Source organism: Prunus avium, chromosome 6 (assembly GCF_965620075.1).
Source record: "Prunus avium chromosome 6, drPruAviu1.hap1.1, whole genome shotgun sequence".
Taxonomy (NCBI): domain Eukaryota; kingdom Viridiplantae; phylum Streptophyta; class Magnoliopsida; order Rosales; family Rosaceae; genus Prunus; species Prunus avium.
Window position 1 is genome coordinate 8,714,570 of NC_142289.1, and position 115,746 is coordinate 8,830,315.

Sequence of the window (115,746 nt, forward strand, 5' to 3'; positions counted from 1 at the left end):
GTTATCAAATTAGAGTCACAAAATGTCGATTTAGTCAATGTCATTATAATTTATATGACGACATCTATCACACATATCTACCTTAATTCTATTATTAATTTTTTCAAAGTGAAAACTAATTAGACATTAAATTTTGAAGCCATCAGTCTGCACCATTTATTCAAGTTACAACTAGTTCGGGCTCTTTTTTTAATCACAAGTTGCTTGACACCTGTGGATTACTAAAATTTCTATTAAAAAATAAAGCATATTGATTTAAGCTCAGAAAAGTCATTGAATATTAATATACTTGCATTATGAGATTCATACTCATTATCAACTGACAATCACTCACACACAAATTCATGTTTTATTTATTTGTCAGAAACCCAAAAACAATGATAGTTGGTGATGTGCTTTTGAATATGTCTGTATGTAGGTGGTAATAAATGACAATAGAATAAGATATTGATTTTATAAGAAAAAAGGTACAAGAGGAAGTGGTTTGATATTTTGTAAATTTTTTTTTAAAATAATAATAATTTTGGAATTTCATTTATAATTTAGCGAAAAAAATCACTAGCCACAAAGGGCCAATACAAACTAACCACAAAGGGTTATTACAAAAACGAAGCGATGTAATATCAAAATTAAGATATTATGGGGCTCATCCACTAACAATCACGCACGATAAAAGAAACATAAGAGAGGTGGAAAGCTCTCATGAAGGAGAGGTGAAAGCCTCTCACAAAAGGAGATGTCAAAATTACACAGAAAACTCAAAGATTCTCTACAACTTATTCCAAACATAAAGAAACTGCAAAAAGGATGGTGTTAGATATCCAACATCGAAATGCAAGTGGAGATCTGACGCCAAGACACATCTGTGATAAGTAAGGAAAATCATAACAAGATAAAGACATATAGGAGAAACCTTATATCTGTTGAAATGGGGGAAGATAAGAGAATGGAGGAAGAGAGAAGGGGAAAGGGGAGGAAGAGAGGGGTTGAGCGGGGAGGAAGAACATTGACTTTCTTCACCCTCAAAGTAAAAACGGCTCTAAAGTATTTTTTTGGAAAGAAAGAGCTAGGGTTTTCAAGAGAGATTCCTAAAAAACCATATGTACATTCAATGCAAACTTCTGTAAATTTTTGCTTCTAAAGGAAAAAGGGTAAAGACAGTATGATGCTTATTGTCCGGATCGATCTCACATAAAAACAAGATGCATGCTAAATATAAAAATGATTAATAATACAGTTGTAGTATCCTAAGCCCTTCTTATATATATATATATATACCTGATCATGATGATGATATAGTTGACCTGCGGTCCCTCTGTTGAATGCCACTGCCTCCCACAACAAATTAAAAAAAAGATATGCCCCATATTCTAGGCAGCCCTTTATTTGCGTTACACTCTTGGTTGATTCTTTCTTGGACAATTTATATATTAATTTACATGTAATTTTGTATTGTATTGCTCCGTGTATACAAACCACAAACAACCAAACGTGATACTACTGCTGGATTATTATTTATAAATATATCGGCTTTTTAATTTAAGATGGCAAGTAACTATTACATATATGTTGGACAAAGCTGGTGAAAATGGATGCTTAGCGTTAATAATGTACAAGGCATGATTTGTGATGATATCGTCGTGACTTAGACCAAAGAACTTCACATGTTTCATGCATGAACTCCTAATCAAGTTAACTAAAGTTCTAACTGATCTTCATCGTCTTAGGGTTTAAGATTAAGCGTTAATTTGGGATTTAGTATGCATTTGAAACGTACGCTAAAGTATAATTACAGAATATTATATGCAATTATATTGCTTACAGTAAGAAAACCTAAACCTGTGCAAAATGGGGTCGAATTGATGCTTTGCTTAATCAAGTTGTGTGGCAAGGTTTTCCACTCATCCTTTCATCTAAAAATGGCACTTGCCTTTGTCAAGTGTCATGTTTTAATTACTTACTGTTGCCAGATGCCATCTCTCTCTCTCTCTCTCTCTCTCTCTCTCTCTCTCTCTCTCTCTGTGGTTAAATGGAAAGAGAGCAGCAAAGATTTAGAAGATTGCAGGCCCACTTTGTCAAATATAGGGAGCACTAAAATCAGAATAGACCCTTAGTGTTGGTTGTTCTTTCGTCACATCTTAGCTAGATTTTGTGTTTCTTCTTTTTCGTCTTTTTCACTCCCCTGAATATATGTGAACAGGTTTAAGGTCACATCTATGGCCTCTTCTCCTTGTAAAAACGGCAACAATAATTTAAAGTCGGCTGGTTGGTGGTCTGAGATTTGACTCAATTTTAGCAAATAGTAAATGATCTAGTGGCACTGTGGCACTACATTTACAACTCTTTGATGCTTCCCTTTGCCAGCTGTTACCCTGTGTTCTTATTTATAGCTATGTATGTATATTAGCTAGGTGTGATGAATAAGTATTTACTCTCCCCAATTTTACCAAACTTATTACGACTGGGTATGCGATTTATCAAACAGTTTGCAGTCTTTGCCCTCAGACTCCAAGAAAACAACCTATTTCTTAGATTCTGGTTGAGGTTAGGGTTGATTTTACATGTAGTCCTGCTTCCTTATGTGGAAAGGTTGCAATCAACTTATGAAGAAGGAAGGAGATGGGTTTTATCAAACCAATTAAGCCAGTCAAACAACAACTTTGTCTAAAAGCCCAAGCCTTGTTTAACTTTAGGACCAACAAATCTTTAAAACAACCCAAAGCCCATTTAAGAAACTTAGCTCATTTGAAGAAAGAAGCTACTTGTTTGTAGCTACAAGCCTAAGATTATCTATCAATGCACAAATTTAAACAAGAATAATTTTCCTTTGGCCCTTTTGGTAATTCTTGTCAGCTTCTTTTAGGACTCGTTTGGGACTGTTTATAAAAGCACTTCTACTTATAAGCGCTTTTATTATAAAGACGTTGAAATTTTCATAAGAAATCGAAGTGCTTCTTGGAAAAGCATTTGAGAGTGCTTCCTAAAGAAGCACATGGTAGGTACTTCTTCAGAAAGCGTTTCTATGGCCCAAAAGCGTTTCTAAACTTTTCTGCCAAACACTGTTAGAAACCCTTTTGATTCTCAGAAAGTGCTTTTAATTTTTCCAAAAGCACTTTCAAACCAGCCCTTAATTTCATGCCAAACCCTATAGACCAATCTACCTAATTGGGTCATCCTCTTTTTGTAGCTGAAGGCTATATATACAGGCCTAGCCTGGTCCAAAAGATAGGTTGGGGGAGGCCTGAAACCTAGCTACCCTAAACCCTCAAAATTTGGGCTGGTTGCTTTGTTTTGTAGACTACAATTGGAGGAGGGCTGCCTATTAAATTACAATTAGCATGTCTTCTATAATTGGAGTTTCAACAACCAGCTATGGCAAACTGTTAGAAACGTCTCATCACAAACTTCAAAATTGCAACAAAAAGTATATATCAAGCCATTTTCCAGTCTTTCAAACTTTTTTCTTTTTGGGGTAAATTATTTTTCAGTCTTTCAAAGTTGCAAGCAAACCCACAAACAAAAAGTATATATCAAGCCATTTACAAGGCATATGCTTAGCTTATAAAATAGAAAAGATTACAATTGGTGGGTGGGTGACAAGAAAAGGTTGCTTTAAAAACCAAGCAACTTCCATTTAAGGGAAGAGAGAGTGAGTGCAGAGTGCAGCCCCAAAGTCCATATGAAACGACATGCCTCAAAATCAATCACAAAAAAGATAAAACCCTAAATTGGGAATTCAAACAACTTTATCAAATCCCATTTTTGCTAATTTTGAATATGACGAGACATCCAACCTGTTTTTTTTTTAGGTGATGGCTTTTGTTTGAAACACGAGACAGAGAGTCGTCTTTCCCAAATTGGAAATTGGAAACTCGTAACCAAATTGCTCATACATTAAAATGGAAAATTATTCATTTTCTTCATGCTACTAATTAATCCGCAAACTTTGACATTTTGACAAGAACCGTGATGAGCAATTGTTGTATGCTTGTCTTTGTTGACAGATGCGTTCCCTTTCATCACAATTTTCTTGAGTGATGATATCCAGGTCTTATCAGATATTTATAGTAATGCCTCTATTTGTCACTCAATTTTTCTATTTCTTTCCCACCAATCACTCGATTGTGTTTTTCCTTTTCCTCTTCCTTTCTCTTTGTTGGGTTTCATGAATGCTTGAATTTAAGAATATAAAAGGTAGGGTAATTTTATCAATAATGAGATTTGTAATTGTGATTATCTTGGATAGTATACTTTATGACATGTGAATTTAAAAAAATTAAGGTTATAATTCAAAAAATTTGACTCGTATATAATTAGTGTTCCACCAGGACAATGCTTATCACTCACCTTGTCCCAACGTGGCAAGAAAGTTCTCACCAAATGTTCTCATTCTATAACGATAAGTGATAGAGAACATAAATTTGAAAGTTTCATCAAACTCGCATTTTCCCTTTATATATATAGATGACCATATAGTGGGATGATAAATGGAATTGTTATTATCATGATCGCCATCAACAAAACATCAAGGTGATGTGAAAAATACAACTTTAATTGAATCGTTTAGTTAGCTGTTCCTGGCCATCTTTCCCAGAACCCAATCAATGATGAAAAAGACCAATACTGCATTTTGGTTATGATGACAATGGTGGAAGAGACAGCACCAACCAAACCCAACATGAGTCTTTGTACTTGAAAATTATTCAATTTTTTCGCGTTACTTGCTATTATACGTACGAACTTTCATGAGAAAACATACCACAATGGAATACTATATATGCGTGCATTCTTTTTTAGATCCTACAGTGGCCTATTTCTCCCCCTACTAAGCCAACTCATCACACTTTTCAGGAACATCACATGCAAGATGATGCTTTCATAAAAATGGAAATATCCAAGCCATGGTCATAAGTCATAATTAATTAGAGAGAAGCAAATCTAAAAATTAGAGGAAATATTTAACTGGGGTCACATGGGGCAAGTGTAATATCATAAAGGAAGTTAAAGTTTCTAACCTGAAAATCAATTAGCAATAGGTAAATGTAAACACTTTGGAGGTTTCTTAACTTTCCGACGTGACACCATTTTTCATATCCTAGCAACATGTGTGAGCTCGTTGTGATTGAGCCTAGTTGCTAGCTTAACCTTCACACACCCCACCACTTTCTTTATGAGAGGAAAGTGTGAAGGTGGGGGATGCATACCTAACATGCAAGCAACCTTATAAAATCCAACCCCAATAATTCCATTTTACATTAATACCACCTCAGAGGGAACGAATGGCCACAGATGAATGCTTTTCGTGGCCGCTTTTACAACCCCACCAAGTTTTTGTTTTTCTTGTCGACAATCTTTTCTATTTTTGGAAACCATTCAAAATCAACTCCAATTATAGATTAAGGTAGAGAGATAAAGAGGCCTTTCACTCTCATCTCTGTCATCTGGGTTCCACTTGCTATGAATAATCTTTTAATTTTTGTGTCTAATTTCAAAGGGTAACTTTCACTCATATGCAAAGTGCGTGAGTGTTATATATGTTAGGATGGGTCAATTTTATTGTATTGTATGTACCACGTGCATGTGAAGGTATAGAATGCAATGTAAACATTTACTTCGTCAGAAAATTTAATTTTTTATTTAAACTCGGTCGGTGTGCACTGTGCAGTTCGCAGAACGGCAGTCCTCGGTGAAGTGAAGGCAAAGAAAAACGCAGTATTTTCATTCAAGATCATGAGGGTCGAAATTAATGGGGAACAGAGTAGGAATAGAAATAAAAGCTACTTCAAGTTCCAATGTATTAGAAAGGTGATCAGCAATGTGATATAAATACCAATACTCTATTGTTATTCGTAATCTATCATCAACCGTGTTCCAACTTAACCACCTAAGTCTAAGATCATAAGTAGAGTATCTCATTGCATTTATATAATATAGTCTTGTTGCATTTCAAAAATGATATTAATTCATCCAAATGAGAGTAATAATAATAATTAGACGGACTATGCACAAGTATTAATGTATGTGATAGCAATTACGAGATATATATTAATCCCAAATTTTAAAATTGTTATTTCGCACCTTAAACCATGAAAAAGAATTTCAGAAAAACGATACTGTAATTGTGTCCATGGATTGAATTTGAAAGTATAAAAAGAGAAGAAGTACTTGGGAATTTTCAATAATTATTTTATATTATATTTTATGGTGGGTGAAGCATTGCAATTCACCCAAACTTGTTAATAATTAATGCTCAGAAATTAAACTGGTGTATGGTACAATACCAGCAGGGTTCCTTTAGGATTGGGTTTCGTTTCTTGTATTGTAGACAGAAGGTAGACAAAAGCTAGCAAGTAGCTACTTGCTGCCACCGGGCAAACTCCAGCTCCTTCTGCCTCCATACATCTTCTATGGCAAAATGAAGGGGATTCTTGTAAAGTTTTTGGTTCATGCATCGAATCAGTGGCGGAGCTACGATTCTTAACATGGAGGGGCCAAAATTTCAAAATCACTTCCGCATAGGTTTTGTCATCTTCAACTGGGAGGGCCAACGCTAATCTAATTGCAATAATTGTATTGCTATATCATATATTTTATACTATATTACAAGAGACTGAAAATTAAATGAGGGGGGAGGGGGGAGGGGGGAGGGGGGGCCATGGCCATGGCAGGTCTTGATGTGGCCCTGCATCCAATTGTACAAACCTCATTCAACCACCATGTAATTTAATATCATCCGTACTAAAATAATTAACTAAGTGGGTTATCATAAGCATTATGTTCGTCTATTTATTTTAATGCCTTTGAATATATATATATATATGCATCATATATGTAAATAAAAATAAATAAATAGAGATAATGGTTAACTTTTAAGAGCATCCCCTTTGCAACAAAACTCTTTCAAAAAGGGGGACCATTAATCAACTTTATCTGTAGCTGTAGCATTCACAAACAGTAGTTTTAGTCTGGTGGTCCAATCCAATTGCTAAATGGGACACCAATGGAGAATTCACAACAGAACAGCTCATTATCTTTTGCGATTTATGAAACCTGTGGATGAGAAAATTAGACATCACAAACAATTGTGTGGGTTCTTTGATTCCTAGGCAACAACTTTCTCTTTTGTTTTTCGTTTTCAACCATAAATAAAATTGTTGGATTGTTGTTACAGGAAATTGATGTCCTCACCCACTGTCTCACTGAACTCCCATGATACCATAATTGGTGTTCATGTTAATCAGAGACTAGGGTTTGGCTTAGCATTTTGAGGCAGGAAGAGGCCCTCTAGGAAAGGAAACTTTTGATCTCCTTCCCCCAAATGGACCAAGCAAATCTGTTAACATTTCCTGAATTATAATTTGCAGAGTAATTGAGAAACTCTAGGCCATGCATATCATGTTATTTATTATTTTCTTGAGGGCACCGAATGATACTTTTAAAGACCTCTCCCACTTATAAGTTATATCCCAATTCCACCCAACTGGGTTTTCAACAGTTTGGCTAGTGAATAGCCTAGATTAGCCCTTACCTACAAACCATGCCTTGTCCATTTTTCTTAACCTATTAGAATGGAATCGGCTGGTAGGACAAGTTATTTTTGCTTTTGTTAGCAAAGTTTCAGACAAGTTCATGCAGCTATAGCTATCGCCTAAGTTGGCTCCATCTATGATTCTGCATATTTAGGCTAGTTTCGTCCAAATCCTTTGAATGCAGGCTCTTTCCTTTCCTTAGTGGGGGATCCTTCTATATGCAAAGGTACCCATGCTTTATGATTAAGCTCTACTCAAAAGGAGAAGGACAATGTCACGCCCACCCACTTTCAAATCACACACTCATGCGTCAATAAGGTTCTTATCTCTTAAACAACATAAGTCTGTGTTAGAAATATATTCTTCATATATGTCAAACGTATTTTAATATAATCAAACCGTTTCTAATACTAGTACAGTATGATCAAAATAAAAATTTGTACTTTTTGAGAATCTCTAAATTATCTTTAAGAAAGGCTTTTTATTACAAATGGTCCCTGAGGTTTACGAAATAATCATATTTGATCCTTTATGTTTTTTTGTGACATGGTTGGTCCTTAAGGGTATGTTCCATACATCAAGCTCTTGAATAAAAAATTCAAAAAGAGAAGGACAATGTCACGCCCATGCACTTTCAAACCATACAATCATGTGTCAATAAGGTTATTATCTCTTAAACAACATAAATCTGTGTTAGAAATATATTCTTCATATGTGTCAAACGTATTTTCATATAATCAAACCGTTTCTAATACTAGTACGTTATGATCAAAATAAAAATTTGTACTTTTTGAGAATCTCTAAACTATATTTAAGAAACGCTTTTTATCACAAATGGTCCCTAAGGTTTTCGAAATAATCACCTTTGATCCTTTATATTTTTTTTGTAACATGGTTGGTCCTTAAGGTTATGTTCCGTACATCATGCTCTTGAATATAAAAAAAAAATCAAAAAGAGAAGGACAATGTCACACCCACGCACTTTCAAACCACACAATCATGCGTCAATAAGGTTCTTATCTCTTAAACAAACAACGTAATTAAGTTTGTGTTAGAAGTATTCTTCATACGTGTCAAACATATTTTCAGATAATCAAACTGTTTCTAATACTAGTACAGTACAGTATGATCAAAATAAAAATTTGTACTTTTTGAGAATCTCTAAACTATATTTAAGAAACGCTTTTTATCACAAATGGTCCCTGAGGTTTTCGAAATAATCACCTTTGATCCTTTATATTTTTTTTGTGACATGGTTGGTCCTTAAGGTTATGTTCCGTACATCATGCTCTTGAATATAAAAAAAATCAAAAAGAGAAGGACAATGTCACACCCACGCACTTTCAAACCACACAATCATGCGTCAATAAGGTTCTTATCTCTCAAACAAATAACGTAAGTTTGTGTTAGAAGTATTCTTCATACGTGTCAAACATATTTTCAGATAATCAAACTGTTTCTAATACTAGTACAGTACAGTATGATCAAAATAAAAAAATTGTACTTTTTGAGAACCTCTTAACTATCTTTTAGAAATATTTCGATCCTTAATGAAAGTTTTACATGCTTGTAACAGAAAAGGGCAGGTAGGACAAGAGGTGTTAAATGTTGAATGATATTATTAAAGAGGTCCGTGCAAGGTAAGGTGTGAGGGAGCAGATGGGGTGTAAATTTTGTGGACATAATAACAATGCCCAAAAATGGAAATATATGGAAGCAAAGAGAGTAAGTCAGAGAGAGATAAAGCAAAAGAATTGATGGGTGTTTTAAAGAGAGAGAGAGTGAGTGAAAAGCTTAAGCGCGTCCCAGAAAGGGAAACCAAAGAAGTAGTTTGTCTCAGTGAATGATGAAAGCGATCTAACACACACACTGCACTGTGCACGGCATATATATATATATATATATATATATATAGTTGATATATTTATATATAATTATACACCCTTCACAGTCAAGTCCCAGTCTGAGTCCTTCACAGAGTCACAGTGACATTCATCAGAAATACGTATATGGTTTTGGACAGAAAACAAACGTGAAAAGACAAACGCTACACGCAGCACTCTCACCAATAATGAAACCAAAGAAAGAAAACAACCCCTCCAAAACCATTTCCAGCCATTCAAGCAAAGAAATCAGTTTTATGGAAGGGAAACGTTAACCCACTCCTATTAAAAAAAGCAAAAATTTAATTATCCCAAGGCAACCCTTGTTTGTGTTATAAATACCATCTATCTAGTCTAGGCCAAATGACATTTCTTCTCGTTTGTTAGCACGTAAATAACACTCCGACATGTTATTATCAGATAATGAATAGGATAAGCGTATTCGAACAACAACTAATCCACATGATAAATGACATCACGTTATGTTGCAAGTTGCAAGAATGTTGACAAGACAACATACCCAATCTATCTCTCCTCCTCCTTCTTCATAGTTTTCTGTTTAATTTTCCTTCCTTTGGTCCCCACACTGCTCAACGAGGGTTGTCTTATACAGACCTAGTACACTCCAACGCATATGCAACATAGCTGTGTTATCAGCTGTAGCTTTTTTTTTCTTTTTTGGTTCTTTTTTACACCATAATAATTAATTAATGGTAAAAACTGTTTGTCTGAGTTATCAGCTATGAGATATATATATATATATATATATATAGAGAGAGAGAGAGAGAGAGAGAGAGAGAGAGGGGTATAAAATCTGTTTGTCTGAGTTACAGCAGTGCTTCGTAGATCCGATGCAAAGGAAAGGATCTTAGGCAAGGGGCTTTAAGCAACTACAGGACAACGTCGCTTTGTTCTCTTTTGGAAAATTGGAGTTTTTCCTCCATTCAATTCACACCCAAATCATATAAAGCCGCGTGGCAGCGTTAGTGCTTTGGACCACTTCATGGATCACTAATGAAGAAATCTACGGCACACAAAAGTTTTGGTATTATTCTAAAATAACAAAATAAAAATACATATTTATCTTCCTTGTTTAAAAATCAAAAGTAAAATAACTAACGGGATCTAGCTAAGTACTTGCACATCAATGGTCTCGAGTTCGAAATTCTCTCGCCCCTCGTGTATCGCTTGTATTAAAAAATAATAAAAAAATCAAAGTAAAACAGAAGTGTATGTATGTATGTATTGGCTTCTAGTCTAGGTCAAAATAACAATGAGGTAAAGTGGCAGTGAAAATCAGAAGGGTACGAACGATTCTTTGCTTCAAAACCCAAGTTTGCTGCTTTCACATGCAAAGGGAGAGAATCTCTGGCTCTTTTGTGAGCACTTTTAGATTTGCATTATTGCTCCTTGTGTAGCTAATTACAAGCTTAATTGGTCATTAAAATATATAATTAATCCACATTTTCCTTGTTAAAAATGAAAGTACAATGAGCTTACAGATGTTTGCTTTGTTTTGTGCACATTTCAAATTTCAATCAAAGACGCACAAGAATGTCGAGCCAGCTTTAGCTAAGTTTTCACCAGGGAGGTATATACAAATGTACCTTAACTTAGGCATGCATTTACATATATTTATAATATATAATGCAGACTTCAAGAAATGGCTCAGAGAGAGAGAGAATATAATTTGTATGCGCCTAAAAAAAAATCTTGGTGTGACGCGCATGATGATGCAAGCAGCTCTTGTATTTTATTTGCATCTGCCTAACTTACAATATCTATTTTATTATTTTATGAAATAAATATAATAATAAAAATAGGTTCTTCGTATTGTCGCATGTTCTAGGTCTAACTTGACCCCATTTTTCTAAAGTGTCTTTTGTGTTTGCTTTGTAATTAAAACAGACACGACTAAACATACGGGAATTAGGTGAGTTGTTTAAGAAGAGTCGGTCACAAGTTCGAATCACCCTCTCTCCCCTCCCTCTCTCTCCTCCCTCTCTCTGACATGACTCAATTTTAAACCCCAAGTAGAACCCTAACCCCATTGGTCTCTACCTTTACATTTTTTAAATTTTTTTTGTCCTTTGAAATATATGAAAGGTCCCTGTCGTCATAATAGCAGTGTCTGACTACTGCTTTTGAAGGAGAGAAGAGAACTGATTCAAAGGACACCGATGATGGGGACTATTCATCACCATCGGGTGATATTTCCAAGACATTACAAAATACCTGTTTTGGTATGCCTGAATTTTTCTGTGTCTCCGCCCCATCTTTGAAGCTTAGATTTTCTTCCTCTTTGTTTTCTCATCCAAACAAATATGTCATGCATTGCCCTCAACCTCGACCCCAACCCCACTTTTAAGACCAAAAAAGTTGAAAAAGATGACAACCTTTGGATCCAAAATATCATAACTTAATCTAGCAGCTAAGGCGCAATAAGTCAGTAACAACATGGTCTTGAATCAGATACAAAATAATAAAACAACAATAAAAATTAAAATTAAATCAGATATATATTGTTGTCAGAAACTCAGAATATCTAGTTGAAGATGGATTTTTTCCATTTGTTAGTTTGACCAACGACCATACATTTCCCACAAAACAGGAGACTTTCCTTCCTTTCTCTTTTGTTTTTTCTTTCTCTTCCTCTCCTTGACTTGTTTCTCTTTTTGGGACTCTTAAAAAATTGGAGTTGGGGATCAAATCAAAATGCTTACGAACACAAACAAATCAAGGGGCCTTGGTGATTAATTAGATGAAATGGGACATGGTGGAAATTAGGAAGAAAAATGTAGGAGGGAGGCTCATGGCTCATTGGTCATTGGTCATTGGTCAAGAGAAGAGCTACAGCTAGCGTCTTGTGAGAGAGTGGAAGCCACTTTTCTGCAGCCAGCAATTTTGCGCGGACGGTCTGATTTGAGGTGGGAATCCTGATGATGCTGCAGCAGTTGCAAATATATCTGAGGTCGGCGTGCCGGATTGCCATTGTTGTTGATGTTGGTGGTCACTCATCGACAGTGAAAGATCACTGCCGATGCGGCCTCCTTCGCTGCTGCTCGGAAACTGAACCTGTGACAAAAGGAAAAATAATTGATAATCAACGTAGCAAATCATGAGTTGAAAATTATTTAATTGTGCTTACAAGGTGGTAATTGTTTGGTGAGTTGAAATGTGGAGGGAAAGTGTGAGGCATTTGGGTGTCTCCAACGTTAGGCCTCCTACTAAACTGCCCATATGTATGCATTTCAGTGGGGGCTGGAGAATGAAGGTTGGTTCTGAGTAGAAGCTGCATGGCTTCTGTCTCTAAGTATCCATCTCTTCTGTGTGCATCACTCTCCTCTCTAGATCGATCCCTTTGTAGGTTAAGCTATTAAATGTAAGAAACAAAAAAAAAATTAGACGGATATATGATATAATTATGTATGAATCACACGTTCAGGCAAGAATTAACGTAATTAAATAAAACAACATTTGTTACAAAACCTTTTGTCGAAACCCTTGATTCCGCCAATCGGCTTCGAGTTGCATTGAGGCAGAATGTTGTACTTCCATTGCAGCATTTTGGCCATGATCACTACTCCCAAAAGCTTGATTGTTTTTCTTCGAGTTTGAATTGCCCAAACTCAAATCAAGATTGTGTTCTGCAGCATTAACGCCGGATGATTCTACGCAAACACATATATCCAAATGATCAGATTAATTACAACGCATTAATAATGTTTTTACAATTTTAATTACCAGAGAAGGGGTTCAGCTCGTTCTCGTAGATGCTGGGATCAAAATTAGTGACAGCTTCCTTGCCATTGCACTTGATTGCTGCTTTGTCATAGGCCCTACAAGAATTGAAGTAGCATAAAATTAACCCCGCAAAAAAACTCAAATCTTTAGGAACATTCTAACCGCAAATGAACTCAACATTACGAGATATATATATATATATATATATATAGAGAGAGAGAGAGAGAGAGAGAGAGAGAGAGCGGATCCGTAGCACGATATCATATATATATACGTACCTTGCAGCATCAATCTCGGTATCAAACAAGCCCAAATACACGTACCTATGAAAATCATTGAGCAATTCATGAAGCAAGGAAGTAGTAGAAGAAAAATGGTGAAATGAGAACTGAAGGGTAAAGCTAGAGAGAGAGAGAGAGAGAGAGAGAGGTTGATTACTTTTTGCCTAAAAATTGGCCCATCCTGGCCTCCCATCTCCCACACTTGTGCAAGGTGACCCCTCTATATTTGGAGCTACCTCTGGGGAACCCGGTGCTTTGTCGGCGAAGTACATGCACAAATTCTTCCTTTGTTAAATTGGTCATCTGTGTTTCATTTCATGCAAACATCCCAAGAAAATTATAACAAACCAAAACTCAAAAAAAAGAAAAAAAAAGAAATTATTATTTATTTATTTTCTGCAACTGTTGAAGATAAGGTATATAAAAAAAAAAACTGTTGAAGATAAGTTCAAAGCCCTTTCTCTCTTTTTCGGGGACCGTACACACTCTCACCTGTTTCAAGTCTTCTTCATAATCCTCGATGCTAAAATTTATGTCAGCCTCCACTCCCCGGAACTTGATGGCCGCTCGATCATAAGCACTGCATAACACAAAATAAATTCTAGTCTTTTTTCCAGCCCCACATTTTCCCCACAAAATTAAAGCTTGTTTTTTTGAAGATGAAGAATTAGGAAAAGAGCTCACCGTGCAGCTGCATGTGCTGTGTCAAATCCACCTATTAATCGTATTAAAGAAAAAAAGTCCCATCAGTAAAATAAAATTAAAATTAAAATTGCAAGCCAAAGCACAAAGGCATCATTTTTGTCAGTCTTACCAAGATAAACTTGCTTCCCACAATCCCTGTGCCAAATTACAAAATAAATTAAACCCAAAGAAAAAGAAAACAGAAAATTGTGATTGGCAAGAAATATATATATAAATTGTTTGAAACATAGGAATAGTAACTGAAAAAATTAGTTAGTAATTATGTGAAGTGAAATTAACTAACTAATAACTGACCAAATATGAGACTCCCATCGGCCAGTCCTCCGGTAAAACGTCACGCCGCGGTACTGAGAGCTCCTGGAGCGAGGCCCACGCCGGCTCTTCTTCATGGGCTGGTGGGCTGCCTCCACCGCGGCCGGCGGCTTCCCGGGGCTGCCCGAATCCGACTGCCCGAAATTGACTCCGACCCAGTGGGCCCTGGGAAACGACGACGACGAAGGAGGAGGAGCTGGAGGCGGGACGCCCCCTCGTGTGGGCCCCATTATTTCAGAGGTGGAGTATAGCTCCACCGGAAAGAACTGCCGGGTCACGGTCACGGGCGGATCACTATCCATGGACTCCTCGTGGGTCATGGAGAACCCGAATATCTTGCCCCTTCCTCCTCCCCGCGTCTTGGCGAGCTTGGCGGGGCCGTCGTTGTCTTCTTCCTCGTCTGATCCGTCCTCCTCGACGACCACGGCCGAGGAGCTTGAATTGGACACGGATCCGACCCGTTTGCCCTTTTCTTCGTCTCCGTCGGCCGAGGTCTTCTGGGAGGAGCAGCCCTCCGATTCATCGCCACGTGGACGCTGATCAGGCGAGTCATTGAGATCCCACATTTTTTTCTCTCTGTCTCTCTCTGTCTCTTTGTTGGGTTTGTCTACCAGCTGTTTGCTCAATGTTCAGTTTTATTTTGACATCAAACCCAGAATTCAGCGTGGCCAAAAAAAAAAGGCCTCAACAAGAAACACGAAAAGGAAAAGTTAAAGAGAGAAAAGAGAGAGGTGGGTAATGTTGCAGGTTTTGTGTCTTTGCAAAAAGGCAAGAGTTGGAGGAGGGTTAATAGCTTAGACAGAGAGAGAGCTATGAAGCTATGGAGCTATGGACTCCAAGATCTTGTGTTTGTATATGGCGCCTAAAACTGCCCAATACAGCATAGACGAGGCCAGTTTCAGTAAAAGCCTTAGCCTCAAGCTTTCTCACCCCACCCTTAATACCCCTCTCTCTCTCTCTCCATCTCTAACCACTTGCTTCCTTTTCCTTTCAATGACTCATAATTCTCTCTCTCTCTCTCTCTCTCTCCTTTTTATTTTGTGCAAGCACTCAATTTTATAAAATTTTGTAGTATGATTTTTGGCATCTATATTAAATAAAGATTAAACTTGAAGTTTTTGGGCTTTAAACTTGTTGTGTACAGTTCAACTTTACTCTCTCTCTCTCTCTCTGTTTCTTTTTTTCTTCTTTTTTTTTTTTCTCTTTTTTTGGGGTTATTGGTGGTTCAAAGGAGCATGGATCAGATGGGGTAATGGGAGAGAAAAGAAAGAACCATCTCTTTCTTACACAACTTTCCCACGTTAACCAAATCGAAAAGCATTCTATTCTCTCTCTCTCTCTCTCTCTCTCTCTCTCTCTCTCTATTCTATTTACCCACTAATGGAAATAGACAGCCCAAACACTAAAATAGATGGCTAATTACTCCATTGCCTTTATTAGCAACTTAATTATTTCAACGTTCACATCACAAGTCAACAAAATTAATAAAAAAATATTTGATTTCACTTTTTTTCACATATTCAGGTATCTTGTGTTTCACCTGGTTTTTACCATAAGGAAGAAGGGCAGTAAATAGTGGGTGGAGAATCGGGGCATTTTGGGAAAGAAAAAAAGGGTGTAATTATCAAATCAAGGACCTCCTCTCTCTTAGTCTCAGAGAGAGAGAGAGAGAGGTGTTGAGTGGTGACTGGGTTGTTATTACTGGGTTTGGTTTGGTATCAGAAAAAGGAAATGGGAATAATGGTAGGAAAAGGAAGGTCTTTCCAAATAAGTCCAATCCAAGAGTACGGGAAGAGGGCCACCTTTGCCTCTTTCGTTCTTCCAGCGACCAATGCCCCTTCCTATTTGCTGTACCTCGTATTGTTGTGGCCCTTCTCCCCCCCCCCCCTCCTCTCCTCACTCTCTTCGTTTCCCGCGTCGCCTACAATTCTACTTCTCTTCTTCCTTTCTTTTCTCTTTCAACTTTATCTTTCCCCCTTGTTAATGCTTAAACGATTTTTTACAAATGACAAGATTACTTCTTCTTCATTCATACTATATTCCTTTTCACACCATGTGTGGTCCTTCCTTCACTTGAATAGTTTAGTCCGACTATGTTAACTGCGTCTTACAAATATTCAAAAATTGTAACATGTGTAGGATTAGTAGTCCCGTAATTTAGAATTTCTAGTTTAAGTAAATAATACGTGTATTACAATTTAAGAGAATTTGTAAGTTTACATATGCCCTGTGAAAATACTGTCACAAGTCAAAACTAGATTTTACGGGAATCGGCTTTTTTTAAACATCAAGTGTAGACATTATCGTCATCATACCTTAAGGATTTGTTATCGAGATTGTAATATGGTCAATCTAGTTCAGTAATATGGTCCAACACAAATAATTAAACTGCCAAACTTGCAATAAAAGAACCGAAACAATACTTTAGGCCGAATTACAAATTTAGTAACTTTAGTTTGTTAGGGTGTCTATTTTTGTTCTTATAGCTTAAAAATGCATAAGCATTACTCTTCTAGTTCACATTAAGTTGCAATTGGAATTTATGGAATGATAGCGTGGTCATCCCTAAATACCTAAGTTTTCTTAATATCTTTTATGAATCCATGTTTAGGGTGGGTTGGTGTATGACTAGCAGGTTTTATAGGCACATTAAATCATGAAAATGAAAACCAAAAAAAAATTATGAAACTCAGGGGTCCTCTCGAAATGAGAGCAAAAGGAAAGAAAAAAAAAATCCTAGCTTAAGGAATTATAGTCGCCGCCCTCTTTCTCCTTTCCCCATTCCTCCCCTCCCTCTTTTGCTTTGTTGGTTTGGTTTAGTGTTTCTGATTAGCATATTGGAGTTTTCATATCTACTTTGGATATGTGTGGTTATCATCTCTTTGGATTTTGCCTTAAAGGACTCGCGTTTTGGCAAATCTAATGTCCTGGATACTTTATTTCTGGGTTTGGTGGTCGTTGACGAGTTGTGGTTGTGTGTGCCCTGAGTTGGTTTGCGGCTATTATGGAATGCAAGGATTGTAGTACTTTTCAATTTTCAACCAATACGTGTTGAGAGAAGTCTTACATGTGCAAAGAATTATGATGTTGAATTTCAACATTTCCATTTGCTTCATTGTAAGAGGCTTTCTTTGTTAGTTTGTGAACGACGTTTGTAATGGTACCTGCTATAAAATGATTTCGAGTTATAATGTTACGAGACATATGTTTAACCTATAAATTTCAACCAATAAATATTATTTATTATTGATCAAACATAATCTTATTACTTGTTTCATATTCAGTCAGGTTTAATCAAAGTTGCTTAAGTCATTTTCTTAGGATACGTTTTCATGGTTTGGTAAATGACATAAAAAGAAAAATAATTGCGATACGTTTACAGAAAAATAGGAATAGGAGCGTGAAAAGCAGTCTATAGATGCGCGTGTGGGTCTAAGTTCTAACTTGAATGCTGGAAGCCAACTCAAAGCCTAGATAGATTGGCAGATAGATTCGTAGATTAAGAGATAACATCATGCTTGACATCATCAACACTAAACTCTCCATTTGCTTTATGTTAAACAAAGATATTTTCAATGAATAAAATAATATTTGGTATTAAAAAATTCAGGAAAATACATTTGTTTTTAGAGGAGAGAGAATAAGAACAGCAAGATAAGCCAAAACAAATTTAAAGAAAAATAAATAAAGAGAGTGGAATAGGAAAAGATTTTACAATTCTTTAGTTTTGTATTTTTAGTCAATATTCTAGATGTCGACTATTCTGTACAAAAAAGGTTATGAATTTTTACATATATAATTGCAAATTTTGGCTGTCTTCTTCTAATATAAAGATAATGACTGCCGACAGTCTAAACCACATTTTATAAATTTACTCAAAAAAAAAATTATAATCATATTAATTGTCTAGACAATAAGGTATTCCGCCAACTAGAGTCGTAAAAAAACTAAAATACCTTTGTCGTATAAAAAGTGCTTATGAGTAGAAGTATAAGGGCCAGTTTGGCATTGCTGTGCTGTGAACATAATCGCTGTCAGATTTACTATGAGAGAAAGTAGTTTGGCGTTTGGTAAACTTTTTGTTAAAAGTGTTGTTGGTACTGATTTATGCATAATCAGAAATTGATTCCCGCATGATCAGAAATTGAAAGCACCTCATTAGCTGCTTTCCCTTATAGCTTTCTCTCACATCAATTTTTAACAATAAATGATTTTCTCATAGTTTACCAAACGTACTGAGCTTCCCAATTTTGTTTAAAAATCATTTATCACCTCAAATAAGCAATACTAAACAGGCACTAAATACAATCGGGAATACATCAACAATATCTAACTAGACAATAAAGTATTCCTCCAACTAGAATCACAAAAGGTTAGTATACCTTAGCCGAATAGAAAGTGTTTCATATAGAAACAGTCTCAAACAGGTCCTAATTACAGTTTAATTCAGTAAAATCCAATATAGTAACAGTCAGAAAAACTCACATTTAATTCTGGTAGTTAAGTTTTTGAAGTTTTCTTTACCAAAAAATATCTAAATTTTGTTATAATTATGAGAAGGGGGTGTTGTGTCAGAGAGGGAAACAAATATTGTCTGAGAGGGTAGGGGCCCAAGAGAGAGGAGAGGTGAAAAGGGTGGTCACGTCACACAGCACCACACAAAATTCCCAACAAGCCCCAACCCAACCCAACCCAACCCGACCCAACCCAAAAGCAATTTATATTAAATCTGCGTCTACGCGTCTAATCTCTCCGCATGAAAGAAGGATTTATTTTCTTAAGACAATGAGTGGGGAGCAAATGGATGCCATTGCCAAATAAAAACCTTCTAATAATGGAAGTGGGACGAGGCTATGCTTCAAAAGAGGTTGTTTTCCCCAAGTGGAAACAGTACTACTACCTTCCAAAGTGGGCCTCCACCATTCAATTATGTCTAGCCCAGGCCCACCTATCACTCTCCCCTCCATCATATATCAAAACCTCTAGGCCCACACCCTTTATGATCCTTAACCTCTTTCCTTTCTTTCAAACCTACCCTCATCCTTCTGTCCGATCAATTTCATCCTTGTCATCGTAATACCGCCACACAGTGTTAACACGTGTAAATTCCGTTAATGATAGCACGAAAGGTGGTGTTTACTGATTGAGATTCAACTGGATTACGAGTTAGAGTAGAGTTGGATCGTATCGCATTGAATTATATCGGATCGGAGATGATAACACTAATACATCGATATATTTGATGCTACATGACATAATTATGAGACTAAGTTAACCGTGTTAAAAGTGGTGTTACAGTCATAGATAAAAATTTCCATTTTTGTACGATCCCTTTTACTTTTTTCTTTTTTCGGTACTCGCATTGTACATCATTGGATCGTCCAACATTTTTCCTTTTGATAGCCAAGGTCTAATCACAACTTTAATTTTGCGAAATTGGGTGGGTGGCATATGTTGAAATGAGTCCACATGACAATTTTTCATAATTGTTTCTTGTGCATACCAACAAAAAAAAAAAAAAAAGACTGCTAGTAGACAAGCATGGTGTTATCTCATTTCGTCTTTTGTCTTGGTAACCAAAACAAAACAAAACAAAATGATACTACCACCCACTACCCACCACAAGTCCTACAAAGCAAATTTCCATCCCCAATTGTGGATTTACCAACTTGCTCACAAAATTTACTCTATTCTACAAAAGCATGCCAAATTTGGGTACCCTTTTCCTCATGGAGAAGATGGGCTTCATTAAATGTCACACAAAGTAACCTGCCGAACTTAAACATTGTATTAATTTTGGATTATCAAAGAAGGAACTCACAAGCTTGATTTTTAAGCTAATCTTGGACTTACTTAAATAAACAAACCAGAGAGATAGATGTAAGGCGAAGAGAATGCCAATGAGAGTAAGATGACAGGTAGAGGTATGTCCATATATATATGCATATGGAACTCTAAGGTTGTTAAAGATCATATTTATTAGAGATGCCATTGTCATCAAACTTCAATGTACATTTAGTAACAAACTAATTAAAGTATGGTTACAATATATTATTTTAATGAAATTTAAGGTGCCTTAAGTGTAACTAAACTTGACATAACGAGAATTTCAATATTTGTAGTATTGTGCGTGCGTATAAACGCGTAAAATATAACACCGTCTATTTGAATTTGACAATTACGCTTTTATGTCTTCCACGGTAATGATGCTAATGACATGGTTCATTGCCTCACCAGGAAAGACAAAAGGAGGACAAAAGAATGTCATAGACCTAACTTATACAAACCGTCATCTTTGTTAAAAAATATTATTTTGCATAAAGCTGCACATGAGAAACAACAAACGTACATCATCAAATTGCACCATGTGTGTTTATGGACAGAAGTGAAGTGGAAAACCAAGATCAAGAGAAAGAGATTTGCGGTAGGCCTTCGTGTACTTCCCTAAAATAGGAAAAACATATTTAAATATTTTCTGAAACCTCCAAAGAACTCCAATGAGGTAATGGGATCTCATATTTTGTTGGGGGACAAAATCTCCTTAGAGATTCACATCGATCTACCAAACAATGATGCGAGAGAGAGAGAGAGAGAGAGAGAGAGAGAGAGAGAGAGAGAGAGAGAGAGAGAGAGAGAGAGAGAGAGAGAGAGAGAGAGAGTGGGCTTGGGCCCGATGGGTGATCCAATTCATAAACCACCATAAGTTTTTTATAGTATTGACCCGGCCCATTTAAATTCCTTACCAAAATAGGTCTCCTAATAACTCTGGGATAATGAATATGTACGTAACTTCGAGCCTCTAGAACCTATATACAACCTATAAATATACCTAAACACATACACTCTAAACCTTCCAACTTCCACTATGGTTTCAGTAGTACTACTCGCGATTTTAATTGACATGATTCTCGTATTCTTAATTTTGCTCGAGACGCCTTTAAAAAAGACGAAGATATCGAGCCTCGATGAGATCAACCGCAGCTGCTATGGGACCTCTATGCTGATGGTCGTGGGGAATATCATCTTTCTCGTGATGATTCAGAAGCGTGGGATGATGGGCCATTTGAGTCTTGAAACCAATCTCATTGTGTTGTCCCTATTGCTTGCCTTTGTGATAGACCGGCTGCATTGTCGTCTTGCTTCTCTTGAGAAGAGCATGGCTTGCAATTTAAAAAGGATCAAAGAATTAGAAGAAGAGAATGCTTGTTTAAATTTGAGGTTGAGGCACAACAGAAATCACTGCATCCAATTTCATCATCTACCTTTACATGACCAAAACGTTGACGGGTATAAGAAATCATTGAATCACCTTACCCGAAGTTTTAAAAAAAATGTTGCTGTAAATATTGAACGAGTATGCCATTTAGATTTAGGTAGCAAGAAGAATTATTCACACCATTAATTGTAACGATTTGGAGATTCTATGTACTTTTTCTTCTTCTTCATTTTCCATGGAAGTTGTTTGGAGAGTTCGAGGATGTATTTCAGTTTATTGCTTTTTTTTTTTTTGCAATGAAATTATTGCCTTTTCTTTTTAAATTGTACATATACCATGCATATTTCATCCGATTAAAAGTGTATTTTATTCCAAAAAAAAACTATGGGCGAATTGATTTTATAACTAGTTGAAGGATATTATGTCATCTATATATAATCTCAATAATACCATTAATTAATCAAAATGTTAAGAAATAAAACAATTTATGAAAATAGAATTTCTCAATAAATAAAAGGCCAATTGGCATAAGGGGTGGGCACAATTTCTGGTCAATCCGATCGAACCGCCCAACTCAATTATTAGATGAATGGGTTGAGTTGAGTTGGCCTAATAATAAGCTAGTATTGGATCTAAGAAATTATAAACCGCTATGTACGGGTTGGAACCAAAACTTAAAATTGGACTTAATTTTGAGTTAATTCGACCGAACCACCCAACCCGATCACAAAAGGGTTGAGTTAGCCTAATAATAATGAGCGAATTTTGAATCCAAAAAATCATAAACCGCTATATATGAATTGGGTTACGAATTGGGACCAAAACCAACTCAACCCAACTCATGTCCACTCCTAATTAACATGCGTGACACACGTAGTAGAAGGATTAAGATTTAATGTAATAATGAAAATTCGGATTTGATGTCCACTCCTACTACGTCTAACGTATGCACTACTAGTTTACTACTTCAATAGAGATTAACTTGTCATGTGACACAATGAGTAACATGTTTTGTCCAATTACAACATACCATATGCTATAAGTTTCTATTTATAATGGTCTTTGGGCTCAATCTCTCAGTTGTCTAACAAAAAGGACTATTATTGGGGGGGCTTTTTTGCAGCCCAAATACGAAGTTCAAAAAAGTATGGTCCCAATTCATCAACATGTGACCCGAATTTACCAAAACCTTGAAACCATTACATTAGCATGCTGAAAATATTTTGTGATTAGAAATAAACTTTGATATGTGAAACTCAACTAATGAAATTGCAGGATGCCAACGGGTCTAATCCAGTAAAAAAGTGCATTTTCTTGCGGATTAGTGGTTTCATATTCCAATCTCCATGACGTGATAAAAAAAATAAATATCACTTGTATAAAAAAAAAACCCCTTTCCCAATATCGCTTGTAATATATATATCAAATGACAGGGATTTTGTACAGATACGGGCAACAAACAACCTCCCATCTCAATAATAGGGAAAAGCCAGAGATTTAAGCTGGGGGTTGCTTGTTTTATATGATCATTCTTGTTATGAAAAAGTGAAAGGGGAAATACTAAGTGGGGCCGTGAACACTAAAGAAGAGTGTTTGTCGTGAAGCTAAAAGAGGCTTTTTTTCACATGGCCATTATTGGCATTCTCAGTTTTAAGCCTAGATGCTTATTTATTTATTTTGTTCTTTTTAGTTAAAATTTTGTAAGCGTATGATTCAAGATTGCACCTTTGGCCCTCCCTACTTGATTCATACGAGCAAATGAGTGGTATAACCAAACAAAAGAGTAATATGATGAACTGCGGGGGTCCATTGTTCTTCCTAGGCTTTATCCATTGTTCTTCCTAGGCTTAATTATGTTACCTTGATGCTATTGTTGGGCTTGTTAACGTAATTCAGGTCTCTCTTTTCGGTGATTAGATTAATTTAGAGTAATTTGAAAAAGATGATACTTTAAAAAGCGATTATATACTCGTTATGTTTGCTCTTGACTTTCCATTGGATTCTTTAAATTAAAACTCAAGAAATAAAATAAGTGCATAAGCTAGATTACATTTACACTTCAATGTTGACTTCATATTTCCAACACAGTATAAACAAATTCAAGTCCATTGAAAATGCAAATCATAAAGAAAATAGTGATTAATGGGTTATTTGGGAGTGATTCTGGATAGGCCAATAATCACTTTTATGCAGAATCATTTACACCTCGTTTGGTATACATGATTGGCTTGGACTAAATTTAGTACCATGTTTGTTTTATCTAATCCTAGTCTTAGATGGGATTGCTAATACCGGGCCTACCAAAAACACCTCCTTAGGAGGGGACTACTAATCCCATGTGGAAAGGGAGGATTAACTAGTCCCAATGCTCACCAATGTATAAAATGCATATATTATATTGTAAAATTAATAACATATATTATTATTATTAAACTTACTTACACATATACTATAATGTACATATATACATGTATATACACATAAATATATCATATATGTATATATGTATATATATATACATACACATATATACGTATATAATATATATAATATACATATACATATATACATGTATGTTATTATTATAATATACCCATATGCACATATACATATTAATATAATAATAATAGCATACGTGTATATATGTAATATGTATTATATATTATATATTATAATACATATATATATATACGTATATATACATATATGTGTATATATTATACCCATGTATGTATTATAGTATACATATACACATATATACACATATACATTATATATGTATTATATATATTGTAATATACATATATACATGTATATATATATATTATAAAATACATATATATATATGTATGTATTATACCCATGTATATATTATAATATACATATATACACCTATATACACATATATTATATATGTATAATGTATGTATATATATATATATAATATACATATATACATGGGTATAATACATACATATATATATATATATATGCATTTTATAATATAATATATATATATATGTATGTATATACATACATATGTTTATATTATTTATAATATACATATATACATGTATATACACATACAAATGTACACATACATAATACATGTATTTATACATATATACATATACATAGATAGTTTTTAAAAATAAAATAAAATCTAGTCCTAGTCCAAGCGTACACCAAACGCAGGATAAGTGTTATCCAACTTAGACCAAGCCAAGCCAAGCCAAGACAGTCCCTAAGTGATCGGTTCATAATTGTATATCATTTTGTACCCTTCTAGCTTATGATTTGGTTATGTTTTTGAGTTAAACTTGTGCTTTTAATCCTTTTTGTGTTTATCTTTCAGTTCATTGAGCTTTAGGTAATAATGATGGCTTTGGATAGTAAATGATGCAATCCATGCATGTTAGGGCCTAATTTGGATGAATGGATGAAGAGCTTAAAGACAAACTCAATTTCGGCTACAGTCCCCTGCCAGCCCAGTTTCGTAGGTCATATTGCAAGCTTTGTTTCAGCAACCTACATAGTTCGGATGAGGCCACATTCTTCATGAAAGTTGTTCAAATGGGTGTGTAATATAACATATCCAAAATTCAGCCCCATTGGATAAATATGGAGTCTGTTACCTAGCAAACACAGAGCCATGCTCAGGATGGATTTTATCAGCGCGCAAAATGAGTTAGCAATTTGTTTTGGCCTTAACTTCCTCCTCCGACCTTGGATTGGCCCAAATGATATATGGCTGGAAAGAAGACATTCTGAACTTCAAGTTTGAGTGCTTAAAGTCTTAATTTGCTTAAGGGAAGCCCAATTCGTAAGCCCTTGAAGTTTCTGGTCATGCTGACCTCAGGATGAGCTATTATTTCTGGTTGGAAGCTTGGTCATGGTGACAAGAAGATGAGCTAGGGCTGCTGGTGGGATTTATTAGTGAAGTGCATCAACCATTTCAGATTTTATAATGCAAGTGTTGTATGCATTAGTGAAGTGCATCAACCATTTCAGATTTTATAAAACAAGTGTTGTATGCATTAGCCATACTTAATTCAGATTTTCAGCTTCCTTAGGCCTATATATAGTGAGGTTTCCCAAGCTTGTAAACACACCCCAAGGGGGGGAGCTCTCAAACACTTCTCTAGAGCTCCCTTCCCTTCTCTCCCTCAAATTCTCTTAGTTTCTCTTTCTAGTTTTCAATTGTTATAATGAGATCTTTGTGCTGAAATTCTCCTTAAGTTTTTCTTAGTTCCACTTTACTTTTCATTATGTAAATTCTTTTCTTTAGTTTCAAGTTTGATTAGTTTCCAAGTTTCAATTATGGTTTTTGTTCTTATTCATTATGCTTATAAGTTAATATGCTAGTTTGAATGATTGATCACCATTTAGGCTTGCATGTTAGCTATCTTGGTTTGAATTAAGAGTAGACACCATGCTTTAATTCGAATTGAACTATGAATAGGAAGAGTATGTATGGACATTCGACAACAGGGATTAGATACATGCTTGGTTGTTTAAATTGTTCTTCTATGCTTAATGGGTTCCTAATGCTTAATTTTAGGTTAGACAACAAATGATCAAATTAGGGAATTAGGAACACAAGGTTATGACCACACACCATGGCTTAATCATACTTTAGCTAGAACCAATCCATTAATCTAATTGAACTTGGGAACCTATTTGCTTGAGTTAGTTATTTCTTTCTTCCTTGTTTTATTTATTTCCTTTCTTTTTCATTTCTGTTTTGTGTAGGGAAACTAAATTGGATCATTCAATCACCAATCCCTGTGGAATCGACCTCGCACTTACATACGCTAAACTACCAACGGTTCGTGCACTTGCGAGTATCACAAGTTGAGGATGCAACTTAATCCATTTTGGTGCAGCTGTATCTACGCAACACTAAGCATAGTCCATGCCAAGACAGTCCTGTGTACCAAATGAGCCCTTATGGTTTTAAGTGATTTTATGGAGAAACACATTCCCAGAATCACTTAAAATTACCAAAAGTGATTATATGAAAAAGCTCCTCCATGTAGGTGCTTATCCCCAAAAGTGATTTTAGCATATCTAAAATCACTCACAAATGAGCCCTAAATGTGATTGACATGATTGCAACAAATAGGCCAATAGATAAAATTGATTAAAAAATTAAATTAAATAAGTAAAGAGTTATGCTATCGTCAATCGCGCATTAACATTAGCATATTCCAAAACAAAGACCATTACATAGTGCATCACCCTCTTCTATAAGAGCACTTCCACCCTAAAAGGCAAGGGCAAGGCAAGGGCGGCCACTATTCAAAACACATTCCCAGAATCACTTAAAATTACCAAAAGTGATTATATATTTTTTTTCCCACCCCTATAGGCAAGGGCAATTACTATTCACGTTAATTTATTTTATATTTTTTTTATACTTAAACGATTAATTTTGATAAGATTTTCACATTCTAAAATTGTGCCTCGTGTCATCTCTATCTTCTAAATCCCTCTATAAAACTACACCATCAACTCATACCTCTTACACCATATCTTTTCTATCTTTTCATTTATCAAATTTTACAAAACACCTTCTACTCTCAAAGTCTAACCTGAGAAGGGTCTTGGAGAGGCAACAACGAGAAGATGAAGAAATTAGGCGCAGACGTGCTGAAGAAGATCGTGAGTTAGATGAAGAGGAGGATGAAGTTGTTTTAGCAGTGGGTATGCTCAATCAATCAAGGCAACACCACCATGGTCGTGTCCAGAACGTGGACAGACATAAACACTCTCGAGGTAAGAATGTATTGGAAGATTACTTATCCCAAATTTGTTGTATTCTATTTCTGATTTTTGAGGGAGATATAGAATGCATCCTCATTTGTTCCAAAAAAATCATGCATGATGTTTGTAATGATGACATATACTTTGTTCATAAGTACGATTCTATTGGGGTTTTGGGTCTTCTTCTGGAGTAAAAACTTACAGCTGCTTTTCAGATGCTTGCGTATGGGGTATCTGCAGACCATGTGGATGAGATTGCTAGGATGGGGAAATCAACTATCCTAGAGTGCTTGGTCAGATTCTGTGATGCAATAGAAACTCTCTACACGAGGGATTAACTTCGCAAACCTACGTATGGGGCATCTGCATACCAGATTAAATTATGTGTAGGGATGGCAACGGGTCGGGTATGACAATACCATCCCCGTCCCCGCTCTCCATCCCCGCCCCCATCCCCGAATCAATCCCCGTTTAATAGGTTTCGGGGAATCCCCGTCCCCGTCCCCGTCGGGGGACTATCCCTCATACCCGCCCCGAATCCCCGATTTTTTTTGCATAAAAAATATTTATCATATATTTTAACATTAAGTTTCATATTAAATTATCATTCAACACATTCAAATTAACTATAAAGTTAAACTCAACTATTCAAAATCACATTAATATGAAAATCCAGAGAAGATTAGGAAGAATTAGGAGAGGGAGGTTAACTTAGGGTTAAACATAAATATTATAATTGTATATTTATTTATTTAAATATAAACATATATATTTTCGGGTCGGGTTCGGGGATGGGAACGCCAATACCATCCCCTCCCCATACCCGTCGGGGATTTTTCAAGTTCGGAGATCCCCGTACCCGTTACCCGTTTGGCCCCGAAATCTCCCCCCGTTAGGGTCGGGGACCCGGCCTCGCGGGGATTTTTGCCATCCCTAATTATGTGCTTGCATTCCACGCGCCAATAGTATTTTTTTTTTTGAAATTCTTGCGCTGACACTAGCAGCCCGAAAGCAAGGAAATTGGCCAAATCTCCCCTTGGGATTGCCCGGGCTAGTAGGTCCCATGCCTTGCCGGAACTGGATCTCGCGCGCTGGAGTCTCCTTTCGGGCCTAGGGCCCCTCTGCCTGGGCTAGCCCCTGGCGGTGGAACTGCTCCAAGGACGCTCTTGTATATGCTAGAGTGATGCCAAACCTAAACACAACTGATAACGCAATGTCCACCGTCAGATCGCCTCTCTGGCCCACCCTGAAACCTGAAAGTGCCACGTAGCAACCTAGTCAGCTCAGTCAAATTAGTTTTTAAATCCGTTACTATTTAACAGCTAGCGCGGTCTCGATCACAGGGCGGTTACTCTGTAGGCCGCGCAGCTGATAACCAAAACCAAAACACAATTGCTTGCCAGCGCCACTAGACACAGTCATGGCCTCGATTTTCGTTCCAGAACCTTCACTCCTGCCTAATTCCACAGCTTCCGTTTCTTCTCCGGCTAATCGGCTGTCGTGCCTGCTGCTATGCCGTCCAGACCGACGCCTCTTCTCAATCTCCGTCACCACGTGTCGCTCTTTGGGGCTCCGGAGGTCCTTCAATGTCGCCGCCAGCGCCGCCTTGACGTCTAATTCCGTACCGGTATTTTCTTCTGATCCACTCCGTTCTCTGAATTTCATCTGAGTAATTTTGATTAGAATTTTTAATTGAAGGTGTTTGATCAAATCGAATTCAAACGGTTGAAATTTTGAAAATGTAGCTTAATTTGTGTCTTTGGCTAGAATTGGATCACTTGTTGTGATGAGCAGAATTGCGTCTGGTTTACCTGATAATGTGCAGGAAAAGAATGGAATTCATGTAGTTGGCGATTTCATGACGCCTAGAAAGGATTTGCGTGTGGTTAGGCCCACAACTACTGTAGATGAAGGTACTATTTGTTGTATGAGGTGAAGCTTATTAGTGCAGTTTTGTAAATTTTTCATTTTCTGATGGAATTAGCTTTTATGCCCACAGCTATAGAACTTCTTGTAGAAAACAGAATCACTGGTTTTCCAGTGATCGACGACGACTGGAAATTGGTGGGTCTTCACTTTTCATCTCCCTTCTTTCTCCAACACTTTGTGTTTCCATGTATTCTCTTTCAAATTTCAGTACCAGACTTTACAAGTGATTTCCAATTTGCGATGTTTGAACTTATATATCAAAGTGTTGTCTTACTTGTAAACCGAAAAAAAGAAGAAAAAAGTATTGTCTTACTTAAGGTACATTATGTCATTCTGATTGTAAGTGAGGATTAGGTATTCACATTGGAACTGTGAACGGACCAGGAAATTTTTTCTCGTGGAACATTGTTCTCCTCCCCTTGGTTGGTTCAGGATTTTGTTATGACCTCAAGGATCAAGAATTCACACACCTGCTTTGTTCGTTTGGAAACATATCTGCAATATGCTCAGCATAATAGTGTATGCATGCGGCCTGCATTCAAGCAAACACACATATGTCTATTTCGCAACCCCCATGGAATCTCCTGCGTTTTCTCATGTTAATGTTATAGAAACAAAAACATCTTTCTTTTTCTGAGAAGTTGTGACCATCCTCTTTGTTTAGTCAGTATCTGTTTCTTGATTTGAGCTTTTATGGTTGAGCAACTAATATACAGTGGTACTTTTTTGATGCAGGTTGGTCTTGTTTCAGATTATGACTTATTAGCATTGGACACCATATCAGGTAATTTAATATGTAAAATTATATCTTAGTTTTTTTTTTTTTTGGTTTATCAAATTTTGCTTTTTCATTCAAGTTATCTCTAATAGATTTCATGGTGTTTTCTCTCATTTTCATCTTCATTTGATTTATGATCATATCTATGTATCATTTACTTGATAGCTAGGCCACCACTTGAAGAAGGGTGATCTGAATCTTGTAAGATCAGTTTGTTTGACATGCATTATTTTGGCTGGTATGCATGATAGTATATATTATTTTATTTTTTGTAAACATTTGACGTTATTTTACATCCAATTAAAGTAGATGAGGACGTTGAGGTGGATGAGGATATTCTTTCTAAGGTAGGGGGTAGCTTCGATTGATGATAAAATGAGGGAATTTATGATATTCTGGTCATATACAGTATGAAGATACAAATGTACTCTGTGAAAGAATAAGGCGATTCAAGGAGGAGAATTGAACAGTAATGGATACCAAGAATGGCATTGGTGGAATTGATTAGGAAGGATATGTCCACAAGAGATTTAGTGAAGGATATAGCTCTATATAGGATTAATATTAAATGGAATTTGAAAATTCCTGTGTGAAACCTGGTAAGTATGTGATTGGAATCCATGTAACGTAACCCAAATATTTGGGGTTACAGCTAAGCTTAACATAAAGAAACATTAGCGCAAATCATGGTGTACTCACTTTGGCTAGCAGAGTATTTAGTTTTATCATTGAGAAAAAAGAGGTGTCAAAGTGTCGGGCAAGGATGTCATAGTAATTCACATCCCTTGCAAAAAGGTCAAAATGTTATTGTTTCCCTATCATTTGTTTTTAAGAAGAAAAAAAAAGGATAAACTACATAAAATGGGCTGTGTAGTTTGAGGAGTTTTATAAGTATGATTGTCTGGAATAGTTGAATATCTTTCACATCCTGTTTGGAACCTCTGCAGAATAAGGAATTCACTACTTCAGTTCAGTTGCAACTGAGTTATATAGGTATGCCCTTTGAATTCGAATTTTTTTGGTGGGGAAATATTCGGATTTCCATACAGGTTCCAGTCTGACCAAAGTAGATTGGATTTTCTTATGGTTCCATTCATCTGTTGTGACACTTTTTCTCATTCTAACGAGATCCCTGCATCCCCTTCTAGTTTCTCCACTGCTGCCCTCCCAGTTTTTTCATTATTCAAAGAGATCTCTGTCCTTCTCTCTCTCTCTCTCTCTCTCTGGCCTTCAATCACTCATCTACCCATTTTTCTCATTGAAACCAAATGGTTTTAACTCGTATTAATGCGTATGTTAAAGACATAAGAGAACACCGGATTGGTCTTCAGTCATTCAATCACTATCCTCCTATTTCTCTTGGTGTGGCATATGAATTTTGAATAGATGACCCTGATGTCTGTATTCTCCTTTTTGGGCTAGTGACATTGGGACTTCATTTGATGGACTATCATGTTCTTTTTCAAATATAGAAAAAAAAACTTTTTAAATTTTTTTGTTTGTTTTAATATTTGTTAGTTTTGTTTGTAGACGTAAATCAAATACTTCCAGTCTGTGCAACTTTTGCATATTACAACAGTGCCAGTGCGTAACAGTTATCTGGTTAAAGAAGTGTAATTTTATTAGGACTATATTCATTTGTTTCTTCTATTGTTTTGTTCGGTAAAGTGAATTCAACTTAGTTATTCAGTTAAGTTTCGAACAAATGAAATGAATTGGAAATCAGTTCAATTTAAGTTTATTTAATTGCAATATAGATAGAATTGGTTACAAATGATGTGTTTGGCTATGGATATACTCCTTTCTGTATGGTGAGGTGCTATGATCTCAAACAGAACTGTATGATTTTCTGTGCACAATGATCAAGATGGTCATCTCTTACATAATACAACCGTCCAAATATTTCACCTGATAGGTCAAGGAAGAACTGACAACAGCATGTTTCCAGTAGTGGACAGCTCTTGGAAAGTATGTGACAAATTTTCTTTAAATATATTCATCTTTTACTGTTCTTGATGTTTGTCTGCATCTGTTTATATTGTTTTTATTCTACTTAACAAAAGATCTCAGTATTGGGGGTAAAATGGAGGGCGGTTTAAGAGTTTTATTACACTTTTATTTTTCTTGTATATCCCAAGAGAGGCAATTGATATCAAGAGGCATAATGCTTTTGGCTCCATAGCATTTGAAATTACTTCCCTGCGAAGATAGCTTCAATGAAGTCTGACCAGTACTTTCCTATTTCTGCAACGAATAATTTGCCTTACAAAAATGCTTCTTTAATTGATATGGTTGCAGACTTTCAACGAGGTACAGAACTTGCTCAGTAAAACCAATGGGCAGGTGGTCGGCGATTTGATGACACCAGCCCCAGTCGTTGTTAGTGAAACCACTAATCTTGAGGATGTTGCTAGGTTTTGTTTTCCTTCTCTACTTTTTCCCATTTCTGCATCCTATTATCGGTCTAGCTGGAAAGGATTAATTTTTGTTATCTGATGTCAGATTATTGCTCGAGACAAAATATCGCAGACTTCCAGTTGTAGATGACAGCGGTAAGCTGGTAAGAGATGCATTATTTTCTCTTGATCTCTCTTTCGCTGTTGCCATAATACTCTTTCTGTATCTTTCTGTATCTCTGATATGCCACTGTTCTCGCTATAAAGGTAGGAATTATTACAAGAGGAAACATCATTAGAGCTGCCCTTCAAATAAAACATGCTAGTGAATCGAAAACATAACAGCCAAACACATAAGGATCAAATTTCGTTCCAGATGTTTATGGTGCAGTCATAGAAGATGTTGGAGGAGCTGGTCTTCTTTATAGGCACAATTTTGACAAAGTGTTTGTGTAAAACAGCAATGAGGTTGTATTAATTATGAATAACACAGAAACCTACCAGGATTAAGGGTTTATGGACCATCCATGCTTGTCCCTGAGAAGGGGCAGGAAAAAAAACAGTTGAGTGGTTAGCCGTTGATGGAATCCCATCAACGGTTGACAACCACACACACATGGCGCACATGTATATCATTTCTCCTTAGTCTAGATGCTGTCCTGCGTTTGTTGAACTGAAGCGGCCATTGGATTGGTTTCATGATTGCCAAATTTTCCGCACTAGTTGTTGAACAATATGGTTGAATTGGGGAGGTTGTAGACTTTATCTTTCTTTATTGGATTTCTATCTATTATTGTTGCGTTTAAAAAAGAACAGAAAATGTATGATAGTCAAAATGATTGCCGCATTGGATTTAAAAGATTTTCCCTTTGATACGCACAATGAAAAGAACATGTGGAACTACAATCAATCAAATCTTTGAGGTGAAAGAGGGAAAGTGTATATTTCTTTTCCTTGGAAGTAACAATCAACAAGGTCATTCATTGGAGAAAATTTGAACTGCGGTGCATGTAGGTTTAGCCTTCTTCAACAGCTAACCTTGAACATCTACATCATTGAGATATGAGCAACTTTTAAAAAAAATAATTAACAACTCACATTAGCGTAGTAAGATTTATACCCGATTCTCCGCTAATTGTGGATTAATCGTTGCCGTTTCGTGGAAAGTAGCATGGAAATGGTTAAATTAAACCAAAAACATGGGTTACAGCTAATCCATAATTTGCACCAGCCAAAATCAGAGTGTTTATGGCTCTTAAAATCTATGCAGCCATTGCTAATCTAATTGTCCTTGTTCAGGAGCACAGACGGATAGAGCAAGACATGGCAATAGTGTCATTTGACCAGAAATAGAATCTGAGACTGATGATGAGAGAGGCATTAGCTAGGGGGACAAAACCGATAGAGGGCACACTATGCACACCCATCAAATCACGATCATGCACCCAATTTGCCCCTCTTCCTCCTCCGTCCCACCAAAACCAAAACCCTACCACACCACCAGTGCACCACCACCCATACCCATCCCATATAATTGAAATTGATAATCCCACCCATATAATTCACAATCAATGAATCAGGTACAGTGGTGAGAACCAGAAAATACCTAACTCTCAAATCTGAATTGCTTTTTTCTCCAGTAGTAGTTATCGCTTTAGTGGTTAGCCCTGGCCCCCTTTGTCTCCCCCTCCCTGTAGGCCCTCTCTGCTCCCCTCTTCTCAACTTCTCCCTCTCTCTCTCTTTTACTTTTTTTCAATTCCATTTTTCCTCTGTTCCATCAAAATTCCCATTACCAGTTTCCTACCAAAATACCACTTGGAAGTTATATCTCTCACCCACCAAGTTCCAACTAGGAGGAACAAATTAAAATTAAAATTAAGGATTAAATACATAGCAAAAGGGGAAAATTAGCTAATTTTCTAGCATAATTTACATCTTATATCACGTTTTCGTAAGGGCCAAAATTTCTCCATCTAAACGCAAAAATCTTTCTGAACAAAAAAGAAAAGAAAAGAAAAAGGATAGAAAAAAAAAAAAAAGGGATACAGTAGGCTAATTCTAATTCTCTAATCCAGGACCAGGACGAAAGCTTCATCATTGCTTCAGCAGTCACATACCTCCCCTGCGCATGTTAGCAAAGCCACCCCTCAATTTCAGAAACAAAGAGATTAAGATTCAGATAAGTCTCTATCTCTCTCTCACTAATTCGTCTCCCACTCGCAGTCACCGTCCGAATTCTCCGGATCCGGCATCTTATTCAGGTCGACCCGATCCACGAATCCATCCACGCAGGGCTTAATCTCAGCGGCACCTCTGTTTGGCGCCGCGGCGCCACCACGGTGGTGGCGCATAGCAGTCTCGACGGCGTCGACTCGGGCGCCGACCTCGGTGGCCCGCTTGCGTATCGAAGCCGCCGACATGTCGCCGCATCCGCAGCCGACTCCGCCTTCGACCACCAGAGCCTCGGGAAAATTGAGGCGCGCCGACGGGCCCCGCAGGTAAAAAACGGCCGTGTCGTAGGCCCGAGCGGCGGCGATGGGGGTGGAGTAGGAGCCGAGCCAAATTCTGGAGCGCTTGTTGGGTTCTCGAATCTCAGCCACCCACTTGCCCCACTTCCTCATCCTTATCCCCTTGTACGGCTTGTCGTTCTCAACCCCTCGCTTCCTATTAGTTTCTGTCACACCTCCTCCACCGTCCATCTTCTTCTGGTTCTTCAATTGTTGTGGGGTTCTGTGTTTGGGTTTTTGTGGGTGTGAGAATGCAAAACAAGTGGGCTGCTTTTTGGGGTAGAGAGGGTTTGCATGCTACTTGGCCACTAAGCTTGTCATCTGGGTAAGCCTCCACGTCTCTGAAACCCAACAAAAGAAAACAAAAAATTTAATCCCAAAATAAATCCAAATTCACCGACACAATCCCACCCTTTTTTTTTTGGGGTATTGGGTTTTGCCTTATTAGCGGTGGTTTTAGGCAGACTCAGAGGACCCTGTCTTGCAAACACAGGGTACTTGGCCAAGTAGAAGAAGATGGAGATGCTCTGTTTTCTCTTTGCATCTCTGAGTCTGAGTCTGAGTATGAGAGCTCTAATAATCTTTTCTTCTTCTTCCTTTCTTTTTTCTTTTCTTTTTGTTTTGCTTTTCCAAATGGACCAAAATGAGATGGGATTTATTTATACAATTCAGAATGTATAAATAAATAAATAAAATATCTACTGGGTGGTGGTGGTGGAGGTAGTGATGGGAGAGCTGTCTGTTTGTTTGTGTTGTGGGCAACTGAAGTGGAATTCAAAGGTTGTGAAAAACATTTCTCTTTTCTCTTTCTATAAAAATTATAATGCTCAGGAAAGAGTCTTTAAAAATAATAATTAATTTTAGTTTCATGTACAATTTGGAAATAATTATGCAGAAAAAAAAAAACTAGTTTTTTTGCTAAATAAATCCTAATGGAATTCAACCAGACACCATGAAAATAATATTTCAGTTATTTCCCAAGTTTTTTTTTTTTGGTTTTTTTTCCAATGTAAATAATAAAAGTTGTTGCATTTGTGGGAAAAGTTTTATTTTTTTATTTTTTTAATTTTCTAATACCGTTAGGAATTGACTTTTCCCTCCACGCAATAACGATCTCAAGGGATAAGACGATTCTCTCCTCCCCCTTTTGACAGGTGGTGGGACGGTAGGGACAATATGGTAATTTAAAAATGGTAACGACCCCACCAAGTAAAAATGGAAAAAACCTGTTGATCATCTGATTGGGCCGGCCTCATTATTTTATGCATAAAAGGTTACAATCTGATTTTTTTGTGTGTTTTGAGTTTTGATTCCCTGAATTTACCGCCCCACACACAAAGTGATTGAGAGAGACTTACTTTTGTGGCGGTCGAATAAAATCACACTTCCTTTCCTTTGTAACAAGTCATAAACATTAGTAGGACAAACAATGAGGTTGGAGGATTGGACACTGTAAAGTCGAAGGATCTTGTCTTTTCTAGTACAGGTAGAAAACTAGACAACGGTTAAAAAGGAAGAAAAAACTTCTACACTTGTTTAACGCGCGTGTGAATGCTTCTTTAAATAGAACATAAGTAGATTTCATGACAGTAGTCGTTCACGCACGTGTGAATGATTTCTTGTCGTGAATGCATAATAGATTTGTTTTCAACTTCAACAATTGTAGACAATTCTTTCTATTATACCAATATTATACTTTATTATACAACACATGTCCCTTGTCAACAATACATACATTATACATAATAATATTCCACAATGACATACACCTAGGGTTCATCGTTTTTTTCACGCATCATACGACCCACACAAACATGTGGTTCAAGTAAATCTTCCATTTAAATACTACAAGGAATGATCTTATGTGCTTGTCTCCGTCCACATTTTGTTTGCATTGTATGTTACCTACAATAAGGGTTATTATGACCAATAAACGAATCTCAATCATTCATGGATTTGTATGGACCTTATTGTATATATATTTATATAAAATGACAATAATTTATGATCTGGTTGGTTCCACATATCTTTGCAATTTGCATTCCATTTTGGAAATAACTTGGATTCTAACAAGTATTATTGCTCTCTGAAATTCCCGACATATCAAAAAGAGAAAACCTTTAGTGGGATTGTTCATGCCACACAACAGTGTTGAGTAATATAATAATCCAATTAAATAAAAATAACACGTGTTTAATTAGATTTACTCATAAATCAAGTACACGACGAACAACCCCACTGTCAGGAACGGACCGTCCCTATGACTAACCTGAGTTATAGCCTAGGCAATATTTTTTTTTTTTCTAGTGTAAAATAGCAAACCCAGCACACTTGAGTTCACTCCCCCAAGTTCCAATCAACCCATGTAAATGGACCCCAACTGACAGATTTACTGCATTGACTTGGTGGAGTTGTGTGTGAGAGACCTCCCTTTTTTAAGTCCACATCATGTTTCACCACACTTCCCAAATTTTATTAACATTTAACTCTTCACATAAATAAATAAATTTAAAAAAATAAAAATCTTAACATACAGAAACAATTAACATTAAAAACCACACTTACCCATTAAATTTTTGTTTAAATTAAAATCACACCCCATTCTTTAGCTTTAAAATTGTAATAATTTTGTTTTTAATATTGTAAATCCTAAATCCGTCCATCCCTTGTAATAAATTTTTGTTTAATAATTTGTACGCATTATTTTGAAATCCTAAAAGTTGCCCATAAGGCATTCAACAACAGTGGTTACATCTGTGCGTTTTGTACGTAGTTCCCAACTTTATGCGCGGCTCAGAAGAAACCCACAACAATCAGACAAGAAGCTGTGCATCATTAAGAGCTGCCACTACATGCAAACATGTAAAAAGCACCACCGACCATCGCACATACACCTTTTCAAATTTGGCTGAGTTCTAACTTCTAGGGTATACGTTTACACTGCTCAATCTACAACTTTAACCAATCTAGTGAAATTAAAGATACTTAAAAAACCACTATGGCTTGTCGCCTAAGGGGACCTATATATAAATAAATACCCTAGTCCTAGGGGATTTTTCAGCTACATTTACAGCTTCGATGGCTATAATAATAATTACATATAAAAATAAAATAAAATAGCTAAACTTTGTAGCCCCTGAAAAGAAGGGGCCTCTTTCAATGTTTTGTTGTGTTGTGATTTGTGATATTAAATGGGTCAAATTTGAAAACTCTAGGTTTCAAAGCTAAGATAGAGTGGGGGTAGAAAAAATTGGAGATGCAATGAGGCCAGTCTCCATGTGTTTGGTAATTCGCTCTTTCCAGAGACTTTCAGCTGGCTTGGAGTTGGAAACAAACAAGAATGCTAATTGTGATTGATGGTTGATGGTTTATTTTTATTTTTATTTATAGGGTAGTTGTCCCCAAAAGTGGAGAGCTTATCCAATCTTGTTGACCTTTTTAGTCTCCAAAGAAAAGGATGAGGAAGTAATTAAGCTGCATTCAACAATCTAATCACGATTAAGCTAAGTAAGTAGTAGTAATGTTATAGCTGAGCTTCGAGCCAAAGACATTAATTAGGTTCCATCATTAGTAGGTTGTTTCCCATTTACTGTTTGGGTCAAAGACATTAATTGGGCAGCATGATCTCATAAGGTCGGAAGGAGGACCAATAATTCATGCAAAGTATGGAGAATCATTCATGACACGATGACGTGGCATGCAGTGTGAATGACAGAGTGTGACAAAATCCGAGGGAAGTTAGTTTTCCCTCGACATAGGAATAGTTAAGGATGCACCATGTTGACCTTTTTCTAATAAATCCAAAATAAAAATTACATGTCAATTGATGCGTGCACGGTGCACATGTCTCTAACTGTATAGTGTACTATAATTATTATTCATTAATGTTATTTTGATGATTTGAGGTTGAGGTCGTGTGTTTGTGTGGTCTGCAGAAAATAGAAAAAGAAAAAGAAAATAACAAGAGAAAGTCACATGTATGGGAAATGGAAAATGGAAAATGGGGTGTCTTTGTCTTTGACATTTTTTTATTATATTTATTTTGTTTGGAAGATGTCACATAGCATACACACTACTAACTTAGTAATTAACGATGGATGCTTACGTTACGTGCCTCTGTGCCGCCCTGCATGAATGAATTATGAATGAGAGAGAAGGCTAGATGTGTTCTTAATTATTTACTTTATTTTAATTATCAGTCCACTTACGTTGAATTACTTTTAGTATAGTCAATATTTACATTAATGCGAATCCCCACACATCTTATAATATGTGTGAACGAACTTAACATTGAGATAAGATACGTGTTATAACATAAATGAATTGTACCACCGCGTGATTTTACACGATGAAAAGTTTTTTTCCCAGATAAGGACAGACGAGCCCCGAACATCACAAACTTCGAACAGCTGCTTCAATCAATGCTTCTTCATCCGTGATCAGTTGAAAATATGTTGTTTTGATTAAATCTTGGACCCTTGCAGCGATAAAATAGTAGAATCTGGAGGATCTTCGGGCAGATTTTACAAATCTTTTCTGTTTTGTTTTGTTCAACTCACAAGTTCTGGTTCGTATTTTGTTACTATTTACACTGGAACTCTATCACCACAAAAATACAGGGATCGCTTTCCATTCTGAATTTGAAGATATAAAACCAAAGCATTACGAATTCACAATGGGAATGGAAAAAAAAAAAACATTTCCATTATTCAGAAAATGAACATAAATCATCATAACAGTTAACCCTGATACTAAAGTCTACCTATTCTTGGTACAAGCTTAATGTAAGATGTGGATCCGCTTGTGTGGGCATGGAAACGAGCAAAAAGCATACATCTTGTTATTTTCTTCATATTACTTTGGCTTCTTCCGCATTCCCATTCGTGATTTGGCATACCTGAGATTCTTGTTAAGCAAAACTTGTGACAGAGAAATCAACAAAAGTCAAGGGCAGAAAAACTTAGGAGATGAGCTAATTAAAGGATACTCCAATCTCATGCCTTCGCCCGTTGTCGACGAGTAGAGAATTGTGCCTTGCAGATGACTCAGCGCTCCAGTTGAGCAGGCAGTATCCTTCAGATATGGCAAAGAATATAATTAGAATTGCAAAGCAGCTCTAGAGGCGTTCGGATCAGGAGATTGGAAATTATACCGATAACTAGAGGCTTCTCCTATATACTTGACACAATAAAATCAAAGAATTTACAAAGTGCAACAGGATAAGGATTACGGAATTTTACTTCCAATTTTCATATGCTATCTACAAATAGAACATTCCATATCCAATGTAAAACAAGGTTCAACCGTTCAAAATAAATGAGAACTATGTCAGTTTTCACAACAAGGTTCAACCCTGTTAAAATTAAACCAGAATTATATCAGTGTTATTTACATCTTATTAGGCTCCCTCTCAGAAAGGCCGTGTTTTATGGTTATATTTAAGACAGATGATAGAACCTAACAGACATGGGTACCTGAAAATCAACAAATGCAACTGGAGCTCCATATGTGCTCTGCATCTTCAATTTTATGAACCCAGGGCACCTAATAAAAACAGTTAGAAAATGACATCACAGTATTGCGGACTATACATATGAATCTACAATAAATAAAGTATAGCTACTAACCTTGAAAATACTTGAATCAGCTCTTGCTCCGTACAAGTTGGCCCCAAGTTAGCCACGAAAATAGTTGGGCATGGAGTATTATTTTGTGGAAAATGTTGTGCTGCAGAATTATTCTGCCAATGTATAAAGGCCAATAACACTCAGATGTCCGTATAAAAAAAAAAACACTTGCATGTCCATATAAAAAACAAAATCACTCAGATGACATTTCACATGCATATTATCTAACATTTAATTTAAATAAAAAGTGAGATTCCAGAAGAAAATATATGAATAGGAGAAAAATACAAATAGATCTGCAAAAGGCAAGCTTAGGAATCCATTATCTAACAAGAGTGCAAGTAGTGAAGAGATAAGATACCACGTTTCCGGCTATTGTCTCATGTACAGGTATGCCATTGAAGTTTCCATGACTGAAAAGTGAAGAGAAAAAATAAATGAGTACAAGGAAATCCGTAGATTTATTAAAGTGACTATTTCAAAAAGGAAAATACTATACTCTAACTTCATGGACCAGGGCGTCCCGAAACTGCTTTTACTAATCCCTTGGCCTTTCAGCTAGTAGTAATATATTTTAAAATAAAATATGTGCTGATTATTGAGCTACAAGTAGTCACTTCCATGTAAACAAAACAAAACGTGTGCTCAAGCAGTGCAGATGACCTTGGTGCAGATGGATAACCAATGATGTTGTAAGCAGAATTACCCATTCCAGGCATGTGAATGCTGCCAACACCTGCTAGTGCCCAAGCGTGCAAAACATGTGCAATGTGAGCTTTTAGAAGAATGTGTCCTCCATGTGACTAAGTAATAGTTTCTGATCTTGTAGACCAGTCAATCATCAAATAGATATAGTAAAGAAAAGCGATTTTAAAGCACCGTGAGATCATAAAGTACATCAGGATAATTAGTGACAAAAAAATTGCAGACAAGAAATTCGTACAAGCTAACTCCCTTACACAAGCAGTTAGAGGCAATCCTCTTACCAGAATCAGGAGCGCCCCTTGAATACGATGAACCTCTAGCTTTCTTATCTGAGCCAGATCTTTCATCATCTACATACAATGATCAACAATAGCACAGATTGCAGTTCAAGTCAGTTAAGATGTGGAAGAGAACAAACAAAGGACAAAGAAAGTGAATAGAAATAGACCTGTTCTTGAGCGTTTTGACCTAGAATTAGATTTTGCTAGATCAATATATAATGTTGACCCCTTCTCAAGATCAAACACCATTCCCTGCAAACACAGTTCGGAATCAAGAGCTCTTAGTTAAAATTTTCACCTAAATTTTACATATAATGTAAAACTCACCAACACAGTGAATAATAATAAAACCCATACAAACAAACAACACAAAAGCCAACTGCTAGTACTAAAGATCCGCCATTCTCCACACATGAATAGGCATAAGCTAATTTACCCCAAGCGAGGCTCTTCAATTCAAACAATTTGCAACAGACTTATAAGTTGGGTGTTAGTCCCGAAGATAACTATAAACTGTGAAATACCAACCAATACTATCCTAATTTCCTCTACTGTATAGTTGAGACAGCATTGTATATTACAGCGTTTATATACAGATACCCAACTATTAATGTCACAAACAAAAGCAAGGTCTACTCACATTCAGAGCATGCATTGCCCCGATCGCAGACTGCTGATCCAAGAACACCGCAAAAGCAAAAGGCTACATCACCAAAAGACCATGTCAGCCCACAACAGCTTCAGTGACAAAAAACAAATATATATTCCAACCCAATTGCAAAGCTCCAAACTTTTTGACCGCTACAGTAAGCTGATAACCAAAATCACTCAAAATCACGCATTAATATAATTTAATTTCAATTGTCAGCAATACCTGAGACTTCTCGGTTGGGGTCCGGAGGTGGGAGGACTCGTAACCCGGAAACTCGCGAAAGAGGTTGTAGATTTCTCGGGGCTTGACATCTTCGGGAAGACCCGCGACAAATAGGGTCCTGACCTCGTCGTGTGAGGGTTGGGGGACGAGAGCGGGAGCGTAGGAAGAGAAAGGCGGTGGGTGTTGAGGGAAGTAGGGCTGAACCAGGTGGTGCTGTAGCGGTGGCGCCACCGACGGAGGCGGTTGAGGTGGTGGCGGTTGTTGGTAGTATGGGTAGTGGACGGAGCCTGGTGGTGGAGGCGGTGGCGGGTAATAGGCAGCCATGTCGTCCATTTTGGAGCCCTAGAAGAAGATGATTTTGGGTTTCGGGTTTTTTGTTTTATGATATTTGCATCGGCAGTCCCGCAGTGCCACAGATGGGCTGGGCCGGAAAAGTTGGAGCTGCGTGTATTTTATTTTATTTTATCAAAATCCTACCTTTCTTTTTGTTTCAAAATCCCATCTTTTAATTTGATCATAGCTCAGCGTTTGCTTTTTATTTACTTTTCGATTGGAACATGAAATTACTTCAAATGTTAGATAAGATATTAGAAGAAAAATAACTAAATGATAGATAAGATATTAGAAGAAAAATAACTAAATTTTGAGTGGGATTTCAAAACTAAATTACGATCAAAATATTTTTGAATATGAGATCAAAGTATTTTTAACTGAGTTAGACCCGTTGGCGGTAATATTTAGTTTATTTGCAAGTGAAAATCAATTTTCACTAGTTGAGATAAACAAAAGTGTCACCATTATGACAATGGAAAAAGGAGGAAACATTATTTGGGCATCAATTTATTGGATCCCCAAGTAAATCTTTAATCATGGGTTAAGTGAATCATGTCAACCATTAATGCTGTAAGAAAAAGTTTGGGTGATTTATTCAAGTGACCCATTTTAAGAGGAAGCTCATCTACTCATAAGTGCTTTCTATTTAGAAGAACATTGAAATTTTGCACTTCATGAAAAAACACATGGAAATAATTCCTGAACGCTTCTCCGCATTTAAGATTTTCTGCCAAAGGTTGATGGACCTGATTATTTTGATCCAGGGATCTCAAAGTCTGCAATTTTCATTTTTGCAATACCTTAATTACCAGAAACAAAAGAGATTCAAAGTGAAACTGAATACGAATAAACACAGTACCTTGAAATCAAATCAAATGGTATCTAATAGTGTTTGAGACTATTTTGGTGCTTGCATTAGCCTTCCTCACAACCAGGAACGAGAAACTCATAAATTAACACAATTGACATAGTCTTCCCAACACGAAAGATTGTGTTTCTCATTGACACAGAGTATGACTGGATCACTCGCTAGTGTCATTCACTAGCATAAGTTAATCCAAATGATAAGAGGAAAAATAATTCCAGCAAGTAGTTCTACACAGGATGTCAACTAAAACTTGCAAACAACAATCTCTTACATGAGCAGTTTTAACACTAAACAAAAGGCAACAACCGATGGTTACCAGAGTACCAGCATTTTCTTGGACTAGAAAGCCAGCTTTGCGTTAAACTAGAGGTGGGTATTGCTTGGCCTGCTGCCGAACCCTTTTCTTGTACTCAGTGGCATCCTGCACAAAGTCGAATTGCAGAGTGTAAGAACAAAAACTCAAGCAAAGCAAGGGTAAATTAATTCTTGTTTAACTCATAAGTGGTGGTCACTTCTCCACACTCAATCCTATTCTCATATGTATAGCCACCAACAGATAGCACAGCAATGGCACCCTAAAGTTGCAGTCACTCAGGGTGAGTTCTGATGCTAATTGCCACTGCCAGGATTAATGACGCTAGATGTGACTTTACTGGACGTCCCAATAATATGCCATCACCTCAGAAAATGTGGGAATGCAACCTTCAGAGTTTGCAAGATGTATACTGCATTATACTAGCTTTACATTCATTAAAGAAACAACAGAGCCTTCCCTCCAAATTTGCAGAGGAATGGGGAAACAAAAAGTTGCTAAGGAGCAACATACCTGAATGAAGAGGTGATACCCTTCTGTCTGTGCAGGATCAGCAGGATTTGGCTGATCCAGTAAATCCTGAATGCCCACAAGAATTTGCTTCACGGTTATTGCTGGTCTCCAACCCTACATATAAAACAAAGAATGCTAAGTATCATGGGATAAAAAGCTCACTAATTCTCCATGCCAAAGAAGTTGCTATATGTAGAAAACTTAAACAAACAGAAGGTACTCACACTGTCCTCATTAAGAATTGATAGACAAACAGTTCCAGATGGGTATACATTTGGGTGGAAGAAACCTGGTGGGAATTTACACTTTGGAGGCTTGCTAGGGTAGTCTTCACTGAAGTGAAGGGTAAGTGGGAAAAAACCCCCCTCCCAGTCAGTCTGCAACATAATATTAGTAAGAAATGTTAATGCCAATAGAAAACATTACATTTTATGAAAGCCTCTTTATTTCTTCTAATTTATCCACTCTAAATATAGTAAAGGCATGCTGCTGTTGATAAATAACCATATAATGCTCACATTGCCTGATATAAAAATCTTTTTTTTTTGGGTAAATTTCCCTGAAGTACAAACCCTTCAAATAAATACCCCATATACATAATTAACACAAACGATGTTGAATGGACATGAAAACAAAAACCAAAACGCATAAATTTGAAAAGCAAAAACTACGACAGAAGGAGATAAAGACACTACAGATAATAAAAAAAAAAACCCCAAAAGAAGGCCATTCCTGCTGAGTCTTCCACTAAAATCAACACAAGCTTCTGCATTATGGTACAAAATGTCAGAAGCTACATACACCAAAAAAATGCAAAATTATTCCATCTCTCTAGATAAAAAAAAAAGCCTCGATTCCAAAAGGTAAGGTATGGTATGTAATAACAAACTTTCGAGTATGAAATGGCTCTGGTTTTTTTTTTTTTTTTTTTGGCAACACCATTCAAGTTAACATATGAATCATTCTCCACGGACCAGATCAGCACAAAACATGGATACCCTTGAAAACGTCAAGACCAGACTGGCTCACAAATAGAGTTATAAAAAGATAACTCATTCAACCTTTCATTACAATCCATGAACCCATAATTGATGAAAGTGCTCAATCCAACTAAATCTCATCTGAATCATGCAAGTAACACTAACACATCATGTTGCACACTTGTATTCTCAACAATAAATATAGCAACGCTCTTCTTTTGTCAGAGTTTAGTATACTATGCATTGAAACCACACATTCAAACATGGATTCACCTCATCAATGGTACTGATAGACAACTCGTACCAAACTATGCGGCAAAATAAACAACAAATAGGTAAGTATAATGAATAACTTAAGGCGTTCTAGGAGAAGCTTTCTGCAATAAAAAAAACTTTTTCAGTCATTTGGTCAATTAAGAAAAGGTACTTTGCACTAGAATTTTTCCTTGATTGTGTTATGGCAAGTTTTCCTGTCTTCTCCATAAGAAAATTAGTAACCTGGGATCAATAATGAGAAAAACCCATCTTAAATGGAGTAACTCCCTTTACCCAATACTCTATTGGAACTAAGAAATCCAAACAATTCACCAGAAAAATAAAAAGAACATAAAAACAGTAAAATTCAAAGTCCCAATAAGTTTGTGAGCTTACACCGGTCTTGCCAGGAATCGTGCAATGCCACACCATCAAATTCACCGTCCCATCAGATAAAGTCTCTGGCTTCGCAACAAAACCCTAGAACCCAGAAAACTAAAAAAATCAAAACCCAAAACAAAAAATTTCGCAGTAATTCGGTGAAACAAAGATATGGGTAGATGTACGGACATGAGGGTGGTTCTTCCGCCAGGCCTTCCGCTCCTCGGCAAGACGACCACGAGCTATGCCTCCAGACATGGCGTTGTTTGTGGGTGGGTGGGGTTTGAGTTTCTCTCTGGTTTGGGGGTTTTTTTAAAGAGAGAAAATTGAAGGCAGCGACTTTCGGTTTTGGTGGCTGGTGGTGCGAAACAGCAGATGGATGGGGGCGATTCTCGCTTTTTATGGGGCTTCGAATCAATTGGATTATAAAAAGCGCTGCTTCCATAAAAGTCAATGAAATGGCTAATTTTTAATTTTTAATTTCGTTAAATTCTGGCGTGAGAACCACGCCACTGTAAGTAGTTCACGTGACGCACCACGCTTGAAGTGACTGCTTATTAATGAGCTACATTGATTGTACGATACTGTGGGCGTTGATGCCGTAACCAGAGGTTCCAATTGTAATGGGATGGGCCCTATTTTAAGGCCCATCAAGCCCAATGTTTTATGATCTTTCATGGGCTTTATGCACGGGTCTTAAGTAATTGGGCGGGAACTTTTTATGTGACCTACCCAAAAGGCCTTTAGATATTTTCCCAAAGCGAGTATTTTTGCTCACCACCAATCTTAACACTTGACATGTGTCCATAAATATAACCATGGTTACATAAATCAAAGCAAAAGGTTAACTATAGTTATACCTCTGGATACATGTCAAGTATTAAGAATGGTGATGAGCATACACCTTGTGTTAAATTGGTGAGCAAAAATATTTCATTTTTCCAAATGTGTATGTGTGCGTCCACGTGTTCACATGTCACTAAAGAATTGGGAACCGCCTAAGTTATGTGGGTGAAAAAATAAAAATGGACCATCTAGGTCTCGCATGGCACAACATTCAAATTATTTGCAAACAATTTTACCCACAAAAAATAAATAAATAAATAAATTTGTGGAGACATTAGGTTTGACATTGAAAGATTTTATAGGTTAGGGTGCTATTTGAAATTTGGATCATACTTCTGAGGTGCAAAATATAACTAACACTAAAAAGTTAGAGATTAAACGCAGTATAAAAATACATTAAGTTTATAAGCGATTAAATACACGTGATGTTAGTGTTTTTTTTTTTTTTTCTTCTATAAATAAATCAAATCAGGGAAGGGATGATGGAAGGAGATGAAGCCTTCACTAGTATACAACCACATTCAAATTTGGCAAAAAAAATAATTGCAGTTGAGACCTGCCAACCAAAGAATTAGGTTTTCAGAGGTCGCAATTTGCTTTAATCATTTAGATCAATGCTATCTAGACTAAATTATATCATAGCAAAGATGCAAAAGGCTTATAATTTAAGGATTAATCGCCATCATTATGGGTTGTCCATGGCCAATGGCCAAGTACGTTTAACAAAATTTCAACAATCATATTTGGATAACGTTAAGTACCTTTGTGGCTAACTTTTCCAACCACATTTTTACTTTACAGGACCTCAATCAATCAATCAATATATACATTTGTTTAAATTTAAAGAGAGAATGACGATAATCGAGCTTCCATGATAATACTGAAGTTATTATAAGCCCTATAATAAAAAGATATCGTTTGAAAGTCATGAAAATGTTTTATTGCAACGAATGAAACCACATTTACATGTACTATTATTACTCAATCTTGCTGCGGTTAATCTATTAAGATAATAATAATGATTTAAGTAATTTCTGGTTGATATTGATGTCAAAGGAAGCTAGATATCATGTACATGTTATTCTAAAACACATCTTGAAAGGAAAGTAACTTGCAGTGGTGCACATGGATATGTTGACAAGTGCATGAAGCTTGACCTGGAAAGAAGGGAGATAGATTAAGCTTTAGACTTTAGAGCCATTGCACCTTAAATGCGCAAGACAGGGCATGATTTACTAAAAGCAAGGAATTTGTAACTGGGATACTTTGAAACATCTGGTTCTGGAGGACCACACCACATGATCACAGCTGTAGCCTGTCGTTGTATAGAAAGAAATCATCTTTATATACTTACTATTCGACGTTGCATATACTCAATTGAACTACCCCTTGAGGAAGGAATTTTTGTACGTTTTCGTAATCCGGCTTAACATATCAACGCGATGTTATAAATTTACTCAAATTATAACACGTGTAGTGTAGTGAGTCTAGATTAACCCACATCAAAGTTTAGGGTTGAGTTATTAATAATTAATTCTGGTAGATTTTGTGCTGATATATATTTTTGGTATTTTGTGTTTGTGGGGGAGAATCATTTTAGAAAGCATAGAAAGTTTGCATAGGGGATGATAAAGATGGGAGCATCGAAGGAAAAGGCCCACGAGGGCAGGGCAGAAAGCACAAACTACAAAGAACGAAAAGTAAAATGGAATAAGAGCAGGAGCTCCAATCTTCTGTAAACAAAGTCATAGGGAAATGCCCAAAACTTGAAGGTAGAGGAATTTCTTGATGTAAACAAATCCTATGTAACATGAATCAATTCCTTTTGATCATTGTGATCGATTGAGGCTAAACTTTACAACAGTCCAGAAGAATAAAAAGTTGAACTTTAAGGCAGGTTCGCAAGATTTTCAAACCATGCTTAAGCTTAATTATTCATTTCTCTACAATTACTTCCCATATATGAAGCACCTTTTGCATAAGAATGCTTCTATTGCCACCTTCAAGTTTCAACATGCTCACTTCGCTCTTTTCATCAGTCCTGTTAAGTTCTAAAGGAAAGAAGAAAAATTGATTACTTGCCAAATAACGTGCAAATGATATATACAAGTTACAACCAACAAATTGACACATCATGTACACAATCCACCACAACAAGTATGGTGCCTTTTGGTTTTTTTGTTCGCAAAGTCTGCTGCATTTTTTTTATCTGCCGTCTTTGGCAAAGGTTTTTGAAGAAGAAAAAAAAAACCTATATGGCCACGACCAACTACAACACATCATGAAAATATTATTTTCTCAAGTTTATTTGTATCCTCTGTTTCTTTTGACATTGTTTAATGAAATATTCTTTTTTGACCCCAAAAAAAGTTGGGAAAGCTTTTAATGTTGGACTCAATAAAAATCCTCACAAGTCCTTCAACCCACAATTGCAGACGTAGTAGGTAATTGAAACTAACAAGTGAGAAGAGGCTTTCAAAAACATAATGTTAACCTAATTCTATTCTTGTGTTTACAACTAATACATATGTGAAACTTAATTATTGATATTTTTGCACATTGCATTTTTGAAGCTTATCTGGTTGATGTCAATAAATTTTAACAGATTCAAACTGCAAAGGTAAGATTTTAAGCTAAAAATTTTAGCTAGTACATCCATAAAAAAAAAATCGTAGTTCTGCCCTTAAATGTACACATTATAATTACTTGCGCATATTGTGGTGCATAAAATGTGTCTTTGTACTATTTTAGCTGTCAATGTCATGTGTAGTTGTGCAACCTAACCAATCTCTTTGTTTTTTTTTTTTTTTGTCGCTTATGTTAGAACTCGCATTCTTTAATATGCAATCTTAGAGTAAAAAATTTGCACAAATGACCATCATTTTTCTACAATTACAAAGCAAACCTTTTCGATGTAGACCCTATTGAGTATGACTTGTCACCTTATTACGAAAACAAAGGAAGTTGCTTACAATTCAATTATTTTTTTTTTTTTATAAATAATAGTTTAAGGAAGTCTAAAGTCTAACCTCTCTTACTTAATCATGTCATTTTTAGACTAATTTAGGTTGGGAAGACTCTTGTCGGTGCAGTCCGTATTACCTAATATATATATAAACAAGAGGATTATGATAACATCAAAGTCTTAAAACAAAACCAGTCCATATCCAAAACCAATAGGACTATTTGATATCATTTGATGGGGCCTCATTCCGGATACTTGGCCTTTGGGGAGAATCCGATGGATGAAGGTTTCGAAGGGTTAGGTGTAAAGACTAGAAAACTTGAACTTTTTTCTTTTGAAGTTGAAATCTTTTGTCTTTTTTTATACCCCTTTTTTCGGCCATTATTCATTTCTTTTGGAGGAAGGACATTTTGAACAAACCTTATCACAACAACATTTGGGTGAGATAGCTTAATGCTTCAATTGTCTTTTACCACATTCATATCCAAGCTATGTATTTACAAAGAAAGAGGCGATGGTTATTGCTTTTATCATCATATGATTAAGACATTTCTCTATCTCTTTTGTTTTTTCCTTTCTACAATTCATTAATTACCAAAAAAATGACTTCTTTTTTTTCTTTTTCAAATGTCGAGCATAAGTTTATAGTTCCCTAAACAGAAGAGTAGAGTTGAGTCCAACCATTTTTCCCAACTTATATGTTATTTTTACATTAAGGGCGTAGCCAAAGTGAGGCTTGAATTGGCTTTGACCTTCACCTATTTTACAACTCCCTTTAAAGCATATTCAGGAGAGTCTTCAAATTTTAGTCAAATTTTAACTAAAATGGCTAAAAAGCTATTATGAGCCAAAATTAGGCATGATTATAAAATAAAGAAGCTGCTGGAGCTAAAGTTTTCCTTTGTTATAGCCAAAATGGGTAAGGAGCAGTGTATAACAACTCTTACAGTTAGGTTTTGAATTTTAACAGCCAATCTAAAAATCCTGACTACGTCTCGCATCCAATTGAGTTCTATTCTAGTGCTGTCTTTTTAATGTGATAATCTGGTGTGGTATACAAAGTTGGTATGCGTAGAATTTTCTATATGTAAAATATAAACAAATATAAAAAAGAAGAAGAAAAGAAATAAAAACAAATATAATACCGTTATCAAGCATAAGTTAACTAACAGTGGGAGATTTCTCAGCTTCATGCCCAGTAACATCACTGCAATTTTAGAATAATATTTTATGGTTTTTGCATCTTGGTAACTGAGAGGAGGCACATTATTTTTTCTCCTTCTTTTGTGTTACCGAAGAAAAAATATAATTATATATACTTGTTTCAAGGTATCTCTGTATTTTTTTATTTTTGTTCTTTTGCAAGAAACCAAGTACTATCGACAGTTGGAAATACCTCGAAACCAAGTGTACGGTTGAAGACTGGAGGTTGGCTGGCCTTAAAGCTTTGGCCTTTCTGAACAGTAGGCAAGTGGAAGCACAGCACACTGACTGGGAACTGGAGGGCAATTTGGGAAAGCAAAGATAGACACACACAGCAGCAGCAACCAGGCAACCAAAGTCTTCAGCTTGGTTTGGCTTTTGGGTGACTCGGTCAGTGTTTGAGCAGTCAAGAACAAGGAAAATGATTTGATAGTAACGTATATTTACACCAAGTATTTCTATAATTGTATTGCTTCTGTTGTTGTTGTAGTTGTTATCTCTGCCTCCTTGCCTTTGCCTTTGCCTTCTGCTAGTCTTCTTTTCAAACCAATCCTAAACCCCGCCCTCCCCCTTTTTTCCAACCACAACTCTCTCTCTCCGTGTCTGTTGAAAACCCACTTGTTGTTGCATCATTTTCTTCATCCTAACTCCAACTGATTAGAAAATGAGATCAAGATTCTAACAAATTTTATCTCTTTCTGTATAACCCATCTATTTGCATGCCGTTTTTCTCTCTTTTTTCACTCTTCCCTTTTTCAATTCACTCTCTTTAGTTGTGATAGTATTTCAATGGAGGCATCAGAGAATTGCTGTGTCAAGGTAGCCCTTCACATTAGACCGCTTATTGATGATGAACGCCTTCAGGGTTGTAAGGAATGTGTTACTGTCACACCCGGAAAGCCTCAGGTACTCTGCTTTCTGTTTGCAATAAGGAAGTGGGTTTCTTGAGATTGAAATTGTTGGTGTTACTGTATTTGGATATCTGGGTTCTGTTTTTTAAGTTAAAGATTAATGTAAGGTTTAGTTTGTCTTTTTGGTGCATAGTCAAATGAATTGTTGGTGTTTCCAGATTGTACCTCTGTCGAATTAATGGAGTTTTGTAATTTGTGTTTCATCTGTTATGTGTCTCTGTTTTTGGAAGCGGGCATAAAGCATGAAGAATTAGAAGCCATTCTCTCCTTCGTTTATGTTACTTATGGTTCATAGGACTTAACTACTTTGGTTTTTTTACAATCTGAAATTTGGTAACAACCCTATGGGGTAGTGTGTGATATGAATCCAGCTTCTCATTTGGTAAGTGTTAAATTATAGTCTGTTACATTTTTCTTTTCGGATATTTTCTGTTTCTACTGAGCCATCTGGATTTAGGAAAGTTAAGGTAGAAGGTGATAAATTTAGGAAAGTTAAGCATTTGGCATAATACCTTTTTTCATATTAGGTGGCTATGTTTGTTTTGGAATTTTTTCGCTTGCTGTCTTAGTTGCTGATAGTATGATCTTTGTTGACCATGGTGCAGATAAAAATTGGCCCACATTCTTTTACATTTGATCATGTCTATGGAAGTGGTGGAGCTCCATCACCTGCCATATTTGAAGATTGCATTTCTCCACTTATTCATGGTTTATTCCAAGGATACAATGCTACTGTACTCGCTTACGGTCAGGTAATGTCTGTCCTGTACAAAATGTGCTTTATGGTTGAACAAGACCTTGCATCTGGTCTCCTGTTATTTTAACAGTTGAAATATAAATATGCTGCAGACAGGATCTGGAAAGACATATACCATGGGAACTGGCTCTGGAGATGGCTGCCAGACAGGGCTGATTCCTCAAGTTATGAATGCATTGTTCAACAAGATTGAAATATTGAAGCATCAAACAGAATTCCAAATGCAAGTTTCCTATATTGAGGTACATTCCTTATATTGTTTATCTCCCTACTTTTTCATAGATATGTCCTCAGTCATGTGCTTCGAAAAACTTGTAAACCATATGCAATGACCAAAAGGAAAGAGAAGTGGAAAATGTTATAAGCAGTCTTGATTGCCTGTATTATAGATGATAGATCCCAAAATATCTCTACTTTTTTAAAGGCGACTCGAAAAGGGACCTTCTTCTGGAGAGGGGTCCAACTCACAACAATGATAGTATGAGCAAGTCTTTCTACAATGGCTAGTTATCTATTACTTTTCATAGACCAATCTCTTGCCAATTGTTTTTTTTTTTTTCTTCCATAATAACAGAATTAATTAGAGGGTTTAAATTTTCAGATTCTGAACGAAGAAGTGTGTGACTTGTTGGATTCTCTATCTATGAAAATGGAGACTACAAATGGACATGCTGCAAAAGTTGTAAGGCATCCGATACAAATTCGTGAAAAATCAAATGGAGCTATAACACTAGCAGGATTAACTGAAGTTGCTGTAAATTCGTTACAAGAAATGGCCACTTGCCTGGATCAAGGATCATTAAACAGAGCAACGGGAAGTACAAACATGAACAACCAATCTAGGTAAACCTTGAATTTCAAATTTTCTTTGCCATGCAAATTCACTTTTCGCTGACTGATAAGGTCAGTTTCAATGGTTTTTTTTGGGTTCTGACCCCTAAATGCAATCTTCTTGGGTAAGGTCTGTTTGTCATAATGGTTGGAATATTCAATTGTTAAGTATATCCAATGCACTCATTACTTTTCAAATTTTAACATGAAGACTGAAAATTTTGTGAAATATCAAGGTTTATAAATAAAATTGGGAGGAACTTGGTTCTTTATAGATATCTTCAGCCTGGGACATATTGATACAGTCCTTGAATTCAAATAATTTTGTTTCTGGTATTACTGTTTCCGAGATAAAAAATTTCATTTGCAAGGATGCATTAGTGTAACAATTGAAGTGCTAGAAATTCTTGTTACACTTACAGTTTAAGAGTGAATGCCCATAATTTAATGGCTTATGGTTCCAATTTTTATGGTGGTACTAGTCGATCACATGCCATCTTCACAATCACATTAGAACAGATGCGAAAAATCAGTTCAGCTTTTCCCGGGAATGACACTCCAGATGAGGATATGGGTGAAGAGTATTTTTGCGCAAAGCTCCATTTGGTAGATCTTGCTGGATCCGAACGAGCAAAGAGAACAGGTTCCGATGGTCTTCGGCTAAAAGAAGGTTGGTAAACTGTTTCTGAATGTAATCGTAATGTAACTTTCAATCATAAAGTAATGAGACTTGTAAATATTAACTTATGAATAGGTATACATATTAACAAGGGACTTCTTGCACTTGGTAATGTCATCAGTGCATTGGGGGATGAGAAAAAGCGGAAAGAAGGTGTGCACGTCCCTTACCGAGACAGTAAACTGACCCGACTTTTGCAGGTTAGATAAACATGACTGTTCTGCCTGTTATGCCTGAGATATAATTTCATGTAAAATCTTAGCGTTATTTTTCAAATGTACATGCTGATACTGGCATGGCAATGTGTCCACATTACTTTTGAAACGTCACTTATCAAACATGAATGATACATTGGGGGATGAAGTTTCTGTTTTGGCTTGCTTTATTTTTTCCTGTTCTGATCTGGGTTCACTTGTGCATTTTGGCAGGACTCACTTGGTGGAAACAGCAAAACTGTAATGATAGGTAACCCGTACGAGCTTGTTACGATGATGTGTGCTTTTGTCCAGTGCCACTAAGAATATAGTGTGACATTTATTCATACTTCCCTTGCTCAACTATTTCATTGAACTGAGTGATGTGTTTTCCAATATGGAAATAATTTTTCATTGGAAGAAATAATATTGGATCATTTGTGTACTTTTAACAAGATAGACTGGAATTGTTCTCCTCTTTGATTGAAGATGGATGCCTTTCATGCTTCTTACTTTTGGTGAAATTTGCTATGCTTCCAGCTTGCATCAGTCCTGCCGATATCAATGCCGAGGAAAGTCTTAACACTCTGAAATATGCAAATCGTGCTCGTAATATCCAGAACAAGCCTATTGTAAGTTTGTCAGATGACTTTCTTATGACAAGGTTTGCTAAAATTCCCTTTACACACTGTGTTAGTTGGTGAGTACAGTGTTTCATATTCCATGAATTTGGACCAACATGAAACATTCTTGTTTTTGGGTACAGGTTAATAGAGATGTGATATCCAATGAGATGCAAAAGATGCAAGAGCAGCTAAAATTATTGCAGGCAGAGCTTTGCGCTCGTGGTGGAGCTCCATCAGATGAAGTGCTGGTATTTTGCCTGAAATATATTTTTCACTGATTTAAATTAATTTTCTATGCATCTTTTTATGGACACAAAAAGAAATTGGTTGTATAGGTTCTCAAGGAAAGGATTGCTTGGCTTGAGGCTACCAATGAGAATCTTTGTCGAGAACTTCATGGATACCGCAGCAGATGCGCTGTTGTGCAGCAGTTTGAAACAGATGTGCAAGTATGTCATCGAAATTTTACTGTTTATGTCTTTCATACGTGATATTTAGCTGGTTGAGAATTTAAAAATCTCATGTCGGTAGTTAAGCCTTATATCTTAATATATAAAATCTTGAGCTTATACAATCATTGTTAACGGGGTTTTGGGTTGGATGCTCCAACTATAACATGGTATCAGAGCGGGCAATTCATCCACATGTTGGCCCAATTTACCACAGATGCTTTACATCACATTGTCACCCACTGTAATTGATACATGTGTTTGGCTCCAACTATAACATGGTATCAGAGCGGGCAATTTATCCACATGTTGGCCCAATTTACCACAGATGCTTCACATCACATTGTCACCCACTGTAATTGATACATATGTTTGGCTCAATCCAGCCACACGTAAGGGGTTGTCAGGAATTTAAAATTTCCACAAGGAGCATTCTAAGGCTTAGGCTTAAATCTCAGTATATTAAGTCAAGAGCTTCTACCCATTGCTAATTGGTTTTGTGTTTGATTTTCCAACTTCAACATATCTTTTACTTATTTGATTGAAAAAAGTTTTCCTAGATGTCACTAACTAGGTATATTAAGGTTGTAGTTTGACATCAGATTCAAATTATATTAAAATTTACGATTTAATTGCTGGATGATCTTCATGTTGATATTTTTCCACTTCTCAGGAAGGCCCTGTTTGTTTCCCAAAAAGTGATGGACTTAAGAGGGGCTTCCAGAGTATGGACTCATCTGATTATCAGATGGGGGAAATTACATCTGGTAAACACTCATTCCATTCATAATTTTGACCAATTTAGAAGAATGATGTTTTTTCTTTTAATTTTCTTTAAATAAGAAAATTTAGAATAATGTTGTTAACAGGCCAATTTTGGTTGGGCTTGATTTATGAAATGCTTATTCTAATACATAAATCATCTTTTTACTCGGTAGTTTGGCCTTCACTTTTTTGGAATAAAATTGCAAAATTTTGCAGGCGAAAATTCCAAGGAAATCGATGAAGTTAAAAAGGAGTGGGAGCATCAACTTTTGCAAAACACTATGGATATAGAGTTGAATGAGTTGAACAAACGCTTGGAGCAAAAAGAGGTTTTACTTTATGGGATTGAACTTGAAGAAAAATACTCATAATCCAACTAATATATGTACTATGTTTATAAGTTCTTAAAATGAGCTCCTTAAAAAAAGATTTTTATTATTATCTGTTTGATCATACATGCATAACTGATCTAATGGTTGAAAAATATGAGTAAATATGGTTATGTTCTATATAGTATTTCTTTTTCTTTCTTTTTTTGGTGAAATTTCTGTTTAGTATTTCATTATAACATGCTAGGTTCCTAATTTTTCAATTCCGCAGTCTGCAAATAGCCCTACTTTGTTATGATTGTAATCTTTCTAATATTTCATATATTAGAAAAATGAATACATTGCTCAGGAATGCTATAAAAAAAGAACATAATTTTTTTTTGGGATGCAATATCAATCTGAGTTTTCTTTTTTGGGACTGTTCTTAGACTTTTGCTTCTGTAAGTTAAAAATAAATAAATATTAATAACTGTATAGTGAATATGTACAAGTATAATCTTGAGTAGACTTGTCTGACAATCTCCAAGCAAATTTAATTTGGTGTGACATGAAGTCATTTTCACTTTCAGTACCTTAATTATTTCTGAATTAACTGAGCTGGCAGTCAGTGTCCCAATCAACCTTCGTTAATCTTTTTGGCATGTTTTTATTTATATAGTGGAATGGAATGATAACCTTACCTCTGCGCTACCCCAAAGTCATAGCTTCCACTTTTTTGCAGTCTGAAATGAGACTTTTTGGAGGGATTGACACTGAGGCACTGAAGCAGCACTTTGGAAAGAAAGTCATGGAACTCGAAGAAGAGAAAAGAATTGTGCAGGTCAAATAAAACATGTTTGACTCTTTTTTTATGCTAAAATATATTTGAATTTTGATTGTTTAATATTCCCTTATTTTATGGCCGATATTCGTAACAATCACAGCAAGAGAGGGACCGCTTATTGGCTGAAGTCGAGAGCCTTGCTACTAACTCTGACATACAAGGACAAAAAATGCAAGATGTGCATGCGCAAAAATTAAAGTTTCTCGAAACACAGGTGATGCTATGAAATATTTAGATACCATTCTGTTCGCCTATCTTTGTGCTGATGGTTGAATGTTTCAATTATGAACTACAGATTTTAGATCTTAAGAAGAAACAAGAAAACCAAGTCCACCTTTTAAAGGCAAAACAAAAAAGTGAGGAAGCAGCAAAGCGGCTGCAAGCTGAAATACAATATATCAAAGCTCAGAAGGTTGGTTCTCTTTTCTCCGTATTTCAGACAGTTATGTAAACAATGATGTGAATTGTATAATATATTGAAACTTTTGGGTCTTTGTTACCTGGTTTTTCTTCATCTGCAGGTTCAGTTGCAGCATAAAATAAAGCAAGAGGCAGAACAATTTCGACAATGGAAGGCTTCTCGTGAAAAGGAATTGCTACAGGTGCTTTACCTTCCATAAAAATATGTAATCTGGTCATCTTTAATACCTCCAATTTCACGGCTGGTGGGTTCCTAGTAAAGATTTTGTTATTTCCTTGATATATATTATATTACAATTGGATATTGGAGCATTTAAGCAACTGGATATCTTTACTTTTTCAGGAGGGGTTAAGAGCTGTAATGTTTGTTGCATGCACTGTGGAAATTCAGAAATTTATGTTATGACATTCCTGTTAAATAAAGATGTATCATCATGTTTGAGAGAACTGAAACAGAATATGAAGAAATTTCAATAATTACAAACTTAACCTACTGTTATAAATCTCTGTCTTGAAGCCAATAATTTTTTTCTTAAATATGAAGTGCAACGATGCTTTCTTTTGGTATCATGTTGTTGTGTTACCTTACTCCATGGACGGTTTGGTCTTATGGGTTTCACCCATCATTTTGTATCGTATTACACATTTTTTCATGTCTCAAAGTGCTCTTGAAATTTTGGAATTGGTTGCCATTGCCAACTAGGCCCTGTAATCCTTTTGGGGTTTGCTTGTAAAGGCCATTTTATTTTAGTTGTGCTAATTCTTGTCATGTCATTGCTTTCTATTCTTGTATTATTTAGTGCTGGTTTTGAAGTTTGATTATGATTTTATCACAAGCAGCTAAGGAAGGAGGGGAGGAGAAATGAGTATGAACGGCACAAGCTTGAAGCTCTGAATCAGCGCCAGAAAACAGTAAATATTTATATTTGGAAATGCACGCTGACAGTTAGCCTTCCCTTCTCTCATTTCGAACCCCCAAAAAAAAAATTTCCCCTCTCTGAGCATCTATGTCTGCATGAATGTCTGCTACACCATGCATGCTAAATTGGCCAACTTTAAAAAGGTTTTAAACAAGATATATGCTATATTGGGAGTATGGGGTAAATTACTTTTTCTCATTGATATTAAAAAATTTATCGAATATTGCCAATCATTTTAATCGATCTTGCAGGTTCTTCAAAGAAAGACAGAAGTGGCAGCAACTGCTACCAAGCGGCTTAAGGAGTTGTTAGAAGCTCGCAAATCTGCTGTACGTGACAACTCAGGTAATTCTTTTTTTTATTATTCTTTTGGAAGTATTCTTTTGTTACATCATCTCATTTCCTAATTTAGTGTTGTCTCCATCAGTTAACCCCAACAAGCATACTTCAGCTAGCCAGGTAAAGATCTGTACTTTTCATCTTAGTGCAATTTTTAAATTTAATGTTGGGAACATCCGTCTGTCAAATCCAGCAACATTTTTATAGGTTGGACAGCTTAGGCTCACAATGACTCATCCCTTTTCATATCTGGAAAGAAATTAATGTATAGCCAAAAGTATGCTTATTATTATTTGCATGGCTTGTTGGTTTGTATTTACTCTAATCGATCGTTAAGCTTGTGGTTCTTTTAAACCCAGCCTGGAAAACCCTAAAGGAGATTTGTTTATTGACCTATTATCTCTGCTATAATTTTATATCAAACAATTTCAATATGAGTTGCATCTCCAGAGCAATGAAAGATCTTTACAACGGTGGCTTGATCATGAGCTGGAAGTCATGGTGCATGTGTATGAAGTTCGTTTTGAATATGAGAAGCAAAAGCAAGTGTATGTACTATTTTTCTGATACTTTCTGTATATTGCAATGAATATGTTTAGACTGGGATTAATGAGAAAGTATTGTAGGCGAGCCGCACTGGAAAAAGAATTGGCCTTACTTAAACAAGCAGATCAGCTTTCTTCTGAAGGGCAGAGTACCCAAAGAGTAAAGAGTGGATATTCCAGGTATGTCTACTAAATTTTTTGATGTATGTATACATAAATATGCAGATTTAAACAGACAATGACTACACATGCACAGTTGATATGAATGCAATACAATTGTCTTGTTTTGTAAGTATGATGCTATCTCCATTTTGACATTTTTGTCTTTTCGACCAATCAGAGTGTTATCCATGTCACTGGATGCAAGAATGGCAAGAATAGCTTCACTTGAGAACATGCTGGGCATGTCTTCAAACGTTCTTGTGGTGATGGCTTCACAACTGTCAGAAGCAGAAGAAAGGGAGCGGAGCTTAAGCGGTCGTGGGCGTTGGAATCAGTTGCGTTCAATGGGTGATGCTAAGCACTTGCTTCAATATATATTTAATGCTGCTGCAGAAGCAAGGTGCTTATACGCTTATACAACCTACATAGAATCTGATGGAAGCTATATTGCATTCTTAGGATTACTTTATTTCAACTATCAAGATACACATTCTTTGATGCTCAGTGAACTATTTAAGATTTTTTTAGAATAGTATATGATGTTTGGTCAAATATTTTGAGGTATAGTTTTTGTCTGAGTAAATATTACCTCTTTGCAACAGCAAATAAGAAAATTAACATGAATAGTCCATAAGTTGTGATTACAATGTGTGAAGTTTATAACTTGTTCCTGTTTCAACAGGTGCCAGTTGTGGGAGAAGAATATGGAGATTAAGGACATGCAAGATCAACTGAATGAGCTTGTAAATCTACTGCGAAAAAGTGAAGCACAGAGAAAAGAGCTCATGAAGGAACAAAAAGTCACAGAACAAGCTGTTGCTGTTGCCTCAAGTACATCCGCTTTGGTGAGACCACCTGCTAAACATGTCATGGTTTTCAACATTTCTTGCATTATAACTTCTTCGCATCCTTAGCTTGGGAAATTTATTTGGAAACCCTTGTTTTTAAGATCAATATGCATATCTACCATGATTTAAATGGTTATTTTAAGGCCTAACATCCTAATATCTGATAAAGCATTATTTAGTAAGCTCATATTTTACTCCACATTTTCTGTCTCAAATTTTTACCTCTCTGTCAATTTTTGAATTGTTCTTACTACTACTTAAATGGGATGGGACTCAACAGGGGAATTCACGCATTTCATTAAAGCACTGTGTCGATGATATGAGTGGTCGTTTATCTCCAAGGTTGCTTCCGGCACCAAAGCAGCTCAAATTCACACCTGGAATTGTTAGTGGGTCAATTCAAGAGTCGGCAACATTTCTGAACCAGACACGAAAGGTAATTCATTTGCTTTCCGGCTGTCTTTAGTGTTGTAATTCTCCTCCTTGCTTAAGAAAATAGTCATCATTGCATCATGGTGAGTGCAGATGGTACCAATTGGGCAATTGTCTATGAAGAAACTAGCAACGGTGGGTCAAGGTGGGAAACTTTGGAGGTGGAAGAGAAGCCATCATCAGTGGCTACTACAGTTTAAATGGAAGTGGCAGAAGCCTTGGAGACTCTCAGAATGGATCAAGCACAGTGATGAGACAATAATTAGATCGAGGCCTCGCCCACAGGCTCAGATAGATATTATGTGATAACTTCATTTTCATCAGCTTCCTTTCATGTTGTACTTGTACATACATCTTGACTGCCATATATGATCCAACATATGGCTTGGTGAAAACAACTGTAACTGCCGGTAATCATTCTCCTCCTGTTATAAAATAGAAGCACAAAAAGCTTCATTTTCAAAATAATGAAACTGCATTCTTTGTTGCCTGCATGTAGGATGCAGGGGTGTTGTAAATTGGCAGGAGGATGGTAGGTTAGACTAACCAACTTGTCATGCAAGCAGTCTCACGAAACTTGCATAAGACGGCCAAATTGGAGTGCTGTTGCATCTGGTGGAAGAAGACACGGTCATGCAAGAAAAAGGTGGTTTACGATGCTAACATCTGGTGTTGATTTGTTTTCCTGATTCCTTTTCCATATATCGTCCATTAGATACATAGGCATACCACTTAGTTTGTCAGAATTTGGCTTTGGCATGTGATCTTTTATTTTTGTACTTATTTTCTCTTTTATTATGTGACAGTTTTACTCAGACAAATTTTAAGTCAAATGAACATAGACTTCATATACTTTTTTACTTCGAATTCCACTTGGATGATAATAAAATTCAACATGAAAGTTAAAGCACAGTTGCCCTAGAAATCAGAGCTCATAATTTAGCCATAGCAATTCAGTTTTGCAAAAGATATGGAGAGTTTTTTATTTATTTATGAATAAAGTGGATCTATGGATGTTTATCAAAATACAGCGACCTTTCTGAACCCATACGGTACCCCATTCAACACAGAAAAAATAAAAAAGGATCAATCTGTCAGCTTATTACTCCATCCCAGCTACCTTTCATTCAATAGGCCAACAGGGATAGGTTTTCCACCTTATCCAACAACAAACTCATGCAGACCTGGATTACGTCTCTTGGTTGGTCAGGACAATGTACCCACTCCTTAACACTCCAGTTTGATCCCTCTTCTTAGAGTGATTTTGTCGCTTTGTATATTCAAGCTGCAGCAGAAAATTGGGTGACTCTAAAACTATAGGGCCCGCATCGTATCAACGGCCGGACAAAAATTGCCCACTTCAGAGTGAGCAATTGCCCTTACATTGCATGGGTCCAAAATAAACCAACCACCATCATATTCCTACAAAAAGCCCTTATGTCTTTATTGGCATTTTCAGACACTACCTTGCACCAAAAGCCACATTAACTTCCCCAACATTGTACAGTTCGTATGGTGAGAAACTGTTGTAAATACCAAAGCCTCGAATCATAAGCATTTATAAAATCATTATACATCTGCCATTTAACAGATTACATTGCCTGGTCGTGTGCCTGCAATTACAAAAATGCCTTCAAGCTTTCGCCTACAAATGAGTCGTTAAACCTTAGCCCCATAAATTTACCATTAGAACTTTTTCTCAGGAAATCCTCTGAGAGATACACGTATTAACACTAGCTCCTGCCTTCATTTCCTTCTTTGAATCCAATATTTGTAAATTCAGACTCTACTGCTTTGAAAATCCAACACCTGCATTATCCTCTGTCATCACACTCTCTTTAATCTCCTGTATCATCTTCAGCACTTGCCACATTGCCGGCCTCTGTTCCGGAGATGTCAAACTACATATACAAGCAACCTCAGCAAGCATTCCAAGTTGATTATCGTCCCCAACATCATCATCCCTCATTGCTTTGACCCAATCGGGCACGTCCGTGGGCACAAGAAGCGGATGTTGGGACGGATGTTTACCCGTCAAAAGTTCAAGCAAGAGGATGCCAAAGGCATAGACATCAGATTTAGAAGTGGCTCGACGGCTGGACTTGCGTATCTCAGGGGCTTTATAGCCTGCAGAGTCAGGATCTTCATTTGCAGAAGTGTCTGCAAAGAAGGAAAGGCCGTAGTCCGTGAGACAGGCCTCGAAGTCGCCTCCAAGAAGAACATTGGAGGACTTGAGATTGCCATGGATTAAGGTTGATGATTGGTGAATGTAAGCAAGGCCTTGAGCCACATCTTCCGCTATCTTCAAGCATGATGTCCAATGAAGAGGCTTTGCTCTAGATGATTTAGAACCTGTTCATACATAATTGCAATTTGTTAGCAACAGCTTATAAACAATTGGCTTGAAGTGCAAAGAATCAACTACTAGCTTGTTTTCTTTTATTCCTCCTACTTTTTCACTAACAGGGAAAATCTCTACAAACCACTTCCTAATTGGTTACGAGGTTATCATACGTGCAATCACTCGCAAATCACCTCCCACGTAAACTCGAAAGTGTATGCGTACGTAAATTCAAAACTAAAACGTCTGAATTTACCGTCTCATGCTCATGAAATAATACAAGTGTAATATGATCCATACAAGTGTTTGAATGATGTCATGATAAAAATCATATGGTATGGGGTCAAACTTTGAACCATGAGCACCAAGGGGCCCACCCGTGATTGTCGGTATTAAGACAGAAGTGATATATGAATTTGACTGAAAAGCAAAACCCAGTAAAACCAAACGGACATTTTAACAAACAGAAAGCATGCAATAGTTTCAGCGTTTTTACCACACTTACCGTGAATGAGATTGAAGAGACTGCCATTGGGTTGGTAATCATAGATCACCAGCCGCTCTCCCTTGGCCTGAAAATAGGCTCTCACCGGAACCAAATACGGATGCCTCAACCCACCCACCGCATCCATATGTTCATCAAACGCTTCTCTGCTCGTAATTGCAGTCTTACCCGCATCCAATCTCTTCACCGTCACAATCAGCTGGTTATCCAGCACCGCCTTGTACGTAGTTCCAATCGTACCCCTCCCAAGCAACTCCGCCGAGGCTCTCATCAGCTGCTCCAAACTATACAGTTGGGCCTCCCCATAACAAAACACCAAGTTCCCACTTCTCGGAATCGCTCTCGGTTGAGCTTGTTCAAATTCATCAACTGTTTTCACCTTACTGGGATACTGCATCTCCCTCTGTTCTGTCACTTGGGTTTCGTTTCTAAAAGCGTTCGGATTTGGATTCGTGTGAATGTGATCAATACCTTCATTCATGGAGGTTGGTTTCGTGGCTCCATGAGTGATAGTCTTCGTTCGGTTTCTGGCCACTGCAAAGAGGCATAAGAGACCGGCAATGAGGAGCGCAACCCCAATCGCGAGCCCGAGAATGAGACCAGTTTTCTTGTGATTTTTGGGGGAAGGTTTCGACAGAACCACTCCTTGCGACTGCGCACTCTCCACTAACGGCTCCGATGCCGGAGAGGTAGCACTCGCATTGCGAGATTCGAAGAAGGGGGCACGTGAGCTGCACGCCCTGTTCACAATCTCGCCGCAGAGGCCCGGGTTCAGCTGGAACGCCGACGCGTCGAACCGGGACAGAGTCGGCGGGACCGGCCCGGTCAAGTCGTTCGCCGAAACGTTGAAGACGAAAAGGAAAGACTGGTTCAAAGCGGGGAGGGTGCCGTTGAACCGGTTAGACTGGAGATGGAGGGAGGTGAGCCGGTCCAGAGCGGAGAGCCTCACCGGAATGGGACCGGAGAAGTTGTTGAAGGAAAGATCGAGAACGGAGAGGCGGTGGAGGGAGAGAATGGAAGGCGGAAAGGCGCCGGAGAAGTCGTTGCGGTTCAAGAAGAGGGACTTGAGGTTCTGGAGAGGGGAGAGGTCGGGGATTGGGCCGGAGAGCGAGTTGTTGTGGAGACTCAGGACTCGGAGCTGGTCGAGGCGAGTGAGAGTGTCGGGCGGAAACTCGCCGCGGAGAGAGTATGATTGCAGAACGAAACGGACGACGCGGCCCTGGGCGCACTTGACGCCCTGCCATTGGCAGTAGTCGAAACGCTCGTTTAGGGTGTAGAGGAGCTTGTTGTTGAGGTCGGCTCGGGACTTGAAGGAGAGGAGGGCGACGGCGTCGGAGGAGGGGAGGAGGAGGTTGGGCGGCGGCGGCGAGGGAAGAGAAATGGAGGGCTGAGATTGGACGGTAGTGATGAGGAGGAGGAGGAGGGGGAGGAGTGGAAACATAGTGGGTTTATGGAGTGAGGAGGAGGGGGTTCATGTTCATGGTGGGTTTGTGTAGTAGGGAGTTTGAAGTGGGGAGCAGCTGGGTGGGCGTGTCGAGTAGCGTTGGTGGAGTCTGTGTAGGGGTCACGTGAAGGTGGGGGATAGGGGAAGAGAGTGGAAAAAATTGTTGGTGTTGATGTTGGTTTCTACTTTCTGTAGGGAACTGTTTTCTAGGCTCAGATTTCTCGAGCTTTGCTTCTATTTGGCGCGTCAACTTACGTGTTTTTCATTACTGTGAAAAGGTTTAAAACTAAGCTACGCAATGAGTAATCATTTATTTGTTAAGTGGGTGTTATTGTAACTTCGTCACGTAGCATTAGCATGCTGATGTTGTACTATTAGGTTTACTTCAATTCTAATTTGCGTATATACTTATTAATATTTAGAAATATGTTAGTATAAGTTGTTGTGAGTCATTGTAACTCAATGGAAAATGACATTGATTTTCATACTAGTAGTAATCTCAAGTTCAAACTCCTATAGCACTGTGGTATTGTGCATGCAAGAAACTCTATTTTCCTTATAGTTTATATTATCGCTTGTAGTTTTGAAATGGTGAATTTTAGACCTAGTACACTCATTACAATGTGTCTACTTTTAAGATTATCGGCATGTCATGTTGCATAGCATTCATGTCACACCCATAGATCTGTCCAATTACTGGGCTAAGGCCTGAAGTAAGAAATGCGAGGGGGAAAAGTAAGCAAGGTGGAGGAAAAGTCGTTAAAATGCCACACACAACACAAGGTTGAACAAGCAAGTATCCTCCATTTAAAAAATAAAAATAAAGATAAAAATAAAATCTTGAATTCATCACTGACACACGTTAAACACAATAATTTCTCTCCCTTGATGGTAAAAAAGTTAAAACTTAATCATTTGTTTGGTGGTAGATAATTAGATATGTAGATAAACCTTAATCATCATTAGCTGATTCGTTGCTTTCCATCCCACCATGCCAAATTTGTACATTATTATCGTAAACCTCATAGGCACAGCGACGGAGATTACAACACACGCGATGTATGGTGCGTACCTTTCGTTGTGTAGAGATCACTCTTCGATGCTTGGAGCCTGGAGGTCCTCATATAATAATATATAGTTGGACCGGACTGGACTGGAGAATACTATTTGACCTTTGATTCTCATTAATGCTGTCAATAAGTCAGACTATCCAACCTGGCATTTTTAATGTTTTGTGGCTTTTTTATTTTGTTGCTCAGCATTTGCATGTTATTTTGGTATATTTTTGGTGTTGGACAAATTGTTTCACAATTCTCATCTGGACAGAACTTGGTTGTTAATAGAGAAACGCTAGCGTTAATCGTCTATTATATTATGTTATGGAGTTCAAAATATATTAAGAATAGCGCTTGCTAGAAAACGAGTGAGTGACTGACCGAAGCACATCTGCGTAATCAACTCATCCAAACACAACTCTAAGCAATCAAAAGTACCCTCTTTGTGTCGGGGCAACAAAAGCCATTGCCTCTTTGTAGTACCTTAATTCTTGTGGGGAAAGTTTGAAGTCCAAAATCCTTTGTGTTGTGGGGACTCAATGGTTCTTGATCATTGTAGCTAAGATAAGCAAGCATCTTCTTTCCGTGCTTCTTTTTTCGGAAAGGGTCATTCATCTGCCTCATATTTCTCACGGGCTCGAAATATGTGTCATCCTTGTCAAAAAGAAAGAGTTGTTGTGCTTTCTTTTTCCTTTGAGCCATTTCAAACACAACAAAGCTAATGATTTTTTCTTCTTTTCTTTGTTCTCTTTTACCATAATCAAAAGCTCTCCTTGTCAAACATGCAACGACTAATTTCTTAGCTAACGAGCCACAAATTTATACTTTACACACATAGCATCTTGGGGGCGGAGCTACACTATGGCTAGGGTGGGCTCCAGCTTAGTGCAAAGTTTGGGAAGAAGAAATTTACATTTAATTTATAGGCACTACACCTCATTTTACAAAAATTAGCCCAGTCCATCCAAGCAAAAATCACTCTATTTGATCCAAATAGATTTCGAGTTAGCTTCAATTTTTATCCTTTTAGAAAATGAATAGAATTTTATTTAGATTCTTACCTATATAAGAATTAATAGCCCACTCCTATAAAAATTTATGATTCCGCCCTTCTCTCTCTACGCTTTTTAGGGCATCGGGAGTCGGTCTACTCTACCTCAATTCACCATTTCGAACCTCGGCCACTCTTTCATTCGGGTGGTTAAAACCAGAGAAGGATCTTCCGCATTTAAGGTCATAGCACCAGCACCTGGGAATAATTGCATAAGTAGGTTTCCACCTATGTGGATCCCACTTTTATAGAGAGGTAGTTAATAAAGTAGCAAGTAAAAGTGGTCCAATCCACATAACAACAATTTTCATCATACTAGTTTGTGGCTCAATCCACAACAAATACTCTGTTATGGTTAGAGTAGATCCACTCTGTTACTATTGCATTATAGCCATGGATCACCTTATGCATAGAAGAAGATTTGGACAAGAGAGAAGTTTATCTTTCCTAGCAATGGTATTAAAGTATTGTTAGGGGGGGCAGCTAGGGATACTGAATCCTGGACTTGGTTCCTTCAACAATTTCTAAGGTGGGGTGGGGAGATAGGAGGAGGATAGGAATTGGAGTTGGAGTTGGTTTCTGAAAGGCAAAGGGTATCTCTAAAGTTAACTTTTGTTATATAGTGTAATGCCCATACTGGTGTGTTTTGCGTCATATTCCACCTACTTCAAGGCTTGAAGCAAACATTTTATTGCTGATGCTACAAGCTTAGCACACAATATTATGAGGCACTTAGATTGAACTGGTAGGAGAAGTTCAAGGGGAAAGAGCTGAAAATGCATATACATATACTAAGAACTAAGGAATTAATTTAATACTAGAAATTCAGTCTAATAATTTCAATATGTTTTTGTGTAACAATCGTTGCCAATTTATTGTTTCCTTTGACAGAGGAAGACAAGCCACCAATATTTAGTACAATACTAAAAAACTACACAACAAACATTGGGCAATTTGTATATTTGTTTGTCGGGGGCTACCTGTTAATGTTGTCATCTTCATAATGAGTTCCAAAGTCTCACTCGTGTATTTGGTAAACATAAACAAACCCAACTGCACAAAGACAGGAGCACTAGATATTCTAATAAAACATGTTTATTCAATGGGGGAATCGATCAGACAATCTGAATCAGGTAAGTTGTCATCTTCAAAGGCAGCTACTTACTTGAGGAATTGCATTTTTTAAGAGGTTACTTGAGATGTGAAGCTCAATTGAACAAGGTAAAGCGACTTGAGGCTTGTAATTAGTTATGGGGTCACTAGTACTACAGCAAAAAAAAACACCCATACCCATAACCCATCTACCTTCTCTCTCACCAACCACCCCCATTGTTTTCTCCTCCTACTTCACAAGCACTAAAATACATACATACACATACATACTGGACAGAACATAAACAAATAAAAGATTGCATGGAAACAAACCACCAACTAAAGAGCAGTTATAACTAATAACAATAAACAATTCATTCTCAATTTTTTAAAAAATAATTTGATTTCTAGAATGCTTAGAGGGTGATTGTAAGGTCACCTTCAATTTCTTCATCCCACATTGCTTCAGTTTTCTGCTTGCTTATTCAACACAATCTTTAAATCATACCCTCTCCAATATTCTCAAAACAGAAAACAGAGAAACAGAGACTCACCTTCCATTTTAACACAAGCCACACTCTGATCAAAGTGTCTCTCTCTTTCTCTGTTTTGATCTCTGAACCCAGTTGAGATGAAGAACATCAGCAACACAAAGCTGATCCTTCTCCACCCCTACATACAGAAACAAGGAACCTCCAATCGCCTCTGGCTTCTAGCCTTCATGTCCATCTTCACACTTGCGTTCCTTCTCACAATCATTTACACAAGCGGCTTGTACGCATACTCATCAACCACCACAACCACCATCTCCGCCGCAACAATAACCACCACAACAACCGCCTCCTCCGCCGTCCCCCAGCTCCCCACCACCGTCATCAACACCCTCCTCTACTACGCCGCCAAATCTAACGACACATTCAAAATGTCGCACGCTGACATCAAGCCCATCTCGGACGCCCTCCGGAAATGCTCAACCCCCTGCAACTTCCTCATCTTCGGCCTCACCCACGAGACCCTCCTCTGGAAGGCCCTCAACAACAACGGCCGCACCGTCTTCATCGACGAAAACCGCTACTTCGCCGCCTACATGGAGGAGAAGCACCCTGAAATCGACGCGTACGACGTGCAGTACACAACAAAATCGAAAGAGCTCAAGGAGCTGGTGGCGGTGGCAAAAGAGCAAATACGAAACGAGTGCAGGCCGGTGCAGAACCTGCTGTTCTCGGAGTGCAAGCTCGGGATCAACGACCTGCCGAACCACGTGTACGAGGTTGATTGGGACGTCATCCTGGTGGACGGGCCACGTGGCGACTGGCCGGACGCGCCCGGGCGGGTGATGCCGATATTCACGTCGGGGGTGCTAGCGAGGAGCAAAAAGGGCGGGAACGGGAAGACGCACGTGTTCGTGCATGATTTTGGCGGGGAGGTGCAGAGGGTCTGCGGGGAGGAGTTTTTGTGTAGGGAGAATTTGGTGGAGGCGAGTGAGACGCTGGGGCATTATGTGGTCGAGAGGATGGAGGAGGGTAGCTTCCAGTTCTGTCGCAGCCATCCATCATCATCATCTTCATCGGCAAATTCTTCATTATCAGCAGCATCTTAGTGGTTGTTGTGGGTGGTGTTTGGAATTCATAGTAATAATCGTTTAACGTCGTCATGGTGAAAGATTCATCAGAGTGTTATTGGGATATGGCATGAAGGAGGTAAACCTGGGTTGGGTTTGGGTGTATATTTATGATTTTTGCTCTCCTTTTTAGATTCTTTTTTCTTCGTTCTTTTTGTTTTCTGTGGGTGGGGCATGTGAAAATAATTCTTCTTTTTTTGGCTAGTGCAAAATGTAATTTTTGCACTAAAATCAAAATATAAGTTTCAGTTACAAGCATTTTTCCTTTTTCTTCGTTTCCTATTTTAATTTGTGGGTTAAGTCAGTAAATCCGCCCCCTTACACCTAAAGAGACCATTCGATTCGTTCCAGCTTCCGACAAAAAAACAAAAAAACAAGAACATGCCATGTACAGTCCATTACAGACTTTCGAAGGGTCACCTTTGGACAAGAATTTTATAGTGAGGGCCTTGGCCCTTAGACAATACCCTATCTCTTAATCATTTAATAAAATTGATTAGCCGTTGGATTAAATTGATTAGTTTGATTTAAAAGTTAAGAGATAAAGACCTCATCTAAGGACCTTAGATCCTCACTATAGAATGACTCCAATTTTGGACTCGATCAAAAAAATTGGGCTACGGTTGGCCTTGAGCTTGGCCCATTTAAGCTTGTAGACATTTATAGGTAGGGCGGACGCATCTCGGGACAAAGGAGGCCAATTGACCCATAAAAGTTTATACACAAACTTTGAAAAAGCCTACAAACTCACACGTGGGTTGGTAAGTTTATAGGATGTAGGTTTTATGTAAATAAGTCAAAAATAATGAATGCAATCAACAAGGCCATGGCAAAAAAAATTGTGGTATAGCTAATTGTTGAAGAATATAAGTCCCACATCGGAAATTTGACTAATTAAAATAAAATATATAATGAACGGCTCCACTACTAATATCACCGAGGCCTTTTGTGATAAAACCCTACACATACTGGGCTTTGTAGGTGGTTAAGTTAGAGACAATATCGGTGTTGCTAGTAGTGAGTCGCTGACCCGTCTCTTTGAAATTTTACACGGTATCAGAGTGGGTTGATTGATTGGGCCTGAATTGAGCCTTTACCCTTACCCAATATGTAGTGTTCACATGTTGGGCTTGAATGTTTACCTTTACCCAATACGTGGTGCTCACGTGTTAGGCTTGAATAATTGACTCAGATGTAGACTTAGCTTCACATATGGCCCATTATATGCTGGTTGTTGCTAGTAGTGAGCCGCTGACCTGTCTCTATGAAATTTTACACTAATGACAATTCTACTATAGGTTTTATCATTCGAAACTCAGACAAGAAACCAGTTATATTGCACGATCACAGCCACTAGAATACACCTCTGTTTTACAAGCTGAAGCAATGGTCTTAAAGCAAGCTTTAATTTGGGCTAGCCGCATGAAATTTTCAAAGGTAAAATAGAAAGAGATTCTAAAATACTTATACAAAATTACAAATCACTACAAAAAAAAAACTCAATTACCTTGGAGTATCCAATCAATTGCATAAGACATATGGAAGCTTTTGGACAAGTTATGTAAAGTAAAATTTCCCACATTTTCCTTGAGGCAAACATGGTTGCGGATCAGATAGCAAATGGGCACAGCTGTAATCATTCATGCTATAGTAATTTTCCTATTGATGTTGTTACTAAAGTTTATTTTAATTTGTCCCGCAGGATTTTCTATTTTCGAAAAAAAAAACGCCATGGCAAATAACGATAAAACCCGCGGCAAACAAGACAAACTACAACACATCATCCACACCCACATATCTATTAATAAATTAGCCCAACATTATAATTCATGATTCGCTTTTGAATATACAGAGGTGTATTCTTGTTCAAGTTCTGGAACTCAGAGAGAGAGAAAGAGAGTAGTTTCTTCACCGCCATGGCAACAGACTTCAAGTCCATACCCATAATCGGTAAAACCTACTCATCCACCTAGCTCACTTTCAGCTCACATGCTACCCAAAAGCCAAAGATATCATTTTTTATTGATTTGATTGTGTCTTGTGTTTTCTGCACTTTGGTATCTTAATGCAGATATTGGTCCCCTTTTGGCCAAGTGTGATGATCCCAAAATGGGTCAAGACTCTGGTGTTGCTCAAGTTGTCAAACAATTAGATCAAGCTTGTAAAGAGGCTGGCTTTTTCTATGTGGTACTTTGAATTCTCTTCATTCAATTTGAACCCATGAAAGATAGAAAGATTTCCATTTTCTGTTTCATAATTTTTTTTGAGTGTTATGGTTTGGTGCTTTGTAATTGACCAGAAAGGCCATGGTATTCCTGAGACTATACTCAAACAAGTCAAGAATCTGACACGCAAGTTTTTTGAGCTTCCATATGAAGAAAAACTCAAAATCAAGATGACTGCAGATAGGGGATACAGGTTAGTTGGAATGGCTTCCTATATATGCAATTCGTGAATGAGGATCAATTTTTTTGATTTATGAATGATTAGCATCTGTATGCTTTATATTAACAGATGGCTGAATTTTTCATGCAGGGGATATCAGAGAATTGGGGAGAACATAACCAAAGGTGTACCTGACATGCATGAAGCCATTGATGTAGGTCTTGTTTGTTGCTTCATGATTTATAGGTGTTTGTGTAGCCTATGAAGTAATACATCGTGTAGTTTTATATTTCTGGATAATTTATTGGACCTGTTCTTTTTAACCTTTTGTCTACTGTCAATATCATTATCATTTTGTTTCACCTCTAACAGTGCTATAAAGAACTGAAACCAGGGATGTATGGAGATCTTGGAAAACCTATGGAAGGATGTAACCAATGGTATGCACAAATTAAGGCCTTTTCTACTAAATCTTCCATTACAGATTAAGTAGGCAAGAATGCCTTCGAGATTCGTATCAATCAACTTTACAGTCTGTACTTATCTTGATTGCTAAAAGATCATCTCTGTAATATGATAATTCTTGGGCTGATCTAACATGACTGAACTGATAGTTATCCGGCCATCTTTTACTTAGTGTAGTACAATTCTAGCTCTGGCCTCTAGGTTAAGGGCTTCTATCTAAGCTCTCCATTTGGAGGCATGGAACACGCAGTCATCCTGATAGCCATTGAACAAATTCATGATTATTTTTTATTTCATGACCTTGGTTTTGTCAACTGCTAATTAATGTGGAAGTTTTGAACATCATTTGTGTATAAAAGTATTCTCTAAACCGCAGTTCCATACTCTGCTATTCCACACTGCTACTCTTGACTCAATTGCAGAACGCAGAATTAAGTTGATAATAATTTGGGCATTAGATTGTGACTATCAGATTCATATTAAGCATCTCCTTTTTGCTACTTGTTTCAAGCTTGTTATAGGATTTTTTATGGAATGCTTACCTGATGTTACTGGATTTGTTTGTTTTGTCTTATGATCCTTTCTGCAGGCCAATTCAGCCCACAAACTTCAAGATGCTGATGGAGGAATATGTTAGCCTCTGCACAGGCATGCTTTCCATGGCAACCAAGCTTTCTTCCCTTGTTTACCCTTTCATACTCTTCTAGTTATAACTTTTGTTTCTTGTTGCTTTCAGAACTTTCAAGAAATATAATGCGTGGAATCGCTTTAGCACTGGGTGGTTCACCATATGAATTTGAAGGTGAAAGAGCTGGAAATGCATTTTGGGTGATGCGGCTCATTGGTTACCCGGGTGTACACTCTGCTAATGGCTCAGACATTCCAAAGGACGTTGGATGGTAAGGCAATATTACTGCCTTTTGTGCTTGCACTTTTCCCTTAACATTTGGGTACATAAAGTGATGTTCTTTCTTTTTCTTTTCCCCGTTGCTCTTCTTTTGTTCCTTTGGCCGAACATTTCCAGTGGAGCTCACACTGATTATGGTAAAGTTACTTCACTCTTAGATATGCGAAGCGTAGAAAATCAATAAATCAATATCATCTAATGTTGGTCCATTGCAGGTTTGTTGACATTGGTTAATCAGGATGACGATATAACTGCACTTCAGGTAATCTGATTAAAACTCCGTTTCATTTATGTATCAGTAAGCAATGGCTTGAGGCCAAGTAAAAGACGCAGTCTTTGTGTGAAGTTTTCTTTACAAAGCAAAGAGAAATTTCCATTTCCAGACTATGTTCTGTTTGTATCCTTCTACTCTAGTTTCCACAACAGTTGAGTTCAATGACTTATTGAAGGTGAGAAACCGTTCGGGCGAGTGGATAGCAGCTCCTCCTGTTCCCGGAACATTTGTCTGCAATATTGGAGACATGTTAAAGGTAATATTAATCTGTGCAATTAATTCTTCCTAATTTCTGTACCAACACCTGGATTTAGTACCAAGTCATTCTCATCTCTGAAATAAGTGCAGATTTACTCAAATGGTTTATATGAGTCCACTTTGCATCAAGTTATCAACTCCTCCCCAAAATACCGGGTCTGTGTGGCATATTTCTATGAGGTGTGAAGATTGCCTGTTTATTTATTCACTCGTCCTTTCCTCTTCTTCATTTATGTATTGTGTTTTACACTCGTTCCTTCAATTTTAGCCTTCTCTTGGCTGTTATTAATCTTTCACTGCTAATCTCCCTCCAAATGCTTTTGTTGCGTGAACAGACAAATTTCGATACAGCAGTGGAGCCTCTGGATATTTGTAAAGAGAGGACGACTGGAGCTAAGAAATTTGAAAGAGCTGTTTACGGAGAACATTTGGTTAATAAAGTCCAAACAAACTTCGTTTATTAGTTGAAATTTAGTGTATAAAACAATAAGTCATTATTGTATCGAGTCAATGAACTCGGGTAATTTGGTGAAACTAGTTTTCTTCTCGGTTTCTTTTAAGAAAATATTCTTTGGGTTCATATTTGTTGTCATGAGATTTGAACTTAATACCTACTCAAACAAACTGGACAACGAAATGACACTCGACCAAATGGTCATTCGCAGTGAAACTAGTTTTGAAATTGGTAACGTTGAATGGGTACGGTAATGTTGAATGGCGACGACCACCCGCATAGATTGTTGCATTCTAGTTAGCAGGGATTGAATTGAACAAGTCTTCAATTTGGTCCCCTGAACTTGATCAAGCACTAAATACAACATATAAACAAGAGTAATGCTATTTGGACACACAACATTGACGCATTTAGTTGACACCTGCTGATGTGTCAATGTATCATTCGCTGAACAGAAAACGAGGAGAAAAGAAGAGCAAATAATACATTGACACATCAACGGGTGTCACTAAGTGTGTCAATGTTGTGTGTCCAAATAGCATTACTCTATAAACAAACCCAGAGGCCAAACTGAAAAGGAGTACAGGTTACAACAATCATACAAGACATTCCACAAATTGAGTCGAAATACAGAGAATCAATACCCTTCTCCCACAACGGGATGTTAATTCAATTGAGGTTTCTCCCTTTCCTTTCAGGGGCCAGACTCAAATACACTAAATCATCACCACAAAAGAATGTAGTATGGTAAATAAATAGGCGCTCTTCATCTCCTCCTATATCAGTTTATATCAGTTGAATTAAAATTAAATAAGAGCCACGAAACCTAACATTACAAAACTCGAAAATGATAACAAAAACCTAACGGAAAACCAGATTCTTAATTCTGATTTTGGCAAGACTCCTATATCTGAAACAACACCTCATTCAACCAGTATCACAGTTCAAGTAGCCAAACCATTCGCACAAATAGTTGCAGCATTAGTCTCTTTAAGATGAAGTGGAATACCTGCCCCAAGCTCTCTAAGCCGATCTACGATACTGTAAAGGAATTCAAAAGTAAGTATGGATTGTGCATTGAGATCTTCCCTTATATGTGGATGAATTCGAAACCACTCTCCCAGCATCTTGTGCACATGAGCACGGATCATACGCCAAGGCACAGGGTATTGCTCACAAAGCTTCAAATACTCCACCAAAAGATCTGCCTGGTTCAGTTTCCCATCTTTCTTGCTTTCTTCATTCCCTGGTACCCATTGGGCAGTTCGAAATCCAGCAAAAAGAGCTGGATTCTCAAGAAGAGATTCCGCAGAAAGCACCCCATCAGCACCAGTTGCTTCCAAACAGTCGTGAACATCATCCATGTGCCTGATGTTTCCATTGGCAAGGACGGGGATTCTGAGAGAATTTTTGACAGCCTTGATGGCGTCCCAGTTCGCCCGGACTTTCTTCTGGTCTTTCTCATCTCTTGTCCGGCCATGGACGGCTAAAAGTGAGCAACCAGCATCCTCTAACATCTTAGCATACTTGATTGTATCTTGTAAATCCGGAAAGATGCGGACTTTGCATGAAACGGGGACATGAAGGTTTTGAACCAAGTTTTCTACTAGAGATTTTATAAGAGGAAGGTTATCCATTAGAAAAGCTCCATAATTCCCCCGCCTAGCAATACGCTGAGGACACCTGAACAAAAATTCACACTAACTCAATGATTTGAGGCTTTCAATCCATAAACCCCACAATAACTCAAAGGGTATTCAAGAATTTAAAATAGGTGTTAGTGTGCAACGTTCTCAAGCTAGTTTGGCACATGCAAACACGAATTCACTTCATCATTTGAACATTTCCCAGTTTGTTAGCTACCCACTAACACTAAATTTAAAGCACAAGTCTTGTATTAATACAATCCCATTTGAACAAAGATGGTATCTTCATAAATAAAAGAAATTAAACAAAGAATTACCCCAAATTAATGTCAACATAATCACAATAAGGCTCCACTCTCTTCGCAGCCTCCAACAAAACTTCAGGATCATTAGCACAGAATTGAACAAATAAAGGACGGTCCTCCTGCAACACTATAAAAAATCAAACCCACCAACCAATGAAACATTGCTATCTTCATCACCAAATTCAAACACTGTTACCTTGCAAGTGGTAAATTCCTGGTCTCTATACTTCTCACTCTCAGTGAAAATGCGAGAGTGCAGCATGGGCGTGTACGCAGCGTCGGCGCCGTACTTGCGGCAGAGCATCCGAAACGGGAGCTCCGAGTTGTCCACCATTGGAGCCACGATCAATTTGGGCCGGCCCAGCTTCGACCAGTGAGCCCATGCTCGCTCGATACGCGACTCGCCGCTCAAGCAGCGAGACGGCGCCGTATCGGCAAAAGTCTTCTGTTGTTCTTCTTGTTGCTGGTGTTGGTCGGAGCAGAGGACGTCGTCGAGGTCTCGCGTTGGGTCCGAATGGAGATTCCGGGCTTGGGCTTCGGGTGCGGTGAGAAGGGAGGCCATGTGAGGATTGGGTGTGAGAGGATTTAGGGTTTTGGGAGAGAGGAGGGGCAGATTGGGAATTTTGAATCTCATGAGCGGACGATGGGGATGGAGGAGAAGCAGCCCATCGCCGCCTTTGGTTGTAGATGGGACGACGATTGCTACGCTACTCAGTAGACGACACTGTGAATTGCGTACGGGTTCGAATCGAATTGTTCGCACGCAGAGGCTTAAAGCTAAGGCTGTACGACATGGCGTTTTGGTGAGTTAAGCCCATCAAAGCCCATTCTAGTGACCAACTTGGGCCTTAATTTGGGCTGCCACTTTGATACCCATTTGCACAATGTGAACAATAAATAATTTTAAGATTAAACAATGAGGAAGATGAGGCGACACTTCCCTAGTATCGCTTGTATAAAAATATAAAATACGAAATCCTTTTCCGGAGTCTTATTTACTTTTCACTAAATTCCGAATGAGGTCATTCCAATGCTAGTTTATTTTATTTTTCGCAATAGAACACTATGTTGAATTCTGAATTCATTTGGATGCGTATAGACCTATGATTATAAAAGTATGGGGTTTGAAGAGACCAAGGCTTGACTTCCGTAAATATGCAATAATCACACTCTATCGATGCAAGTTTTGTACAAGTTCCACATTACTTTCCCCATATTCGACTTTTCAACTGGATAAATTCCCCATTGTCGGGGAAGTCAAGTCTAGACCTTATACAAATAGCAGAACAACTTAAGTAATTATTACCCTTATGTCGAAAGTCATTGTTTTTCCTTGAAAAATGGCATTAACAAGAACGTTATGTTTAAGCAATCCTTTTATTGACCTAAACTTCATATATATATAAAAAAGCAATGAAAACAATTCTACAATCTCTTCTAAATAGTTTTATCCTTAGTCGTAGCAAGCAATTCACTGCTTAAGTGATTAAGAACATTCATCAATGCATTCAAGGTATTGTGTCGAGTTTACTCTCTATTAATTTCAGTTGTACGAAAAAGGAAAATTTGTTATGATTATATTCTCTTTATTTTGGAGCTCCCTCCTTACCATGTAAGAAAGAATTTCTACATTCCTGTCAATAACAATGCGATGTGTGTAAAAGTTTTTATTTTTATGTTTTTTATATGTGTGAAACTATGATTCGTATTAAGGAAAAAAGAGGAGTAACCAGTATCATTTCCGTTTTGTCATGATAAGTTGAATACCAATGAACGTGTATTTGTTTTTTATGGGATTGAACTTTGTGCATTTGAGGAAGCCACATGTGAATGATGAATTTTGATAAGGATAGCGCACCTTGGGGACCATACTTACATACCAAGTTTTGATTTTTCAGCCAAAGGCAAACAAAAACAAATTAGTGCACAGCCATTAAAGGGCCCCATAATTGGTCAAAATGATGAATTGCGCACCCACAAAATTTGACTTGAGCATTAATTTTCCTACTAGATCTGGCTTTGAGGCAAAGGAAGTAGCAAAGCAGACAAGAAAAGAAAAATTAATGCCCACCCACAAACTTTGACTTGGTCATTAATTTTCCTACCACATCAAAGGCTTCCACACCTTTGCCTCCAAAGACTTTGATGCCTTTTGTAGGCCAACTATCTCTTCTTGTCTTTCAATTCCCTCCAAATTCAGCCAACCTTTAATATATTTTTTCTCTCTCCCAAGAGACCAAAGAAGAACCAACAAAATTGCATTTGAAAAAAAAAGTCATCAATCACCCAATACCCACCTTCAGTAAATTAGCCGTTTCCAACTGGCCAACTGCCAACCCCACAAGTCCCTTCGGTCAACCGTCACAAATACGACATGTTGGTCCACTTCTTTACAATTCTTTGACCCAGTCCCTTTCATATCTATAAATTTCTCTCCTTTCACTGTTTGTATTGAATCAAATCAAAAGAAAAAGTAGAAAACTTTGGGGTGATGAAAGGAAAAGTAGAAGGTAGGCATCCAAGACAAGAACCAAAGTAAAAGCAAGCAAGCAATCAATCAATCGAGAAAATTAAAAATAAAAATTATCTACAAGGAAGGAAGAAGAACCCAACAACACCCACTTTCCCCTTTCCATTCTTTTTTTCTTTTTTTCTTTTTTCCCAATGGGAAAGAAACCAACTAGACTAATCACTAAATAATACCAAATCCACCATCCTCATTTCTTTCTGGTTTAAATAAGAATAAGATTAATTCACAGTGTTTGAAGAGAGAAAAAGGAACCCCATATTGTACAGCAAAATGAACTAATTTAACTCACTCTCATCTCCTTCGAGATGGAACTGAGTCTTTACTGAGTCGGAGTCCAAGTCCGAGTCCAGCCGGAACTGTAACTACTGTCAGTACTAGCACTACTACTAGTACTGCTCTGCTACCCATTAATTTCTCTCTCTAGAAAAAGATGAACATACAAAGGCTTTTTCTTGCACCATTGTTGTTTCTGTTTTTTGATGATCTAAGACGATTCTAGAATGAGATTGGAGGTCTCTGCAACTGAGAGAGAGTGATTGTGCTCGCCTTCATAGGTCACTACAAGCATTGCTGGATCATCGAGAGCTCTCTCTACATGTTTTCGAGCTGGGCACCCTCTGACACTGCTGCACTTATAGTATCCCCTGTTTCATAAAAAACAACCAAAACACAGATTAAAACAAGACCAAAACATCTCAAATCCTGAAAGCCTAAAAGGGTTTTGCTATTTCAGAGTTTTAGGCAGACGAAAGTGTGAAATTGAACTAATTGAACTTGAAAGGTCAAAACTTTCCAAGATTATACCTTGGATGTGGAGATCCCTTAATGGGTTTCTGTCCATACTTTCTCCAAGAGTAATCATCAGGTGGAATATCAGCCATCTTTAAGCTTATAGCTGGAACTCTCACAACCCTTTTCAATCTCAGCTTTCTGCAACAAACCCCACAACCCAAAATTTCATTTTAGTCGACAAGTTAAACTCGACCAACAACTAAATCGAATTAATTAGAACGTAGACATTGATTAAGAGATAGAGAGGGACCCACCTCTTCTTAGAGCAATGGCAGCGGCCGGAGGACCCAGCACCGCACTTGCCAGAGCCCAAGTTATCAGAACTGCACTTCCTCTTCAACGAAGCTGACGAAAGCGGTGGCTTTCCAGCTGAAGACACCTGGGACATGTTGGTAATTTGAAAAGCCGAAGATGACAATGGCTGCTTGCTGTCTGAGTCTCCAGTCAACGACGACATAAACGAAGTCGTAGCTGAATAGGAGAAATTTATAGTGGTGGAGGAGTCCTTGGTGCTCTCAAGCACAGTACTGTGATGATGCAGAGGAGGCGGGATCTGCTGGATCGGCGTCGCATGGTAAACCTTGGTGGACTCTAAAGGAGTTTGCTTGACGAAGGTCTCTTGGGTTTGGGCTTGGTTTTGAGAAGAAGAAGAAGACCCAGAAGTTAAAGTCAAAGGTGCTCGCCGGAAGCGGGCATGGCCGGTCCGGGTACGACCCAGAAGAGAAATGACCTTCTTGAACTTGGAAACGGCGACGTCCGCGACGGCTCTGCAATCCATGTCCATAACCATGGAAGGGTACTTATCTTGGTGCTGGTTCTGCTGAGCCTGAGACAAGAGTCTAATGAGCTTCTCAACGCTCTCGAGCCCAGAAGCTGCTTCTTGCACCGCGTTCTCTTCCAATTTCGCAGAGAAGCTGCTGTTCCTATATCCCATAAAATCTACAGCCATCTCTGACCCTCTTCAGCATAACAAGAGAAAAAGAGCCCAAACAGAGAACCAAAGAGAAAAAAGCTAAGAGAGAGAGAGAGAAAGCCAAAGCAGAAAGAAAAGCGTAAAAGAAATTGAAGAAGGGGTGTTGATAAAGGGTTGCCTATGAAGTGTTTGTTGTAATGCGTCTATGGTCAAAATGATGGCATCTATATCTGGTGGCCCACTAGCACTTGCCGTCAAGATGTAGTTGCGAATAAGATCCAACCACACCACACAATTGAAACAGCAGCAGCAGCAGCTTTGCTTTTGGCAGTGCACGAATATTTACAATTTGTTTTTCTTCTTTTTTGCTGTTTAAATTGTTAAACTAATGAGGGTTTGATGCTTGGTGTCGGATTAACATTGACCTGCCCTGCTTTAGTCTTATCAGAGTTTCAATTTGGTCAAAGCTGGTGCCCAAGCCGTTGGATTGAAGAGTGATGTGGATGATCTGATATTCTGTGTGAGGAGAGAGAGGGCCGAGTGTGACCAAATGGAAATAATTTTGAGGGAAAAAGACAAGAGTTGTTGCCTGGCAGCATGATAGAGTTGACTTTGTCTCTGGGCAACTTTCATGAAGACGTCCATATTTTTCTTCATTGTGTCATGTGACAGTGGCTTACTGACTTGGGTGGGGGATTGGATTGGAAGGATGGAGCCAAAGAGGTTGTGCTGTGAAACAAATTTATTTGTTAATATGGTTTAGGGTTAAAATTGTTGTTTAAGAAATGCCTTTTGGGTTGATTTCTTTTTTATAGTTTGGAATGGAAGACGACCACGGACATGGTTCTTGAGTGACTTCATGTGCAATGGAGACACTAGGAGTTTCCTTAATCAACCATTTGCCATTTTGTGCAGGCTTTGCAGGCTGCTCTCTACAACATTCCAAAACAATCACAAATTTGACCCAAACCCATCAAAGGAGAATTGGTCCATGCAAATTAAGCGTGAGAGATTTTGAACTTGGGACTTTTTATTTTTGAGTAGAGGGAATATCACTAAATTAAGAGTTAGTTGTGTATGCAAATATTTTGAAAGGGCCTACCAATGCGATGAGTATGGAAGTGACAAACTTGTGTGGAAACTTTTCGTTCACGTGATACCAACAAGATGAGTAACACGTGAGAATTAATTTTGCATTCGTTAACTTATCGTGCCAAGTATTAATACACCATCTTGTAAGGTCAATGATCAATATATAATGATCTTTCACATGATTTTGTTAATTTTGGCATGGTTACTAATACAATATTTTGAGTGATTTATAAATTCACTAGAATCTTACATTTATTTATCAGTGTTGTGTAGCCCCCTCAAAAAATTTGAGTAAACAAAAGCATAGGATTGATGAGAAATTGCATTAGAATGGGATATGGTTGGTGTTAGTTTGAGAGCTTTATAATTGGCCCCAAAACTAGCAACAAAATCAGCAAAATGGTGAAGAAATATGTTGCTTCTAGTTGTAGGCTTATGCCTGCCCATGTGTTGTTTGTTTTCCGCGTTGAAATTATACTCAATCAAATCAGACCCAGCATAGAGTGTAGCTATTTTCACCTCCTATTTCTCCACTCATCTTATCCTCAAAATTTTAAAGACAACTTTACTTTATAAAATTACTTCTAAAGACTTAGGAAAAAATATTTAATATTTAAAATAATTAACTTAAATGTAAAATGTAAAATTTAACAAAGGAAAAATCTTTAAAATTAAAAATTCATCTCTTCTCCCACCTCTCTCTTCGAAAGAACCCACCCATCCCCAACAGCCCTCATCCTCTTCCCCAAACCCTAGCACCCCACCATCTTCTCATCGCCTCCCACCCAAAATCACTCTCTCTCTCCCTCTCTCTCTCTCTCTCTGTGCGGCTTTGCACAAAACAAGTACAAACATTGAAAGGGTCTCGTAATACCAATAATAAGTGCTGAGATCCATTTGAGACATAACCAGATGCGCATGAAAAGATTCCAATTTGTTGGTTTTGAATCTACAGGCAAAGGGGTATAGAGTTTGTACTAATGAAATATTTCCCAAACACCTATAACTCACGAATTGAGAGAGAGAGAGAGAGATTGGCTTTGGGGTGGTGGAACCAGAGTGTTTGGCCAACAAGCCACTGGCGTCCCTTGTTCATGTTCTGACCTCGGATGGATTACCTTGTCCTCCGATGGGTGAAGCGTTTTAATTTGGTTTTGTGGAGAAGTTCTGTGTTACTGTTCCTGGTTTGGATTAGTTTTTTTATCTTCTCTTTCTTGATCTTGTTATTATTGGTCTCGTGGTCTTAGCGGGTTTAGCGTGGGCATCAAAACCGGAATACTGATACCGTCTCAAAACTGTGCTATTCCGTATCAAATTCATGCCAAACCTTTTGGTGTTGATGCTTAAACAGGATGAAACCGTGTCATCCCGTTACTGTTTGGCACGACATCGGTATGAGATTTATGATCCCGTTTGGTATCATACCTTACCGTACAGTAACTAATTAATATTAAATAATAAATATTAAAATATTATTTCCAAAATTTCAGATTTAGTATATCTCTCTCTCACACGAATGAACGAAACTTAGGAAAGATTTTTAAGATCCAAAAGCTTTTTTCCTCTCTCCTTCCCTTCCCTCACCATCGATCCATCTCAAATCTCAATCTCCTCCTCTCTCTCTCTCTCTCTCTCTCTCTCTCTCTCTCTCTCGAAGTGGAACCCTAATAACCAAACATCTCTGTGTCGAAGTCGAATCGAACCCTAATAACCATCTCTCTCTATTTGACATCAAACGTGCTTCTCCTCTCTCTGCCTGCATGTCATGTGCATCTGGAGCTTGGCAATTTGGAATGGTATTGATTGAAATTGAAGTTTTGTTTGTTAGGCTTGATCTTGAACTTGAAGTTTGAACAAGTTTTTACTTTTTAGTATGATGAAAACATTGTGTATTTGATGGATTTGGCAGCTATTGCAAAAACTGTTATTTGGCAGCTGCAAAAACTGAAGAAAAAAAAATTCAAATTTTAGCCTAAGTTGAATGGTATCAGTTTTGATACCGAACCATGCCGGTCCCGGTTGGGGCCAATATGGTTTGAACGTGTTTTGAAAATCCCCCATCCCTTGTCATACCGTCCCGATTCTCTTATTCGGGATTGACACCGGGATGACCTCCATCCCGTGTCATCCCGTACCGTGCCCACCCCTAGTTGCTGACCTTGCTCCTGTTTAGTTCCCTTATGGTGGTTTAATGAAATCAGATTTGACCAAAATAAAGAGAGAGAGAGAGAGAGAGAGAGAGAGAGAGAGAGAGGGGAAGTTTGATTGGGAAAGAGAATTTGGTTGATTTAATTAAAGGATAATTTAGAAATAATGTTGGGTGAAAAAATAAAATTGTATTTTTTCAAATTTATAGCAGCACTCATTTCTCCGTAATCAAAGGTCAATTTTTCAAAAATTAACGACAAAACAAATTTCGTCCAAAAATAATATATATAGATTTGGACACGTGCAATAGGCACGTGTGAGGCTGATAGGCTATTATGAATTGACTAGGTTGGTACAAAAGTCAATGGCCGGAAAGCTGTTGGAAATTGACTAAATGGTGATATTATGAATTAGAAGAAGGAGAAATGAACGTGTTGGAGTTGGCTGCCTAAATTTTGACTTCACACCTATAAGTCAGTAATTTACGGGAGCCGCCAATAGCCATAAATACCGACGTAACATCCATGCTTAAATAATGCTTAAGGTCTGTTTAAAATTAATATTAAATACCGACGTAACATCCATAATTTTTTAGATTATAAACCAAAGAATAGTATAAATCAACTCAAGTATTTTTTTTTTCTTTTTCGGAAATACATAACTTGAAGAAGTCTACGGATTCTATATTAAGCTTTCACACGGACAAACTTGGGGTCTGAGTTTCTTAATCCATTTTAAGGAAGAGGATCTTGTTATTAATTGGTTTTCATAAAATTGATTAGGTAGAGGAGACAATATCCACCTGATAATATAAATATTTTGATTTAAATAAATTGTTTTTAAAGCTAAGCGTACACATGTATGTCTATAACACTCATTACGTGAAGAGTGTTATATATAAGCAAAATGATCAACGGTGACAAATAAGAATCTCTCCCTCGTGAGGGATTGGGAATATAAATCCAAAGTCGAGCATTGCTTTCTGGTTTCCATGGAAGAACAAAGAAGCATGCATGTGGTTTCTTAAAAGAGAATAAAATTTGATTGTGAATTGTGATCGGGTAGGTGAGGGAGAATTTTATTCATAACCACTATGGGACGATGTAAGCCAGTCACAACTCACATGCATGTGTCTTGCTATTACATTATTGATCTAATCATCCAACACACTCCCATCATCCCATCATCCCATTTTCAAATGTATATGGACAAACCTCTAATATATGGCGTTTGAATTCGAATGGATTTATTCACCAACTCCACAACCATGAACCATCCCCTTTCCTATCTTCTGTTCCTTATTCATTTGTTCCTTTTTGACTCATAGGACGGTGGACGAAACTCGAATTACGAGTAACGTTATTTTACCAGACTTATGTTGTTTTTTTGAATCTAAACCGCACATTCAGATGATAATCAGACTTATACTTTATCTTCTTGAGCTTCTAGCTTAGTCTTTAGCATGGGAAAAGGTAAGGGAAGATAGTCAAAGCTATACATGATTAAATTCTTGCATAAGCAATAACTACACGAAAGATGAGTTGGTTTTCTCATTAGTGGAGCCCAGTTGTGACTCTTATGAGAAACCTTGGTGTTGAAGGAAATAATGATGTTTTGGAATTCCAACCCAACATACTTTGTATGAATAAGCTAACAAAAATTCTTCACGTCCAAAATTAGTCAACCGACTACAAAGGGCAAATTAGAATTTGACGAGAATCAACAACAGCCTCTTCAACAATCTTGAAATTCTAAAATAGGTGAGTCACATCAGAAAGACTCTTTCCAATAGTCTCTTTAACTTCCGTTATCAAAACTACAACCTCTTTTTCTCTTTTCATGACTGGTAAAACAAAATATACCTTGAAAATGTTAAAAACATGCAATTTATTCGCTTCATATAATAAATACATAGACATTTTAAACATATTTTCATATTTTTTATTCTTTTCTATGATATTGCATTAATTGAATTGAAGAATTTGTTGAAGCAAAAATTATTCAAGTTGCAAATAAGGCTTTTGAAATTGTCATATAAGTCAACAAACTTTAATTTAAAGAATTTTGTTTCATACTATTGTTGGAGATGCTCTTGCTCATCTACTTACTAACTCTTGGTCTGGTAGTTTTTCTTTTACAACACTGTGAGAAGAGGTACTAAATTCAAACAAATATTATAATGTGAAGCTAGTCAAGTCCCAGGTCCACTGTTCTCACTTGGGCTGGGTTTTATGTTGGGCAAATGTGAGATATGGCCCACGGTTTAAACCAGGCCCAAGCATTTTCATAACTGGTTTACGATTTTGAATTTTAAAAAAGAAAAGAAAAAACGAAGAAAAGTATTGATCCATATATAAAACGTTCACCGACTTTATATATATATATATATATTTTTTGGGGCTTACCGACTCTTATTTGTTCCTGTAAATTTAAGCAAAAATCATTCTCAATTTTTGGCAATGAGATTTTATCTTAATATAATTCAAGTTGTTTAGGTGCCTTTATATGATTAAATCACATATTGCACATACATATCGGTATTTTTTTTTTTTCCGATAGAAGTAATATTGGAGAATGGGGATTGAAAATATCACTTTACTTCAAATGTAAAAATAACTGCTATTAACTACTTGCAGTCGATATTTGATTTCCTCATACTTGCTTCTTTTTTCTTTTTCTTATTTTAAGGCTGAGAGAGATTGCTTGCCTAAGTCTCGAGCAAAAAAAAACAATGCAGGGTGTTGTGTAGCTAATCAACTTAATTATAACCACCCACCAACCCCATATCCTACCATTGATACTCTACCTATTGCGGCGGTGCTTTGGTGTTCCAATCACTGACATTTCCCTTTAGACCAAAAAAAACATCACTGTCATTTCTTAAAACTGTAATAGCAACAATTTGGAAAATAACTCTTGCTTCAACTTCTTCTTGAACCCTTCTTTTGGCAAGTAATATGCACATCATTGCAATTTGCAATAAAAAAAAGGCAAAAATGTAATAGACTAGCTCATGATATAATACTCAAAATTTCATCCAAGATCTTATATGTTGTTCTAGTTTGATTCGATTTTTCAATGTCAACGTTTCTCGTCCTGACTTATGAACCATTCAATGTTTTAAATTAGTGGTTGGTTTAGGTCTGTTTGTGTAAGTCAAGTTAGGAGATTGAGATTTGTTAATTGCTAGGGTTCATCATGAAGATTTTTGATATGTTTGGTTTCCGTATTTTTTTTTCCTTCTGCGTTTGTTTGTGTTATATAATTGTTGGGATGTGCCCTTTTTCAGCTTTTGGGCCTTTCTCTTCGTTTGCTGCTGCCCCTAGCCTCCTGATGGATTTGGGCTCTGCACTTGTAGCACTTTGATCATCAGGACTGTTTTTTTGGTCAAACAAAAACAAAAAAGGTTAAGTTGGTTTAATTCGGATATAGAGTTAAATTTTTTGGGAGTGGGACCAATCTTGCTAATTAGGCTAGCATTTAATTAGACCCAAATATAAAACACAAATTAGATTCCCCACAAGCTGTTTTTCAAACCAGTCAATGACTCCCCATAGCCTAATTTCTCATTAACAACTTCTTCAAATCAGCAATTGATTGTTGAAAATGGAAACCCTTATTTTACAACTTTCCATCCCCAAATTAATCCGAAGTTGGTCCATCTCCATCACTCTCCTCTCTCCTTAGGTCTCACTCCTCCATCAACCATTTAGTTGACCAAATACTAATAAAATGTCACACTCAAACCTATACAATTAAATACCAATGGGGTATTAGTTAGATTGGCCAGATTTTTTATGTGCTTTTAAGTGGTCATAATTTCAAACCCTTATGATACTCGTGCGTGTGAATTTTCCTCCCTTCCCTTCCTAACTTTGGCCCAAAAAAACACCCATACAATTAAATACAAATTTAATTAATTGATTATCAAAAAAGTAAGAAGAAAATAAAATCGTTGCTTGCATTAAAAGCGTGTAATGAAGCAAAGAAAATCCTCTTACCAAAAAGTCGCCAACCAAACCCTCCCTGTCTCAGACCCAAAAAAGACCCTCCCTGTCCGAACTTAACCAAAGCCCACCTGGGCCCACAGTTTTGGGCCTCTCTCTCCTCTCTCTCTTTCTCTCCTCTTTCTCTCTCGTTCCTCCTTGTCTGAAAGCAGACAAGAAATACAGAAGAAGTTGAAAAGCAAAGCAAATCTAACCACCTCAGTTTTTATTCGTGAATTCGAAGAAATCTCTGATTAATTTAGCTAATTAATCAAAGATTAAATCACTATCATCGCCACCATCCCCAACCTCCTCTCTGCACGCTTAACTAACTTCAAAGGAACTCAAATGATATAGTCAAGAATAACACACAGCAAACACCATACCACCACACTTCCAATTCTAGCTCTGCTTTCTCTCTCTAGGATTCCAAGGAGAGAGAGAGAGGGATGAAGCTCTCGACGTTGCAGCAGAGCTACCTCAACAGACGGAGCAACAGCTTCAGAGGATCAGCGCCGTTGGATTCGTCGTCGGACGGCGTGATTAAGTCTCCTGCGACCGTGTTCTGGCTCGTGCTCCATGGCCTCTGCTGCCTCATCAGTCTCGTCCTCGGCTTCCGCTTCTCTCGACTTGTTTTCTTCTTCCTCTTCTCCACCTCCTCTTCGAATCTCTATACGGTGCCTTTCCGGTCGGCTTCTGAGCTCGCCGGAACCCTAGACCTCCCCGCCAACCCGATCACGAACCTCGAGTTCACTCTCAACAGGAATACCACCACCGCGAGCTCCAGTAGCCGGGTCGTCGTCGGGCGGCACGGGATCCGAATCAGACCCTGGCCCCATCCGAACCCGACCGAGACGATGAAGGCGCATCGGATAATTGAGACGGTTCAGAGGGAGCAGCGGAGACAATTCGGAGTCAACAACCCCAAAACGGTCATCGCCGTCACTCCCACTTACGCTCGGACATTCCAAGCTCTACATTTGACTGGCGTAATGCATTCGCTTATGCTGGTCCCGTACGACGTCATTTGGATCGTCGTCGAGGCCGGTGGGGTTACCAATGAAACGGCCTCGATTGTTTCCAAGTCGGGGCTCCGGATCATCCACGTTGGGTTCGATCAGCGAATGCCCAATACTTGGGAAGGTCGTCACCTGTTGGAGGCTCGGATGCGGCTTCATGCTTTGAGGTGAATTCTCAGTTTTTTCATCTTCATTTTGTTTATCTCGAGTGCTTTTAGCTCAGTTGCTTGCTGTCTGTTTATTTACTTCTGTTAATTGTTCTCAGAAGATTGCTGTTAAATTTCATGGAAGAAAAAAACTTAAAAGCTTAACCAAATGATTGTGGATAATCTAATTAGACTGAGGATTTTCATTAGTTATTGTGAGAATGAAGCAGTTGAAGATATCTTTAGTTACAAACTGTGGGTTGCGTTTAGTTTATGAATTTGACTTTTGGGACTGTGTGATGGAGCAGAATTGTGAGAGAACAGAAGCTGGATGGGATTGTGATGTTTGCGGATGATAGTAATATGCACAGTATGGAGCTTTTTGATGAGATGCAGAACGTGAAATGGTTTGGTGCTGTTTCGGTTGGAATACTTGCTCATTCAGAGAATGCATATGACTTGTCTGACTCCACGATTCATAAACGGGAGGATGGGGAGAACCCATCAATGCCTGTTCAAGGTCCTGCTTGTAACTCCTCCAATAAGTTGGTTGGTTGGCACACCTTTAATTCGTTGCCCTATGTGGGAAAGAGTGCAAATTACATTGATGATAGAGCACCTGTACTACCCAGGAAGCTGGAGTGGGCTGGGTTTGTGTTGAATTCCCGGTTGCTTTGGAATAGAGCTGAAGATAAACCAGAGTGGGTTAAGGATCTAGATGGTACAAGTGGGGCAGATGAGGATGTAGGGAGTCCTCTTTTCTTGTTGAAGGACCTGTCTATGGTTGAGCCACTTGGAAGTTGTGGGCGCCAAGTTTTGCTCTGGTGGCTCCGCGTTGAAGCCCGTTTTGATAGTAAATTTCCTCCCAGGTTAGTCTTTCATCTTTTGCTCCTATTATTCATTTGTGCAAATTATCTTGGGTCTGTTCATTATTATTATTGAATCATGTTAAATATACTAACAAAATGTTAGGAAGTATTGAACTTGTCCATATTAGGCTGCTCTTGCTCTACTGTTGAACTTTTGTATGAATGTGCTACATAAGTTGTATGATTTCTCGACCTGCTGATGACCAGCACGCTAGGTTTGGGGGTGACACTGAAAGATGCTCCCCTTTTTGCCTTTTATGTCTTATGAATCCCAATGGGGTGATGTATACCTTAGTAACTTATTATATGTTATCTATCATATACAATGCTGGCAAACTATTTGATAATCTGTGAAAGTTTTTTATGGATATAGGTAGATATTTGCCAGCCAATTTAGGTGATTTACTTGTGTCCAAAACTCGAATCCCGTAACTAGATAGGCTAGATTCAAGGCACATATGGCGTATCTTTTTTTGTATTTTTTAGGTATTCTGATAGTCTTATTATCAGTAAATGAAAATTTTGGCATTTGAAATATTTTATTAGTAAGTAGGTAAGGAAAATATAAATTATTTTATAGAAAGGTATTTTGGTAACACAAGCCCATTTGGTTTTGCACTTAGTAAATATCTCAGTGGTAATCAATCTTATTCTGATTCTAATTGTAGACAATTGATAAATATTCTAATGGCAATGACTTATTCCAGTTCCTTCTTATTTAAATTAATTCTCATCCCGGTTATGCCCAAGGATTAAAATATCGGCCGTGCAGATAATATCGGGCCTCCAATTTACGGATATTTCGGGGGATATATCGTTATCGTTTTAGGTATCGGGAAAAAATCAACAAAAATGACAGATATAGGCATTGAAACACATAATTTTGGTGTAAAACTTTCATAGATGTTATGTACATTATCAATGAATGTATTGAACAAATAAAACTCAAAATTTACTAATAATAAGATATACATATGATGAAATATAAGTGGTATGTAATGCGCGTTAATGAATAAACTATGCATAAATCCATAGTTTGCTTAAACATTGGATTACAATTTAGATAAGTGTCACATCTACATAAATGAAGAGCTCCTATGAGGTTCAAACAATGAGGAACAACTATCTAGATTCATACAATAGTCATACCAAGTCATGTAACCCGAGCTGTTTGTAAGCCATGTTTGAACATGGTGCACATAGGCCTCTCTTGAGCTCCCTACTGACCTCCCATATATGGGATAGTTAGGATTAACCCAACTAGTAGGTCCATAATTTGTTTCATCATCTTGAGCTTCCATAACTAGTTACACTATAATCAGACATGACATCATAAGATTCATTTGAGTTAGTACTAGGTCTAGTTCCTATGCTCATAGATCCAAAACTGATCGTTATGTCCTCTTCAGATGGATTGGAGGTATGTGGGCAGTGGACTGTGCATAGATTCTTCATATTAATAAATTATAGGGTTTTGGGCAAGGATTAGCTATTTTTGGGTTTCAATTTGCTTCAATTGCCTTCAAAACTTCTGAAATTTTTTTGGGTTCTGTTATGGGTATTGGGAAATATCGGGGATATCGGCAAAATATCGGGGATATCGCACTTATCGGAGATATATCGTCGATACAGGGGAAGATATGGCCTTACCCCCAAATATCGGTGTCGACAGTTGAAAATACCGATATATCGGCCGATATTTCAATCCTTGGTTATGCCATAACATTTTGAAGGGGTGACTGAGATTTGAGAAAATTGTGGTTATGCATAGCTGGAGGTAGTTGTGGTATGAGTTTGACAGAAAAGTTTTGTTTCATAGCTGGTAGTGTATATGCCAGAGTATATGTAATTGTTGTCCCGCATCTTAATTGTTAAGTTTCTTGTTACAGTGGATACCAAAAAAAATCTTTCCTATTGCAGCATTATAATTTCTTTTGAATCTACTGCTTAAATTTTGCAGTGGTCGGGGAGGCCCACATGTGAGGGTTCGATTGTTACAGATATAATTGTGTTAACATTTTATTCGTATAAACTGGGATTTATATTTGATGTCCATTTACCTTGCTATTGGTAGTTTAGTTATTGGTTGCATGAGGGCAATTCTGATTGGAAATTTGAACCTCGCTCCTTTATGAATTTGTGCAATTGCACCTAGTAATTAGTTTATGTTTTTTTTTTTAATGATTTAATAGGACATTAGTATTATTGTTATTTCCTTATCCCAGCAAGAATCAATAATTGTGGGTAAGGACGTTGATGGTTTACGGTCCCAAGGCAAGCCCAGGTGAGATTTTTTATTCGTTTTTTTCCCGTATAGTTAGTATATAGGTTTAAGGTTTAGCCCAGTTCAAAATGTAACCTCCACCCTTAAGTAAATCTAGCCCACCCCATTCTGAAATCATGGGTCCGTCCCTCTTTCTTTGTTGAACTCTAGTGATCTGATAGTTAATAGTGAAATTTATCTCACTTGAAATGCGTGATATTTTTCATCCATGAACCATCATAGTTTGATCTATAGTTATGTTTGATTCTCCATGTAGTCAGCTTTTCATCATGTTTATTCTGCAATCCGTTTGAGCAATTAGTTTGAATTTCGTTTTGTACAGATGGACTATTGATCCTCCTTTGGAAATTACTGTACCATCGAAACGTACTCCATGGCCTGATGCTCCTCCTGAACTCCCATCTGATGGAAAAGTAGAAACTGCAGTCGAAGAGCACATAGTGAAACATTCTACAAAAATTCGAACAACCAGAGTGAAGAAAAGTTCTCGAAGCAAGAGAAAGCGCGAGACAAAAATGATCGACACACAGGCTACTGCAAGGCATACTGAACAAAACTGAAACACGTGCGATTGACGCTCAAAATACATAGTTGTGTGAATTTGAGACTTCTTCGGGTCTTCAGCATCGACGAAATTCATTTGAAGAGGGATCACGGTAATTTTAGTTGAAAGAGGCAGTAAAGCAAATGTTCTCGGTGGGTACATACAGTTAGGCACCTGTAATAGGGGGTCAGTTGATATGTGCATTTGAGTAGTTTCACAATTCTTTGTTTCTTTTGGGGATTTGGGTGCTTGATATTGTGGCCTCTTGCAGAAAAGTACATCGACCGAGTCGTACTGCATCTGCTGCTCCCTTGCAGGAAGTTGTATTCAAAATTTTATACATATTTTTCTAAATAGGAATTATAGAGTTGTTTTCAGTTGGATTTCGTAGAAACGATACATTACCAAATGTAATAAAATTTCCATTCATATCAAACCAATGCCTTTGTGATTTTACTTGAAGCAACATGACAGAGCAATGCCTTTCCATTCGTTTCAAAAGCTTTGTAATCTGCAATTCTTTCTCAGGGTGACACGTACATAAATGGCCCAAAGACAATGAGAGCAAAACCTTTGCTTCGGCCCATTTCATTATCCCTTTGTTTTGTACGCACCCAAAAGAAAAAGAAAAATCCTTTTGATAGACCCGGTTGTTTTATTAAAGCCCTAAAGAAGGAGAAATACTTGCATGAAACGGGGATAGCACTATTTTTCTCTCTCTGTTCAATCACGGTATATCATGTGTGATAATTTTTTCCACATGATAGTCTGTGATTGGCCGAATATAGTAAAATAGTATTATTCTCGTTTCATATGAGTTTTTCTGCTAAAGAAGGTAGAAAATAAAAGGCTCACTAATAGCATTCTTTTGAAGTTCCAAGAAAAGGCCCAATTTTGGAAAAAACAAAAACAAAAACAAAAACGCTCGCTAACTGTAAGCGTCTCTTGTCCAAAGGAGAAAAACTTGCCTACCTGTTGCAAGCAATGGGTGTCTTGCATACAAGCAGATGTAAGATACATGTTGCATGTTGACAAGTTTTTCTCCATTTGATGGACATTAGTTTACCCTCTAAAATTACGAATTAGGATCTATGTATTGTTCTAACATGTTGTATAAAATATGGGGTTTTGCAATCTATCATATTCACGAAATCATCCATCAATTTCTCTTTTGTTTAATGATATTTGTCTTCACTTGATTGGTAGAGGCTTTATCTTTTATGTTCAACTCACATGAATAACATGGACAACATATTTGTAACGAGTTCGATACCTGATTAATGATAGTGTAGTCTTGTAATGTGTGCATTGGTCCAACATAAAAATATCCTGTAATTATTTGATCGTATACTTTCACAATTTTGGGACTCTCTCTCTCTCTCTCTCTCCCCGTCATCGTGCATGTTATAGAATTAAGGTATGGGTATAAAGGAGTTCGTTTTGGGAGTTAAACTGAAACCTCCATAACTGGCGTGATGGGCCGAATTAAATGGGTGCTGTAATTATTAGAGGAATGGTGGGAAGAGAGAGAGAGAGAGAGAGTGTGTATGATTGGTCATGGGTTACGGGTAGTTGATTGATTGATTGATTTCCTGAGCTCATTGCAGCGACTGTTAGTTGGATATACATATCAATATATATATATCCATACAACGTGACCTAACCTTCCAACTTGCAACTTGCAAGTGAAAGAGAGACAGACAATCCATACCATGGTCCATCCATAGAAATTGGAAATTAACCAAAGCCCAATTCTTTTGCACATATTCTTTATGGAAAATTCATGAAAAAAGGAGCGTTCTATTATCTTCTCATACAAGTAATTCTTACTTATCCATGAAGATTTTTTTATTATTTTATTTATATGAATTAAATGTGAATAGTTTATATGAATTTTTGAAGAATACCATTAGATCATGTTTAACTTTATATTATATATCTTTTTTTTCTTCTCGTTTAAGTAGTTGAAATGGATGAATGAATCTGACTATATTTCCAGTCTCATGCTCGGATGCTCCTTCCTTCCTCTTGATGAAGAAAGGAAGAAAGAAAGAAAATGAAATCATACACTTGTTCTTTTTCTTTTTCTTTTTTTGGGGTAAGAAAATGATAGAGCATGCATGCATATGGGCCTTTTTCTTTTCTTTCGGTTGCTTTAACCCTTTCGCACACTGTTCGAGCACTTTGACTGGTAGATTGGAGGAAGGAGAAACCCTTACCTCCAAGTTAACCAGTAAGTGGATTCAACGTGGCAAGAACCCATTTGCTGCCAGCCTGCAAGGGAAGACGAGTTCCTTCAACTTGGCAAATTCCAAGTTCCCAAGCCCCCATGTTATTGATTGCAGCTTGCGTAGTCCCCTCCAGTCCATTCATCATACATTGTAAGTTCCCAAATTCCAAGTTCCATCATACATTGTTGGACCAAACCATACTAAATTCACATGGTGTGTGTGTGGCAGTTTGAAATCCATCCAATCCTCTGTCATCTTCCTTTCCCAATACCATTTATTTACATTAATGACTTAGAAATATCTTTTATTTTTAGGTGAGACTCAAGGGTATCCACCGTCGACAGTAGTACTAGTGATTAATCCCTTTCACCACGGGAGCTCTCCCAATGGAGGTAAACGGCTGGCCACAAAATGCGAGAAATATCTTTTATTATTAGACTCACAACATAACTTATTTATTTTGGAATATGAATTATTGATCAGGTTGATTCGTGCAAGAAAGTCTGAATATACCGGTTTAAATTCATAATTTAACAACGTAAACTATTTAGCCTCATGGCTTGTTACATATTCACTTTTGTTATAAAACATAGAGATATTTAGTCATATTTTTAGCACTAATAATACAGATAAACTCTACATCATTTAATTTTTATAAACAAACAAAAAATGACAGCTGGCCCCATTGAATTTAATTTTGATTATTAAATTACTTTGATTCCCTATTGAGTGTTCTGAGTTTTTTTTATGAGGTTTTGGGGTTGGGTTTGTTTTAGAAATCAATGACAGTTTTGTAATTTAAAAAAAGTTAAACCCTTTTTGTTATGTTGTAAATAAACTTTGAATGTGTTTCTAAAGTCTATTTCATATAGTGTTTTTTTTATATATAAATAATTTGAACTCCTATATTGGGTATAATAGTAAATTTCCCTAAAATATAACCCTAAAATATATACTCATGGTCAACTTATATTATAACATGTGAATTATTAATATTATGTTACGGTGTTCTACTTGGACTAAAAAATTTATCCTCCCCCTTCAGAAAACAAGTTTCACACGAAAACATTATTTATCGTTTATGACGCACCAGTATTCTTGAATATTAAACTCTGCTGATTTTTCCTTTATAAACCCAAAGGCCCCCCAACCTTTTTGCACACATCTCTTTGGAGAAACACAAACAACACCCTCTTTCCCAAACCATGTCATCAACCATGTCCCTAACCATCTTCACTCTCCTCCTCCTCTCCTTCACCCTCTCATCCTGTGCCTCAGGCGTCGGCTCTCGAAGCGAGGCCGAGGTCAAACAAATCTACCAAGAATGGCTTGTGAAGCACCAGAAAACCTACAACGGGATTGGAGAGGAAGAAAGGAGGTTCGAGATCTTCAAGGACAACTTGAGGTTCATCGATGAGCACAATGCCCAGGAACGTCCCTACAAGGTTGGCCTCAACGCTTTTGCTGACCTGACCAACCAAGAGTACCGTGCCAAGTTTCTGGGCACCAGAAGTGACCCTAAGCGTAGGGTCATGAAGGCCAAGAACCCTAGCCAAAGGTATGCCTTTCGTGCCGGTGAGGCGTTGCCTTCATCTGTGGATTGGAGGGTCAAGGGCGCCGTCAACCCCATCAAAAATCAAGGAAATTGCGGTCAGTAATTTTAAATTTATTATTAATAATTTTTTTATGTAACCTTTTTTTAAAAGTTGTTTGGTTGATTAAGGAACTTGATTTACATGGTACTTTGTACTAAGATGGTTGTTTAATCGGTTTGATTAATCGTGTTGTGTTCGGATTGATCTATAACCCAAGTCTAGATACAATTTAATTTAAACAGATTTGTTGGATTAAAATCGGATTATTTGTGTTCAACACCAACTCTTTCTACTTTTATTTATATTTCTTTGGTACAAAGTATGTTTACAACTTTTTATTTATTCTTCTGTCGACAAAGGAAAAGTAAATGATAGTGGATGCCCTGCGTGACACTCCACTATTGAATTTACCGAAAGGCTTTGCTAGTAGTTTGGACTTTCGGTTGGGAGTTGAGATTCCTGACAGCTCACGTGAAAGCAGAATTATAATATTACTTTTTCATTGGAAAGAAGTTTTTAAAAGTCTTTTATTTATTTTATTAATGTTTTATTTTCTCGGTATTTTTATAACAAACTGTATTATTGGGCTGGGTGACTTCATCAGCCATATAGATGTTGTTGATTATATTAATTTAGATTATCACTTGTATTTATAAAATAAAATAAAATAAAATAAAAATTATATTTCTCAACTTTCCATGTTCGGTTTTGGGCCTTTAAGGACCACCATTAGGCCCACTGGGCCTACATGGGCCAACCCATCTGACAAAAAGATTGAAATTTGTTGGGTGCAGGAAGTTGCTGGGCTTTTTCGACAGTGGCGGCCGTGGAAGGCATAAACCAAATAGTCACAGGCGAATTGGTCTCTCTTTCAGAGCAAGAGCTTGTTGACTGTGACCGGTCGTACAACGCAGGCTGCGACGGAGGCCTCATGGACTATGCCTTTGAGTTCATCATCCAAAACGGTGGCATGGACACCGAAAAAGACTACCCTTACAAAGCGTACGACCAACAATGTAACGTTGCTCTGGTCAGTCCCAATTTTCAATCCCCATTAACCTAATTACAATAATCTTTTTAGGGTAACGTTCTTTTTTCTTAACAAACAATTTTTTTGAACCATAAATTGCAGGAGAACAATAAGGTTGTTAGCATCGATGGATACGAAGATGTTCCCGCTTACAATGAGAACGCTTTGAAGAAAGCCGTGGCACATCAGCCCGTTAGCGTTGCTATTGAAGCTGGTGGCATGGCTCTACAACTCTACCAGTCGGTGAGCACCTACATGCATATGACACCGCGTATTTAAATATAACAATCTAACAACATAACATGTCTGTAAATTACTCATTGTATTTCGGGCCGTGTGATTGGCAGGGTGTGTTTACTGGTGAATGTGGGACAGCTTTGGACCATGGTGTGGTTGCTGTTGGGTATGGCACAGAGAATGGAACAGACTATTGGCTTGTGAGGAACTCATGGGGCACCAATTGGGGTGAGAGTGGATATTTTAAGATGGAGAGAAACGTGGCTACCACATACACTGGCAAGTGTGGGATTGCAATGGAGGCTTCTTACCCAACAAAGAAGGACCAAAAGTACCCAACAAGCTCTTTCCTTGCTGAAGAAGACATCAAAATGGTCACAAGTGCTTGAAAATGGTGATGGGGTCTTTGGATAAATTGTGGGGTATGCATGCCCGATGTTTCTTTTTGTGGTGTATGTTGACAAAAAGGATGACGAGGCTATTGTTATTTATTAGGGTAAACCATTGTTTGTAAATAGTTTGATTTATGTACTGAAATTGCACTGGAAAACTGATAAGGGTGCAATCCAAATTCCTATTTCAATGAAAATTTAGGTCCTGGAATTAAACCAGGCACTTTTTATGTGTAAGTTTCTTGTGTTGTTGTTATTGTTTGCACTTGATTAATCAAAATGTCACATGTAAAGGAATGTAGGTTTGATTTGGAGGCATCATCAAACGAAATTCTATAGTAAGGGTGTCATGTCATAGATGGACTCATTATGTGGACCTTCATATTAGCAACAAGATCATTTTATTAAATTTAAGTGAAGTTACTATTAAGATGAATCCTATGGTTAATATGAAAGTTTATATTTATAGTTCTATATATGATACCACCATCAACATAGAATCATCAAGGCCTCTAATGATTTTAAACATTTTTGGGATTGAGTTGTGTGATTTTTAAGAGTACATGGGTTTTGGTTTAGAGAGAATACATGGGCTCCCAACACTTTCTTTTCTGCCTTTGGAAGCCCTCAGAGTTGGCAATGGATATAATTTTGGTTTCACTGGCAAAGCATATAACAGAGATCATTTCCTTGCAACTTTGTTAACAGAGTGGAAGGAGGCCACGATTAAACAGCAAACTAGCCTTTGTTTTGGTATTAAATATTAATATTCTGTCAACTTCTTCTGTGCATGTTCTTTGTTCCACATGAAAATGCTAGAACAGGAAGTTAATGACAATTATTAATATCATCTCTCCCATCTTCTTTCTACCACCTGCAAGAAAGTCATAAACCTTTTGGGTTCATTTTCTAATTAGCCACTTGTGTGACTTTGTGGTAGGACCTTGTTTGCTTCCATTAAAATTCACAAATAAACCCTCTCAAACTTTTCTAAGAAAGGAAAATTAGGTGTTATAGGTCATCTGCTGATTGATCTTGTGCTCATGACTAAAATTACGTCGTTTTAAACTTCTATTTGTTTTTTTTAATTATTTTAAATCTGATTTTATCCTCTCTTTTTTTTTTTTTTTTTCTTCCTTAGAGAGCCTTTTCAATCTGATATAGTGGGAATTCTTAAATTCAAAATAGCTAGCATGACAATATGATGATGGAACAACATACCCCACATTACATCTAAAGGGTCTGCATAATTGGTTTAGGTCTATTAAAGTATAAAATAAAATATCATCTAAACCCAATTTATGTCATGATGTTGGCAAAAACCCCATCATTTTCAACCCCTTCATAGTTGTCTTGCCCATTTGCAGGTTGTGCTTTTTATTGCTTAGGATCCAAGCCAAGCCAAACCAAGCCCAGCATAGAATTCATTCTCAACCAAAAATGGTTGCTGTCTTCAACAAAGAGCTCTTGAGCTGGTACCTCATCACAGTCAAACTCAGAGAAACAGTAGAGTCTGGAATTGCAACAACTACTACCTCCACTAACAGATCAATTGAATTGCCAGAACAAGCTCATCAGCAGGTGCAGAAACAAGAGCAGCAACCATCGCCCCTCCAAATTGTGATCCAAAATGGTGGTGATAAAAAATATGAAGATGGAACGACGTCACCAGATTCCGAGTGGGTGATCAACATCAAAGACAAACTTGAACAAGCCGGTCAAGACGATGCAGCGGGTACATGGGCAAAACTCTGCATCTACAGAGTCCCCCATTACTTAAGAGAAGGTGATGACAAAGCCATTGTCCCTCAGATTGTGTCATTAGGGCCTTACCACCATGGCAGGAGACGCCTTCGCCAAATGGATCGCCACAAATGGCGTTCGCTTCACCACATGCTCAAGCGTACCAACCAGAACATACAGCTCTATCTGGATTCTATAAAAGAAGTTGAAGAAAAGGCCCGTTCTTGCTATGAAGGACCGGTTGCAATGGGGATAAGCAGCAATGAGTTTGTTGAAATGATGGTGCTTGATGGTTGCTTTGTGCTGGAGCTGTTTCGTGGCGCAGCTGAGGGGTTTAAGCAACTGGGGTACCCTCGAAACGATCCCGTCTTTGCAATGCGTGGTTCGATGCATTCGATTCAGAGGGACATGATCATGCTCGAGAATCAGCTTCCACTTTTCATCCTTGATAGGCTGTTGGGGCTGCAGTTTGGAGATCCTGAGCAGAAAGGACTTGTAGCCAAGCTAGCACTTCGGTTTTTTGATCCTTTAATGCCAACAGATGAGCCGTTAACAAAGAGTGATAGAAACAAACTTGAGTCTTCACTTGGATATGCAAACACCTTTGATCCACTCTCTGATCAAGGTGGCCTTCATTGCCTTGATGTGTTCAGGCGAAGTCTATTGCGCACAGGGCTTCAGCCTACGCCGAGAGTTTGGATCAAGAAATGGTCACACGCCAATCGGGTTGCTGATAAGCGGAGGCAACAGTTGATTCATTGTGTTACAGAGCTTAAGGAGGCTGGGATCAAGTTCAAGAAAAGGAAGACAGATCGGTTCTGGGATGTCAAGTTCAAGAATGGGATTCTAAGAATTCCTAGGCTCTTGATCCATGATGGAACCAAGTCTCTTTTTCTCAATCTCATTGCGTTTGAGCAGTGTCATCTTGATTGCAGCAATGATATTACTTCCTATGTGATCTTCATGGACAACTTGATCAACTCTCCACAGGATGTGGGGTACCTCCATTATTGTGGAATTATTGAGCACTGGCTTGGCAGCGATGCTGAGGTTGCTGACCTATTTAACCGACTTTGTCAAGAGGTGGTTTTCGATATCAATGACAGTTATCTTTCTCGTCTGTCGGAGGAAGTAAACCGCTACTACGACCACAGGTGGAATGCATGGCGGGCCAGTTTGAAGCATAACTACTTCAACAATCCATGGGCCATCCTCTCCTTCGTCGCCGCTGTCGTCTTGTTGTTTCTCACTTTTGCACAGACGTTCTACGGAGTCTATGGCTATTACAGGCCACCAAACTAAAGTTCATCCTCCAAAGCATTTCCTCTTTACAGTTTTTGATTGCAGAGTGAGTGGTTGTGATGCACAAATTCCATACGATACCATGGTTTCATCCATTTTTACAAGCCAAATCATGCTATACAAACCAAGTTTATAGATTGTTTTGGATACGCGTTGTAACTAATGCATATGATTCCTATGATCTCATAATTGAAGCAATAAATTATGAAAGAAAGTTTTAACTCAAAGAAGCCCTTCATCATCGGCACGACAATGTCCTCTGAGGTATCAATGTCATCCAAACTTCAACACAAAGTCTACGTATGATTCCAATTTTTAAAATGATAACCACTATTACCCAAAAATGGTCTATGACTACTTCAAGAAATTGTAAGACTTCATCTCTAGTTCAGAAGCTGGGCATAGCTCTTGTGCCACAAACAGGAGACAACAATTACAATTCCACCATAAACAACAATCAATAAGGCAAAAGGCACCTAGATTGATACCTCACAAGACTCACAATGTGAAAGAAGCATAAACCAAATAAACAACAATTTTCGGCGTTAAGCCGAGGAAATTAACTGCATTGAGCCCAGATTAGAGTACACGATGAAAAGTACAACTAAAAATGACATAACCCAATTGCAGAGGATGGCTAGGATTTCCCACTGCAAAAGCTCATGAAAGTACATGCCACTGGATTAATTATTTGGCAATGGAAAGTAAAGCATGTTCCTTCTATACAAATGGATCCTTTATACTAGAACTCAAAAAGGAAAAAGGCCTTCAGCAACCACTTCATCTTCCCAAAGCAAAATATTACAGAGGGGCATAATCAAGCTGGTCCAGAGGGATATTCGAAGGGAACCAAAAAAATAATCCAATATGCCAGAATTAGCTCCTCAAGATGATTCCTCCACACCATATATATCTTCCAAAAAAACCCTTGGCTGTTTAACATAATGTATCATGATGTATCAGTATAAATTGTCACCTATAACCTATGTTTAAACAGAGGTGAAAAAAATTAACTGAATGTACCTGAAGATTTCAGTCCCTGGGGAGGAGGCCTGCGGTCTCTGTTGAAGATGAAGAAGCTTTCTTTCCATTGTACCGCTGCAAATCAGAACAACCAAATATGAATCACAGAAGAAACGGGATAATGGGCGTGAAACCAATGATTGAAATAAAAAGATGGGAATCACGGAAGAAAGAGGACAATGGGCATGAAATCAATGATTGAAATAAAAAGATGGGTTTGTTTAGAGGGTGAAGGCAAACCTGTTTCCCAAAGGAGAAGGGAACGTATTTGTATTTGATCATGTGTACTATCTGTCTCCTCATAGTGAGAACGAAGAGCACCACCCAGTAGAAGAGAAGTATAGGCCAGAATACAGGTACATCAAATGCACTGAAGAACGTCATAACAAAAGCAACGCAAAATGCCTTCGCGATAGAGTACCTTCCACACAGAACCAGAAAATCAAAACCAAATTCAACGAATGCAAATGTACAAATGTCTATAATCTATAATACGAGACTACCAAAAAGCAATCTTTAAAAGGCAATTCAACAAACACAATCAGGGCAATTGCGATTTAAAACCAAAGGTGAGAACTACATAATGAAATGGGGGAATTTACCAGAACTTGAATTCGGGGAGGCGGCGAACGAAGGGTCGAAACTCATCGGATCCGCGGGTGGGAAGGGAGGGGCCGTCGGAGGAGAGGTCGTGGATCTCAGGGTCTACCTGAGGAGAGAGAAAGCCGATGAGGAGGTTGAGAATGTAGATCCCCAAGCCATACGACACGACGTAGAAGCCTTCGACCAGGTACACGCGGATGACGTAGACCAAGGCCACGCCCAGGCACGCCAGCCACCGGTACAGCACGTGCGGCGTCGTACGGTCGAGCACGTGCTGGTAACGGCGCGAGATGCCGTTGCTCCAATCAGAGACGGCGGCGAACGGCGATCCCTTGAACGGATCGTCCGCGGCGGCTGCGGCGAGACCCACGCCCGCCGCTCCAGCGTCCATTGCCGAGTTTGTTGTTTCTTTGGTGGTCTCTTTTCTTCTCTCTCTCAATTTCTCTCTCTGCGGGCGCGCGGCTTTTTCTGTTTATTTGTTGTCGTTTGATTTGATAAATGCAGAGAGCTTGGGAATGGTTTTGTTTGGGCTATTTCATTCGGAGGAGGAGACCCCAGTTTACTGATAGTCCGGTTCGACCGGATCTATTTCCGGTTTACTCAGGCACAATTGGATCTGGATGGGATCTGGGCCTGGGCCATGTACGCCTATTGGTCCCACTTGCTTTTTATTTCTACATTTATGTTTTTTCCTGTTTTATGTCAATGATCATCAAATTTTTTAAGACGACTCATCTTGGTTTTATAAATTTTTATTTTTAATAAAGAAAAAGAAAATAAACTTCTTGTCAGCTCATCCTTTTAATATTAGGTGCTGAAAACAATTAGGCTTTTATAGGAAAATTTGCATAGATACCAGTGTAGTGTATGTGGAAAAACTTATCGAGCTACAATCTATGTGCGCATGTGGTAAATAATCACCATACTTACCTATGTAAGAGAGAAAAACCGGAATCTAAAATCATGTAATATCATATGCATAGACAAACACATCATTAAAAAAAAACACATCATTAAACCACTCACTAGATAGCGGATAAATACATCTCTTAACAAAAAGAGTCTACTCCAAAAAATTACTCAAAAAAACCCATATAATTGGTGGAAGATTGTATAACGAACAACGGCCAGCAAGAGTGAAAGGTTCAGGCGGCGATAATCACACAACATCCCCTTTTCTGCAGCATTCATTTCATTTCAATTTTCATTGTAAAACCGTGAAAGGGTCTTCGCTTTTACACAATCCTTTGCTTCAAACCCAGACTCTGTAACGGTAAGTGATCTCACATTGCCCATTCAATACTTTTATATGCTACAATTTGGCACCTGATCTTTTGAATTTATCAATTCGATTGGTAAATGTTGATGCGAGTAGATTCGGAGTACATAAATTCATGAATATGCAAATTTCACATTGTCCATTGCAAAAGCAATCTTGACAGATCTTCCTCTCTGTGATGTATGGTGCATTGTTTATTCATCAACAACTCTAATTGTTGTCTTCAACCCATGTTTCTATTTGAGTGCATTTATTAGCTTTGAATGTGAATGCTTTGATTAAATCCTTCATCTGGGTTCCAAGTTCCAATGATTGAACCCTTTTGCTTATTTTCCTGTTATAAAGCAATCACTTTGTTGTTGGTATCTATTGATGTGGACTTGTAGTGATAAATGCTCTATCTACCTGGGTAGTTTTTAGGATCTCCATTGAGTTCCAGAATGGATTCAAAATCTAATGACTCGAAAGCTCAACCTCCTGCTCAAGATTCTGGTGTTGAAAATTCTACTGCTGCTGCTGCCTCTGGTCAAGATAATAGTAATCAATATGCCAAAGCGGTATCTGGGGTTTTTCAATCATTTACAAAAGGTTTGGTTAATACATCTCAGAGTGCAGTGAAGGCTGTGCAGGTCAAGGCTCGCCATCTAGTCTCTCAAAACAAACGAAGATACCAGGTAGATTACCAGAGTTGAGAGCTACTTCAATTTTTGTTTCTTCTAGATTAAATACTGCTGACTGTAGCTACAAATTCAAGTATTTTATTTCCATTTGGATTTCTGTTAGAATGCGAATGGCGGTTTACAGATGGGGAAGCTGGGTAGGTTGCTAGCTTATGTTATCTCCCTTTAGTTGATTGTCATTGCTTCATGTCTCCATCATAGATTGCCATATTCATTTTCAAATCATACAGATGAAATCAAAGAGCCAAAACTCATGAAGATCGCCTATGTCATCTATTTCCACTAAATTTTCAGGAGGGTGGTTTTGATTTGGATCTGACATATATTACTGAAAATATAATTGCTATGGGTTTCCCGGCTGGAGATATAAGCTCTGGAATTTTTGGATATGTTGAGGTAAGAAAAGCAAGTGGTATATGTTTGAAGTTTAATAGGTTAAGTTCGCCTGTATCATTTGCAAACATTACCAACTAAAAAAAATGTTATTCAGGGCTTTTATCGAAATCATATGGAAGAAGTTATCAACTTTTTGGAAACTCAACACAAGGTAAGAACTGGATGTTAAATTTTAAGGCTGAAGTTTTTACTTTTTACTTTATACAACATGAAAATCTGGTTATGATTCAAGAAAAGATCAGCATTCCACTAATTACTAAAAGAAAAGTTGTAGGCTTAAGAATATGGTTTTACATTTCTCTGGGTCATGACCAGTTACGGTTCTGTCGTTTGTTAAATTGTAACTTCTTTGTTTTTTTGGCCAATAATTTATTCACAAAATTTATGTCAAATTGGCATTTGTTTTACAGGGAAAATATAAAGTGTACAATCTTTGTTCAGAGAGGTTGTATGATGCATCACGATTCGAGGGGAAGGTGTGTTTTCATTTTCACTTGCATTATGTTCAATGCTTAACAAGAAGTATAGGAATTTGATATTCTGTCTTATGGAAAATTGCAAGATTCAAAATTTTCTCTGGCATATCTATTGGCATAACTCAATACATTAAATTCTTGTCTTTGTACCAGATAGCCATGGTGGAATGTCAATTACTTTGTCAGTGCACCAGGTTGTGAGACTGTGTCACTAAGATTTCTGGTTCTTGATGTTTGCACAAATGTGTAGCCTTATTATAAGTAAATGGAAAAATTAGGGCTAGGTTAAGTGCTTGAATTTTTTTTATACACAAAATGCTGATGACTTCTGTATCACTGAGGGAGCTTTTAAAGTTTTCCACTTCAAACTCACATCTCGATTAAATAACAAAATAGACACTAATGAAATCATAAATATATTATGTGAATGATGTGAAACACTTAATGAGAGCTATGATTTATCTTCTATGCGTTATATTTTGAGAAAGAATACTGTTGAAAGCTTGCCACTGGGATTTGAATATTTATTTAGAATGTGAAATGGATCAAGAGGTTTTAACTTTTCAGTGTTGCACTTTTGTTTTCCAGTTATGTTGAATAACAGCTTCTTTAATATTTCACTTCTCTGAATGTTTTAAGGCTGCAAGTTTCCCATTTGATGATCATAATTGCCCCCCAGTCGAACTCATAGCATCATTCTGTCGAAGTGCTCATTCGTGGTTAAAGGAGGGCATTGAAAATGTTGTTGTTGTTCATTGTAAAGCTGGTATGGGGAGGACAGGATTAATGATTTGTAGTCTTCTCTTATTTCTTAAGGTGAGATGTATAATCAGAACCGTTACGGTTTGGGGGGTTTATGGCGGAACTCGAAATGTTGCGCTTCTTTTGGATCTATAGTTCACTTCTGACTATAATTTCATTTTTCTATTGTCATCTCTCTGCAGTTTTTCCAGACGGCCGAGGAGGCCATTAATTACTATAACCATAAAAGATGTATAGATGGAAAGGCTCTGGTTCTCCCAAGTCAGATTGTCAGTGTCAATTAACCTTTTTGATTCTGTATTTTTAAGGTTGATGTTCCTTATCTTTTAGCATCATTCTGATTAACAATTTTTCTATGCTTTTCCTAGAGATACGTCAAATATTTTGAGCATATCTTTAAAAACTTCAATGGAGAAAACCCTTCCCCTCGAAGGTACACTTCGGATATCTTCCTCCAAAATAGATCAATGTGACCATTTACTTGTATGTGCCCATATATTATCATACACACACACGAACACACACAAATATACATATATACATGCATATGTATGTGATATGGCGGTGTTGTAATGAGGACCTAATTTGGGGACTTAAGTTGAAGACTTGCATCTGAGCTATTGGATCGGTTATAGATGGTTAAGGTGCATAGTGGGTGAGATGCATCTCAGTCGTCTATAGCTAAAGTTCTCAACATAGATCATTATTTGATCACCTACCTGTATATTATGTGGGTGTGTGTAAGGCTCCATTTTAAAAGGTACTAAAGTTGTAATATTATAGGTGCATGCTCAGGGGATTTCGGCTTCACAACTGCCCTTATTGGATTAGGCCCTCCATTACAATCTCTGATCAGTGATCATAATGGTAACCTTTTACTTTGCTGCTGCCGCTCATTCCTATCATCCTTGCAATATATTGTGATGTTTTGAGCCATCACACTTTTCATTTGTAGATATAATATGCTGTTATTTGTTAATGTTGATCCTTTTTCTGCTACTGTTCACTTCCTGAACTAGTTACTATTGGACCTTTTGAGTTTGTTAGGGTAAAAAGAGCATTTATGATAAGAGAATGTAGTACTGAGTTACAGACCGCACTTCTCAGAATTACCCTTGTGTATTAGTACAATCCTTGATGCTGTAATGATAATACATTTTGTTTGTTTGTGTGTGTACGTGTGATTATCCTCTCCGCACTGATGTTTGATTGTTGAGTTTTCTTGCATGTGCATGTTTTTATAAGGCCTGATCATGAGAGGTAATCTCTGTAACTTGTAACGAAACTTATGGCATGTTTACTAATCCATAATTGGATTGGGATGAATTGAATTGATGAGGAGTTGAATTGAGGAGAATTAGATTCCGGATTCCTATTGAAGTTGTTTACTAAACCATATGGAATTGGGGTAGGAGTGGTTCTAATTACTAAAATGTCCTCGTTGTTGGGTTAAAGTAGATGACAAATTTGGAATTTTAAAAATTGTGTGAGGATATAATGGGTAAAAAAGATGAATTCCTAATGGGTTAGTTCTCCAGGAATTAGAATACCACCTCCCACCCAAGAATTGAATTCCTCCAAAGTCAAGAATTCAATTCCTAATTTTGTGTGGGCCCCACTTACGTTTCAATTCCTTGATGTGAAGTAAACGCATGAATCCTTCATATGTGGAATTCAATTCCTAATGAGAATTCTAATTCCTGATTAGTAAACACACCATTACAGTATAATGTCAGTTGTTGATTCCTACAATTTCTTGTGCTTTCTTTTTGGTATAATGTCAAATGGATAGAATTGTTTTTCCTTCCCACTTTTGCACATCTAGAAGGCTATACACTGCGCTTGTCATTTTTTTATGTCACTTATCAAGATGTTTTCCTTAATCCACAGGAATTTTATTTTCATCAAGAAAACATCCAAAAACAAAAGATCTAATGGTAAGTGCTTGTTAAAATAAAATGGGTGCATATTAATTGTATGCTTGTTATTTGATCTCCTTAACACCTATGTAGACATGTATTGAATTCCTTATTTAAAGGCTCCTAACTCATTTTTTTCAGCCAGAGGATTTCTGGATCAATGCACGGAAGAAAGGGATTGTAGTTTTTGCCCTACCAGGGGAGCCTGGTCTGGCTGAGTTAGTGGGGGATTTCAAAATCCATTTCCATGATAGTCAAGGAGATTTCTATTGGTCTGTAAACCGATTCTTTGTTTTACTCTTGTTTATGTTATGATTGAACTGTCCTTCACTGTTTTAATGAAGAATGTAGAGATCTGTAGCTTGTGTCATGCATCGTTTGAAGGAACCTGCTTAGTAACATCATTTATGATTTCTTTCATAATTATTCCCTTTGTTTTTTTTACTTTCAGCTGGTTAAATACAATAACAGATAACAGAAAAATCTTAACCGCAGATGACCTCGATGGTTTTGACAAGGTAAATGGTGTGACCTTATGACATATAATGTATATCAAATGTAGATCATATCTCCCTTTTTCTACCATCTGTTTCTATTTCTTCTTGGTGCTTGCTGGTGAAAAGCTGTTGGTTGTGATTTGCAGAGAAAATTACCTTCTCCAGGATTTCAGGTTGAAGTTGTGATGATAGACTATGATGGTACATTACCTACAAAAGCTAAAGCGGATTCTTCCAGTAGAAAACCTGAGGGTAGCACAAGTGATGCCTCTGCTTCAAGTCATGGTGTTGCAGCTAATCCCAATCAAAATAAAACTCCTCAGCGTGAAGATGGTGATGATGTATTTTCAGATAGTGACAGAGAGGAGGCTGGGGATACAAAGCGCACACAAGCTCAAGGTAATTCTAGCACCGGACTTCCAGCACCTAATCATGTATCTAACACCAGAAGTGAGGATACCCCGAAGAGTAGTTCTTTGAAAAAACCAACTAGTGATGGAGCTGAAAAATCTCACCTGGTACATCACTCCCGCAAACTGAGCTCATCTGGGGCAGAGGATATTAGGGCAATAGCTGCCGATGCTTCAGTTTTCTCTTTCGGGGATGATGATTTTGATAGTGAATGAAGCAGGTTTGCTGTTGCTTGAAACTGTATAAGACACACCAATGTATAAAACATTCCATACGCATGATTTCATTGATTTTGGAAGGATCGTAGGAATCAGATGTTGGTTGATTGACTTCATTGTTTTCACCATAGGAATCAAATGTTAAGTTGGAATGATTGGTCATTTGTTATTACCTTCCAGTTTCTTTGGGCTGTCCCTAGTTGCCAATCAAATAGAAAATGAAGACAGAGAGGAGCAAATTTGAACAGGGAAAAGAGAAAACTGCTTGAGACGTGTTCACAAGTTTTTCTTTTTCAAATTTAACAAAATCCACCAGTCAGTCGGTCATTCTTTGTTCAGCTAGAATTCATCCCAAGGGAATTTGCTAAATGTACGAGTCAGAATAGTTTGAACTATTGTCAGGTGATAGAAATATCACAATGAGTATCATATATAATTCTAGCTAAACGAAGAAAACTGACTGGTGATAGAAACAGGTTATGCCTTCTTAATGAGCAAAAAGATTCAATATTTGAAAGAGCACCTCCATTCGTACCTGAACCAATTGAACTCAAATGGGAACACATTAACCATACATCTATTCCTTTTCTGTTTAGAATAAACAAACACATTATCACCAATAAAAAATTACATAAACCAGTTACATTCCCCCCAAAAAAAAAACATTCTGCATCATGGAAAAAATTCCCTTAGTCAGATGAAGCTGCCAACATAAAACTGGCATACTTTTCAATGAACGTCAGACAGGGAACCATAATGCAGAAAAAGACCTTCAAACTGTTCTTTTTGTGGCTGGATGGCATCTGCCCATCACACTTAAAGAGTTACAAGCTCGCCAAAAAATTTGCAATGTCATGCCTTCCAAAGCAGCGGATAATTTTAGAATAATTCCGGGCCACACTTAAAAGTCTACTTCCCTTTTTTCTTTCCCCCTTGGTATTTGGAAACAATCTTATTCAGTGTCGAGATTTCAAATTCCTTATTTTTAAGTTGCTGCTTCAATCCTTCAATCTCTTTTAAATGATCACAACACTGCTCTGACACCTTTTGTTGTTCTTGCTTCAATCTTTCTATCTCTTTAAGGTGGTCGCAGCACTGACTTAAGTCTGCCACCATCTCCTCTTCTATATTCTGATCTGTCTTTTGTTTCTTATGCGCACCTGAGTTCTCTTCAACTTCTAAAGCTCTCTTAGAAGAGACTTGGGCACAGGAATCATCTTGTGCCATTTTACGAACGTATAAATCAGTAAATACACCCTTGCTGAGCTTTAATGAAATAAGCTTCTGTGGCCGCCCAGATGAGTCCTATAATAAGATAGATTAACAACGTTATCTATTTATAACCAACTAGATCATAGTGCCTTGATTGAAGATGAAGTTTCCTTGTAATGACAATTAACCTCATCACTTAAAAAGAACACAAATGAAAATCAACTGCTAGTATACCCAGAAAATATACTTGCATGAAAAGAAAGGATGTACATAATAAAATATTATATACGTGATCAGCATTGTGAATGATATAAATATACATCTATGGTATGTACCTTTTCCTTGTTGCCTTGGACTTTTTCATATGCTTGATCTGCTTCTTGTGGATTCTTAAAGAGAGCAAAGGCAGAATATTTATCTCCTTGAGCTTTAACAGATGGTTGCTGGAAATGATTAACTACATTAACTCCACAGTAAGAAGCAGGGAAAAAAGAGGAAGGGTGGAGAGAAAGAAAAACATGATACCCAGACTATTTTATCAAAATGGAGGCAGCCCAACTTAGTATCCTTCACATGATGTGTGGAGGTCTTTTGCATGTAGAACAGTAATGTAATACCTCCAAAGCACACTGAACCAACGTAATCTATAGAAAATTTAACAAATCAAGGGATATATATTGAACCTTGACTTCTATTGTATAGTTCCCAGGAATGGCATTGTGCAATTCTTCACTAGGCACTGTGATTGGTATCCTGTGGAGAAGTAGCTTTGCCATATTAACTTCACGTACCTACAATTGAAAGAGTTATTAGGACAATAATGGTGTACCTGGAATCACTGCCTTGGGGTTTAAAATATAATGAAAAATTAAAAAACTCACATCCTCCTGAACTGGGGGAATAATATCGCTAATTTCACGCTTTATCTTAGCAAGAACAAGTTTCATTGCAGCACAAGCATCATCTAGACAATTGTGTGGAGAACCTGGCTTCCGGACTTCATAACCCAATACAGACTGGAAAAAACAAAAAGATAAATGGAAAAATAAGTCAAGACTCAGGCATCTCAAACAGCCCAAATTCATGGTTGCTTTGATTTCGTTCTTGTGATTGTGATCCAAATCCTTAAAAACTTATCATAAAAATAGCTCCCAAGTGCAATTATGCAATGCCAAAAAAAAAAAAGGAGATCAATCACAAGTTATCTATGCCACCATCCTAAACGGCCAAATTTAGAAAACATTTGCTACATTGCAACAAGAAAGTAAAGATCAAAAGATTTCTGGTCATTCCAAATTTAAAATGGACGAAGAAAAACTGAGAATCAATTGCAGAATCATGCCATAGACAACTTAATAGATTTCACAGCGAGAACCATATGAAAATTTGACTGAAATAAAAGTGATATTAGCAAGTTTCGTAAAACTTGCCTTGCACAAATTATTCAAGGAAGGTTTTCTAAAAATAGGCCCATCCAAATATTTAAAGATATATGCAGTATCAATCACCCTTGCATGGTCTATCTTCAACGCTGTAAACAAAGGAATAATAATAAGAAGAAAATTGAACAATAAAACAGAAATCAAAAGAACTGCAAAGTCATATTGCACAGAAACTGAAGGGAAAACAAAATTCAATGAGTTGATTATGCAATCAAAAAGGCTCAAGTATACTTATAGAAACATCAGTTTACTTACCTTGCAGGTCATTACACAAACTGTGTCCCACTAAAATAGTTTCAACTGATAACAACTTCTTCAAGCGTTTCTACAATATGCAACAAGAAGTTCGGGTATTTAAAAAATAAAATCTGTTCATAGTTGATCCCTTGAAACCAGATGATAAAAAAATCCCTTGAAACCTATAAATAACATTAATACCTGTATATCAGCCAATGTACATGTAACTCTATCCAAATCTGATGCAGAAACTCCTGTAATCTCAGTTCTGTAATCAGCAACTTTTTTACGAGGGTTTACTAGTTCATCTAGCTTGACCTGAAAAGCCGGAGTCCAAATTTAAAGGGTTATAGAGAAGGGATTATGAAAAGGTCTAACTACAAATCAGGTATCTAGTCTAAGGAGGAGAGCAGCTATACCTGTAAATTTTCATCAACAACACACACTTTAACTAGAGCTTCAGAGCCATCTTCACATAGAACCATCTCACAATCAACAGCAACCATTCCATTTGAAATCGTCGCCTTGGACTTTTTACCGCGCTTAGAAATTACCCAGTCCTGCTTTGCCATTTACACAACAAACCAGATGACCAGGTAAAAACTTACATCCATTTGAAGAAATTAAGATGTCTAAAAAAGGATCATAGGCAAGTAGGAAACAGCATATTATGTGTAGGAAGTAAAAATGGAAGTTAAAGACATGCAGAAATGCAAGAAAAGATTTCACTGCAAGCATACACAAATTTATGTAACTTTAAAACAAAAAGTAAGCAGAGATACTGCCTGCAAACCTGTTCATGTGAAGGGAATGAATAATCCAATGGATATTGTGGGTGTTCGAGAGTTGAACGGACAAGACTCTGCAGAGCCACCACCACGACAAAATTAATACTATCTAACAAATTGTGCATATTGAAAATCAAATCGCAATTAACAATTATGGCCAATAACCAAAGTTACAGAAAAGAATACCTGCTCTGGGGATTCATTTTCTGGAAAAGTCTTTAACAATTGATCAACTGCTTGGCGATTTGAATGGCATTGGACAACTTTAGCCAAAACCTGGAATTAGGAAATGGGTAACAATCATCATCTGAATAGTATCATATAAAAAAGTGTAGAACTTAAAAGTTGAAACTCCCCATGCACACTCTGGACACAGTTGATTTACCTTCAAGTCATCCTCTTTATCAAATGTCTTTAAATACGCAGTCAATACATCGTTTGACCTCTTTCCGGGATCACTCAAGCTAGCCCCAAACTTCTTATCATAAATATTTAAGAACTGCTTCCAGTCTCCTTTATTACCCTTCATTCCCCGCTTTTGGGACAACTTCACAATTTCCACAAGGACCTATCCACCACACATTTTAAGAGTCAAACCAATTCACACAAAGCATCCAACTTTTCCCATTAATTTAAACAATATTGCAAATTGAAAACATATATAGAGAAACTAAATTAAACTTGAAAGTTGATAAATTGTTAGTTTGAATTTGTTTCTAATAGGGTTTTCTCGGCAACCAAGCAAACATAAGTATACGCGAACCAAGCGAACTGAGAAAAATTTATGAGCTAAAAGCTCGGCGAAGAGTTTGAGCCTGTAGTGAGATATAAAGACAAAGGAAGAACCTTTTTCTCTGCAGTGGCGATAAAAGCATCCATTGGAAGTTTTCTGGTGAAGGACCAAATGCCAGGCACAGAGTCACGGTGCGAAGTTGGTGTGGCGGGCGGCTGATGGACAAACCGGTGACGAGGGTTTTTAGTTTTCCGTATAGGGTTTAAACTTTCGCATATATGATTTCTGAGATATTCAAGGGTGTTTTGGATATTTTCAGGGGATGGATTTTCATATTATTTTCCATTTTCTTTTGCCTTCTTCTTTTACCCTTGGATTAGTTATAAAGCTGTGGACACAAATCTACAGCGAAAATCTACAGCGAAAAAGACGTGGACTAAACCCAAGACTAGAAATTTTGAACTTAAATCGAAGAAGTCCCAATAATTTTTTAGGAAAATTAGGTATTAGACATAATTAACTTTAGTAATTTGGATATGAGACATTAGGTATTTTGGTTTGGGTTTTAATACCCATAAAAGAATAGGTATTTTAGATTAGGCCAAAGAGTAGGCCCAGATTTGTTGGGCCAGCTAAAATTAGACAATTATACCCTTTTTATTAAAATATTAGGGTTGGTCTCCCTTTTTATCAGATTAGATCTCTCTCTCTCTCCGCAGCAACGGCGACCACCGTAACTCCAACTGCTCATCTCCCTTTTTTATCAGATTAGATCTCTCTCTCTCTCTCTCTCTCTCTCTCTGCAGCAACGACGACCATAGCCTTCACTTGCGGCCGCGATGGAATTCTCAAGCTGCTCATCCCTTCGGCCTTTAGCGGTAACTCCAAGGTCTTCTAGCTCAAGATGAAGAGCGATTATGATCGCTATCTTGCTGAGTCTACAGGTCTAGCATCTGCTACTCTTGGTTGGCTTTGTGGTTGTGGATCTGTGTCCCTTGAGCCGGGGTGTAAGAACAAAAAAAATTTGGTGGAAGATGATCCTACATGATTTTTGTACATAATATTTGGATTTATATTCGATTTGGGTATGATTGATTGTATTTCTTCATGTCTCTGTCTTTTGTTTCTGCTTGCAGCATTATATTTCTTTATTTTTCAGTAGGTGAAATTTTATACAGGTTCTACATGGCAGTT

General features: G+C 37.5%; 17 protein-coding genes across 22 annotated transcripts; 8 read left to right on the forward strand and 9 right to left on the reverse strand.

Annotated features, from left to right (window-relative positions):
- Positions 1–11,809: 11,809 nt before the first annotated feature.
- On the reverse strand, positions 11,810–15,491 carry LOC110757341 (floral homeotic protein APETALA 2). 2 transcript variants are annotated; one of them, XM_021958927.2, is made up of 10 exons: positions 14,437–15,491; positions 14,252–14,277; positions 14,122–14,152; positions 13,930–14,017; positions 13,595–13,740; positions 13,435–13,479; positions 13,157–13,251; positions 12,902–13,059; positions 12,561–12,785; positions 11,810–12,487 (listed from the first exon to the last, which is right to left on the reverse strand). In XM_021958927.2, the coding sequence occupies exons 1-10, from the start codon at positions 15,018–15,020 to the stop codon at positions 12,269–12,271; spliced, it is 1,617 nt and encodes a 538-aa protein (XP_021814619.2). In that variant the 5' UTR covers positions 15,021–15,491; the 3' UTR covers positions 11,810–12,268. The 2 variants fall into 2 exon arrangements, with proteins under 2 accessions (XP_021814619.2, XP_021814618.2); XM_021958926.2 differs by having other exon boundaries at positions 12,902–13,083; positions 14,437–15,490.
- A 13,176-nt stretch (positions 15,492–28,667) lies between these two features.
- LOC110763941 (CBS domain-containing protein CBSX1, chloroplastic-like) lies at positions 28,668–33,332 on the forward strand. The gene is made up of 8 exons (XM_088254943.1): positions 28,668–29,063; positions 29,262–29,349; positions 29,436–29,500; positions 30,101–30,149; positions 32,059–32,111; positions 32,442–32,557; positions 32,646–32,703; positions 32,807–33,332. Exons 1-8 carry the CDS (start codon positions 28,857–28,859, stop codon positions 32,879–32,881), a joined length of 711 nt encoding a protein of 236 aa, XP_088111069.1. The 5' UTR covers positions 28,668–28,856; the 3' UTR covers positions 32,882–33,332.
- A 1,070-nt stretch (positions 33,333–34,402) lies between these two features.
- On the reverse strand, positions 34,403–35,796 carry LOC110773776 (ethylene-responsive transcription factor ERF011). The gene has a single exon (XM_021978300.2). The coding sequence runs from the start codon at positions 35,236–35,238 to the stop codon at positions 34,741–34,743; it is 498 nt and encodes a 165-aa protein (XP_021833992.2). The 5' UTR covers positions 35,239–35,796; the 3' UTR covers positions 34,403–34,740.
- A 3,850-nt stretch (positions 35,797–39,646) lies between these two features.
- On the reverse strand, positions 39,647–42,987 carry LOC110757340 (RNA-binding (RRM/RBD/RNP motifs) family protein). Of its 4 annotated transcripts, none has more exons than XM_088254121.1 (10): positions 42,534–42,987; positions 42,300–42,362; positions 41,827–41,911; positions 41,660–41,728; positions 41,337–41,412; positions 41,038–41,086; positions 40,674–40,786; positions 40,521–40,590; positions 40,034–40,119; positions 39,647–39,943 (listed from the first exon to the last, which is right to left on the reverse strand). In XM_088254121.1, exons 1-10 carry the CDS (start codon positions 42,864–42,866, stop codon positions 39,901–39,903), a joined length of 987 nt encoding a protein of 328 aa, XP_088110247.1. In that variant the 5' UTR covers positions 42,867–42,987; the 3' UTR covers positions 39,647–39,900. The 4 variants fall into 4 exon arrangements, with proteins under 4 accessions (XP_088110247.1, XP_088110248.1, XP_088110245.1 ...); XM_088254122.1 differs by having other exon boundaries at positions 41,337–41,409; positions 42,534–42,984; XM_088254119.1 differs by having other exon boundaries at positions 41,035–41,086; positions 42,534–42,983.
- An 847-nt stretch (positions 42,988–43,834) lies between these two features.
- Positions 43,835–46,592, reverse strand: LOC110747219 (SUMO-conjugating enzyme SCE1). The gene is made up of 5 exons (XM_088255454.1): positions 46,366–46,592; positions 46,192–46,275; positions 44,785–44,937; positions 44,561–44,674; positions 43,835–44,155 (listed from the first exon to the last, which is right to left on the reverse strand). The coding sequence occupies exons 1-5, from the start codon at positions 46,432–46,434 to the stop codon at positions 44,093–44,095; spliced, it is 483 nt and encodes a 160-aa protein (XP_088111580.1). The 5' UTR covers positions 46,435–46,592; the 3' UTR covers positions 43,835–44,092.
- Positions 46,593–51,336: 4,744 nt separating this feature from the next.
- Positions 51,337–62,072, forward strand: LOC110746447 (kinesin-like protein KIN-4A). Of its 2 annotated transcripts, XM_088255145.1 has the most exons (27): positions 51,337–51,580; positions 51,964–52,096; positions 52,707–52,853; positions 52,951–53,100; positions 53,460–53,701; positions 54,172–54,359; positions 54,444–54,568; positions 54,797–54,833; positions 55,103–55,194; positions 55,329–55,436; positions 55,524–55,637; positions 56,311–56,404; positions 56,619–56,731; positions 57,453–57,551; positions 57,655–57,768; positions 57,850–57,966; positions 58,076–58,156; positions 58,815–58,886; positions 59,146–59,239; positions 59,322–59,353; positions 59,684–59,781; positions 59,860–59,958; positions 60,119–60,340; positions 60,623–60,785; positions 61,069–61,224; positions 61,314–61,630; positions 61,720–62,072. In XM_088255145.1, the coding sequence occupies exons 2-26, from the start codon at positions 51,980–51,982 to the stop codon at positions 61,524–61,526; spliced, it is 3,087 nt and encodes a 1,028-aa protein (XP_088111271.1). In that variant the 5' UTR covers positions 51,337–51,580; positions 51,964–51,979; the 3' UTR covers positions 61,527–61,630; positions 61,720–62,072. The 2 variants fall into 2 exon arrangements, with proteins under 2 accessions (XP_088111271.1, XP_088111270.1); XM_088255144.1 differs by having other exon boundaries at positions 51,337–52,096.
- A 105-nt stretch (positions 62,073–62,177) lies between these two features.
- Positions 62,178–65,829, reverse strand: LOC110746452 (Leucine-rich repeat protein kinase family protein). Its single transcript, XM_021946673.2, has 2 exons — positions 64,067–65,829; positions 62,178–63,572 (listed from the first exon to the last, which is right to left on the reverse strand). Exons 1-2 carry the CDS (start codon positions 65,505–65,507, stop codon positions 63,007–63,009), a joined length of 2,007 nt encoding a protein of 668 aa, XP_021802365.2. The 5' UTR covers positions 65,508–65,829; the 3' UTR covers positions 62,178–63,006.
- Positions 65,830–69,126: 3,297 nt separating this feature from the next.
- On the forward strand, positions 69,127–70,587 carry IRX15-L (IRREGULAR XYLEM protein (DUF579)). Its single transcript, XM_021946672.2, has one exon. It carries the CDS (start codon positions 69,340–69,342, stop codon positions 70,306–70,308), a length of 969 nt encoding a protein of 322 aa, XP_021802364.1. The 5' UTR covers positions 69,127–69,339; the 3' UTR covers positions 70,309–70,587.
- A 1,531-nt stretch (positions 70,588–72,118) lies between these two features.
- LOC110746449 (2-oxoglutarate (2OG) and Fe(II)-dependent oxygenase superfamily protein) lies at positions 72,119–75,198 on the forward strand. Its single transcript, XM_021946670.2, has 12 exons — positions 72,119–72,279; positions 72,401–72,516; positions 72,629–72,747; positions 72,865–72,928; positions 73,087–73,154; positions 73,769–73,827; positions 73,916–74,078; positions 74,204–74,223; positions 74,302–74,348; positions 74,536–74,616; positions 74,709–74,798; positions 74,954–75,198. The coding sequence occupies exons 1-12, from the start codon at positions 72,246–72,248 to the stop codon at positions 75,080–75,082; spliced, it is 990 nt and encodes a 329-aa protein (XP_021802362.2). The 5' UTR covers positions 72,119–72,245; the 3' UTR covers positions 75,083–75,198.
- Positions 75,199–75,659: 461 nt separating this feature from the next.
- Positions 75,660–77,790, reverse strand: LOC110746396 (FMN-linked oxidoreductases superfamily protein). The gene is made up of 3 exons (XM_021946613.2): positions 77,220–77,790; positions 77,036–77,142; positions 75,660–76,755 (listed from the first exon to the last, which is right to left on the reverse strand). Exons 1-3 carry the CDS (start codon positions 77,655–77,657, stop codon positions 76,017–76,019), a joined length of 1,284 nt encoding a protein of 427 aa, XP_021802305.2. The 5' UTR covers positions 77,658–77,790; the 3' UTR covers positions 75,660–76,016.
- A 1,769-nt stretch (positions 77,791–79,559) lies between these two features.
- Positions 79,560–81,561, reverse strand: LOC110746394 (putative WRKY transcription factor 7). Its single transcript, XM_021946611.2, has 3 exons — positions 80,600–81,561; positions 80,358–80,483; positions 79,560–80,197 (listed from the first exon to the last, which is right to left on the reverse strand). The coding sequence occupies exons 1-3, from the start codon at positions 81,292–81,294 to the stop codon at positions 80,038–80,040; spliced, it is 981 nt and encodes a 326-aa protein (XP_021802303.1). The 5' UTR covers positions 81,295–81,561; the 3' UTR covers positions 79,560–80,037.
- A 6,960-nt stretch (positions 81,562–88,521) lies between these two features.
- On the forward strand, positions 88,522–93,782 carry IRX14-L (Nucleotide-diphospho-sugar transferases superfamily protein). Its single transcript, XM_021946610.2, has 3 exons — positions 88,522–89,670; positions 89,958–90,518; positions 93,125–93,782. Exons 1-3 carry the CDS (start codon positions 88,934–88,936, stop codon positions 93,360–93,362), a joined length of 1,536 nt encoding a protein of 511 aa, XP_021802302.2. The 5' UTR covers positions 88,522–88,933; the 3' UTR covers positions 93,363–93,782.
- A 2,937-nt stretch (positions 93,783–96,719) lies between these two features.
- LOC110746391 (cysteine proteinase COT44) lies at positions 96,720–99,068 on the forward strand. The gene is made up of 4 exons (XM_021946608.2): positions 96,720–97,227; positions 97,967–98,202; positions 98,305–98,445; positions 98,550–99,068. Exons 1-4 carry the CDS (start codon positions 96,783–96,785, stop codon positions 98,826–98,828), a joined length of 1,101 nt encoding a protein of 366 aa, XP_021802300.2. The 5' UTR covers positions 96,720–96,782; the 3' UTR covers positions 98,829–99,068.
- A 942-nt stretch (positions 99,069–100,010) lies between these two features.
- On the forward strand, positions 100,011–102,106 carry LOC110750622 (transmembrane protein, putative (DUF247)). Its single transcript, XM_021950980.2, has one exon. It carries the CDS (start codon positions 100,272–100,274, stop codon positions 101,874–101,876), a length of 1,605 nt encoding a protein of 534 aa, XP_021806672.2. The 5' UTR covers positions 100,011–100,271; the 3' UTR covers positions 101,877–102,106.
- Positions 102,107–102,402: 296 nt separating this feature from the next.
- On the reverse strand, positions 102,403–104,085 carry LOC110750626 (protein RER1A-like). The gene is made up of 4 exons (XM_088253951.1): positions 103,502–104,085; positions 103,140–103,320; positions 102,900–102,974; positions 102,403–102,808 (listed from the first exon to the last, which is right to left on the reverse strand). The coding sequence occupies exons 1-3, from the start codon at positions 103,891–103,893 to the stop codon at positions 102,909–102,911; spliced, it is 639 nt and encodes a 212-aa protein (XP_088110077.1). The 5' UTR covers positions 103,894–104,085; the 3' UTR covers positions 102,403–102,808; positions 102,900–102,908.
- Positions 104,086–104,483: 398 nt separating this feature from the next.
- LOC110750623 (phosphatidylinositol 3,4,5-trisphosphate 3-phosphatase and protein-tyrosine-phosphatase PTEN2A) lies at positions 104,484–110,324 on the forward strand. The gene is made up of 13 exons (XM_088253952.1): positions 104,484–104,775; positions 105,195–105,455; positions 105,756–105,857; positions 105,952–106,008; positions 106,268–106,333; positions 106,973–107,149; positions 107,278–107,364; positions 107,464–107,528; positions 107,879–107,950; positions 108,981–109,032; positions 109,156–109,286; positions 109,466–109,532; positions 109,658–110,324. The coding sequence occupies exons 2-13, from the start codon at positions 105,222–105,224 to the stop codon at positions 110,135–110,137; spliced, it is 1,590 nt and encodes a 529-aa protein (XP_088110078.1). The 5' UTR covers positions 104,484–104,775; positions 105,195–105,221; the 3' UTR covers positions 110,138–110,324.
- A 360-nt stretch (positions 110,325–110,684) lies between these two features.
- On the reverse strand, positions 110,685–114,831 carry LOC110750624 (small RNA degrading nuclease 1-like). Its single transcript, XM_021950983.2, has 12 exons — positions 114,666–114,831; positions 114,205–114,387; positions 114,006–114,095; positions 113,825–113,893; positions 113,451–113,591; positions 113,233–113,349; positions 113,050–113,119; positions 112,783–112,883; positions 112,234–112,368; positions 112,036–112,143; positions 111,688–111,795; positions 110,685–111,445 (listed from the first exon to the last, which is right to left on the reverse strand). Exons 1-12 carry the CDS (start codon positions 114,696–114,698, stop codon positions 111,050–111,052), a joined length of 1,551 nt encoding a protein of 516 aa, XP_021806675.2. The 5' UTR covers positions 114,699–114,831; the 3' UTR covers positions 110,685–111,049.
- Between the last annotated feature and the right edge of the window lie 915 nt (positions 114,832–115,746).

Bases quoted from the DNA above. Each gene is read 5' to 3' on its own strand.
- LOC110757341 (XM_021958926.2), bottom strand. From the start codon at position 15,020: ATGTGGGATCTCAATGACTCGCCTGATCAGCGTCCACGTGGCGATGAA. The intron at 14,153-14,251 runs GTAAGACTGACA...TACGATTAATAG, and splicing joins TGGGAAGCAAGTTTATCTTG to GTGGATTTGACACAGCACAT. The intron at 12,786-12,901 runs GTTTTGTAACAA...TACATTTAATAG, and splicing joins ATCAAGGGTTTCGACAAAAG to CTTAACCTACAAAGGGATCG.
- LOC110763941 (XM_088254943.1), top strand. From the start codon at position 28,857: ATGGCCTCGATTTTCGTTCCAGAACCTTCACTCCTGCCTAATTCCACA. The intron at 29,350-29,435 runs GTACTATTTGTT...TTATGCCCACAG, and splicing joins CACAACTACTGTAGATGAAG to CTATAGAACTTCTTGTAGAA. The intron at 30,150-32,058 runs GTAATTTAATAT...TTCACCTGATAG, and splicing joins AGCATTGGACACCATATCAG to GTCAAGGAAGAACTGACAAC.
- LOC110773776 (XM_021978300.2), bottom strand. From the start codon at position 35,238: ATGGACGGTGGAGGAGGTGTGACAGAAACTAATAGGAAGCGAGGGGTT.
- LOC110757340 (XM_088254119.1), bottom strand. From the start codon at position 42,866: ATGGACGACATGGCTGCCTATTACCCGCCACCGCCTCCACCACCAGGC. The intron at 42,363-42,533 runs GTATTGCTGACA...TTGGTGATGTAG, and splicing joins CCCCAACCGAGAAGTCTCAG to CCTTTTGCTTTTGCGGTGTT. The intron at 39,944-40,033 runs GTATCCTTTAAT...CAAGAATCTCAG, and splicing joins GGCGAAGGCATGAGATTGGA to GTATGCCAAATCACGAATGG.
- LOC110747219 (XM_088255454.1), bottom strand. From the start codon at position 46,434: ATGTCTGGAGGCATAGCTCGTGGTCGTCTTGCCGAGGAGCGGAAGGCC. The intron at 44,675-44,784 runs GTGAGTACCTTC...TTTTATATGTAG, and splicing joins CAATTCTTAATGAGGACAGT to GGTTGGAGACCAGCAATAAC. The intron at 44,156-44,560 runs GTATGTTGCTCC...GACTTTGTGCAG, and splicing joins GGTATCACCTCTTCATTCAG to GATGCCACTGAGTACAAGAA.
- LOC110746447 (XM_088255144.1), top strand. From the start codon at position 51,980: ATGGAGGCATCAGAGAATTGCTGTGTCAAGGTAGCCCTTCACATTAGA. The intron at 57,769-57,849 runs GTGATGCTATGA...TATGAACTACAG, and splicing joins TAAAGTTTCTCGAAACACAG to ATTTTAGATCTTAAGAAGAA. The intron at 57,967-58,075 runs GTTGGTTCTCTT...CTTCATCTGCAG, and splicing joins AATATATCAAAGCTCAGAAG to GTTCAGTTGCAGCATAAAAT.
- LOC110746452 (XM_021946673.2), bottom strand. From the start codon at position 65,507: ATGTTTCCACTCCTCCCCCTCCTCCTCCTCCTCATCACTACCGTCCAA. The intron at 63,573-64,066 runs GTAAGTGTGGTA...ATGTATGAACAG, and splicing joins TCTCTTCAATCTCATTCACG to GTTCTAAATCATCTAGAGCA.
- IRX15-L (XM_021946672.2), top strand. From the start codon at position 69,340: ATGAAGAACATCAGCAACACAAAGCTGATCCTTCTCCACCCCTACATA.
- LOC110746449 (XM_021946670.2), top strand. From the start codon at position 72,246: ATGGCAACAGACTTCAAGTCCATACCCATAATCG. The intron at 72,748-72,864 runs GTTAGTTGGAAT...TTTTTCATGCAG, and splicing joins ACTGCAGATAGGGGATACAG to GGGATATCAGAGAATTGGGG. The intron at 73,828-73,915 runs GCATGCTTTCCA...TGTTGCTTTCAG, and splicing joins ATATGTTAGCCTCTGCACAG to AACTTTCAAGAAATATAATG.
- LOC110746396 (XM_021946613.2), bottom strand. From the start codon at position 77,657: ATGAGATTCAAAATTCCCAATCTGCCCCTCCTCTCTCCCAAAACCCTA. The intron at 77,143-77,219 runs GTAACAGTGTTT...ATAGTGTTGCAG, and splicing joins AGGAATTTACCACTTGCAAG to GAGGACCGTCCTTTATTTGT. The intron at 76,756-77,035 runs GTAATTCTTTGT...ATTTTTGTTCAG, and splicing joins TATGTTGACATTAATTTGGG to GTGTCCTCAGCGTATTGCTA.
- LOC110746394 (XM_021946611.2), bottom strand. From the start codon at position 81,294: ATGGCTGTAGATTTTATGGGATATAGGAACAGCAGCTTCTCTGCGAAA. The intron at 80,484-80,599 runs GTGGGTCCCTCT...GGTTTGTTGCAG, and splicing joins TGCCATTGCTCTAAGAAGAG to AAAGCTGAGATTGAAAAGGG. The intron at 80,198-80,357 runs GTATAATCTTGG...TTTATGAAACAG, and splicing joins AAGGGATCTCCACATCCAAG to GGGATACTATAAGTGCAGCA.
- IRX14-L (XM_021946610.2), top strand. From the start codon at position 88,934: ATGAAGCTCTCGACGTTGCAGCAGAGCTACCTCAACAGACGGAGCAAC. The intron at 89,671-89,957 runs GTGAATTCTCAG...GTGATGGAGCAG, and splicing joins ATGCGGCTTCATGCTTTGAG to AATTGTGAGAGAACAGAAGC. The intron at 90,519-93,124 runs GTTAGTCTTTCA...CGTTTTGTACAG, and splicing joins GATAGTAAATTTCCTCCCAG to ATGGACTATTGATCCTCCTT.
- LOC110746391 (XM_021946608.2), top strand. From the start codon at position 96,783: ATGTCATCAACCATGTCCCTAACCATCTTCACTCTCCTCCTCCTCTCC. The intron at 97,228-97,966 runs GTCAGTAATTTT...TGTTGGGTGCAG, and splicing joins CAAAAATCAAGGAAATTGCG to GAAGTTGCTGGGCTTTTTCG. The intron at 98,203-98,304 runs GTCAGTCCCAAT...CATAAATTGCAG, and splicing joins AACAATGTAACGTTGCTCTG to GAGAACAATAAGGTTGTTAG.
- LOC110750622 (XM_021950980.2), top strand. From the start codon at position 100,272: ATGGTTGCTGTCTTCAACAAAGAGCTCTTGAGCTGGTACCTCATCACA.
- LOC110750626 (XM_088253951.1), bottom strand. From the start codon at position 103,893: ATGGACGCTGGAGCGGCGGGCGTGGGTCTCGCCGCAGCCGCCGCGGAC. The intron at 103,321-103,501 runs GTAAATTCCCCC...TCTGTGTGGAAG, and splicing joins CTCCCCGAATTCAAGTTCTG to GTACTCTATCGCGAAGGCAT. The intron at 102,975-103,139 runs GTTTGCCTTCAC...TCTGATTTGCAG, and splicing joins CCTTCTCCTTTGGGAAACAG to CGGTACAATGGAAAGAAAGC.
- LOC110750623 (XM_088253952.1), top strand. From the start codon at position 105,222: ATGGATTCAAAATCTAATGACTCGAAAGCTCAACCTCCTGCTCAAGAT. The intron at 107,529-107,878 runs GTACACTTCGGA...GTAATATTATAG, and splicing joins GAAAACCCTTCCCCTCGAAG to GTGCATGCTCAGGGGATTTC. The intron at 109,533-109,657 runs GTAAATGGTGTG...TGTGATTTGCAG, and splicing joins ACCTCGATGGTTTTGACAAG to AGAAAATTACCTTCTCCAGG.
- LOC110750624 (XM_021950983.2), bottom strand. From the start codon at position 114,698: ATGGATGCTTTTATCGCCACTGCAGAGAAAAAG. The intron at 112,884-113,049 runs GTAAGTAAACTG...CTTTGTTTACAG, and splicing joins TTTGTGTAATGACCTGCAAG to CGTTGAAGATAGACCATGCA. The intron at 111,446-111,687 runs GTACATACCATA...ATCTTATTATAG, and splicing joins TCCAAGGCAACAAGGAAAAG to GACTCATCTGGGCGGCCACA.